General features: G+C 47.3%; 3 protein-coding genes and 1 pseudogene across 6 annotated transcripts; 2 read left to right on the top strand and 2 right to left on the bottom strand.

The window, feature by feature from the left end:
* Positions 1-26,586: 26,586 nt before the first annotated feature.
* On the bottom strand, positions 26,587-28,984 carry LOC144153597 (frizzled-4-like). Its single transcript, XM_077685237.1, has one exon. The coding sequence runs from the start codon at positions 28,788-28,790 to the stop codon at positions 27,063-27,065; it is 1,728 nt and encodes a 575-aa protein (XP_077541363.1). The 5' UTR covers positions 28,791-28,984; the 3' UTR covers positions 26,587-27,062.
* A 13,206-nt stretch (positions 28,985-42,190) lies between these two features.
* On the bottom strand, positions 42,191-102,709 carry Reps (RALBP1 associated Eps domain containing). Of its 4 annotated transcripts, none has more exons than XM_077682924.1 (21): positions 102,552-102,709; positions 102,013-102,234; positions 98,452-98,575; positions 94,198-94,242; positions 90,433-90,536; positions 88,949-89,066; positions 88,087-88,275; positions 87,314-87,377; positions 78,986-79,170; positions 78,295-78,425; positions 72,560-72,652; positions 68,692-68,794; positions 68,430-68,486; positions 66,845-66,923; positions 60,902-61,059; positions 55,599-55,663; positions 54,503-54,613; positions 54,080-54,122; positions 52,098-52,141; positions 49,550-49,668; positions 42,191-46,805 (listed from the first exon to the last, which is right to left on the bottom strand). In XM_077682924.1, the coding sequence occupies exons 2-21, from the start codon at positions 102,166-102,168 to the stop codon at positions 46,634-46,636; spliced, it is 2,160 nt and encodes a 719-aa protein (XP_077539050.1). In that variant the 5' UTR covers positions 102,169-102,234; positions 102,552-102,709; the 3' UTR covers positions 42,191-46,633. The 4 variants fall into 4 exon arrangements, with proteins under 4 accessions (XP_077539050.1, XP_077539051.1, XP_077539052.1 ...); XM_077682925.1 differs by having other exon boundaries at positions 72,596-72,652; XM_077682926.1 differs by lacking the exon at positions 72,560-72,652.
* LOC144151332 (uncharacterized) lies at positions 81,692-83,743 on the top strand (annotated as a pseudogene).
* Positions 102,710-102,882: 173 nt separating the features above from the next.
* Caf1-55 (chromatin assembly factor 1 p55 subunit) lies at positions 102,883-117,303 on the top strand. The gene is made up of 13 exons (XM_077682929.1): positions 102,883-103,078; positions 103,904-104,033; positions 104,935-104,985; positions 105,083-105,177; positions 105,504-105,677; positions 108,651-108,705; positions 109,784-109,844; positions 109,944-110,036; positions 110,118-110,185; positions 110,702-110,828; positions 112,973-113,185; positions 114,833-114,943; positions 116,581-117,303. Exons 1-13 carry the CDS (start codon positions 103,060-103,062, stop codon positions 116,647-116,649), a joined length of 1,266 nt encoding a protein of 421 aa, XP_077539055.1. The 5' UTR covers positions 102,883-103,059; the 3' UTR covers positions 116,650-117,303.
* The last annotated feature ends 26,876 nt before the right edge of the window (positions 117,304-144,179 follow it).

Raw genomic sequence — 144,179 nt, 5'->3', positions numbered from 1 at the left:
AGGGGACAGTATTCTGTGCCCGCACGACACGCTCGACGGCGTGACGCTTGGCATGAACGTGAGGGGGGCGTGCGCGTGTCTATGATTTGCGTTCGCTTAAGACGCAGTTCGCGGCTTCTTCCTGAGACGCACTCCGCGCCGCCGACGCAGAGGCTCATCATCGCTGCCGTCGAGAGAACCTACGAGTGAGCGCTACCTCAGCGCACTGCTGCTGCGCCCATATATCGCATTAGGGAATATCGTAATCGCAAGCCAGTTTGTAAAGACGATAGTCTTTCTTGGGCTACTTAAACCCAGAAATTTTGGTCTGTCTGTATGTCTGTCTGTCCATCTGTCTGTCTGTCTGTAACACGATTCAGCCACCCGTCCAAAGTAAAATGCTTACTGCGCAATAGTCTTATATACTCACAGCCAAATATAAACGTCTAAGCCCGGTTTATATGTTCATACTTGTCAACTTTGGTGAACAAGAACAAGACATTACGCAAATATAAGACAGGAAATTAGTACACAAGGAATATTTACAGGGTTCCTTTATTAAAAAATTCCTGGATGCTTGGTTTTGCGATAGCAAATGATACTCTACATCTACTGCAGAAGAACGCGTACCGCCTGCTGTTGCCCGCGCCACCTCCGGGCGGCATATGAGAAATCACGCGGCAACAGCAAAGAAAGGTTCCACTTGCTAGGTTTCACGTTCTGCTTGGAACGCACATGGAGCACGGCAACGCGGTTCTATAAACCTTGAAGTCGGCCGCCTCGATTCACGCGCGTCTGGGCCGTACTGCAGCGCTGGCATCGAGGAACTCCGCCTGTAGCAGTGGAACGCGGTAAATTCAAATCGCCTTGAGCGAACCTTTACTGTGTTTACCTTGGGATGAGCGCGACAGAACAGGAACAGCATGAGAGGTGAGGGGGCATTTCCTTGGCAAATGTCTACAAAGACTATCGGCTTTTGACGACGTTTGCAACGAAAGGAGCCGATACATGGCCAATTTTTTTGTCTTGATAAAGCCACTGCGCGAGCCAAAGTCTCGGCGGTCGCCGCGAGGCACGCGCTCACGAGCGATCCGCATTTTCTTGGTATTTTTTCCTGCAATGACAACAACAACAGCTTGTACAACAGCTTCGCTGTTAAAACGGACAGAGAAAATAGGAAATCGTAAATAATTATGATAATTTCAAGTGGCAGATACGTACTAGACGCTGATTTTTTGTTTCCTTCTGTGTTTGACGAGTAGTCCCTGAGCGGTTTCGGGTGCTGCAGCATAGTTGTACGCGGGAGCAAAAATCGTCGGGTGCGAACTTACTAAGCGATGGTACTGTGGCGGCATCATCATAACCAACGCCCGCGTCCTATCATCATCATTATTGGAGATGATGACGCAGCTCAGAACATCATGGCCTCCGCTCTGCTCGGCCGCACTCCACAGGCGCTCCCTGATTCTCGGGCCCATGTTGTCGCCACAACGCAACTGTAAATAAATGTAGGCCCTGCCGCACCGTCTCATCGGCAGCCTACAGTCTCATCATCGTCAGGGGATGAGCTGTTGTTGTTGATGATGAGGATTGCCATTATGATGGTGCTGATTATGGGCAAGAATTACATATAAGATTCCGCACAAAACCTTTCATCAAGGCTCGCCCAGAAAGCTGTTAGGCCATTCAGCCTTTCGTCATGACACCTTAACGCCTACAGTATTGGCCAGAAAGAGCTCTTGGTTAATTCTGCCGATTCTGGGGCGGTATTCTCGTAACTGTCCCTTTTGAAAACGTCCCTTTTGAGTCCCTTTCATCGTGACGTACTTCCGGTTAAGCAGTAAGCGTTGGCAGTAGGTTTGTTGCGTTTGCGTTACGTCACTTCCGGTTGTTTGCTTTTAGCCAATCAGGGCTCGCCAAAAGGGACACTTTTGAAAGGGACACAAAAGGGACAAAACTCGAGAATACCGCCCTAGATCTTATCTTTCAACAAAGCATCAGCCGCAGCAGGCAATAACGCCGTAATGCGTGTAATAATCACCTATTTCTTGCTCTATTTGTCACCGTGTCAGTGTAGAAAGCTCATTCAGTCATCAAGCTGTGGGGAAAGGGTGAAAGGTTCAATCTTTAAGCTAGAAAACAAAGAAAACAAAAGAAAAATTTTATTCGCTTCTATCAATTCTCTTCAGCTATATAAAGTCATATTTAAGCGAACTTTTTCAGTAGGTTCCTCGTAATTTCTTTTTTCAGCAGAAGCTTGACTGTCTACGCGAGATGGAGAGATACGTTGAATTCTAGAGACGATAGACAAGCGAAAGCGACATGCGAGGAATGCGAATTCCGAGAAGCAGCAAGCGACGGGGAATCTGGCGTTGTATATACCGTGCTGTTACGTATATAGCTCGCTTCGTTGCCTGGCCCAATCTAATATTGGCGATGTATTACGGGAATGTGTGATTTGGTGAGATAGAAAAAAGCTTTTTAGTCACGTTATAAGTACGCCATTAATGCGAAAAACAAATTGCGTGCATACAGTGTAAAGATGGAAATTAATTTTACGTACCCCGATTTTGCGAATTAACGAACAAATTTACATTTGTTCGTTAATTCTGTTGTCCACAGGTTTCTCGCTTTCAAGATTTTACGGAGTTCTCTACGCAACAACATAATTCGCAGCTCCCGCTGACTTCCCCAAATTCAACCCGGACCAAAAAAGATTGACAATAATTAATAAATCTGTTTATCGGAATCAGGTCGTTTACGCTGTGAATAAAACACATTTCGTACTTTCTTTTTCTGGTGCGTGTGGTATCTGCTTTTACTTCAGTATGTTGGTTATTTAGATTTCCTTTGGGTTCTCAAAATTGTTAACATCACGCCCCTCACATTATCCTCAGTTCTATTTTACCCTCAGCTTTAATTCATATCCTTTTTACCAAATCTGACTTGGTCAATCTCCCAGAGTGGGTACGCGCCATTGATTTATTGGTACCGAGTAACCAACCAACCAACTTTATTGAAACAGAGTCGTACGTAAGAATCTAACTAAATGGTCAGGTAGGTCGTGTCGATAGGCTGCAATCTTTTATCTACCTTTCACGCAGCTCCATTATATTACCATACAGTCTTCAGATATTCCCGTTACCAAGTGCAGTTGCAAAAGACGGCGCGCGAGGTTAGTTTTATGCAGTAATAACGGGTATTTACTCCATCCGACACTTTATCCCCCTAGGGGATACTGCGAATTCCGTAATCAGTAGAAAAGAACATTTTCACCACTATTTTCCCACGTGCTTACAAAGCTCTGCTACGCATTTGCACGCACAGTCCCACGGTGGTTAGCGCGCTTATTACTTTCCTGCTTGGTTAATACCATAGCATGGTTTCCATCCCCGTTATGTCGTTATTCTTATGACCCCACTGAGGCTGTATCATCACACTCACTCACACTTCAACGTCCGATCATGTCGTTATTCGTCCCTTTGCTAAACCCCATCACGACAGTTCGCGCTACTAAATTGGCCAGAATTCGGCGCCGAAGTTCTGCAGCGACTCAAGCGCGGTCCCTCTCTCTTCCATCTTTTCTCGGTGCGTTGGTACGATTCAACGCTATAAGTAGCCACTGCAAGCGGCGAATAGCGGGGTCCATCCATCAGGGCTGGTTCATCGATCGAAAGGTAACGATGCGAGGTGTCTTGGGAGGAGGTAGGAGAAAGAAGAAGAAACTGGGCGCCTCGACACAAGGAATCAACCTGCCTCTTCCTCGCGTGCCCACACTAAACGCACGCACATACAGCCACGCCACAGCCCGACTCGAGTCGATTCGGGGCATTTTTTTCGCCCGCACGCCAACTGCAGTCATGAAGGCGGGCCGCTCAATTTCCTCGTATGTTTCATTTCACGGAGACGGCGGAGCTCTCTTCGGAGGCCGAACCAAACAAACACGACGCCACTGCAGGGAGTGAGAAGCTGACGGAAAGAGGAAGAAGAAGAAAGCGAGCGCCGAAGAAAAGCGCATCCCGGGGGAACTCCTCGCGAGAAAGGAGGTGTGGGGAGAGAGACTGGAAGAAAATTTGAGAGAGATGGCTGCCCGGTGACGACGTCGACCGACGCCCCGTCCCGTCCCGCCAGGCTGCAGCCTGGCATGCTGGCAGGCATCTCGTTTCTCCGGGGAGGAGTAGCCTTCGCCCGAGTTGCGTTGTTGCGGCGGCCGATGAAGCCTGGCCTGCTGTCGAAAGGAGAAGAAGACTCGCGGGGGCTCTCGCCGCTTCTTCCCCCCGCCTCGTGGTGGCGGAATGGCCCGTCTGGGAACCGTTGACCGTGTCCAGCGAGCGGTGCTTTTGGGCATGCCCCGTGGAAAACCGTCGGTGGACAGGGCGGGAAGGCAACGGTCGTCGTTAAGGTGGAGGCGTAATTGAAAAACCAAAACAACAACAACAACAAACAAACCAAAAATAAACAAGAGACTGGCCTGGATGATGTGCGCCCGCGCACTTAATGTGTCGAATGTAATGAAGTGCCGAATCCACGGTCACTGGGCCATGAGTTTTCCTTTGGGAGAGTTCCCTTTTTTCAATTTCTTTCGGCGTACATTTCAAGTGGAAACAAATTAAAAAAAAACATTTTGCTTCTTTGAGTGAGGGAAAAAGCTGTCACAAAAACCGCGGTTTTTTGAGACGCTGTGTGACTGGGTGGATCTTTGTCCTATGAGATACCAATACAAACGTCTGCTGGTGTTTCATGTGGCTTTCCAGCCTATTTCGTCAAGCCGGGCTGTTTATAACCAACCAGTTAATGTTTTCGTTTATCTTAACCCCCTCTCTCTATACAGGACCCCCAAACACAAGCTAAATGTGCGTCGTCCGCAATGGCTACACTGCAACGACATCGTAAAACTTTAAAACTTCCCCATTTTATCTAGTCGAGGCGCAACGAGTTGTTTGTTCGCGACGGTGGAAGCTTTGACGAGTTCGCGTAGCATAATTACTAGGCAATTCAGCGCGAATACGAGACGACGACCGTTTCCGTCGGAACGAAATTCGTTTGTGCAGTTCTTCGTCTTCCTCTCCAGTCTTAGCGCTGCTTTCCTAACAAATGAACAGTCTTCTCTTCCGCAACAATTCGCCGATTCACACTCACTTTTTTTTTTGCAGACCTCACACAAAACTTGGCATCGACGGCGTCCCCAAAACAAACGGCTTGCCCCACCACAACCAAAGCCGAGCCCAATCGCGCGTGGTCCCCCTCTCCCCCGTCTCTTCACAGCCGATTACGCACCATCCGGTGGACACGATCCGTGACAGAAAGCAGATCTGCAGCTTCGGCCTCGGTCGCCTCGGTCGCCGCTCCAGTTCCGCGCAACGGCCTTCTCTCCTCCCGCGCCTCCTTTCCACCGCGAAGTGCGCCACTCGAACGAGAGGCTGCTCGCAAAGAACTGCCCGGCGTCGTCTCGAGGAGCGAGAGCCGGGATTGCTGTCGGAGGAGCCGTTCCCGTTTGCCCCCTGGAAGCAAAACAGGCGGCCAGCGTCGGCGGCAAGCGGACCTGCTGCTGCTGCTTCCTCCAGGGAGCGAGGGGGGCCTCTCGAACTTTGAACGACCCTCGTATATCATCCGCTCTTCTTTCCGACTGCCCTCCCGGCCGGCCTCCTCCGCGTCTTCTGTGCCGCAGCCCTCTTCGAAGCACTGCGTCTGATCGCCGCTGCTGCTGCTGCTGCTCGCCGTCTCATTCTTCTCTTCCTCTTTTTTCTACCCTCCTCCACCTACCCCTGCTCTCTCCGATGTGAGAGCCCTTGCTGGCCGCTGCTGCTGCAGTCGCTGATAAGGTTGCGCCGTTCTCTTGGCGTTTTATGGGCCCAAAATAATGTGCCTGCCGTAACTGTTTTACAAGTGTGTTGTTTGTTTGCCTTCTTTTTTCCTACTGGGATCGGAGACGCGGGAAGAGCGACGGAGGTGTAGTGATGATGATGATGATGATGATGATGATTGTGGTGTAGTGGTGATGATGATGGTGATGATGAGGAGGATTCGAACCCCCTCCAAAAGCGATAGCATTCCAAACATCCATGGGCGTCCGGAAGGGGGAGCAAGGGGGGAATTTTTATGGAAATTTGGATATTTTTATGCACTACAAAAAAGCTGCACAGCTTGGCTGGCCCATAATTAAAATAACTTTTCCCTGAAGGACGGAAGAGAGGAGAGAACGACACCGACGTTCTCTCCTTTGTCCCGTCCTTTACAGAAAAGGTTTTTTTTAATTATGTAAGTGAACCAACTAGCGCAACAATCCACGCTACTAAAATGATTAGCACACTCAGGTCCTGTGTATCCGGATGGAACGCCCTTCAGGACTGCGGTCAACATTGCACTTTAGACTAACATTGCCGGTCACGTGACGGCAGTGAAACAGGCTGCCTGTACTGGCTATTGAAGATAGCGAACAATTCTGAAAGGTTCGACGTTTCTTTTTTGTTTTTTTTCCCCTAAACTCTTGATTTATGCAGTCTTACCGCCAGAACTTCACTTTTCGGACAAAGTTGCAGCTATATCTAGCAAAAAACCTTCACCGCTACACCTAGTAGGGAGAGTGTAACATCCTCCCGTGCCGTCCGATCACCTTGTACACCCTTTCCTTCGAAATTGCGAAATGTCGGCACCACCCAAGCCCCGAAACAAAACCTCTAAAATCAGCCCCTCAAAACGCTTGTACGCCTGTACTGCATTGAAAGCCAGGGAGGCGAGTAGTATCTTTATTGCGTGAGCCATTTCAACAGACTTCATCACACATGTCATCTCGCAATTTGCCCAGAAAAATCCGAGGCGTCTGCAGCTGCTAATCAAGGAAGACTGACGGAGTGCAGTTCTATGTATGTGAATGTATTGTACTGTGTGCTGGTGATCAGTTGGCGTGAGTCGAGAACCCTCACGCAGCGAGACTGGCCACTCTTTACAAAGTGACAGTAACTTTTCGCATTTTCTTTATTAACTTTATTTCTTTGTTCGGTAATAAAATCCAATGTATATCCTCCAAGTCTGGTTCTAATTCGCTGTTTGTACTTTTTGTAACCACAAATAGCGCCTCTTTGGTGCTATCCAACCGTACCCCCCCCCCCCCCTCCCGCTAATGGATGCCCCCCCTTGCAAAAAGTTCTGCGGACGCCCTTGCAAACATCTCTCAAGTTGGGGACGCCATTGCTTCCCACAGCGAATAAACCCCTACCTGGAGTTTTGTAGTTTTTGTAGATTTTTTTGTCCTACCTTCTCACGAGCCAGTTAGGCTGTTTTTAGGTAGCCCTGGTAATACGGCACGCCAAATATGCAGTACAAGCTTTTTAATTCGAACCACAAAAATACGCCATATCAGTTTGTATTAATGATTGTTCGAACTAACGAAAGGGAGATATAACAACCGTGCAGCCGGCGCGGGGGCGCGTAGTTCGAATTACCCGGGGGCGGGCGCATTCGCGTTCTAATTAACGGTCTTTTTTATACATGGGTTTCTATGGGAACTTAGCCGGACCAAATTGTATAGTTCGAATAATCCATACATTCGAATGAGTGAAGTTTGAATTAACGAGCTTTTGACTTATCGATAAATTTACCCCTGCGGGACTGTAATCTCACTGTGCAAACGACGTAGCTTACATCCAAGCAGTAATGATGACGACTGCAGCCCTGGACTGAGGGCTTCTCCCGCTTTCAAGCGCGAACCTCTTTCGCTTGAATAAATGTTTCTCCACCGCCACCACCACCCGCTATACATAACCGCAGTTTTTTGCCCTCAAATTGTTCGTATATTAACCGACGAGGTCTTCCCGAAAGTTTTCAACGTAGGGACCACGTTTTCGTATCGGCAGACATTTTGTTGTACAGAACCCTTATTTGGCAGAAACCTGAGAGAGAGAGAGAGAGAGAGAGAGAGAGAGAGAGAGAGAGAGAGAGAGAGAGAGAGAGAGAGAGAGAGAGAGAGAGAGAGAGAGAGAGAGAGAGAGAGAGAGAGAGAGAGAGAGAGAGAGAGAGAGAGAGAGAGAGACGTCTATTGAGAAAATTTATGGTGTTTTTGTCCCCTTCATAGGAATCCATGAGCTACCTTAGCACCGGCTGCTCTCTCGGTGAGCAGGAGCTGGTCGGAGAGGCAGGGGCTGGACAGCAGGGTTAGGGGTGCACTGCTCTTGAGGGTTATGGGTGTGCGGGAAAGGAAGGGGTGGTAGATGCTTGTTTTTCCCACAGTCTGTGAAAAATACGTCTGATCGTACCTGGCTGTTGGCAGTACCTGCATTCTGCTGGATATTGGGTGGGGGATATCAGGTGTAGCCTGACTGGATGTTACTCGCGAAGCTCTCGAAGAGTGATTCTATGAGCTCGACTATCAATGAAAATTGCCGTTGAAAAAAAATACAAGGTCGACACATAGGCGTGCGTAGAAGAACATCATGAACGGAAGTTCGTTTGGAAGCCATTTTGGCTCAAGTCAAGAGAAGAGAAATTCGTGAGATCGGGGGACTACATTGCCCTATAGCTCCTCCCCCCTCACAACAGGCGCTTTTTGAATGAATGTAGAATACTCGCCTGCATTCATTCAAAAAGCGTCTGTTGTGAGGGAGGAGGAGCTATAGGGCGATGCAGTCCGGATAAGAGAGAGGTCGGATAAGTGCCGATCCCACAACGCGGGGTATGGGTCATCAATTAACGAAAAAAAACAACAGCAACTGTTACAGCAGCATCAGCGACAGCAGCATCGACAGCACAAGGAGCAACGCGGAAATGTGCACTGCCCTAATAGAATAAAGCAAGTGCTTGATAAGCCTCACCCATTCAGTCTTCATTAGTTCTCAGCCGTCACAATGCGAGTACAGTGGCTGGCCCCCAGGGCAGCAAGCTAATTCAAACATTGGGTTAAACCAGGGCCCACAGTTCATGCCATCGATTTCGGCACTGACCGAAGCCATCACCTGCTCATCCCGCTCACCTAGAATCGCTGTGTGGGCGCTTGTCCAACGATAAACGATAAAGGTGGAGGCAGGAGACTGGAAAATTCCGGGGACAAAAATGGCTTAGGCCGCTGAAGAAAGCGAACAAGAGGGCGGTGCCTTGGCAGGGCGAAATCTGGATCAGGGAAACTAGCTGTTTCCGAGATAGTCATCTTAAAATTTCCTCTTCCTGAAAAAAAAAAAAAAAAAACGTAATCTTTGAGTAGCTGCACCCCCCCCCCCCCCCCCCATACACCGCGCATGCACAGACACATCGGAGAAAAGCAGAGGTGATTTTCATTAGAAGGTAGCAAATTTCGGTATTGAAGAGGGAAATACTGCGGCCAATGCCGCCAACAGTAGATAACCCAGCACTAAGTAAACAATAACGGCAGCGTCTAAGACGACTGATCGATCGATTGATTGATTGATCGATCGATCGATTGATTGATTGATTGATTGATTGATTGATTGATTGATTGATTGATTGATTGATTGATTGATTGATTGATTGATTGATTGATTGATTGATTCATTCATTCATTCATTCATTCATTCATTCGGTATACCAATCGATATATTCCACGCAAACTATAAGCAACCCTTCCCGCAAACACCCATGAAATAACAGCTCAACCCGAGTCACGACCCAGACGTGCCACATGCTCCACTATAGAGAAAATATCGGGACTAATTTCTCCAGTGTGCAGCAACCACAAGGCCCACCGACGCTCTTTCACACGTCACCTATATCAGGAACACAGCCTCCGTAACCGCTACTCCAACCGAGCCATTACGAACAGCGACCAGGGCAGGTGACAATACGCGCGTACGCGCGGCAATAAATGCGCTTCGCTGACGCCCGCTCCCCGTCCACTATTTCACCGGTATATTCGGAGTAACAAGCGTGCGAAGAATAGGCGAGCGAGAGTTATTTACACGGCGGTCCGCACGCGAAACACCTGAAGCGGATCCGTTGTTCCGGATCACGTAGCGCCAGTAACTCTTCCCTACTTATATCGAAACCAAAACGTGCCCCAGTTCCTAACGACCTGTCTAAGAGGGGGGAGGGGGGGGGGGGGAGTGAGGTGGGGCGCGATGCGAGAAATTCTTCTCCGGCGTCCTCCGCAACGGCTGAACTTGAGCGGCGCGAACCAGTTTTGCTTTCGCCTTTATTTGTCCCCTGCTTGCGTTCCGAGCACGGTCGGCTACGTGGAGGGGCTGTCGCAGTTTGGTGCCCGCTATGTGTGCGCGCGCGGGTGTTTTCGGGCCGTATTATTACTCGGCGCTTTCGCAGAAGGCCTTCGGTGTTGGGTTGAAAGGCAGCCGCGTGATACCCAGAAAACCGGTGCGAGCCAAGGACGCTACACATCTAATGCTATGTGTCATGGGGTGGTGTAATCGCCTAAATTATTTACTTTTAAGGGGAAAGCGTTGCTTTGCTGCGTTGGCGAAAGCACACACCGCCTGGAGTTCACACAAAGAAAGAGGCTACTATGTAGCTAAATAGCTACCGTCGCGGTGCGCGCTCAATTCTCAAAACACAAAATTCTTAAAACACGCGCACCGACATCTCGACCGCAGACTCGGTTGTCCTTTAGCTTCGGCGGAGGCAGTGTCGCCGTAGCGCAGATGATAATTCTCCAACAAGTATTTGCAGTGAGTCTGGTGTAGAGGTTGTAGTAGTCGACCTCGGCTCAGGACTCGTCGACAAAAGAAATGGTTTTCCGTACAATGATTCTGCAACAAGTAGTTGCAGTGAGTCTGGTGTCGAGGTTGTAGTAGTCGACATCAGTTCAGGACTCGTCGACAAAAAAAAAAAAAAAGGTTTTTGCGTACAATAATTGTGCAACAAGTAGTTGCAGTGGGTCTGGTGTCGAGGTTGTAGTCTACATCGGCTCAGGCATCGCCGACAAAATAAATAATTTTACTGTCACATCTTATAACAATAAGCTTAAAGATCCCATCCAATTTTTTTCTTAAAGCTTGACCCTCCATTGGTCATCACCACTCGCACATAGAGGCCATACTGTAATTTCTAAAACAAGGAGTGAAGAGCCGGAATTAAGTAGGGATGTTTCATGCTCGCACGGGAAAATTCAGATTCCACGTACTCCTGTCGCTCGAGAGAGGCATCAGGTTGTGAAACGCCGCGAAGATGAGCTGTTACGGAATCAGGTACACGTCCGTTCTTCCATCAAATAAACGTAGGAGCGTAATTGTTGATCCCCGCCAATCGGTGTTATAATAATTAAAAAATAATGAGTGGAGTCAGGAAATCATTCTACTCCTTTAAAATTCACGTGTGCGCGATTTACTGCCATGAAAGAGACCCTGGTATTCTGAATACTCCCTCCACTCAACCGTCCAGTCGAGAAGATCTTCGAAATCGGTATTCGCGTGTAAAAGCATTGCGGTACCCTCCACTCAACCGAGTCGAGGGAACACAAGGAGGGGAAGAGGACAGACCGAGAACACGGCCATGAAGTATGAGAGCCTCGTACTCAGTCTCGAGACTCGACTCGAAAATCACCGAGCCTGACTCGGCCCCAAGCTTCTTTACACTTTGAGACAAGTGTCCCTGACATAGACAAAGGCGGAGAACTGCAGCTACCAATTTAAATGCTTTAGACCACGGCTAGACAGTCGTGTGTGCGCCAACCCATTCTAGTTCCCTCAATAGGCTGTCCAAGCCAGGTTCTCGACCTTGTGGCGATCAAAGAGGCCATAAAGACAAAATACAAGTTCGGCTCATTGAATGAATGAATGAATGAATGAATGAATGAATGAATGAATGAATGAATGAATGAATGAATGAATGAATGCAGGATTTTATTTAGAAGGGAGAGGTCGAACGCCGGCCAAAAGACATGACTGGGTGATTGTAGTTAGGCCTAAAGTTTCGTTTGATCTTATCACTTCAATGCTAACGCGCAGTTAGCACACCGATAAACATGTTTTAGTGCCGGTACACAAAACGTCATTCCTACCTATATAGCGTCACGATGGCGCGAAATTTGACAGTTGTTCAATATTTTTTGCATCGATATTTTCGGTTAAAATACATCCTTCGCTGCTAGAATGGAGCTGAGTGAGCAGCCAAATTATAGGCCTTTCAAATAGAACAAAGTTATATTTTGTCTTCACGGCTCTCTAAGAACTAGCCTCTTCATTGAACGAGCAAACCGCGGTGTCTTGCGCGGTTCTCTGCTGTTAATAAAACTTTACAAAATGAGGTTAAGTGATCGATGTCAGCCTAAACCACCTTGCTTCATTTCTGAGTGCACTAGGAGTATAACGTGCGCACATTCTGTGGTCCGACTGACGAAGCAGTGACTTGGCCATGCATCGCTGCAGTCAAATGGACAGTTCGCTTCTGTATAATGAGCAGTTAATACCGATTACCCATTCACGAACCTTCCTTCGCGGTATTCACCAATCTTCACTCACGACCACTAACGACCACGACCACGAATGGAAAATAAACACGACTCTCGCGCTCAGAAATGCTAATATTTCCTTCCAACGTTACAAAGACCCGTCCATTCAAGGCAAAACGTTCCGCCGAAATATTGGATAGCCCCTGGGAAGGAGTAACTCGCGCTCCTCAACGGGGTGAAGGCGAATGAAGACGAACTAGGCGAAATAAAGAAAAGAGGGAGAGGTATGAAAAAAGGGGAGAGGAAGATGTTGTGACGGCAACAGGAGCAGCAGCAGCAGCAGCCATCGGGATCAAAAAACCGCCGGGCGGAAACACCCGGTAAGCAGAGTCAACAAAGATCACGCACGCACGCAAGAAGAAGAGAAGGCGCTTTTTTCTTCGCTCGGACGTTCCGTACATGCCACGCACGTACTGACCCTCTCCGCTCCCCCTCTCCACTCCCGCGCCTTTCGCAGTGGGACGCCTCACTCACGCGCTCAAGGTGCCCAGGGCTCGGACTCGCGGTCGTAAATCTTCTATCTTTAGGGTTGCAATGTTTTGCAAACATGAGTGCTCCCCCCCGGTCCCCTCTGCCGCTTCCTTCTCGTCTGTTCCTACACGCACTGCCCTCCACGGCGCGTAGTTGCGCGCAAAACGTGTTCGGTATCTGCCTATCTGCAGTTTACCCCCTCTTCGTCCCCTGCGCCCTTCTGCGGTTTTAGATGGCGCGTGTCTGCGTTCCAGCGAACGCGCTGGCCGAGTGGCGTGAGACGGAAATATAATGCCGCGAAGGACCTGAAAGAAAATGGAATGGCGACGGGATAAATTGTATTGCTGACAAATAAGAATTAGCTCGGTACGCGAAGAACAGGCGCGTGCTAACAAAACGACGGGATGGAGGGACTTGAAAGGGGGGTCGAATGCCGAACGGGGGCTAACAACGAAGCTGGCATGGTTATGGCGTGGTCAAGAAGAAAAGAAATCAGCTGCTGAGCCCGTTTGTTTGAAGGGATGGTGGTGGAAGTGAGTTGACATTCATCGAACTCCTCAGGGAAAACAGCTTACCCGCGAGTCTCGTTTGATCGAATGCGAAATAGAAAGGGTGGGACCGTGATATGTTCGCACTTTGGCCAGCCACTACATGTTGGGAGACACTCCCGTTCGCGCACACGCAATTCGCGTTTCACTTACGACAGAAAGGGTAATTCGCGCCCCATTCACATCCTATAACATATCTCGTAACACATATTCATAACACATCATAGCCCATCCCCATAACACAGCCCATAACATATCCCCATAGCATCTCCTATGACCGGTGAATCTCTCTGATAACCTGCCGCCTATACAAGAAGCTGGATTATGATTCCTCTTTTTTTTGGGTTAGGATGCGTCGTGGCGTCTGTGCGTACAAATTTGGGCTCGCAGCCAAGCACGCGTCATAATTAACGTCAATAAAACAAGCTTCGCTAATTGCTGAGCTTAGAATAATCAGACGTTACCCCTGGCAAACATCCTGTTCATCGAATGGCCTATTTTACTAAGCTATTACTCGTTACGCGATGACGCTGCTTGTCAAACAGAAATGCGCCCGCTCAAACAGAAACACGCGCATTCATGGCCGAAGGAAAGGCAGACTCAGAGCAACGGTCAAACGGGCATTCCCCCCGGCCGAACGGAGACGGAAGCCATTCACAGGCGGGGTGCGAAAGCCGTCTCGGCGTCGTCGTATAAGGCAGCCGCCCACCTTACACACCGTTTCCTTGGGCACCGCTACGCGCACGCTAGCCGGCCCAGCTGGCCCGTCGTCGTCGTCCGCCTTTCACGCGCCCTTCGGGAAGTGCGGCAAAGAAATACGACTTGAATGCGGCTGCTGCTTCCAGAGGGGGAGCCGACACCTTGTCGGGAGCAGACGCGGCCGCACGCGCAGTTCACGCAGACACGCCATCATCACATGCCACAAAGAAGCGAGCGGTATGCGTACGCAGCGAGAGAGAGAGGGGGGTAGGAGGTGACGGAAAAAGAGTGCGGAGCGCGTAACGACGAAACGGAACCGAGCCACGCAATTGAAACGACAGGTGTTGGGTCTCTCTTGATGTGGAGTTGAATTTGCATGAAAATCAAACTCACCGTCCTTTCTCTTTTTCTCTCTAGCGGAAGAGAGATGACTATTAATAATTCAGGCAGTTGCTTTTGCGCTGCTGCGCACGAGGTCGCGGGTTCGATTCCCGGCCGCGGCGGCCGCTTTTCTGATGGAGGCGAAAATCAAAAACGCCCGTGTGAACGAGATTTGGGCGCACGTTAAAGATCCCCAGGTGGTCAAAATTGATCCGGAGCCCTCCACTACGGCGCGCTTCAACACCTGCGTTGCGTCGGCGCGTTAAACACCCACAATCAATCAATCAATCAATCAATCAATCAATCAATCAATCAATCAATCAATCAATCAATCAATCAATCAATCAATCAATCAATCAATCAATCAATCAATCAATCAATCAATCAATCAATCAATCAATCAATCAATCAATCAGGCATTTCCCTGATATTGCATTACTTTTTCGCAATCGTCACCGAAGGAACCTATGGAAAGGTCGACGAATCCAGGAATATCCCGTTGGTATATCTTAACTGAGTCTCGTAGGATAAGTTTTTTTAACGTTTGGTGCCGTAGGAGTGGGGAAGATATGGGGGTGGTACTTGTTCATATTTTGTCTTATGGATGGCTGGAAACTCCGGGGATGATATATCCTGGGTATAGGTGCGGCATCCACCAAATTGAGGGATGCCTATAGGTGGTTTACGTATGCGTGTTGTGCTGATAGGACCTTCGCATGACCGGCACTTCGTGTATTGGCGAATTTTTTGACACGCAAAACCTACTCTCTCAAAATTAAGAAAAGAAAATTCAAGGCACAATTCTAGGAGATGTTAGTTGTTGTGAAACGCGCCATTCGCACTCAACAAAATGGCTAGTTCACTGTACGAGCGCTAGTACGATGGCATTGTACGAGCGCTAGAACCAAGTTTTAGTTTTTACTGCATTTATCACTCCATATAGTGAAGGTTCTTGCTTACCACTCACTTTAAGCGTAAAAAAAAACGTAACTATGGCTCCTTCCCCAAATTGACGGCGTGGGCTTGCCTGTATATGGGGATGTGGCGTTCTCCAACAATTATGTGGGATCGCGAATTGTTCATTTACCTCGTGTGACTACTTTCCTGTGAGTGACATAAAGATGCAGGACGTTCAGTGCAATGACAGTGTAAGAGATGGGCCGAATGTTTTCCTTGCACGACAAACACCCCCACGCACATCGCGGGGACGGTTACTGCTTGATAAGGGCAAGCGACAGTATCAGCGTCCGCAATAGAATGCTGGGAAGGTTGCGCGAGGCGTAACTCACTTTTATGGCACTTCCCGCAGCTGCACTCGGTAGCCCTGGGTCGTCATAGGGAAGCCGTTTATCAGGATGAGTGATTTCGACCATGTGCAAGACAAGGGCAAACGCAAATGGCTGTTCTCACGTGTTTACGTCCTCCGGGCGTCGTTAAAGCTCGAAGCTCTAGGTATTATATATATACAGCCGAGCTTAGTTATAACGAACACTGATATAGCGAAATGAAGGTTATAACGAACGAAAGTTGGCTGGTCATGCTGAATTTCAATTACACTTGCGCTATTCATAACAAAACAGTATTGCTTATAACGAATAAATGTTGCTCGCCTTATGGCTAAGAACAGTATCTAGGCTAGTGTGCTTGGCCAAGACATTCCCCAAAACTCGTTCCGTGACTGAGGGTGGCAGTACAACGTCTATTTGGCGGTGAATATGAAGAGATTCTTTTGCTTTTTTCTTGTAGTATATGCAAGGGCGGATTGCACGCTTGAGATTACCTTGAATATTTAAAGGCCAACGCAGATTTAAAATTACTGTTATTTGGTTTCATTCCATTGTGCATTCTGTGTGCCCGGTGTCCGATTTTCTGATGGAGGCGGAAAGCAAAAATGCTTCCGTGTTCGAGATTTCGGCGCACGCTAAAGGTCTCCAGGTGGTCAAAATTAATCCGGAGCCCTCCTTTTACGGTGCGCCTCATCACCTGTGCAGTGTCGGGGCATTAAACCCTATAAAATAAATAAATAAATAAATAAATAAATAAATAAATAAATAAATAAATAAATAAATAAATAAATAAATAAATAAATAAATAAACAAACAAACAAACAAACAAACAAACAAACAAATAAATAAATAAATAAATAAATAAATAAATAAATAAATAAATCATTCTGAGAGCCTGCTGGTTGCTACTGTTCTGTATCCAGTAATTTAGGGCCTAGCTGTTATAGAGAATGTCGGGTATAGCGAATAAATTCGAGCCCCCTTGCAATTTCTTTATGGCGGGCCTCAGGCATTGCACCGGTTATTGGTGCGAAAGCCTTTTTGCGCTGGCCCATTCAGATTGCGTGGTGTATCTGGCCCCGTCAACAATTCTCTCCCGCTTCTCCAGCTCCAGCTACTCCACCCCCTCCTATGTTTTTTTATTTATTTTTACTCGGAACTAGTAACCAATTCCCTCACTCGCTCACTCACTCACTGTTATCAGTGAGGCTCAGTGGCTAAGGCGTTGTGCCGCTGAGCCCAAGTTCGCGGATTTGATCCCGGCAGCGGTGGCATGGAGGCGAAAGTGGGACGTAGTGGGACCAGACGTAGTGGGACCTCTTGTTTATTTGTTCATTTCAGTTGAATGATAGCGTTCAGTTAACACACCGATAGCTATGTTTTATTGCTGGCTCATATCAAGTCACTCCTGCCCAAATTACATCACTGTAGCGCGAAATTCGAAAGTTCTTTCATATTTCTTACATTCTTGCGTTAAAGAAAAAAAAAAACGTCTTTCTTGACTGTAATAGAGCGAAGCTAGTTCCAAAAAGCTACTTTTTTTTTCCTTCAAATTGGACCAAGCTGTATATTGTGTTCAAAGCCCCTTTAAAATGTGAATCATCTTCGTCGTCTTTGTCCCTTTCGCACGGGCTCGGCAACTTTACAGACGCATACATTTTCCAGTTGTTAATTACATGTAGCGCCTCTCGGAAAGCCCTTCAATCAGGACGAGTCCCCGAAGTCGTTAAAACACTGAAAAATGTCGCCGGGTATACGAGCGTGTATTCACACACATCCTCGGTGTGCGCCCCGCTGGACGTAGTTTCCGGAAGCGCTGTTTGTTTCAGACTTTATCGTTCTCCGTATCGTAGTTTTTCTCGCTTGAGTCACAGTTGCGTTCTCACAACAGGCAGGCGCAAGTGCGCTGACGGAGGCGCGCGAATCGTAAAAAGGCACGCGCACACCCGCAACGTACAAAATGAGTTAGTATCATAAAGTAAAACGCAAAAACGAACGTATGTGCAAAAAAAAAAAAAAAAAAGAGATCGTGTCTGGACCCGGCCGCTAATGAGTTCGCCGCGAGTTTCAAAACGGCCCGAAAGAGAAAAACAAGACAACGTTTCTCCGTGCGTCGTTTAATAAGATAGCAACAGCTGTTAGTTTCCCGGCAGGCCAGAGCGAGCCGTCAATCTTAGTCACTGAAGAGAGCTGTAATTAGAGCGGGTAATGCGGAGAGAAAGGAGTCTACGAAGGGGAGGCCGTTGCGCGTATACGAGGCCACTATACGCGGCTAAAACAGGGGCGGAAACAATGTTTCGGGAATGTGTATGTCAGCACCGAGCGCGAGTTACATACGGCCGCTGCGAACGGAAGGCAAAAAATGAAAGAAAATTTACGCAGAACTGGAGTAACATGCAGTGCGGCAGCTGTCATGCCGCCCATAGAAACCCATTTGAACCCTTAGAGCCCCGTAGCGTTGGCTGCTAAAAAAGATAGATAAATATATAGAGGGAGAGATGGGAGGGAGAGAGAGGAGGGAGAGAGGGGAGAGTGAGGGCGACAGAGAATGAATTTAATGGGGAAGGCGATGTTAGCCTTCATCATGAACGTTCAGCCTAACTTGCTACTACCCCAGAGAGAGAGAGAGAGAGAGAGAGAGAGAGAGAGAGAGAGAGAGAGAGAGAGAGAGAGAGAGAGAGAGAGAGAGAGAGAGAGAGAGAGAGAGAGAGAGAGAGAGAGAGAGAGAGAGAGAGAGAGAGATCTTTAATGAAATCTGGCGATGCCTAACTTGCTAAGCCAGTTGATGACGTGATGAAAATGATGGCGATGATGTTGAAGAACTTGATGCGCACAGAGACGTTGAGTTATTTAGGTTTGTCCTTATACTATTCGGTTAGCTTTTATATTTTCGGTTTCATTTCCTATATTCTGTTTTTGTCTGTATTCTATTTTGTATTTGTGTACTTGTGTATTTTGTTTTCTTTATAAGGGAGGGCTGGCCTCCGTCAGGTGTTCCAAAATTTTTAGCATTTCTTTCCTCAGTTCTGCCTTTTGATGTTAAACTGGAAGTAAATCTGATCTGATTTGATCTGAAGATGTGGGATGCGGCGCAGAAAATCCTCAGTTACAAGCACACAGCCTCGCAATAATTTTTTCACACAATCTTCGTCCAGCCCTGTGCTCCACATGCAAGAACACACACACACAAAAAAAGAGATTTGTAACCCGGGCAGCCGGACTTGCACCAGACCAAGAACCCAAAGCTCTCCTCAGTCCAAGTCCCACGTCATGCCGCCTACAGAGATGTTATGAGTGTCTGCCTCGGCCCAGCGAACTTTAAGCACGCCACGCGGATAATGTGCTCGATGTCTCCTCCTGTGTGTCGCATGTAAGCAAGTGGTGAAGAGGCCTGCTGGGTTTTCAAAAGGGAATGCCATGCGAAAGCCATATCCAGCCACAGTTGATGTAAAATGGCTTTCCCACGGTTCGTTTGCTCAGCCCCAGGCGGCACCCAGCACCCTGAAGGTGTATCTTGGGTCAGTTAGATGCACAGGCGCATACTGCTGTCTTGCGTCAGCCCAGATAAACAGCTGTGTTTTCTAGGCGATGGAAGATGAGAGGGGTGCGGCCTCCTTTCTCGTGAATTGAATTGGAAGCGCTGAAAAATATGAGTTATAGACCTGTGAGTCTGCTTGGTTAGTTGCGACATTGCCGGCGACTCCGCAGTCTGTAGGAAGCCACTTCAATTCCACGCTCTGACGCCTCTGGATTGCCGAAGTGTTTGCTGATGGGCCTTTGTAGTGCTTGTTGGGGCAAAAAAATTATTTCCCAGGCCAGCTTTTAGTAGCGATGCTAAGCACCTGAGTGTTGACGACCGGAAACCAATAAAGACTGCTCATTGACTGAGTGGCTGCTCTAAAATATCATGCCAGCTCAGTAGCCGTCGCAGGCACTTTGTAAGTGAAGGAGGAGGAGGAGGAATAAACGTCCCTATGAAGCAGTTCGCCTTGGGAAGAGTCCTTATTCCAGGATCCCTTGAGACCGTCCGGCTTCTTGAGCCCTCTTCACCAGCCAAAGCTGGTCGTCAGGGTCAGAGTTGGACAGTGCTCTCTCCCAGTGCTCAGTGGAGGGGAAGGGTAGGGGGGGTAGGTTGGGGTTCTTATCGCAGCCCCACACAATATAGTACAGCGTGCCCGGAGCCTCACAGAAGTGGCATTGCGCAGACGGTAGCGCGCGACGAAGGGATTCAGTTCCCTGTTGCCGGTAAAGGAACCCGTCACTGAGCCATCATACACGCATGAGTGTGGGTTCTACGGCTCTAAGGCAAATAACTTTAGAGCCCAGGGCCGGCATGTGTGCCCGCCGCTTGAAGACAGGCGTAGTAGTCGCAATCTTCATTAGTGGGGACAACTAGGGTGAATGAGGGAAAAGGCTGGAGCCCGGTAATCTGCAGGCAGGTCTTGCTGCATCTTGGAGACGTATACGTAGACGTCTGCTCACCACAATGCGCAGTGGAATGCGCGGTAGTTCCATTGCTTGCAAAGGAGCGGGAGGAAGCCATCTACTCCCTGTCACACTAGTTCTCACTGTAGAAGTGGCCGCTGCCTTGACCTATGAAGCTAGTGAGTTGCTTTAAACTGTGCGTCTAGCGTAGGGAATTATTTGGGAAAACACTGCGTTGCCCTAGCAGTGTTCGGTAGCAAGTTCTTTCGAGCCCATATTGACTATTGCGAACCCTTTTGAGAAGCTGTACAGGCTTCCACCAAGCTGGCACGCTGTGAGGTGTGCGCGCTCCTGGAGAACATGCCGGCAAACCCATGGCTTGTGAAATTAAACACCCTTGTATTTGCTGCCGCCACTGAGAAAGCAGCGGGGACAACAATTTAGGAAGCCTATAATTGAGGACACAGTAAAAAATCCGAGGAAGAAGGATCTACAGCATGTTTTGGCGGCTCACCTGGTGGCCAGACACCAACCATAGTAATGATAGTATTGTTATGCGCGACATTCGTAATCTGCTGACATATAGTTGCGGGAGGAGATCAAAGGGGGATAAACTATAGTAAACATTGCGAAGTACTAATTTTGGTCAAGTTCAGCTGCGGCCTGCATGTGGAGTACAGTTCTGTACGGGCATGGACCACCTACTGTTTCTGTCTTTCAGTGAAGGTTGTGCAAGGACACAGAGCCTTGGTTTAGGTCACTGTGCCTCGTCGGTTCCAATGAATAACGTCCTTGAGTTCAAAGGTGGGTAAGGGGGTGGAGTGCACAAAAACTGGCGCATAAACGCGTTCCAGGTGGTTTTAATGAATAACCCAGGTTCCTACACAGACGACACTTAAATATGATGGTTCGACGTGACCAAATGTCAATTTGAATACAACTCTCTCACTTCAATTTCTTTTGAACTTGCAGAATGAAGTAACATAAAATAAAGCAGAATTCTTTTCCTGCTCTTGCAAGGGTACCTGGTACTATATTATATATGACTGCGCATTTTCGCACTTCATCATTGAAGGCGATAAGGATTACAGGGTTTAACGCGCCGACACAACGCAGGCGATGAGGTGCGCCGTAGTGGAGGGCTCCGGATTAATTTTGACCACCTAGGGATCTTTAACGTGCGCCGAAATCTCGTACACAAGGGTGTTTTTGCTTTTCACCTCCATCAGAAAAACGGCCGCCGCGACCTCGAGCCGGCGCCCTCGTGCTCAGCAGCGCAACGCCTTAGCCACTGAGCCACCGCGTCAGGTAGAATTGAAGGTCGTGTAATAGGATCATCTGGTTAATAGTCAAGCACGTTCCAAATGGGCAGTACTTTCTGGAAAGCTAATGGCTGATCATATACACTTGCGCTATTCCGCAAGTTCCCGCAACTCACGGTATGCTGTGTGCGTAGGCAGCGAGTGCTTAGTCTTCTTTAAATGTTAGAACGATCAGGATCAAGATGTATCCGTGTTGCCGCTTCTCATCTGGGGAAAGAAAGTGTGGTAGCCGAATGAAAGCTATCGCATTAAGAAAGCGCGATACTAATGAAGGTTGAATGGCGGAAACAACGGGCGGCAACCACATAACCACTGCGTTCCCCCTTCATTTCTTCCCGTCAGGAACAGCGGACGGCCCGCCGAGCCGGCCACGTCATTAGCAAAACAAGCCGGACGTTGAGGGAATTATTTGACAGCCGCTCACTCAGCAGCGCTTAGAGACACACGGAAACCCGCTGCTAGCGCCAAAATCGGACAGCTGCACGGGCAAAATTTAGATACAGCGCAAGCAAACAACGGCGGTCGGGAATTGACTAGAGAGGCAGAAAAAAAATGGGTTCGGGGCGCCCAGCGAAGCCGTCCGTCCGTAAAGTATACTGGCGACGTGCGCACGTTCAAATCGCGGTTTTGCGTCAGTAGCACCCGCATACACAGAAGGAACAAAGGACAAGCCAATAAAATCGGCGGGGGAGAGGGATGAAACGGGGGAGAGACCCAAGAACTCCTCCGGCCGAGGAACTCGCGCTCTTTCCTGAGGCGCAGAAACAAAAACACGCGGAGAGAGGCAGAAAACAAACAGGTCCTCCGGGCGTGGAAGTCTGGCAGCGGCCGCCATCATTCAGAGGCAAAGCCGGCTCTGGAAAATCGTGCGGCTGTACATCACCGAGCCGTAATGAAGGGACACCTGCCTACCCGCTCGCTTCGCTCGCGGCAGCCACCGGCGCTTGCAGTTGCTGCGGCAGCTCCTCTCGACGAGAAGCAAGGAGGAGGAGTGCGCGCGGGACCGCTCTTTTTCGAGGCCTGCTGCTGCTGCTGCTATATTAGCTGCTGCCGCTCGTAGCAGCATGCGGGCTTCGCCGTCTTGTAAATTGCCACCGCTGAGGCGGCCCCGTGACAGCGGCAAAATGAACCGAGACACACGCACGCATGGGCGCGAGCCGTAGACTAGGACTCTTCCGACGCAGTGCGTGTGAATAGGAACTCGCTTTTTTGGGCCGCGCTGTCGAAGAGTTTGCCGAGCGAGTCACACAGCCGTCCGTGTGCGTGAAACGGGAGAGCGAACGTTCTACACGAAACGTGGGAATAGTAGTGAAGCCTCTTTGCCTCAGAGAATCGGTGTACGGCAGACCCTATTTGCAACAAATCGCTTGGCACGAAATCTCGCTGTTTTTTTTTTTTATTGCGATAGTATGCCCGTTGGCATAAAATACTGCGTCACAGGTATAGATTAACCCCCGTTTCGCGAAGAAACTCAAGCAGGGAGTGATGACAAGGTCCCCAAATCCACCGATGAAGGTCAGGTGGTCTGCCAGGGTGGAGGCCTGTGCCTCGGAGGTGTCTTGTTCTCGCCGCTTCCAATGAAGGGCAAGTCCACAGCAAATGTTCAGTGTCCGCCTCTTCGGCAGGAGCCGTGCAAAAGGGGCAGTTCTGTGCGAACGGGGCATGGTAACGTGGTGGCCACTCCCGGGTAACGGCGGGAGAGAGGGCTACACCAACACGAAGTCTTGCTCCCCCCTGCAGTGTGTGAAGAGTGCGTCATACTTGCTTTTAACGAGGAGTCGGTTATAACAAAGCCATTCTACTGCCCCGAGGTTAACTCTATGTCCCACACTCCCAGCTATTCTTGTGTGAGGTATTGCCCAAAAGCTAGCTCACTCCCCCGATCGACCTTGTGGCGACAAGCATAGGATAGGTCCAGTTAGTTTTAACCTCAATTGGCGGGTTTATGGGTCCAATGTAATTTCGATGTTTTCTCAAGGTTGATGGATATGTAGCGGTGCCGTCATAAGCAATTAGAACAAGGATATGTGAATACCACAAGATATGCGTCTTACTGGCTTTATGACAGCCCTTACCGGTTTACAGGAAGCTTTTTTTGTTATGGAGAACTTTCTTAAACGCATATCAGTGCAGCCAGGCAGTTTCCGGAAGAAGAAATTCCAGTAAATTTACGAGACCATGTTCTAATTTACTCTTGATGGCATCTATACATCAAGATGGCTTTTCTTGTCTTGGGCGTTGTCTCGGGGCTATAGCCATATCAACAACCCAACCTGAGTGGCAACACAAGTTTGATTGGTCCAAGCACTTAACATATTAAACTTCGAGTAAGGTTACCAGAAATAATCTGTGCCCACTGCAAACAGATACCATTACTCTGGAACGCCAGCCTGTCCCCATGCGTTTGATAGAGCTCGCAAGCAAGCCTGCAAAGAAATCACTGACAGGAGTGTTGCAACGCGAGAGTCCTGTATGTTTCCTGGCGTCCGAAGGGCTCGCCGTGAAGGGCGCAAGACTCACTCTCGTTTGGCACGTGCGTGCTGCTCCTTAGGAATTCTCGCGAGGCATCTGTTGCTCCAAAAGCGCGCAGCCACATGTACAGCTCAGTCCGTGGCACACTGCCAACAACATCGGGCCCCGCCACAGCTTTTCTTCCGACGCATCCAGTGAGCCGCTTCTTTCTGTAAACGCGTCATCACATATGCTACTATCGAAATAACCGTATATTCGTGTGATCCTTAAGACTCAACTCTTCTCGACATCAAATTTCGGTCGCTCTTAGTTATTTTTTTACTAATACCTACAGCGACGTGATGTGTAAATGACTTGAAACGTCCCGCCAGCTTAAATTTCCATCACGTGGGGCGCAGGTACGTGATGGCAAAGCAGGTCCTTAACCGTGCACAGCTCACGTTGTCCTCTTCTTGTGTATCGTCTGTCGGCGCTTTAAACATGAATGAGGTCCTTAACTTCAAAACCACCGCTAGCCTTTCTAAAAGTTCCTTAGAAGAAGATATATACGCATCACCAATCTACTTGCGTTTTGTCTGCGAAGTGGGCAACTGAGAACGTTTATGTGCGCTGTGTGAAGTTCCAGTCCTGTTTGTGTGCAGAGCTCAGTGACCGTGAGGACCATGACTTGCTGCCACGTATATTGCATTGCACTAAGCTGCCAGCAAAACTGCCTGTTCGTCTACCCTTACCCAGAAGCTGACCAGCCCCGAGCCCTCGGGTCCGCGACGACTGGGGAAGCGGGCCCGGACGGCCAGCCAACATCAAGGCATCTTGGTATACGGACGCCTTTCACGGGGTGGAGGTACCAACAACATATTCTTCACCAATCAATAAAATGTTTTTCCCTCTCTCTCTTGACTATATAAACACCCACTTTCTGTGGTTGTAAGTTGACCCTCCAAGCTAATGTACTTTGGAACTGAGATGTTGATGGCTGCGGGATCTGCAAGAATCCGCGAAAGCTTCCTGAATGGGGCGAGTAAAATTTGCGTCACACTCGGTGATTCCTTATTTGCACTGACAAAAGAGGGACGTCACGGAGGCGGCAGTGAAAGCGTAATATATGCATAAAGTGCGAATACATTTTAACAACACTGAAATACTTTCGGGGAACAGCATACCTGTGCACCTGAAACAGGTGCCTGTCTGCGAAATCTTGAACAATAGGGAGGGGGTCAATGAGTGGCAATGTCAAACTTCTGGGTTGCGGCGCTGATTGCGAAGCACGTGAAAGCGGTGGTATTGCCAGCTGAATGAGGGATCGATTTTATCCTGCTCGCCTGTCACTTGGGTTAATGAAAGATTTTGAACACCGATCGTCCCTACTATGGGGACTAAGCAAAGGCGTGGCATGGCGCTCAGATTACCGAATTCTAAAGTATACATTACCCTCCCCACGCAACCACTATTCTGCCCAAGCCCCAATTGTCCAGACACCCATAAAGATAGAATTTTGCAGATTGAGGGGATCGCATTTTTTTCATAATCCGTTTCACTAACTCGCTGGTACTTTGTCAAGAACGATTGCCACGATGATTACGTAGGCGAGGTTTGTAAGGCGTTGAAATTTAAAGAAACATCGAGAAAGGAACCCTTTGCACAGAGCTGACGAAAATTTTAAATTAATGCTCGCAGCTCTGATTAGAACAGAAGTACCGAAGTAGCGTCTCTACAACATTTTCGCAGGAACATTGCTACTGTAGAAGGTGTAATAACTAGGCTAGAGAGAGATGGAGACAGAAGGTTGCGGAGGAGAGGGAGCAGGACTTGAATAGAACTTTGCGATTTGCTGTGTCAGCTGCTAGTGTCACGTTACCCAGTGTCGTCTGGACAATTGTTACTACTAGTAGCGATAAAATGGCATCTGTACTCTCAGAGGAATGGCCAAACAAGCTAAAAATGGTTAACTTATATCAGAAGTGAACGTCTACCGCAGCATCAGCATTAGCTGCGAGAGCAATCCCCATTGCTTACGTCACGCGACACTACATTCGTGGAAGTAATTCGAAAGTTTGACATTCGAATGTTCATTTTGGCGATGCTAAAATTCTCAGCACCTGTGCGAACGTCCTTCAAGATTGTTGCGCAATAAATCTGGCAGTTTTTTTTTTTGCAAAAGTTTGCTCTGCAGCATAAAACGGTGGAGGCGAGTGTGTTTAAATGTACGTGAACAGGAAGGCGGTTATACGCGTCTTATCTGGCTTAGAGGTTTATGCTACGGACACTGTCAAGATGCTGGTGAAAGAAAAAAAATGGATGTCTATTACGTTCGGTCTCTATCAGAGATGGGATGCGCTAAGGATCACTCAGTGCAGCTGCAATTGAACTTCGTCACAGGGTACATAGCGAGACGCAGAAGTACTGCGTTCAAAGCGGTAGTACGGCTTAGTGCTTAGTCTGTTACAACGAACTTGGGAACGCTCTAAACAATAACGACCTCCCTCCCCATTCCTTTCTGCCATCGTGAGCAGTGGTCCTTTTGTAGTAAAGGTTCTCTAGTACAACCATGGAGTGGTGCTCCACGGGTTTTGTATAGGAACACACAGGAGAAACAATTTCCATGGTATGAAACAGCTTATATTTCGCCACAGCGAATAGAAAATGGCTTTGTACAATACGTGATCGCGTCAGGCGTCATACGTGATCTCTGTGCGTTAAGCGCCCTAGGAGAGTCTCGAACGCGGCTATATAGGTCTTGCTCTTCTGAACAGTATGTACAAATGGTGACTATATACACTATCTACAAGGCAGTTTCGGGGGAAGAAATTCACAGGGGAAGGGGCCGGTCTCGGCCAGTGTTCTAAATGCAACGTTATGGAAGCGGTTCTCGCTGAAGCTGATGTCCTCATTCCAGAGTCTCTCGACGCAGCGCAGGGCGGGAAGTGTTCCAGTTGATGACGATGAGTAATCCAAATGGTGTGCTTGACACGTCACATCATGCAAGAAAGCAAAAAAAAAAAAAACGCACTGGCAGGACGACAACGCTCTCACAGTTCGAGGATGACTCAGTTTACAGCGAGTTCCACTACCGTCAGACGGTCGTCTCGGAACCACCTTTCACCCTGAAGACCCTCTTGGGCTTCTCCACCGTGATAGTCCGTTTAAGCATCGGCTGCTGCTGCTGCTGGTAGACGTGCGGCGGCGGGAACACGACCTTGTGCGGAGGGGGCTTGTGGTCCACGTACTGAGCGACGGTGGTCCGCCGGCAGGCGGTCAGTGGCGCGCGGCTCGACCACGTCCAGAGGCCCGTCGTGATGCCAACCACCAAGGCCATGAAGATGCGCAGCGTGAAGACTTCCACGTTAGGCCTAAGCGCCGAAGCTGCCGCCAGCCAGGCTTCACGGTTCGAGTACTCGTAGATGTACGATGCCAAGACGCAGGACGCCGGCACCATGTAGAGGGCTGCGAAGATTCCGACGCGCACCATGATGAGCTCCAGCTTGTCCGCCTTGGGGATGTGTCCCAGGGCCACGCTATCGCGGGTGCGGAACATGACCACGAATCCCCAGAGCAGGAACAGGGCGCCGATGACGAGGTACACGACGGAGGGCATGACGACGAAGCCGAGCAGCGCGGAGGTGTTCTGGTTGCCGACGAAGCAGGTGCCGGTGAGTTCGTCGGCGTCCACGACTCGCATGACCAGGATGACGATGGTCTGCACGGCGGGCGGCACCCACGCGAAGAAGTGGAAGGCGGTGACGTGCCTCTGGACGCGCTCGGGACTCCACCGAAGTCCCGCCGACAGGAACCAGGTGACGGACAGCACGACCCACCATGTGGCACTGGCCATCCCGAAGTAGTAGAGGAGCATGAAGACCACAGTGCAGTTTATGTTGTCCAGGCCTTCCTGGATGAGAATAGAAACTTCGTGCTGACTGTCCATGTGGCAGGACACGCTCGAGCGACCCATCAGGAGGCGGACAAAGTAGGCTGCGCTGTAGACGTTGTAGCATCCGCTCAGGTAGACGATGCCGCGCTCCGGGTAGTGGAAGCGACTGGGGTCCATTAAGAAGTTTACCAGCGTAAAGAGCGTCGAGACGAAACAGAAGCAGGCCCACAGCGTCATCCAGATCTCGACGAACCGCTTGTTTTCCTGGGTGAACAGGATGTCGCGGTCGCACAAGTGCGCGCACCGCTGCGTGCTGTTGATATAGTAGAAGAAGCGCTCCCCGTAATGGTACGCGTCGCACAGTCCCCGCTGTCGGGGCCTCTCCACCGGCGGCTTGCGATTCAAGCGCGGAGGCTTGGGCCGTAGTCCTGGCCGGTAGCGGTCACTCTCGTCGGGCGCCGGACCGTCCATGCACATGTGCCGGTGGTTGTTCTGAGGCGGGAACTTCGAACAGTTAAGTGCCGCCGGCCACGGGAATCCAAACTCCTGGAGCACGGGTTGGCATCGGGAGCGCACACTCTCGCACAGGGGTCGGCACGGTCCGATGGGCTGGGGCACTTTCTCGGTGCACATGGGAACGTACACGGAACAGAGGAAGAACTTGAGCTGCGACGCGCAGCCGTACTGCACGAGCGGCTTGAAGGTCTGCAGCTGAAGCTGCGCGTCCTGTTGAAGTTCGTGGCCGACCAGGTTGGGCATGCCGGTGACGTTGTATCCAATATCCTTGCACATTTCGATGCGGATGGGCTCGCATATCCGCCCGGAATCGGTGACCGCGCAGCAAGCGGGCAGCAGGAGCAGGAGAAGCGCCGCCGCTCGCCGCGAGCAGACGGCGGTGGCCGAGCGCCTCGGAGCAGACGACGTCGCCATGACCGCGCCTCGATGCCGACTGACGTTGCGATCGCTGAGCCTCTGCTGATGTGGTCAGCTATGATACGCGTCCGTGGCCCATCACAGTCGACATGCGGCACGCGAATGACGGCACTAACAAGCGCACAGTACCTATATGCAGCGGACCTGAGCGCATTCTTCTCGAAACTCGAGGGTTCCCCGCCGCGTTATCCTCGAGCAAGTACAAAGCTGGGCGGACCAATGAGCGCGTTTCTCCCGAGAGGCTGCGAGAGGGGCGCCAGCCCCCGCCAACCTCCTCTCCACGGCGCGCCCCTTTCTCTGCGTTCGAGATTAACAAGGTGAGCGCGCCTGTTTTCGTCTCGCAATTCCGCCGACAGATGCCGCCACGCAGTAAAGGAGGATTTCTTTTCTTTATCTCGCTCCGGACGATGCTACGCTACCTGGTGGGCACTTACCTCCTTTCCCACCCTCCGGGCGCGTGCTGGCCCGCCGCCGGTTTGGCGCGAACGAGCGAATGAGTATTTTCGCGGAGGGGAGGGCGCGTTGACAGGCGTGGCCGAATGGAGCTGCACGGTGTTTGCACACGTAACAAAGTGGCGCCGCCGCCGCACACAACGACCAAGTCTTGTTACCCCGAGGCGGTGACTGTTGAATTTTTTTTTCTTGCCTCCGGCAAACGGCGCATCGCCGGAATGATCATGATGTGATAATCACGCGTCGCTTGAAAGAACAAGCAAATAAATATGCAAAAAAAAAAAAGAGAGGCTCAAGCGTGCTTTGTCATTCCTTAAGGAGCAGAAGAGCGGCGATAAATATTATGCTTGCAAGGCACGCGGTGGGGCTAGTGGAGCGAATAAGCAAGCTGTACTACAAGACAACAAAACGGGAGTTTTATTCGACTCCGACCGCCTTTGTATTTTACGCCATTTTGACTCCCGCATGACACTTGAAAAAAATTCAACTATGCGGTACTCTCAAAAAAAAAAAAAAAAGAGTGACATGGAACCATGGACCCAACCACCACGCAAAGCATTTAGAACGCATTTTAATTAATGTCGACACAGTTTAAATACACAAGTTAGGCCTAGTGGTACCGCACAGGAATAACAGCAAGTGATGTGTGGCGTTATGCTCACAAGAGGCAAAATAAAAAAAAAAAGTGAAAACGACTTTGTGTCTCCGCAATTACTGTTGCCAGAAAGTAAAATAAAATGCAGAAAAGTCCCTCCATTATCTTAAACACTGCATAGCTCCTCCGAATTCGGCGATCGGGAGGGCGACGCACTTATCTCAACCGCTATCAAAATCAAAGCAGAGCACGTCCGCCCGCTTATCTGCTCGATAAATACATGCGAGCGCTTTGATACACGCCGCGAAGGCTGCAGTCAGAACGGCATGCGTTCGCGACCGCTTGTATAATAATCGCTGACAGGGTTCACGAACTAGCAAAGAAAGATGGCCGAAAGGCACGCAGAGAAAGGTCCAGTGGGCGAGAGGAAAACGTCTAATGCAGGCTACCACACAAGAAATAAAACATAAAAGCATAATCGGAGGCCTGATGGTTTCGGCAAGGAAGTCAGCGACGGAGGGGGCGCTTACTAAGCGGCGCGCACAACGACTGCTGTGGTCGCTACAAGACGGTACACAAGCGAAGAAAGACCAAACAAATAAGCGATACAAAAACTAAAAAGAAACGACGAATTCGACGGCCACATTGCTGGAGAGGAAGGGGGGCCTTTATCGTGGGCATAATTTTCCCGGGCAGAACAAATACATGGAGAGAGCATGTCATCATATCGTCCCTGACACTCTAATTATAGGGCCGCGTCGCATAATGACGGCGCCACGATGGGCCGAAAAGGAAGGGGCGAGGTGGGGCCGTCTTGGACGAGCCCCGAAACGTCGACGAGACTGTTCGCGAAGGAACAACATGAAGAAGAAACGCGGTTACCATCGCAGAGCAAGCAACTCATGGCGGCACACAAGTATGCAGGTCCCGCATCAAACGCGGCGGCCCGCGGTCTAGTGGCGCCATCTATCGCCTACCGCCCGAGATGGCGTCGTCGTAACGGGAGAGGGCCTCCCATTCCAACAGCTGGTGTTCACCACCCTCTCTCTCGGTAAACGTTTCTCTTTCCGAGATTCGTGTTCTTGCCCCATGCATCTTTGGAAAATAAGCTCGCGGCCTCGAACTTGACTCGGCGTCTCCCCCACCCGCGATGTTCCGGGAATGAATCGGCGATCGCCCAAGTAGTTTGTGAGGGAGAAAAAGAAAAACATACATGCGCGGGAATGATGCTTGCACAAGGCGGGCCTTAGTCATGTAAGGGGCTTGCTCCAGAGGGCCCGCATGAACTGCGTTCTCTCTATCGGCTTCAGTGTAAGGAGGAGAGAGAAAATTTAAGAAAGTGTCCTAAACGCTAAAAGTACACTAATACTATCAGTATTAGTTTTCATCATTAGTTTTACCCCACAATAATTATTAGTTTTACTCCACGGTTAGTCATTTCTTTTGTTATAGTCCTAAGTTGCGTTCAGAAGTTCATTGGAATTGGAACAGGGTGAAGTCGATTGGCTCCATAAATAAATGAAAAAAAAGTCGATAGAAAGCCAGCACATAGCAATCGCAATTCCTTTCTTCCTTGCTTGCTTCATTCATTCATGGTGCATTCTGATGTAGCATTTTGACTAAGTCGGTTACTAATGGTTTCCAATCTGGCACTATTTCCCGTATCCTTGTTAAACAAAATTTCCAGTAAAAAAAATGAGGAGTCTTTACTTCCATGGAAGCGGGATAGGCAACGAAGTTGTATAAAATACACTTCGCACACATGATTAGTAACGAACACGCATTTGCTTCTCTCATTGTTTGGTAATTGCATTGACCCTTGCTCAGTGATTACTAAAGCGAGGATTGGACTTTTATCCTAGCAGATGGTCATGAGGCTGCCCGTTTACCTTTCATAGAAGCCCACGTACTGACAACAGACGGGAATTCTGTAACGTTTGCAACTTCCATGGAAACTAATTACGACAAGTCAATGAAAGTCAGCGTAATTATGACGTTGTCCTGGCGGCCTGTTGTCATATAATTGTTTTAGGGAAAGCCTCGATAAAATAAGTGCTACAGCCGTCATCTGCCGAGCATTTGTCGTAAAGTTAGATTTGCTGCAAGGTTAATTATGCACTCGAAAAATACAAGAACCTTAGCTATGTGCAGTTTTGCTGCGAAAAAAAAAAAAGTCGGCTTGCTCAGCTCCGACCCAGCGGATCAAGTCTGGGCCGTCCAGCTGGCCGAAGACGCTGCTAGAGCCCAAGGGCTCTTGGCCGACGCCTAGGATCACCAGCCTCTCCCAATAAAACTATTTTTTTTCTCTCTCTCTCTCTCTCTCTCTCTCTCTCTCTCTCTCTCTCTCTCTCTCTCTCTCTCTCTCTCTCTCTCTCTCTCTCTCTCTCTCTCTCTCTCGGATGCTTCATGAAGGAACGCGCATAATACACTTTGCCAGGCTTCATAGTAAACTGTGTCTGCTTTACAATAAATTCCCCCTTAACAACGATGCTGCACATGATGAGGGTTCTGTGCATCATTGATGTGCTCGTGGAAAAGCCAACTTCATCGCGAATGTTCAGCAGAACACGGCTGTATCTCTTCGTCCATAAAAACTTTCAGAAAACAATTATATGACAATTGGCCGCTGAGATGACCCGGCCAGTACGTTGACTTTCATTTACTAGTGCTAATTATTCAGTTAACAGGAAAGTTGTAACCGTTACACCATTCCCGTTGCTGTCCATAGATGGGCTTCTACGGGAGGAAACGGAAAAACCAATCGCGAAAAATCGCGGGCCATTCTCCACTAATGTGAAACCTGGAAAGGGGCGAAGCGTGCAGTGTTTAAGTATTCCTTGCACCTTGACATTTTTGCGAACGGAGATGAAACCGTTGGGGGGAGAGGTATACAGATTTGCTGTACAAGTCTCGTGTCTTTGAAGCACGGAGCGTTTTAGCACGAGGCGTAAACGAGTGTCCCGGTGTTTTTTTCATACGCGTTACGTTCTAGCGCGAGGCGTAAACGAGTTTCCCGGTGTTTTAGTACCGTGACTGCATGAGGCGACGATTACGATGACGACGACAGGAGACCCTAAGGGCCCCATCCCCTAAGGGCTTCGCCCCTAAAAACTTCCTTAGCAGCACCCATCCACACTGGACATAATACCTTGAGCGCGTTTGGCTTTCATGCAACACACTGGTGTCGTACAGAGTAGCCAACGCAAACGCGCGTGCTCTGCAAAGAAGCCAGAACGACACACATGCTTTGCGGCGAAGCCGACTATTTTTAATCCAAAAGCGCTCTATTGTGCGAACAACCACCGTCGTTGGTGTTGTTTGGTACAGAAAATGGCCGCCGCTGCAAAGAGGAGATAAACACCACGTTTGAGTTCGTATGGTGTTTGAACCGTGGTTTTCAGAGTAGAATTCGAGTGCGCCAACACCGAGCTATCTCTGCACGTTGGAAGCGGTGCAACTAAAGTTAGAATAGTGCGTGCCGCGTGACACGTGAACGTCACGGCACGTGAGTAGAAGAGGAACACCTCAGCCATGCTGAACTCTGGTTCCGGAGAAACTGTGTCGTGGAGTTTCGCCAGTCCGCATGCCGAAGTCATTCGCGCCAAACGACGAAGAAACGAAAGAAAGAAACGCAAACGCGATGTAGCAGTGGAGGAGCCTGTTGAATTCATTCGTGCCAAAAGGTGGAGGGGAATTGGCAAGCAAATCGTGCCAAGCGGCAGGAGGACGAAGCCCTCCAAGAACCTAGGGCGGAACAGAGCGTCTCAGGCGCTCAATGCGGCATTAATGCGTTGTATGGTAAACCTCCAATGTCGATTGGCATCCGCAGCAACATCGCGGGCAATGCGCGTGAACTGGCAGCGCGAGAGATTTCTAGAACAGTTCGCTCTTGTAAAAAACTGGTGACGCGGAGCTCCCGGGTCTGCCTCTTGCTTACGGCGTGCACCTGCGACCATCCTTAAAACATCTTATTGAGAATCATTAAGCAATGCCTAGCAACCATGGGTTATTTGCGGTGACATTACTCCTGTGGTAGCAGTAAGTTACTTTAATGTGGAGGAGTCGGGACCGAAAGAAATCGTGCAGCTCCTCCTCTAACGACGACGGCGGTTGAACGAGAAGCATTCTCGTGATGGATTCTTTGGTTAGCCAATCCCACGCTGCCAGTATGTGCTACTCTGGGAATGCGCACCACTCCTCTATAGAATACCCCGGGTATTCTATAGAGGAGTGGTGCAACTGTCAGGTGTGCGCTGTGCATTTTGGTAACACTGACGGACTTAAATGTGTTAATTTTGTGATTAGGACCCCCAAGACTGCAACTGTGATCATTGTGCGAGCTGTGACCTTCCCCTTTCCCTCTCATCCTTGCTTCCGCCAGAGCCTCATGGCCTCTCGTTCAATAAAATGTTTCACTCACTCACTCACTCCGTAGGCCTAATGCTTGTCTTTGGGGTGTACGGCGCGAATCGATCTCACGTGGTCACGGTACGAAAACACCGGGAGACTCGTTTACGCCTCGCGCTAGAACGTAACACGTACTAAAAAAAAAACACCTGGACACTCGTTTACGCCTCACGCTGGAGCGCTTCGTAACGCGTACTAGAAAAAAGTTGGCCGCGTATCTGCTCCATTCGTTTGCAAATGTCGCCGAAAGACGATAGTCTTTGCCGACATTTGCAAGTAAATGCTTCCCTTTGCTTTCACGCTCACCTCTCGTGCTGTTCCTGTTCCGTCGCGCTCCTCCCAAGGTAAACACACTAAAGGTTTGCTCAAGTCTATTCAAATTTACCGCACTCCACTGCTACAGGCCGGGTTCCTCGATGCCAGCGCTGCAGTACGGCGGAGACGCGCATGAATCGAGGCGCCCCACTTCAACGTTTATAGAACCACGTTGCCGTAGTCCACGTGCCTTCTGAGCAGAACGTGGAAAACTATCTAGTGAAACCTTTCGTAACTGTTGGCGCTTCATTTTCTAAAATGCCGCCAGAAGCTATAGTGGCGCGGGCGGCAGTGTAAATTTTTTTCTGCAGTGGATGTAGCATTTCATTTCGCGAAAATCATGCATCTATGATTTTTTTATAAAGGAACACTGTAAATATCCCTTGTGTATTAATTTTCTTTCTTATATTTCCGTAATGTCTTGTTCTTGTTCAACAATGTTGACATGTATGAACATATAAACCGGACTTAGACGTTTAGCTTTGGCTGTGAGTATATAAGACTATTGCACAGATTTGCTTTCGCTTTGGCCGGGTGGTTGAATCGAGTCACAGACAGACAGACAGACAGACATACATGTAGACAGACCAAAATTTCTGGGTTTAAGGAGCCCAAGAAGGACTATCGTCTAAAACACCGCGGTGGAGCGCCCCGCAACGCGTACTAAAAAAATACAGGGACACTCGTTTACTCCTCGCGCTAGGGAGCTTCGTGCTTCAAGGACAAGAGACTTTCACAGCAAAGCTCTACCCCCCGACGGTTTCCTCTCCGCTGGCAAAAACGCCAAGGTTCCAAGAACGCACTGCATGCTTCGCCCTTCCCCAGGTTTCACCGTAGTGGAGATTGCCCGGCATTTTGCGATTTTAGATCTATGGTCTATGAATTGTAAATACGTTCTGTAAATAAATTGTACATACTGCACATCTTGCTTGGAGTAAACCATCATCTGCTACGTGCCATGGACCACGAGCGAGTCATTGTTTTTTTTTTTTTTTTTCACTGTGATTGTGGTTTTAGTTACTGGGCCTGACAAAAATAAAAAGAAACATGAGGGTTGACTCCCCTTTCCCGCAAATTGGCAAAAACAGAACACGAATAGATGTGATGAATGTATACTCGTACGTACGTAAACCACATCCTCCAGAATCCTACCCTCCCTAACGGGAACAGCGTGTACAGATTTATATTTCACTTCATGATTAAAAGCTAGCCAGCGTGCGGCAGCACTGGAAGTGAATTTCTAGACTGTTTTTCCTTTACCAAGCCGCACGTGCCGTACTTCTGCTCAGCAAGCTGTCTTGGAAACAACGGCACGATTTGTCATCCCACTCTTGAATTGCCCTCTTTCTGTATATGCAATTTCATACGTAATCATAATTGCACGTGCTACAGTTGAATTCAGCACACCTCAGCAGAGGCCGGAACGTCTCTAAACGCGCCGCGGTGGCTCAGTGGCTAAGGCGTTGCGCTGCTGAGCACGAGGCCGTGGGTTCGATTCCCGGCCGCGGCGGCCGCTTTTCTGATGGAGGCGAAAAGCAAAAACGCCCGTGTGTACGAGATTTCGGCGCACGTTAAAGATCCCCAGGTGGTCAAAATTAATCCGGAGCCCTCCACTACGGCGCGCCTCATCGCCTGCGTTGCGTCGGCGTGTTAAACCCTTCAATCAATCAATCAATCAACGTCTCTAAGCACCCCCAGTGGTGGTCAGAATTCTTAGACAAGTTTACCTCATTAAATGCCTAGAAGCGAAAACCGCGACAAACGGTGTCTCGAACTCCTGCAACCCGGAGAAATTTACCATGTCTTAGTTTACTGACAGAGGTGAAAAAAAAAAAAAAAAGACATGTCAGCGAAATACAATACCTGCAGCCTTTTAAGGAAGCCGGTTTATTGCCCTCTTATTGATATGAGAAGTCCAAGTCCAAGAATACCTGTCTAACTAAAATGGCATTTAGGGGACGTCATGTGACAGGAGGCGTTGGTTTAAAAATCTACCAAGTCGGAGCAGAGTCTGCTCTTTATTCCTTTATTTCACTTCATTTCCGGACATTCTCCTTTTCCAAAGTGGCTTATCAGCAACTACGAATTAATGCGGTGAAGCCAGCTTGCGGTCACCCTCTCAATATTAATGAGAGAGAGAGAGACAGAGAGAGAGAAAGTCGCCCTCTTTGGGTGCATATATCGGAGTCGCTGTTGAGTTACTGTGTAACCTGGTAAACACTGATAAAAACTGCTTATCACAGCTTGTCGTAGCAACCATGCAATTATATAAGGTAACCACTTGATTTTATCTATCGCTAAAAAGTGGGCTCTGCCGCAAAGAGGGCTGTACTGTTGCCGCAACTCTATTGGGCCACGTTACGAGCAGGGTCACGTAGGGGACTCTGTCGCAAAGCGGGTTTCGTGACAGCAACGACCACGAAGGAAGGTTTCGGGAAGACCACAAACGGCTCTCTGGCATCGCCTCCAGACGCGTCACTATTAACACTGGGTAGACTTCCTATCACACAAGTTGGAATTCCACGATAAGACTTTAGCGCCAAAATATTTAGACCAAGGTCGTAAAGAATGTCTCTGCCCATGTCTCTGTCCTCTACCTCCTTTGTATAAATATTTTGGCACTTCGAGGTCTTTTTATACTTGAAGGGGAATTAAGATGTACCGGAAGGACAAAAATTGCTGTTTAGTAGCGCTGCCCTTGCTTGATTTGTTCAGTCGTGGTTACTTGAATTCTTCATGGTATTTAGTTGATAGTTTTGACTATCTCTCCTGACCCTGTTCTTCTTCAAGGAATACTGAAATAAGATCGTTCGAAATTTGTTTGTGGCTGATTGCATGTAAACCAACCAGGAGAACTCAGAACGTGGTTTACGCATTCCATACTTCAATCTGGATCAGTGTAGGCAGTGTTTACAACTCCCTTTCATAACGGACTTGTCCTTCAATGCGTTCGAAACCCCCTTGAGGGCACGGCCGTAATCAAAAGAACGTAAATACGCTTACACACAAGCTGTTTATAGCTATGATCCCGAGCATCTATACCTATGATCGGAGCCGGCAGGGGGGTGGAGGGTGTGGGGGCGCGTGCCTGTACAGAAAGACACCGGCAAAAGCGTCGTTCCGGGAATCCTTCAAGTAGAAGTAGCCACTGGGAGTTGGGTCAGCCACGAACGCCCGTTGTTCTGGGGCCCACCGCTCCAGGGGCGAGGGAGGGTTCATCCTCATCTGCCATACAGCAACCCCAACCCATAGAGAAATAAAAAATTTCTCTATGCCCAACCCGTGCACGGCGAACATGGCATCCAGCCCGTTCCCCTCCCCCCATTACCTATTTCCAAGATCAGAAAGACCTTAAGCCTACAAAAAAAAAAATAAAGTGGGGCAGGATGCAATAAAAGCGAAAGGCTTCGAAACATCCCCCTCGCGAGGGGACACGATTAAATGCAGAGCATTTCCGGGGGCGCATGACGTTAAGTAGTTTGTGTTACGTTAATGTTGTTGCACTTGTGGCAACTGCTGACGAGAGAGCGCTCGTCAGCAGTAATTTGAATGAGTCAAGGATATAAGGCGCGTTCGTAGCCTCCCATTCTGTGTCGGCTTTGTGGCGCAGTGGGTAGAGCACCATGTACATTGCGTTCCGCCGGCAGGGTCGAGGGATCGAAGCCAGGCGCCGGATAGTATTTTTTTATATAGTGTAGGGGGAGGGGTGCGGACTACGACTACGGACGACTACGGACGTGAACGCGGGTGACATCGTGAGTTACTGAAATGCTCTGCATTTAAAACGTGAAACGTGCCGTGAACCCCTTGCCGCGGCTATGACGCAACGTGGGCGCGGCTGTGACGCAACACAATCCACTTTAATCCAATCCAAGCCAATCCAATCGAATCCAATCCAATGCCAGACCGACGGGGAGCGATGCGGACTACGACTACGGACGTCAACGCGGGTGACATCGTGAGTTACTGAAATGCTCTGCATTTGAAAAATCCCGAGCCATCTCCACTAACGTGAAACCTGGAGAGGGGGAAGCATGCAGTGTATAAGTGTGTTCTTGGCATAAAAAACTCCCACCTCCCCTCGCGGGAACCCCTGTGTAGATGCGACGCATAGGGGGTTCACGTTGCAGCGTTGGACAGTGGAGGAACGGCGCTGGAACGATGGAGCGGAGCGGCGCAGGCACCGCGTTTTATAGCTCGCATAACGGTGAGTTGAATTTGCGCGGTTCGGTAATGTTCGCGAAAGAGAGATCACACACACACACACAACTACAAAGAAAGAAAGATGCATTTATTCACAGACACCTTCTATTTGTGTTGTCGTTGTACTTGATTGCTAGAGCGGATCTCAGCTTTGAAATTTCGTGTCAGTACTCCTTTAAGCGGGTGCATTAGCCCTTCTCACGCCCGATTCCTGGCCAATCCCCCACGTGGGTATGTGCCATGTCAGCGGCCAGGCAGCGTGCGCCCATCTCCCCCCGTTGCCAAGGAAGACGAGGAGATTCCTGGCCAATCCCCCACGATATGTGCCATGTCAGCGGCCAGGCAGCGCGCGCCCATCTCCCCCCGTTGCCAAGGAAGACGAGGAGCGCGCGCACCCGCAGCTGTTGCTATGTGGACGGACGGCGGTCACCAGAATTCAGGGTCGCTTATAAAGTGCATTCGCACTTAAAACTTATTGCCGCTTCCATGCTATATATTGAACGTTGAGGAACCGATTACAGCATACCACTCCTGTTTGTACCTTTCGTGCGCACACACGGCGCGAAAAAGGCACGAAGCGCGCCCACAGTGTGCATTCTTTCGGGCCGCTCAGCGGCATAGAGTTTCTCAGCGGAGCATTCACACTAGCAGCGCGACGGTGTCGCCAACTACATGTCGATTGATTGCTGGAGCTAAGTGGGGGAATCACCCGGTATCCATGATTAAGCTGCACTCAGCACTAATTTTGAATCGTATTCTTTACCACTTGCCGCTGATCTCCCCTTCAGAATCCTAGTACGAGCGCCTCGCAGGTATCCAGAGAGAAGACGGGCCATTACCAACCACACATCTTGATCATTCTGGCTAGGCCGTCCTGAGTAGCATCTTCTTCTGTAGGGCTGATGATGATAACTTTATGTTGCCTAGAACTGAGTGAAAGGCGGAAGGGGAAGCGGGAGCCTTCCTGAATTCCTCCCCCCTCAGATGGCGGCCTGCAGCCCTTGGGCGCGAGTGGCATCTTCAGCCAGTTGGACAACCTTTATCTGTATTTCGGGGTCGGAGCTACAGTGAACTACAACCTTCTAGTTCACAGTATCGGAGCTAAGCAAGCAGGTCTCCCACAAGCATGCTCGTAGAGTTCGTGGGTGAGCACCACAGGCCCTAATCATGTGAGTGAGTGTGGCTCGCTGGTTGCACCATTTGCATTGATCATTGTAAAGGTCGGGATAAATGGGGCTGAACACTGCAGGATTGGGGAATGCATTAGCCTGCAGCCGACGACAGGCTACAGATTGACGTCTGTTGAGCATGGGATGTGCTGCGGGATATTTCTGGCGCTCCCTGTGATTGTGATAGTGTTGAGTGATATCCCGTTGGATCATCAGCCTGTCCCTAGCCCCCTGATCCGAGCCAGCAGCATCATCAGGGCAATCCCGGAAGCTGAAACCTCGGGCCGCCTCATGTGCTAGCTCATTGCCTGGGACCGATGCATGGGTCGGTGTCCAGATTATATGCATGTTGCGCATATGAGCGGCTTGGACGGATCGCGCTAGATGCTTAGGGCTGTATTAGAGATCTTGCCAATTACGTAATTCCGGAGGGCTGTTTTAGAGTCGCTCACGTTGGTTTTAGCCTTGTGGAGGCGACGGCAAGCGCAATAGCGGCCTCTTCTCCTTCCTCAGCGTGATTAGAGGCGGATGCCAGAGAGTTGCCTTCAGCATCTATTGCCACGATGGCCATGGCGCGCATAGGGTGGTAGTCAGCGGCGTCGACATAGCATACATCGGGGTCATCTCTGAAACGTTGGTGCAGGACAGACGCGCGGGCATGACGGCGATCCTGGTGGTGTACCGGGTGCACGTTTCGGGGTACGGGGGAGACGTAGATGGCATTTTGAAAGTGAGGAGGTGGCGAAGTCGTTTCATGTTGGCTGGCGTACGGAATGCTTAGCTTCTGCAGTAGAAGGAGTCCTGTGTGACTGCTAGATAATTGCTGGTACTAGGCTGTGCGCTGCGCTTCGGCAAGTTCCATTAAGAGTATTATGGATACCCATAGCCATGAAGTGTTCGGTGGATGCCGTAATGAGAATGCCCACAGCCCGTTTACAGGCAATGCGTATTATGCAGTCAATTTTACATTGTTCAGCTTTTTTGAGGTAGAGGTATGGAGCGACATACGTGATATGGCTTATAATAAAGGCTTCCACTAACCGGATGAGGCTGCGCTCCACAACTCCATGGTGGTGGTGCGCAATTCGTGAAATCAGACAGCTTATTTGCAGTGAGCTTGCAGAGAGGGCTTTGATGGTGTCCGTGTTTGAGCCTGATTGATGAATGCGGAGTCCAAGAACACGTATGCTCGAGATGATGGGGATAACGCGATCTTAATGCGAGCTGAATGTCTGGAGTACCTGGACGATGTCACTTGCCGGGAGGACCGTAGAGAAATTCGGACTTCTGCGGAGAACACATCAGACCACGTTCTCCGGCGTAAGCTTCCACTATGTCGACAGCTTGTTGTAGGCGGTCTTCAATGTGCACATCGCTGCCTCCAGCCGTCCATGTCGTGATGTCATCAGCGTGTAAAACTGTGATGCACATGCGGGTACTAGCTTTCTAGTCTTTCTTTTCTTTTTGAGGACATGTCATCTCTAAGCTGTTTGCACACATGCACTAATTTGTGCCACAACCACAAGTAAATGTTTCTTCCCTATTCGTTTAAATTCTCCAATATTCCAGTGAATTAGCTAACAGACTGAGAAGGTACGGATTCCAGTTGATTAAAAATGAAGGATGCTCACACTAACGCGCAAGACTTGAATGTAACAAAGCTGTATGGAACCTTCCTGACCATCACGACGGTTTAAGTTTATGATTAGAGCCATTTGCTTCTTTGCTGCCGCAACTATCTCTACTCCATCATAGTTGCTACAAGTGTTAGCTTCCTTCACTTTTTTGGAAGTGATAATCATAGGCCATCACCGTGGAGGGGCTTATGCCACGACGCGTCTCTCGTTCCGAACAAGTGCTGCCACAATTACGGCAAAAGCTAAAGTTTTTTGGCTAATCTTGGCCAGTCTCCCTAAGTGAGTATGTTTGGCTTGACAAACGTGCGCAGAGAAGCAAGGTAGTCGTCGCGAGGGACGCACACGAGTGCTTGGCAGTTTTTTTAAACTGCCGGGCTGTAGCGAGGCCCACGCTCATGTGTGCGCGCTCAGCAATTTTTTGGTATTTTTAACTGAGGACACAAAAAATTACGATTTGCTAAAGAGCTTCGCTCTTCAAACAAATTGTGTGAAAAACCTTGTGACTGAGTTAGGGCATACCTCACTTTCAGAACATCGTATCCTACAATAGATCTACTGCTTCCGCAACGTTTTAAGTTGGCCGTCGGCCAACATGACGCTCACGTAAACACCCAACAATGCAAAACAGGCACAAACAACTTTTATTCTTTACACCTTCGCTCCACAACCACCACAGACACAATCGCAACATTTTTTTTTCCCTTTTTGCGAGATCATTACTGGGCTATGGTTAGCTTTGCTTTCGCAATATGTTCCCCTATTTTGTTATTTCATCAAGTGTAAAAACACTGCAGGCATGCGGTGGTAGTAATTCGAAACACCAACAAAGAAGTTCGAAAATCCCGCCATCAGCACACACAGCCAACAAGCCCACCAACGTCAAGCCCAGTTAAGACTAAAACAAAATGACGAGGGGTCCCGGACAACAGAAGGGCGCAGACACTTCGCACTTTCCAAACACCGCTCGAGGGATCGTCTACGGGTACTCTATGAAAAATATGTATACTCCTAGAGAACCCCACTAAGTTAGTCGCTTGAAGGGCTTGCGTTTACAAATGGCTTCAGGTGCTACCAGAGAACAACGCAGCACAGGCGGTCAATCGTCGAAACCCGCTTCGTTTTCGAGATTACTTTGGCACCGACCGCGTTTTGCTTTCTGGCTTCAAATCCGACTCATTTCAAGCCAAAGCCACAAGCACCTGCCTCTTGTTCTGGCAGGCCCAAACAAAGGCCCTTTCGCCCCGCTTGCACGACAAGCTGCCTCTGGATATGACAACAGGGTAAACGTCACACCGCGCCGTTCGTGTGAATGAAAATATACATGTGCTCATATATGTGTACGCCACTTTACAACCCATACGCACACCAACACTGCTGCATGTATGCCAGACAAAACGGAGGCTCTCTCTCTCTAGGGTTTTTCTTTGCAAACTTTCAGGTTTCTTTGTTTCTTTTTTGTACAAGCCTAAGTTATGTACATATCACTACCCTCCTGAAACGAGCCCCCTTTCCAAAACGGAGAACACTGCCACACAGGAAAAAATGAAGCCAGGACAAGAGCGTGCACACGCTGCTGGCCAGGCCACAACCAACCCCCCTCTGTACATACGCTGTCATCATAAAGATGGCAACCACAAACAAAACTTCAGCCATGAACAGTTTTCTGGCAAGCATAGCCCTCAGCTACACTATCAATATGAAAAAGCAGTGCGCTAGTCTACTGCAAACTTTCGACGCCTAAAAAAACTTCATTCTTCATTTTTCCAGAAAGCACAGTACCTGCCTCGCTCAGATAGAAATAAATATATTCCCAGTACAGGTAAAAGAAGACACATTCAGCATATTCCTACAGGTTCACACGAAGCAAGAGCAAAAAATATATAAAAACTGATGTGAGAATGAACTTGAATAAAGAGTTTAGTGACAACGATGCAACACACTCGGCTCGAAGCAGTAAATAAAGATGGTACAAAGATCCATAAACTGTCATCAGAAGTGACGATACAGGGTCTAAGAAAAACGCAAAAAAGAAAAAAGTCTTCTGAAGACACTCTGGAGACATTTCTTCAATAAATAATAATAAGCTGCCGGGGTCCTGGCAGTTTCAAGATGCTTGGAATAAAAACCACAAGGATGTCTGAACTCACGCCGACGCACAGCTGACAATTTTGCCGCCACAACACAAGGCTCTCGCTCCAGCCAGAAAGGCAAAAAAAGTACAGGCAAAAAAAGCTTGGGCACTACAAAAGCAGGGCGCGACCACCCATAAAAGTATAAAATGATACAGAAGTCAGCAAAAGTGCACTGACCCTTCTCAAGTAGCCTCTCCAACCACAAGTTCACCCCGTACGAAGCTGTTCCGATGAGCGCAGAGCTAGCAAAGTCGTGTTCTTTGTCTCAACAACATGTGGAGGTCAAGTACGTGGATCGTGTCTAAAAACGAAGTGCGCATACAGATGCCATCAGCTACATAGCGAGCACCTCAACTCATGCAAATCATCTAATCCATGTAAACTCCTAGCCTTGTTCCCGAACAAACAAAGCAATCTGCATCCAAGACTGTGCATGTACATGCTACCAGTGTAAGCCCTCCCACAAGCCATGATGGTGGTAGCCTAGAATGGCGATTTGCAAAATGCTTTGCATTGGACACCTTTTGTTTTATATCCACAGTTTTGTCGGCAAGCCTATTAGGCTTTCCAGCAACTTGTGCAAGCATGACATTTTCAAAATGCAGTGCCTAGAGTGCAGTCTGACAGCACTTCAGCCCAGCGCTGCAAGCCATGACAGTGCCATTTGACGAGATTTGTATTTTTAAGACTAGGCTGGCATAAGGCAGAACGTCTGCTATTGTGGTGTAGAGGCTCTGTCATAACTTTGTGCCTCCTTTTTTTTTTAATCTTTAGTTTTGATAACTTATGGCTTAGGTATTAAGTTGTGCTACATTAAGGAGTGTAGTTACAGGTTTTTTTTTTCTTTTTTGCAGAATGCTGGTGGACATCACTTTAGCGGAGTGCTTATAGTATCATAAGACTGCGCTCTAGACACAGCATTTAAAAAAAATTGAGGTTGTTTTCTGCCATTTTTTGTTCCCTTGCAGAGGACCACAAAGACAGCAACATTTTGTTTGTGTTCAATGCAACATTAAGGCATCTGCCAAGTTCGTGTAGCCATTTCTGCATTATAATACCCCCGTCCATTCTTGTAGCTCCGAATGTTTCGACTTCATCCCTCCATCGAGTTAATGGCCTAGTTGTAGCCCCTTGGTGCCACGGTGGAATAGCTAACGTGTCAATTAAATGTGCACACCATATAATTAGGCTCGGTAATTAGGACACAAGAAAGTGTGCCAACACTTCCAAGAAGTCTGTGGGCTGCCTGCCAACTAAGGCACCACTGTGCTTGAAATTCAAAATGCAGAAGATTTAGCGTCTGTCCCCTGTGTGCAACTCTTGGTAACAGTGAACCATCAGTGGCCTCAAGTTGTCTCATTCTAGCCAGGCCTAAACAGAAGATTTTGGTTTGTCTGATGCAAGCATGAAACTGTGGCCTATGAAACCATGAAACCACTCCACTAGGTTGTGGTTTGCAGTCATAATTCTGACTGCCGGTTTAATTGCTCCCGTAAGCACGTCACAAGGCTTGCCAAAGAGACAAGCCATTTTAAATCTACTTTTAAATTCAAACTCCTCCACAGTGCTTAGTTTTCAGCCGAAAAAGATGCCTGGACTGTCCACTCTCTCGAATGAGGTAAAGTTGCATGCTGTCCCCCCCGGTCCCTTTAAATAGTAGCACCTTGGTATATTCTACAGAGCAAGGGTCGACCCCTTATCAATATGGTGTCGCCATCTTGTGAAATCGAGTGCAGTGCAGTGCAACATTGGTAATTGATACAGTTGATATGGGAGCTTTCCGTAATGATAACACAAACAAAGCTGGTAAGCCTCCACAAAGGCTCCAGTTTTAAGTGGTTTTTAAGTTTTTGAAGCTGACACAGTACCTCGTTGCCCAAACTCGTTCACAATATTGAATGCATCAGCCACTGTGAATATGCAAAGCATACATACTAGTCATTCAGCACCGCCCCAGCTTTTTCTAATTTTTCTTTTTTAAGTTGACACAACAATGTCTGTGCTCATTCACAATTGGTACTGAATGCAACAGCCAGTAAATATGCAAAGCATACACACTGCATCTTAACATGCATTTTGAAGACACACCTAACACTGCTCTGGAATTTTTTTTTTTTTTTCTGCAAACAGCATTCCAACCTGTTCCCATCATCTCGCTGCATCGGAAAGTGCACGCAATCAGAGCAGAATCAGAAGAAACGGGACCACACAAAGCAAAGGGCTTCTAGTCTAGCAAACCCTGCTGCCATGCACTAACCAACCATCCCCCTCCAAGCTCAGCCATCAGCTTCATTTAATTGCAAACGGCTCCTTAAGCATGCTCTCAGGACACTCAACCTACACTTGCGGCTAAGAAAACTTTGAAGGAAAGAAAATTCAACCCTCAGAGTTAAAGAAAGTGAACTGTGAAAAATAAAAGATAATATAAACGAGGGAAATTTTTTTTTACGGTGGAGGAGGAGAAAGAGGGCTTTTTTTATTAAAGTGCAAACAAAGCACACTCTCAGGCGACTCCACCTACGTTTGCGGCTAAGAAAAAATTTGAAGAGGGAAAAAGAAATTTAAGCCTCAGAGGGAGAGTCGCAAAATGCGAAAACTAAACTGAAGACAAAAAAAATTTTTTTTTTAAAAGGGAGAAGAGGCTGGATGCTGAGAGAGAAGGCAGGGTGCCCTGCCAATGACAACGCGGGGAGAAGGAATTCTGCCAGGCACAAGGTCTTTCGCGGAGAGGGTCATCTCAGCATCATCATCAGCACGAGAAGGGCTTGGAGGGAAAAATTTTTTTCAAAAGAAAAAGTAGGAGAAGGATGGAGAAGCAGGGGCTGGATGCGGAGAGAAGGCGGCCTGCCCCCGCAACGACAACGCCGGGAGGAAGAAGCCTGCCAGGCATGCTGCCGCGGAGAGGGTCGCCTCTGTGGCCGCATTGTCATCAGCAGGAGAAGGGCTTGAGGTTCTCGAGCTGAATCTCGAGCGAGAGGCGCTCCTCGGTGGCCTCGACGAGCTCCTGGTTGAGCTCGCTGTTGAGCAGCATCAGCATGTTGTTGCGCTCGCGGTGAGCACGCACAGCCTGCTGCAGGCCGTACTTCTCGTTCGGAATGGTCCTGCGGCAGAGACGGAAGGGGCCAAACACATAAGGTGGGTCACGCCGCCTTTGATGCCGCTCCGGAGCATTTAAAGGGACCCTGCAACACTTCCAATAAACGCTCTCACTCTTCCCTTCGTGCCTGGCAGCACTGTGAAAACTATAGTTATCCTCAGCACGGAGCAGAACTGTGCGATTTGCTAACCGCAGCAGATGCGTCTTCCGTGTCTGCTTTGCTTTGTGGCATTCTTTTTGAAGTGGCTATCAAATGCATTTATTGCTGCAACTGAAAGGAAATGGCAACTAGCCGCTAAACTGCTGTAATGACGTCATCCAAGAGCTCAAAGAACGTCAATGTATGTATGTTTGTGTTTATTGGCGCAAGGGTATCTCAGACCAAAGAGCCCCAAAACTATATTACGTGGTCTTTCTATGTGTGATATATTCTATAAAGTATTGTATATATGGGTGTAGAGGGCCCATAGATTAAAGCATAAATATGTTCATAATGGCTGATGAAGGGGATTATAAAAACGGGACTGCAGTTCGAGCCGAAGAGCCTGCTACGTGAGCGGGTTCTCCCTTGCAAACTAAGGAAGGCTCTAAGGTCACGCACTGTATGAAGTGAGCTTCAAGAACTTTATGTCTGCAAGAAAACTTAAAAGACATTTGTTTGTAAACATAAGTTCATCTCCTAAAAACGGTGAGGGATGTAGCGGAATGTTGTAGCTATATATTTTAGGAAACTGCCATTTTCTGGCCTCACTGCAGGATGTGCACTCAATACATGGAGGACGGACAGCCATTCCCTACACTTGTCACAAACAGGCGGGAGTGTGCCATTTAAAAGATATGCATGTGTAACGTAAGTGTGACCTATGAGGAGTCTGCATATCAATACTTCCAACTAATTGGTTTTGTTTTTCTGTCGTGTATCTTCCCAGGAGTGGTTTTATTGAGTGGAGTTTGTTATCTGTGTTTGTGCCCCATGTGTGCTGCCAGGATTTGCAGATTTATCTTCGGATAACTGATTTCAAATCGAGGTAAGGGACCTGCGGTATGTCAACACCAGTACGAAGGGCCGCCATAGTGGCGTTCTGGTCGGCAATTTCATTTCCCAAAATGCCACTGTGTCCAGGGATGACTCGGAAATGAGAGAAAAATCTTTTGAGCAAGGTTCCAAGTTTAAATGGGCATAGAGAGGTAATTTTTGGCTGGGGTACCCTGTGGCCCCCCATTCTTAAAGTTGGATGTGTTGATCGACTAAGTTTTTAATGCATTAAAGATTTAGAAAAAATGGTTGTAAACAGTACACCATATACAAATGATCATTCTGATGATGATGATTATGGCACCAAATAAATTATAGTTGGTGCGAGCCTAACAGTATAAAAATGCTCAGGTGCGGAGGGCCATTAAAGGAAAGGCAAAATAAAGCTAAAGGAAACGCGCGCTGATTAATAGTATAAATACATTGCACAAAATACGCACCTCAGCACAGAGACAGTTTATATTGATTCCAAGAAGGGAAAAAGGAACTGTCTGCATTCTGTTTGGGGAACTCAAAAGACTCACCCGAAAACCAGAACCCTACTTTTAAAGGAAAGGGTGTGTTTGTGACATCACTATCTTCTATAGTAGAATTCTATAGAGAATTCTACTGTAGTGTCGTTCTACTCTGCTGTGTGTTCATCAGCCATAGCTTCTACTCCCACTAATCTCATAGCATCCTTAATTTACCAATATAGGCAACCATTTTAGCATCCATTTAAGGGCAGGAACCCCCCAAAATTGACTAGAAAAAAGAAAATTAAAAATAAACTAGCCACTCCCAGCACCACAAAGCAGAATATGCTGCACACACCGAAAGGAAATCATCACATGTATGCTCAGTCCTTCCAATAAATAGGTTACAACTCAGTCACCAGACACCCCTGCCACCAAACCTATCACACTGCAACTGACTCCACAGCATGCACGAAGCTGCCTGTTACGATTCAGCGCAAAGTGCTTCACCATTACCCTGTGCTCGCTTGATACGCCAGACATTGCGGGGAAGTTTTGTACATTGCAGGGAAGTTTCATGTGTGGCAGTGAAGCCAGCTCATTCTGAGCTTCCACGTATCACCAAGTAGGAGCTCATTCTGAGCTTCGATGTATCACCAAGTAGGAGCTGGGCTGCCGCGGGGCAGTCCAAGGCCTGTGAGTCATGTTGCCGAAGCTAAAATCCAGTTCGAACTGGTTGAGCCTAGACTAAACAGGCGACGACCATCTGGTGAACTCCTTTCCCCCCTCTCTCCGCACAACATGCGCCGGCTTCTGCAGATTCATCACGGGACCTACGGATGTTTTACATGTTTGTACTCTTGGTGCCGTGCACAACACGCTGAACACCTGTTGACCGTTGGGAATTCTGGTTATAAATTCTCGCCTTCTGCAACCGCATTTGGGCCTTCAGGCTCTGCTAAAGGACATTTCTCTGCTCTTTTGAGCTGTCATGTTGTAAGCATGCCAGTGTGCTGCTACTTGTTTCATCGCTGTTCTCTAATCGCCGTCTATTAAACAAACCAAGTTTCGCTCTTGGCCCTGCGTCATCAAAAACAGGGGCAACTCTCCTGCAAGCCGCTTACCACCACGCTACCACAACACGACGGAGGTCGGTGCTTGGGCGCCTTTGCCCATTTGACATGCCTCAGTGCCCTTTTGCGATGCTGCCACCCCTGTTCAACTTGACAGTGGAACTTAATAAAGCCAGGTGCTCACTTCATCTCGGTGGCTGCCAGGGCGAGTGGGGCGTTGCGTCGCTTCTTCTTCTCCACAGTGTCGTCCGTCTGGTCGACTAGTAGCATTGCACTGTCATCAGTGGGAGCGGGACTAGAGTCCTGCAAGTAGGGCCACCAACATTTAGACACTCAAGGACTCGGCTACACACCCCAGTTTTTGGAAAAGAAACGCTCCTTCCTCAAACACCTTCCAGTAGTGACAGCTTAAAAGCAGCAAAACTTTCTACAGGTAACGCCATAATCTTGAAGGGGCCATGGAGACAAAATACAAGTTTGCTTTATTCGAAAGATTTGGTGTTTTGTGGTGCCCCCAGCATCTGACAGGCAGCAAACGATGCTTTATTTACTGAGAAATCAACGAATTTAAGTTAAAATTTTGATTCTCCCGCCAAATCATGCATTTTGCGACAACTGCGATGACGTAACCAGGTCGGGCCTTCAAGCGAATGTTAGCGCGCTGTTTACTCTGCAGCGTACTGGGGAACACGTTTTTACCGATAGTCCTCTTATATGTTGCCACCATAATGCGCCAGGCCACTGTTTGCCGACACTTTGTTTTTACTGTATTTGCACCTGGCTTGTTTTTGTTATGGTTGGAAGTGATTGTTTCTTGAAACATTGGTCATTCTCGACAAACAAGGTCACATAACACAATGAGGCTTGCGCTAATCAAGCAGTGTCGTGTGAGGCAACCCGAAAGCGCTGGACTGCTGAGCAGCTGTAACAAGCATAGTGCACGCAGTATTAACAGCAGTACGCACTGGTACTGTGTACTTTCATAACTCCTATTGCTTACCCCAACATTCTTACTGCTATAAAGTGAATATGCATTACATTTAAGCGAAAATAGCCCGTTCTTCAAGCTTATAAGCCGTGCCTAACTTGAGTTTGCTTTTGCCGGCTTCAGCCAATCTCACAGCTGTGCATATTACCGTACTTACCCGATTCTAACGCGCACTTTTTTTTCCGAAAAAATAGCATTAGAATCGGATACGAAACCGAAACTGCCGAAACAGTGGAAATTTCATCACACCCATTGCCATTGCCATCTCAAGATGGCGCCAAAGCTTTTAGCAATGATTTTTTGGACGCTGGAAGCCTAGGCGCCTAGGATTTTCTATCGGCATTCATACAAATCGTTAAATCGTTCCACTTGCGCGCTTGATAACAGCAATGGCAGCAGCGGCAACGAAGGTGCACCGCTTTCATGAGAGACTTACGAGCGGCTCTCACGCGTTCAAAATGAGCCGTCGACTTAAGTGTGCGCCTCTCGAGAAGCTCGCGGGATGGGCGTGCGAGGTGTGAGCCACGATCCCATCGACCATGGTTGAACGTTCGATCAGAAGTGTGGCATCGCGAACGTGCTTGATGGCACCGAAGATGAGATGTTGTGGTCAGCGGAGAGCGACAAGGAGCTCTCGGAGAGCAATGAGGAGTAAGACGAGTGAGATTTTTTTGGAAAATAAATCACCTGTTTCTCTCGCATTCGTTCTTCTGGGTCACAAAGTTCCGTGCGCGTTACAATCGGAGGTGCAAAGTTTTTTCGTTATTTTTTTGCCTGGAACATCGGGTGCATGTTAGAATGGGGGCGCCTTAGAATCGGATAAGTACGGTACGTCATAGGTTCTAGTGCGGGAAATGAGCAAGTGAGTCGGATGGCCACTTTCTTCCTTCCTAATTATATAGCTTATTTGAGCAAAGCTTACATTAAAAGTGGTGTCAGTATGATTCCAAAGAAGCAATCTTTCGAATGAACCAAGCTTGTGTTTTGTCTGCATGGCGGCTTTAACTATCAATCAGGCTTTGATTCATTCTTAAGGCATGCAACCAAACATTGTGATTGTTTCATCTGGATACGTTTGAAATTTTGCAAAGTGCTTTATTTTTGAAATTTATTGTTTACTGCAAATTTTAGAAAACTGTCCAGTTATTAAAAAAGCCTATAGCACTGTCAGAACACGCACACAATGCTGTACAACGCTTCAAGAGATAATTAAACGCTTGGAGTGATCTTCACAAAGAAAATAAGACGAAGGATTAAAGAAAAGTGCGAGCGCTTCTTTTAAAGAAACCTTCCAAACAGTCGTTTTGCAAAATGACAGCAGCATGCTTTAGCCCGAAGTGACCCAACACACACAGAAAGGAAAGAAGCAAGCTTCATTACCAGGGTGTCAAGGAACTGAAAATCAAAGAAAGGAGAGAGAAGAGTGCTCAGTCAGGGTTTCACTGCAGCCTCTCTCTACAACAAAGTCATTTCAGCAAAATCGACACCAGAGGTGTGAGCAGCTAATCAAACCCCATGCATGCAGATAAAAGCTGTGGCCTTGAGGTCACAGATATAAACCCAAAGTGGGCTGCTCCAATGCATCATGCATCTATTGAATGCATGCAATTTACCAAGCTGTGAAGTTGCATTTTTTCAGTCATGCCACACATTTTATGCGTGCAAAATGTACGTCTCAGTGCAAAATGATGAACAGGCTGTAATTCAAGGTAAAGGAGGCAAGGAGAACATGAAGAGCTTGTACCTCATCGGAATACTCAGACTCCGATGAATATGGTGATCCCATCACTGAAAAGGACAAAATAGTAAAAATTAACAGCAAGCCTGAACCTTTTTGGTAGCAATTACTGTATACGATAACAAATAAGATGACACTTCTTTTTTTATTTCAGTTTTGACAGGGTACTGTGCACACAAACGTACCATCCAATTTTCAAGCCAAATACGCGAAATGGCCTTTATTTACAATGTCATTAGACTGGCTCATCGGTTCATCTATTCGGTTCATCTATTAAAAAAAAGTCCCCGACAGGAATTGAACTCCAGGATGTGTGAAGGCAAGCAGGTGACTAACGACTACTCCACGTTGATGCCATATAAAACTGCTTTCAAGACAGACAACCGATTTTTGGAGTGTACCGCGAGGAATTTCTAAATAAACAGGCGAAAATATTTTAATTTTGCACTAAAATTCCTGAAGTCTGAAAGACGGTGCCATGTAATGTCTAAACATGATACTGCCATCATGTCCAAACAACTCTGTCGGTTTCAACGTGTAATTCAAAAACCACCTAAAGGAATAGGAAAGGTTGTACATTATTGTTGTTTTAGCTGGGGAGAAGTTTTTAAATACTGTAACCCCTTCTAAACTCGGATACCCCGAAATATCAACTGTGACACTTTTTCTCGCCGTGCATTTACCTCCCATAGGTGGTATGCATTTTCCCCTCAAAACGTTTCACCGGGGGACCATGGATATCTCGAAATGTTGCGGAGAGGCAAACACTTAGCTCCCACTATGCGCTCAACAAGGTCGTGAACGGAAAATTTACATGGAGTATGCGTGCAGGAGGCTGATGTCCCTGTTACCGGAATGCTGTCCAACGCCTACATTGTTGAGACAGCTGAGGACAATGCAGCTGATCATGCGGACGATGAGGTGCCTCGACAAGCACCTCAAACGGCAGAAACAAGTAACATGCTGCGCTTGCTCGCAACAAGGTAAAATGTAACGGTGGAGACCCAAGATTGATGTGATGCGTTGAGCAGCTCGACAACGCCCTTCTGGTACCAGATGATGCGAACGCGAAACAGGCGAGCATCACGCAGTTCTTCCGCCCGCAATATTAAAGATTTGTTTTTCCTGGAAATTATTTTGCCTTCATTACGGAAGCTCCCTGTGCAGTGGAGCTTTTGTTACCAGCACTAGCTCTTATATATAAGTGACCTGGGCACAAATTTTCATCAGCATCTCGCTTAACTCAGAACTCCCCTTTATCTAGAAATTTTAGAGGATTTTATGACTTCGAATTAACGAGGGATTACTGCACCTCTTTTCATCTCACGTGCAGTTAAAGGTATGTTGCTGCACGGTTCACCGACATGGTTGCCAGCATTCCTTTTGCTGTGCCCCGTATGGCCGGTACATCTAAAAATTCTAATTTCCAAAGTTCTAGGGTGCTATTAGCAAAACTGTTTCGGGTTAAGGTGGTTTAAGTGATTTGGGATAGAGAAGATATACTCGACAAAAACTGGTTGCCTGTTTCTTTCAAATGAATCGAAGGATGTCAGAAAGATATAAAAACACAAGCTAGCTCCACAGCGCTGTCCCCTCATGGCTCCACACAGCATTTCAGAAAGAATTCCTCGGCCACTTAAGTCTGCATATGTGCTTTTCTTCACTTCCTTTTCTTGGATGCCATTGCTAAGCTAAGTGTTCGATACGGACCACTAGGGGGAGCCATAATGCTTTCACACTTAAGTGCCCCCAAAACTTTTCTTAATCACAGCTTGGTAGGCATCTGTTTGTGAGCAGCCCGCCTTCTTTTCCCCCAGGAAGGAAGGTGTTGCCTTGACACGACTGTGGCTAGTATTCTAATATGCATGTTATATGAAATAATTAGCACTGTAAGTGTGCCATAACAGTGCATCAGTTGGGCTAAGCAACTTGGACATCGATTGTTCCACTGCAGCAAAGCACAGACGTTTAAAAGTGAGATATCTTACTCTGTTCGGCCGAAGGCTTCTTGTACACCTCAAATGCTCCAGGCTGTTAGGATGAAAAGCAGGAAGGAAAGAAGGAAGGAAGAATAAATAAACAGAGGAAGACAGAAAAAACAAAAACAAAAACACTACAGTACCAACTATACACACGTGTATTTTACACAAGGAGAATCAACAATCAACCTTTGAAAGCTTTTTTAATTTGTGACAGCTTTTAACCCAGAAAATTTACGTGTACATAAGATTCTGCAGTTGATGAGGCAGCTTCCGCTAACAAAAAGAAAAAGCCCGCAAATAGCTCAATTAATATAGCTGTTTGTATGTGCCAAAGGTACAGCTATTACAACACAGTGTCAGAAACAATGACCTCAGCAGTTCACCAGCTCGTAAGAGGACTACTACACTGAGAACGACAAGGGAGCTCACCTGGAGTTGCTGAATTGGGCCACTTGTCACCTCGCTTCGCGACTCGGCAAAGTGGTCGAAATCGGCAAAGTCCAGTGCTCGAGGAATGTCTCCTGTGATGCTCTTCGATGCCTGGACAAATGAGGGAGAGGAGCAAAAGCAAACTTTTTGGCGGGAATTTTAAAATTTTCCGAGAAAAATTCTCAAACATGCATATCAGACAATCCTAACCAGAAAGACTATTCAAAAGTATTCCCACTGCTTGAGACAATGTAGTTTGAGCACAGTTGCGCACAGTATGGGCTGAAACACCCGATGGGCAACCTAAAGGTTACCTTTTTAGTCGCCACAACAAGTAACGATTCACAAGCATCATCATGCGACGCTATGATATTGTCACGTTGCCAAAGACGACGCAGTTGTCTTCAAGAAAAACAAGTTTATTGGAGCGAACTTGTGCTCCCTTAACAACCCAAAGAATACAAGGCGGCGATACAGCAATCAACAAAGTGACGTGCGTAAACTGGTGTCGGCGATCCGAATGCTATGGCGTCTGCTCTGCAGGCTTTTATCTCTTGGCGCTAGTGTTTCTGGAACCGTCGATTTACATCCAGAACATTGTAGATCAAAGAAGATCATTCTGGACTAGTGACGTTAGGGCGAGACAGTCTGCTTATCTGAATGTGATAGCCTGTGCGGCATAAAAATAACGAATGGAAGGCGCGCTTTGCTTGGGACGCAGATAACACAGCCGGGCATGGCCGGGCAGCAAAAACAAACAATAAACTTATACATGGTTCTCGGCAATATCACATTCATGCACGAAGGGTTTCAATCAAGGGTTTCAATCACTGTCCAATCACTAACTGCCCCTCACAAGCTTTTCGTTGCACCGCCCAGTCATTTACACCCGTGCATCGAAACCACGAGGAAAGATGTCGGCACTAAAACTTTTCTGCGTGTTTGGCTACTTACGACTTCTTCGGTCTCTTCCTTCTCTTCCTGGGGTAACCAGCAATGCGCAACCGTCAGTGCATGCAAGCCCCCGAAATGTGGGCAAATGCCCAACTTCCCCTGTACACCCCAGAGGTTGGAATGAGAGAAGAAAGGTACTCACGTTTCCTGGCGAGACCCTTGGAGGAACAGCAGGTGGGGCACCCAAGTTCTGAGGGTTTCCCTTACCTGCAACAGCGGACACAAGAACAACAGGAGCCACTCACTCTCCCAACTCATTCTTGTTTTTTTGGCAATTAAACCAAGTTGTAATCATGACCAGTTGCAAGCAGCGGGCATCGCATCTATGTTTCAGAGCCCAGATACAACTAAGGGCTGATGCAGTATTCCGTTACAGCTCTGTGTTTCACTATGGCTGCTCCACAGGGCTGTCAAGGGCTGTCAACACCCACTATCATTCGCTCGCTCATTTCAGCTCTGGTCTCAAGTACCATAGAAATTTTTTTCTTAAATTTGGGTACATTTACACCACCACTACAAAGTTTCAAACAATTTTCGAATAAAATAAGGTGCACTTAAACATGAATTTGCACCATTTCGGTTTTAGGATAACTAACAAGCCATCACCGTCTGGCTTTCTAACACAGACTGCACTGCTTAGTATCAGTCAGTGAACAAACCACCCGTAGTTCGAAGACAGAACCAAGCCCATTTTAAATGCCTAACTGCACATGAGTATTTTGGCAAGGTTAAAAAAAAAAAAAAAACACACACACAACCTTTTTACCTGATATAACTAGTCCTACAAAATAATGCAAGATTTCGAATAGTAAAGGGCTTTTGTGTACTGGCCTCAATGCAAGCACGCAATAGCTATTGTACATTTTGTATAGCACAAAGTCTTCGTTACATGTTCACGTTATTTCAGTGCCGCATAAAATGTAGAAATAAATCTTTTGCACCAAGCTTTCGTTGCTCTCATCAAAACTTTTCTTTTTTCAATTCTGGTGTTGAAATTTCGCCCCATATTGACCCATACAGGCCCATATTACACATAGGTTCCTATGCTACATGGACTGCAGAAAATCTCATGCTCTGTTTCCTGGGAGCAACTGGCAACGTGTGCCAAGGGTCACTACTCCGAAAGTGCAAATGCTTTATGTGCTGCTAATTATCTGAGGTGCTAATCCGAGTTCCACGGAAGCCACCTTTTTGTTTCGTGTCATTACGAGGTCCATAAGGAAGCCATAAAAATAGGTAATTCAACCATAAAGTCGCAAAAATTGCTAACTTAGCCCACATTGAGGATTGAAAATTTCCCAATAAATCCATTTTTTAAATCCATTTTATTTGCAGTCTACAGGTCCCAAAGAATGCACAAATTATTATAGCTGTACCAGAAGTATTAAAGCTGTCGCCCATTGAGGTAGCCTAAACAACCATTTTCACATGTTTCCAAACTTCGTGCGTCGTTTTCTCAGGACCAATTTTTTTTTTCCCGCGAGGTCAACTGTTGGGCACAATATCACAGGATGTACTGGTCAGATTTGTATCATTTTTGCTGCGTTCGAAAGCTTATAAACTGAACAGTACAATAAAAACACAAAAATTTAGAGCATCTTTTTGCTACACAATTTTTTATGCAGTTCGTTTTATGAAAACTTTGGTAATTGATGACCTGGCATTTAATAAGTTTACAGCAATTGCAGAAATGATGCTAAAACTACTGCAGTGGTATAGGTCCTTCTAGAGCTGAAAGGGACAAAAAGTATTCGAGTATTTCATAGCTATATAATGAAAAAATTGAACGCAATGGCATAACATGTTGCACATCTCTGAACTTGCACCACATTGATGAAAACTGACTGCATTTTTGTGCTCAGTGTGTTAAAATACACTGAATGTGTAAATCTCAAGCACATAGGTTAAAAAATAACAAGAATGTCCTCAATACCAGTGTTTCCCCTTAATATCAAAAGGAGAACAAGTGTTGTTTGTCCACAACCAAATGATCCAAACAAGAGTTCCCCATTATGGCTAGATCTGCATGCCTTGCAACAAATACTTACCAGCTTCATCTGCCAAAAGACGGAAGAAATAATAATTCAGACACTGCCAATGGGCCACCAGAAACAGACACATGCACAATCAACGTAAGTGCTATTCAGTTGCATACTCAGTGGACACCGCAAAGCAGGTATCATGATGCAAGTTCTGTAAAACATCAGCCAGCGACAAGCCGGGATTGTGGCACCTCAGGAAAAAACTTCATCCCCTTCATTAAGACACTGTCAATTTGCTGCTCATTCTTGTTCTCTTTGCCAACATGTGCTTACCTCCCACTTCAAGGGACCCTGCAACACTCTTTGAGCAGTGCAAGTAAACCTGCATGACGTTTAGATTACACTGCCAGGAATACCTGAGCCAATATTACACATGCACGTGAAGCGGTGAGTGCGCAAATCGCTGTGAAAAAAAAAAAAAAAAAAAACCCTCAACCGTGCTTTTTTTAATTTTCCTCATTATGCACCCCTGGCATGGCCTAAACAACGTCATTGCGGCCATGGCTGTCCTATTGGCTGTCACTGGTCAACTTCGCGGCTTATTTCTCCCATTTCCTGCGACGTTCTGCCATCGTCGGCGCTGTGTACCAACCTCTTCTATGCCTGAACCTGTACGCACAGTTTTGGCGTTTCTTTTGTGTTATGAGTGCGCGCGAAGTTAGAGTGACAAACTCAATACTCCCCTTTCAACCAGACCACTCGACAACAAACGTTTATTGCTTCAAAAACGCTCTACCAGCCTGAGTGCGTGCTTGCGAACAGGCAGCCATGCCTGCTTTTTTGTGGCCCCAGACTGGAAATAGACCCCTCCACGCTGCGCAAAAAAAGGAGAAAACTCCCTGGCCTGTGATATATCGAAGGCCACTACCGAAGAGAACGCCGCAAGCCACCCCCCTCTCTGGGAGAGCGCGCAGCTTTCGTCACGTCCGCGATCGAGCTGAGGGAACAGTATACGAGATTTCTCATTGCGTGTAGTTTCAGTGAAAGTGAACGAATTTTCACAATTCTCGTGGGAGGAGATTGCTGGGACAATAGACTTTACTCCAAAAACAATTCCGAATAGTCGATGGTAAGTGCTGCACGGTCCCTTTAAACATTGCACCAGAGTTAACCAGTATAAGGAGTTGCAGTACTTTTTGTGGGCACTGCCGTATTTACTCGCGTAAATGAACCCACTTTTTTACCAAAAAATTCAGCATGAATTTGGGGGGAGGGTTCATTATGTGGGAAAAAATTACAACAGTTTTAAAGGTTGAAATTTTATACAATAAAGTTGCTAAGAGAAGCACTGTCACAGCCTTGCCATTTTTGTAAAAACACGTAGGTAATTATGTAGGAAATCAAATTGCTTTTTTATTCGCAACATGCTAGTGGGTCCCTACTTGCCATAGAGCTGTCCTCCTTACTAAAGTCGCTTGCCACCTCACATTTGTTGTCGGCCCACAGCGCACCGTCTTGCGTGCCATCAAGGCACTCCAAAACTTCTTTTCCAACACCAAGAAACTTCCCTTCTTTGGACCCACGAAACACACGGCGATCCCTGTTCCCCGCCCAAAAACCTCGTTTTCCCCCATAGTGTACACTAAGTGTCGCCCAGCTGCGCGGTTTGCTCCACCACCTTCAGTTTAAATCCAGCTGTGTAGCTCATGTACTGGCTCATCGTGTGGCGTGCACTAGGGGCACAAAAAAAAAAGGTTGGAACACAGCTGAACAAAACCACAAGTGGAACCTCAAGAGCAGAGGAGTGCGGAGTACGTTTAGTGCTTTGTTCGCACGCCGCCAGAACCAGCCATAGCAACAAAGAGCAGGGAAGGAGTGCGGAGTACGTTTTCTGCTTTGTTCGCACGCAGGAACGTTTTTACTGCGCAAGAAGGTTTTGAGTTCAGCAGGTGGCGCTCCACAGGCGCGCAATTTTTAAATTGTGAGCCACGGCATTCATGCTCACGTGTCTCTTGGTGCTGTTGAGATTTCTTTTTGTTGGAATGCGTTTTTAGCATTTATACGCGTACTGTAGCACGATATCAAGTTACCGTGATGGTCTAAGGGATCAGCAACCATGCTGAGATAAAAACATATTCCCGCTGCATTTTTTATTCAAAGTGACAAAAAAGTAAATTCTCAAGAAGACAAGTGGGGGGAGGGTTCATTACGCGAGTAAATACGGTATGTATCGAGAAGTTATTCCCTGGTTTGCCCCACTGACCTGGGGGGCAAACGGGGGAACCGGACTTTTCTGCCATCTGTCGGCAGAAAGTTGAAGCAGTGTTCAGTATTCGTACAGTGCGTTCTAATTTACCCTCTAGATGGCTTTGTTGCCGTCTTTGCAGGCAGTCCGCCATGTTAGGCCCTGTTCCAGTTTAAACGAAGCCGGCAATGAAGACTGCTTTGCGGAGGGCAGCATTGAAGTCAACAACAATGCAGACTACCTTCCTGTCTAAAAGGAAAAAATGAGTGTAGCGGCACCTTTTTACACAAATTCTGTAACAAACTAACTCGTTCTTTCATTTAAATATTTTATGTACAATAATCCCTTGTTAACTCGAACTCGGACATCTCAAATATCGGTTTAACTCGAACTCGGATATCTCAAATATCGGTTTAAGTCAAAACATTTTTTTGCCGTGCCTCCCTGAGGAGCCACCTGTTCGCCCCCCTATAACTCGAAACTCCACTTATCTCAAAATTTTCAGCAAATTTTAGGACTTATGTAGTTTACTACTGATGAAGATGCTTATGTTTATTTTTTAAATCACGTAAAGTGTATAATGAAAATGCTATTATTTTTTTATGAAACTATGGCTTGAGTTTGCTTAAATGCCTGCTACGAGGTTTTTGTCTGCGTTGGCGATTGATGCACTGTTTTAATTCTTGTTCCTATAGACTGCTTCATAAGCTGTTTACCAAGCTGATAACGAATTAGAACGCAGCCATAAGGAAAATGCCAAGGAAACATTCAGACACGTTTCCTAATTTGAAAGTCAACTCTTACATTGAATAAATTGCATTGTTAAAAGAAAATGTTCAGCAACGTTCAGTTTTCATCTCTTAGAGGCTGTGCCAAAACGGTTGCTAATTACTACACAGCCAGGGTGCTTGCACTACCCAGATTCTGAAGAAGTCAAGAATTTACAGTGCAGACACACAAAGGACGGAGGAAGAACGGCCCACCACAAACATGACTTTCAACAAAATTTATTAAAGGGAAAGACAATTTTTTTTCCCCCTTTAAAGTCTTTCCGTCCAATAAATGTTGTTGAAAGTTGGCACACAAGGTGTGCCGTTCTTCCTTCATGCGTCTGCGCTATAAATTCTTGACATGAACCAACGAGCCCAACGGGTTCTTAGCAGATTCTAAACTGGTATGTGCTGATCCCCGGTAATAGGGGCTGCTGCGAACTCTCACCGAGGCGGTTGAGGTCTAGGGAGGAGCTGCGCGTGTGGTTGCGCTTGGGCCTGGGGGGCGGGGGCGGCGGCGGTTCCTTCTTGGGCCCCTGCTGGGGCAGCGGTGGCGGCAGCGGGCCACCACCACAGGGGGGCGCCACCGTGACCCCCGAGAACGAGCTGAGAGGAAGAGGAGGAGGCAACAACTCGTTACGACCACACTCCAAATACTGGACTCTCAATCAAACTCACTGTCAGTGCCATTCAATAAAAATATGGCTTGTTTAACATTTCGAACACCCTGGCTTAACACCTGGGGAACCCAACTTTGTAGAATAAGGTGTTTCAGCGGTACCTTAATCTTCAAGTCAAGTCCACTCTTTCTTCCTGTTTTTTTTACACTCCCCTGTATCTGCGAAGGAAAATTTCACATCCAGCTCAATGCAGCCGTACAGCTACAAAGGAAAGCTATACAGCTTTCTCAGAAACTTAAAAGTTGAAGGAAAATTTGTCCTGGTCCAGGATTCAAACCTGGGACCATTGCCTATCTATATCCTTTTACTTCTGTTCTTCCGTCGAATTGTTTTTAGTGCAATTTTTATGTGCATATGTTTGTATTGCTACAAATGAATGTATATATGTGTGCGTATGTATGTATATACATATATGCATTGCTTTCTGCCTGTTTTTGCTCATTTTCGTTTGATGTGTTTTTTACTTGTTGCCTACTCTACGCTGTTCCGTTGTGCACTTTGTCACAGGAGGTCCCCCCGACAGTTTTTTAACTACGGGACCTCCAAGGTATTACTATTTGTACGCTCTTTTAAAACGTGAAAATAACAATAAACTTCAACTTCAACTTCAACTCCCCCTCTACAGCACCAGCCCCCACACCCCCAAGTTGTATAATTGAATCACTCAGCCAGTCCATTCTTTATCCCTCTTGCCCTTTTAGAAAGAGCTGACATTTGTTAAAAAAAAAAAAAAATTCAATGCTGTTTTGTGTGTGTTTTTTTAATGAATTCTGAGCTCTATGTGGTATGCCTGATTAGCCTGACGCGTGCGCTCGGCGTCTTAGCTGAGAACTGCACAAAATTTTTCGTCCAGTTAGAGGCGAACAGCTTCACTCTAAAAAGTACTTTGCACCATTTTATCCCACCGAACCACAGTGCGGAGACATGGGCAGGTAACATGTCATGATGGACCATGCACGGGCATATGCGGGAAGTCTCCCAGCTAAACTGCACCGTCACTTGATTTTTGTGGACTGCACATCCATCTAATGTACTATCCGCCTGTATGTACATCTAACCAGGGTGTCTAGCGAATTGCCTAATTCAATTTCCCTGACTTTTCCATGTTTTCCATGACCATTTTAAACGAAATTCCCTGACCTATACAACAGGCGCCATTCTGTGGAAATGGTCGGTGAAGCATATAAAAAGCATATACAAAACACATTCTATCATAAGGAAAAACCCATTTGTTGCAAATGCCCTAATTCTCAAAATGCACTTTGATTAACTTCAGTTTGTTCAGTTTGAGGTTTGCTTGCCTTCTGTTACGGCTTCAGAGAGTTTACCCTTGCGGGATAGAAGCATCAAGTTGTGCTTCAGCGAGCACCTTTTGCTTTTTTTATTGTCCTGGCTCGACATGCAACGTGAACCGCATGGTGCGCTTTTGCACGCGATTCGGGCGCATCGGCGTTGTGCGTGCGATTTTGAGACATGGATGTAAGAGACAAATGGGTATAAGAGACACTATTCACCCACATGGTTGGATGCCCTATCTTTCCCTTTAAGTTGACCTCTCTTAAAACAGACATCGGATGTAGAAGACAGTTGCTTATAAAGGACAAGTCATCCTTGAACTTTAATATATAATCTCACTTGTAACAGACATTTTAACTTCAGATGCAGTGCAACCAGCCCTTAGCTGCAGTTGCTTCCGTTGTGGAAACACAGGCGGACGACAGACGCCCGCAGTTGCTATTTATTATAACTTCAGCAAACACACAGTGGTTCAGTCAGCTATGAAATGACGATGAGAAGCCCTGCCAATGGAAATGCAACTTACAGAAGTGGTTGAAGCTTACTGCCATTCATTGGAGCGCGACCACACATGCGGGCTCTCCCACTCGTGTAGCTCCCAATCAAGAAGCATCGCAGATGTTGAGTACTGCAAGCGTACTGAATAGCCTGAGCACGCAGCGGAAGAAGCTGCGCACTCTGGCAGTTCATCAGGCTTGTGAACTCAACATCTACGATTCATCTTCCACAAACAGTGAAAGGAAAAAAAGCTTGTAGAATCGGTAGTAAAAAACAGTGTAAATACAGTCATGAAGCAGACTCAGACCTGTTTCATAAATTCTGGGGGCCAAACATAAATTAGAATGAATCTTTTGCGACATGCTGTAGCATTCTTTTGAGCTTATTTTAGTCATACGGTGCCCACATTAAACTATGGTCTGACTAGTAAGTGAAAGCATGGTTCCCTGCTTATAAGAGACATCTCGTATAAGAGACAGAACCTGCTCCCCGGTACGTGTCTCTTATAAAGGGGTTCAACTGTATAACATTTATTGTGTTTTTTCGATTAAAAACCATCTTTCGCGGCTGGGATAGGGCTGAGTTACCAAGGTGAACGAAGTTGTATTTTGCCTTCGTGGCCGCTTTAAGAGGCACAGTCACAGAACTGGGAAACTGGGTCACAATGCAGTAACCTCCCCGATAAAGCAGACACCTACTGCGCATGCTACGAATCAGATGCTCCCACAAACACGGCATGCCCAATGCACATTTTAATTCACAGCCATGCTGCCAGATGGCATGCACCGGTTCCAGCAATGTCCGGAAAACCTCGCGTGTGTGTGTGGTGGTGTGCTCCCACGTGACAGTCGAGTTTCCTTACCTTCGTCTCAGATCCCTTGTTTGCATGAACATAAAAATGCGAAAAGAAAGCTTTCTCGTTACGTCATCTACGTAAAGCCAAGCGTTTACTGCCTCACAACGCTCTCACCAAGTTAAGACCAATAATTTCTTGTATTCTGAGACTTTTGTGCGGCTTAAAGGAGTACTGACACGAAATTTTTATGTTACGTTTTTTTCGCTGCTATGCGTGCCTACCAGCCCACTAATCATAGAATGACAGATTAGACGGTCGAGCGCAGCGTAAACATTCATTTACGGCGTCGTTTATTCGTGCCAGTTTCGGTTTCGACAAAAAAACGCCGAGCGGCCGCCATGACAGCATGTATGACATGGCGTCACCATTCTTGCCGCATCGCTGCCTCTCTGAAAGCGCACGCGAGCGAGCGCACGCGCGCGCCCAGACCGGCCGAGGTCATCGCCGTCCCCACAGGCCCGGGCAGCATGACGTCAGTCCCAAAACCATGACGTGTACACACGCCCGAGCAGCGCGCGCCAACCACAGCCAGCGCGTCGGCTTCGTCACGGGAGCCCCGACGTCGGCAGTTTGGGGCACGTAGCAGATGATGTCACGTCAGCCCGCTCTGGGCTTTCTCGTGCGGGCGAAGATTAAAATGGATTTGAAATATGTTTCGCTGAACGGTTGCTGTTGAAACTTGCTGGGAGATATCTCCTGATCAAAAGGAAGCGTCTTACATAGTTATCTCAGCTTTGAAATTTCGTGTCAGTACTCCTTTAATGCACGCACACTTAACACCTCATGCATGCGGTCAGCTTATCGCTACAAAAACTAAAAAAGAAAGGAAGAAAAGGATTCCTCACGTCCTAATTTGTCGTCGCCATAATTTGAACTAGCTTGTATAACTGCCAAACCAGTTTTGATACTTCCACACATTTACAGTGCAACCGTGGCTCTCCCATAGAAGCAATGCCATCTGCCGACTTAATGCATGGGGGAACCTGCTTTCCGCTGGCAACCCTTGGCCACAAATTCAAACCAGGGTGTCGGAATGAAAGGTTTTTCGTTTCAGTTTGTCTCGTTCCACAAATGAAAGTTCTGTTACAATTCAGCTCCCAGCGAAGCAAATAATCATTCGTAACTGTTCATGTTTTCCCGCAAGAAACTATTAGATTTATGGAATTATTTTAAGAAACAGTCTCTCTCTCTCGCTCACTCGTGCGTGCACGCACACACGCACACACACAAATCCCAGGCCAACTAAGCACTTCCTCCTTGCCGTATAGCTCTTGATAGCGCACCAGCAAATGATGCTCCAAGTTTCAACCGCGGCCCCCAGAAATCGAAAAATTCTTGAGCGCTATTTGTTTTGGGTTGCCCCATTGGGCGCAGCATACAATCATTAGGTGCGAACACCCAAGGCTTTCAGAAAACCAGCATGCTACGCGTGCACACTCAATTCTTGAGTGTGCCGCTTTGGTATGGGACCTGAACACTAAAACTTATGAATAGATTTGAGGCAACTCAAAATCTGGCTCTGCGCTTTGTTACTAACTCGTACAGTTTTGGCATTATCATGACAAGTTTAAAACGCTGTCTCGTGGAACACTCAAACTCCGTCGCACCTTTTCCCTGTGCTCAATCTTAACACATTATATAAGAGAAGGTAGCAAAGGATCAACGTCAGTACCTTCAGCCCCCCTCCTGCATATACACAAAGACAAACAGATAACAGCAAGAAAAATGATTATTTATGGCGCACATCCATATTCCAAGCATTTTTTCTGAAAACTATGAAAGATAGGAATACCCTGCCCGACACTGTCCTTTCCACCCCTTATGAAATGTTTTCCACTGCGCTCTGGCAGCACTTTCGTACAAGCACAACATAACTAGTAGCATATTAAACATATTGTTAAGCAATAAATATATTAAATAAGGCCATGACGTCTGCATTGCGGCCAGCGAGAAGCAAATTTTATGCCAGAAAATTAACAGTAATCCCCCACCTTTCTGCGTGGAAACTGAAATGAATCCTGAAATACCTTCACTTTCCACTCAAACCAAAAACCGAAACGAAATGTTTAGGTTTCACTCCTAAATAAAATAATAAATAATGTTCCGTTTTCGTTTTTGTTCCGGCCAAAAATATTGTTTTCTTCATTTTTCGGTTCCGATTTTCGTTCCATTCTGACACCCTGATTCAAACTAGGTTTCTTCAAGCTGGAGAAGTATTGTGAGTACAAGAAAAACGAGGCATACTATTATAAGGGCCACATTTCACATATTCATTAGGCTACCACAACAAACTGGCAAATCAGCCATTACACGTGCTACACAAGCTGCACGATGATGCCAGCAAAAAATTGCTGGCGAATGAACGAACAGTTTTAGGGGCAAAGCACCTTGGGGCTCGGGCTGTCGGCGTCTCATGCCGTCGTCGTCGTCGTTGTTCGCTGTCGTACTCTCATGTGGTCACGGTACTAAAGCAACAAGACACTCGTCGTCTGCCAACGGCTCGCGCTAGAACGTTTCACCTCCATAGGAAAAAGTTTTACCGAAAGAACAAACCGGGACACTCGTTTTTCGTTCGCGCTTGCTTGCTTCTATTTTGCTCCGTACTTGCTTCAACTTTAAAATGTGCTGTTCTCCATTTTGAATTTCCGTTCTCCTCCATCTTCCTAATTGGGAAGTCGCATATATCAGCGCGTGCCATGTGGCAAAAGAGAGACTTACAATGTTTGAATACACTTATACAAACTGCATGCTTTGCCCGTCCCCAAGTTTCCCGTTAGTGGAGATGGCCCGGTTTTCTTTAGCAAGTAAATTTAATGGAGAATAATTACACACGCAATGTTTTTCAAATGCCCCTTTAGATAATGCAACCAGGTATTTACAAACCCCAGATGGTTTGAAACCCAGATGGTTCGAGCTCTGTCTGCATCTAAAGGCCAGAAAACACTCACTCAGTGTTTAATCAAAAAATAAGGAAAGGAAAGCTCGACAAGGAGAGAAAGGCTGGAAGAAGAGCCAGGCAAAAAGGAATTAAGAGTATGTATAAAAAAAAGCGAGCACCCACTTTGCAGCATTGTCTCCAGTCACTTCAGTCGTGACTACGTAGGCCAGTGTCTGCTGAGGACCTGAAGGCACAGCAGGGCCTGCATACACAGGGCAAAGGGTGGACGTTGGGGGGGTTTGTATGCAATGGGCCAAGGGCTTCTTATAACACCCTTTGTTTATGGAGTCGATAACAGCCACATAACACCCTCTTAGTAGCGTCAATGCTGGTGGGAAAAGACAGAAAGGAGTTCATTCAACGGGTGTGCATCATTAAGAACTTTTAAGACCTTCACCGAGCAATGAAAAGGGGGCCATGAAGACAAACTATAACTTGGTTTAATTTGAAAGAACTGGGCTTCAGCCCTCACTCTGCTCCATTGCAGCCACGAAAGAAACTGAAGAAAAGACACAAGAAGTATTAAAAAACTAACAATTCTGCGCTACAGTGATATGTTACAGGCAGGAGTGAAGTCAGCACTACAAACATCATTTTCAGTGTTTTAACTGCATGTTCGCATTCAAGTGATGTGATAAAATGGAACTGGAGGCCCCACTGCAATTGTCCAGTCACGTGTCTTAATGACAGGGTCGTTCGGCAGTTTCCAATCACACAAACAAGATTTCGTAACGTCACATTAAAGTTCCCAGACAGTGGCTAGGGGGGGAGTCGCCACAGCTTCACGTCTTCTTTAATATCTGTTATTTGGTCGACGCTTGCGATATAATTGGTGCCACTGTTATCGAGACAAAGCAGCCCTTATAAAGAACCAAACTTGCATTTTGTTTTCATGGCCCCTTTAATAAAAAGAATATGTTGCCGCATCTGTGAACACCCTTTTTGGAACCTTGCTCTGTTCAATCACTAGAAGAAACAATAAGATAAAGAAATTTAATGCCCTTCCGCTATGTGAAGAAAGCAGAGCTGGGCCACAGTCCAAGGAGTGCACGAAACAAGCATGTTCGTTATTTCCTGATTAAGCACAATTCCCAGTTAATTGGATGAATGAAATTGGAAGGACTAGAGTTTCATTTTAGGGTACAAACATGGGGCAGTCTGTTTCCCTCTCGTAGAAGCCCGTGTATTTGACAGAAGACAGAAATTCTGCAATACTCGCAACTTCACCGTGAACTACGTAATTATAAAAAAGTTAATGAAACTCAGCGCAATGTTAGACATCCTAGCAGATCATTTGTTTTGGGATAGTTTTGATTCAACGAGAGTTACAGCCATTCTGTGTAACCACGCTCCCTCTGCAGACCAGCCATGTATTGACAGCAGCCAGAATTCTGTATGTTTACTCAGCATAATAATAGTCGTCTTAAAGCCAATTTTAGTATGATTTTTTTTTTCCAATATACCTAACATTTGATTGAGAGGTACACGACATTTGCGAGAAAGTTGGCTTTGCTTCAAGATTAAATTCCGTTTATGTGACATTTTTTTTCACACACCCTGTTGATGCAGTTTTCGACAGAACCTAGCCAATAACAGCACGGCTGTAAAAAAAGTCACCTGCCCTCACGGTGGGCACGGATCAGTGGAAGCGAAATTTCGTGGTTAGTCTGGAAATGTACCAGTGCAACCGCCCCCTCTTTCTACTCACCGGAAAGCCTCTTGACTATGTTCTTTGCCCCACCAGACCGGCAATCGCCGCAGGCATCTGAAACAGCCAGGACAGCAAAGTGAGCCTGTGGGCCGCCCAACGTTATACGAGAGAATGGTTCACACAACATTGATCTCTGCATCTTATGCACGTTACAAAATGGGTGTAGTTCACAGTCAGTAGACCGAATAAGGGAGGGAGGGAGGGAGGGAGGGAGGGAGGGAGGGAGGGAGGGAGAGAGAGAGAGAGAGACCGACCCTACCTGCAGCCAAGCCCAGGCCTCCTTTGTCCTGGTCATTATTGTAGGGAATGGTGTGGCCATCCGGCGACACACGACGGGCCACAGGATGCAGAATCCTAGGATCCTGCGAGTGGTAGCCGGACGGCGGGAACAGGAGGAGGAAACCCGAAGCCCACAAGACGCTTGTTATCATTCAAAGGGAGGAGGACTTCTGAGATGACGCAGGCACTAGATGGCCTCCTCCCATGCAAGGCCACAACTACCCTTAGTGGAGCTAGTAAGTAGCTATGCAAAAGTGATCGCAGAGCTCTGGGTAATTAAGGGGCCACCCTTGAAGACTTTACAGGAGCTTCTCTAGCCTGCTTCATTCAAAAGCCAACAAGCAGAATGATGTCCTACGAGAAGGGGAGGTAGACAAGGCTAAGTTTATTCACTGGCCAAGTGCATGATAAGCCTAATTAGTACCATAAATTGTTCAGCATTGACTTTAGCAGCCACATTCCAAATGGAATAGCACGCAAAATGCACACCCATTTGTGCATCGATGCATCTCACTCATGCGGCACAAACCACGGGGCAGCAACTGCACTTGATAACCTCCCTAAGCTTCAACAAATTTTTCCAATAATGATGATTACCTCTCCTTTAGATGTAATAGAGTTACTACATAGTTGGTTGCCTCCCTACATCACCGGGGCATTTTTTTTTTTTTTTTTCGTTCTGACACTGATAATGCTTAGGAAAGTGCATTTGCTCTGGGCATGTGTACAGCACAAGCCAATATCAGTAAATGGGTTTAGATCATGCAACCTTTATCTTTAGGGGTTCAGTCATTTTCCAGTTGATTTAACCCCCTAAGATATCAGCAGATGAATGTGCATAAGTGACACCTAGCCCTGCACTGCTCCATACAATGCAGTTATTCACATAAGAGTGCCACACTACTGTCATTATGGGCAAGTGCAATAAATGTTTCTAGCAACACTGCTGTGTGCATGTTAAGACATGCAGCCAAGAGAGCATACAGCCAACGTATGCGGTTTCTGCCTTGCCTACAGGCACAAAAATTGTACAGAAATTTGGTATTTGTGAATTCATGTGCCAGCATTCTTACGCTACGCTTCAGGGTTTTACAAGCCTTCTATTTTCGTGGTGGCATCTTGTTTGTTAAATTCTTGTTTTGTTTTTTATTTAATTGCACTAGGCCACCAACAGACCTCTGCAAATCCATTAGGTAATTTTCGTTTTTTTAAAGCTGAATTTGGCTCCTGACAGCCAAACTGGTGGACCTTTCACTGCTTCTCGTTTATTTTTTTATACCCAGATTAGGAAACAATAGCTAAAATGGGAAAATCCTCATTTAGTTAGTTATTCAGATATTTATGTTTTTCTGGTACCAATGGTCTACATTTATACTACTGCAATGATCAGTGACTTTTCACTTCTGTTAGTTTTATTTGTGGATATTTTTTTCCTTTTCTGATACCAATGATCTACATTTACACTACTTCAACAACTAGCAACTCTTCATTTAGGTGCAATTCAAAATTCTACTCTACATCAGCTGTATCAGCTGATCCATTCCGCAGATCCGTTAGTCAGCCTGAATTAGTAATTAAAGGGGTCCTGTATTATTCTCCACTAATTCCACAGAGCAATTACCATACATAAAAGCCACTGCAATGGTGAATAGGGTCCTCTGTCCTGTGCCCCAAGTGGTCATCAGACCAACGCTGCACACATCAGCCAAGAGACTTCAACTCATAGATTTGGATGTGTGATGGCAACATCTGTTACCATGTGCGAAACGAAGTTCTCCTTATATAAAATAGTTGGGCTAAACATTTACAAGTTTCGGTGCGGCCACTTGAGGTGTACTTTCTTCCTTCTTTCTTGTGGGGCAGCTTCAGAGATGATTAGCGATATTTTACAAACTAAAATCTCCGTTAAGAAGATTTTTGTCTAGACAAGATGCATTGTTTGGATAAAAAATTTTTGGCCTTCAAAGGGCTAAATAAAGAATAACTTGAAGCCCTATTACGGAGAACGCTATGTTCCATATCACTGGCTTTGCTATTATAAGCACTGGCTTGCAATCTCGTGTATAGGCTAGATAGTCATCCTTGGCAAGTGACGTCAAGATAGTCACTTGGCTGTCATCCTTGGCAAGCAAGTCAATTACTTCGCCAGCAAATCGAAAACACCACAACACAAATGCAAATAAGGAGAATTCTAAAAACGCACTACTAATTGCACTGCGTGCAAGCAGTCAACAAAACCGCCGTGCAAGCCCCTTCAACCAGAGTTTCTGCTAACCCCACGCATGCACTGCATATCCCCTTTTCAATGCCTCCTAAGCATCAGCCATGGTATGCACTGAGAACTTTTAAACAAATGTCCCCTCCATGCTGGTCCCCTTCAACAAACATTGACGAACGGTTCCACACTGCAAATCAGGGACTTCGCAGCAAAGGCAACAGGCAGCTGGTTCCACAGTTTCATACAATAACTAGAGAGGAATCTGGCGCTGCGATCGTCCGCCGCAATGGGCGTGATGGGTAGTTCTGGATTCGGATTGGCGCTCGATAGCTTGTGGAAGTTACTATGGATTTAATCGTTCAGGCAGTTTCGTTTTCGTTTTGGACTTACATGAACGCATTTGCTTACGCGGGGTGTTGGAAGAAGCAATCAAAAATACGTTTCTCGAACTGCATGCCGTGCGCGCACTGACGCCGCCCTGAGTGGAATGCTTCATAACCAGAGTTGTGAATTGGGTGGGTTATCAATTCATTACAGACACTGCGTGCGGCGAAGTTATCTGCGAATTAGGAGTTGCGGCACGGCTCATTCGGCAGAGCAATGTATTTTCAAAACTGATGGCAGTTGCAAATTGCTAGGCACAGTCACACCTCTCGTGCGAACGCCTGCTCCTACGGCGTAGACCAGTAGTACTGGCAGCTGATAGGAATGCTGCTTGATGAAGGTCACTAATAACTTCTACAAAAAGTAATTGGCTTCCTTTTTTAGGAGCAGAAAACTTTTCTTAATATTAAAAACTACAAGCGTCGAAACTTTTACAAACAGTTTTTGCCGAAGTCTGCATTCCGCTGTAGTGGTGGCTAATGGCAAACATACCCCGCAAACCCCCTCGACTCCATGTCTGCTTTCTATATAAACGTGCTGTTTTATTTAGCAGAAAACCTGTTTTTGGTCACTAACTTTCTTGCTTGCCATGTAATTTGTAAACAGTGGACCATGCAATAAGAGTTTCATTGACAAAAAAACACGATTTTTGCAGCCTAAGGCTTGTTTCGATCCTACGCAATCCGGTTCCAGAACTACCCATCATTCCCATCGAAGCGTAAACGCCGCCTCGGAGTTTGCGTTGGCACTAGTGCCAGTTTCCCCTCTAGCTATTATTGTATGAAACTCTATGGCTGGTTCTGTCACATGCAGGCTACCGGACAACACGACCACACGTTGCCCCCGCACATTCAACTTTGTTAAACCACTGAAAAAATTAAAATTAGCTTAAATGCTACAAAATATTGCCCCTTGGGTATCTCACTCCGTAGCTCTGACCGTTTGATGTTTTTAAAACTGCACGCAACAATCTCATTAAAGCTGAGTAATTGCTGCTCCAGGTCGTTCTAGTATTACACACCTTAAAGGCAATCTAAAAGCTAAAATAAAAGCATGCGCATTTGCACACCAGAGAGAGGCAGCCAAGGTGCAGCCCATTACAGATCCAGAACAAGGGCAAACCAAAACTCAAAAGCAGCATGCCAAGCACGACGACATCTACACGGTCACTTAGCAAGCCCCCCCCCCCCCCCCCCCCCCCCCCACTGCTCAGAGGACAACAAATGAGAAGCACAGAAGCGGCAACCTGTTCAACAGAGGCCGTGGAGAAATCGAAATTCACCGGCTTCATGCTGGGGGACGACACAGTGCTAGTGGGTGAGTCGCTGAACTTGGTCCACTGCCGAGGGGGGAGGGAGGGGAGGGGTGAGGGAGGAGAAGAAACCGCCGTGGCCATGCCCAAAACAGCACAAGCCACACCACACTGCTGCTGCTGCAGATGCTGTTAATGGCGCTACGGTTAACAAGAAACACACCCTCAGCAGTTTTGCATCGCAACAGCACCAGACAACCACCGGAAGTGTATTATTGCACAGTAAAGCCTCGTTACAAGAGACACCGAAGGGACAGGAAAACATGTCTCTTATAAACAAGGTCTCTTGTATGCAACGTTGCTAACATGGCAAAAATAGGAAAACCAACCAAACCAGTTTCATACAAATGTCTCTTATAACCAAGTGTCTCTTGTAACAGTGTCTTGTAACGAGGTGTTACTGTATTACTATTATTACGGGGGTGGAACTGCCACACAATTTCTGGAGGAATCCTGGGAGCAGGCAAAAGTACCACTTTTAAGAGACGGCGTTAGCACAATTTTATAGTGGCGTAACAATTGCCCAAGTGCAGCAATTATCGAGCCGTAAGCAGATCGACTATGCGAGAGACACAGAGAATTAATATACAAGTTAGCCTAACTTCACGAAACAAACTTGCTCACATTGTGTTCCTTATTGTTCCGTCTAAGTGCAGTTCACCACCAAGCGCCCGCATCCTCAGATGTGCTGGCGAGATGTGCTCTATCCTCACGAACTTCTTTAGTAGGTTCAATCTCTAAAGAGCTACAAAATCCTTTCCGTATTTTATTTCCCCATAACACAGCACAAACATGAAGAAGTTTGTGGGGGTAAATTGGTCGCAGTTAGCACAGGACCGGAATAATTAGAGATCCACGGGAGAGGCCTTTGCCCTGCAGTGGGCGTAGATAGGCTGATAATGATGAACACACCACTGTGGGAGAAAAGGTTTCTGATCAAAGTTTCCTTTCAGGTTTGATTTGCACCTAACTTGCGCGCGGTTGTAACTGTCCTAAGTTATTCCACTTTGTGTTGCTATTGTGAAATCAAGTATGCGCAGTTATGTGCAGCTTTACGCCATTGAAAACGAAACCAGATGTTTGAGCCCCATTTTGACGCTCAGTGCACGACAGCAGTTCCACCCCTGTATTATCATTAGCTCACACATAAGCCTTTTGCAGTACATGTAGTTATCAACTCAACATGGTGGAAAAGCTCATTTTAGTTTTACTCAATGCAAAGTTGGAACGCGAAACTTCCAGAAGGCTGGATTGCACTAGTGTCACTAGATAAGGTCACAGAGTACCACCACTGCAGCACGCAAGTCAGCAAGGGCGGCCATTTTGGTGTTTATCAGTGTTGCGAGATTGACGCATCTATGTCCCCACCACTAACTTCGACCAGGTCGTTCGTTAAAAACATTGCCGGCAATGCAGCAAAACAGCATCTTGAGACACACTTCTGCTGCTGAAATGCTGCAACACGCGTTAACTTTGATTCGCGTTCAGAACGACGTCAGTCGCATGCAGCTGCAAAGCAGGAAGTACAAGGTAAGTCTACCAGAGTTTACCGACTAAAACACACAAACAACCAAATGGCGGCGCCAATGAACCGTCACAGTGTAAACAAACGTCACACGATGCGAACTGACCAATGATCATGCCGGCAGCATGAAACAATAGAAGAAACAGAGTGCCGATACTCTGAAACTTTATCTAGTGACACTAGATTGTACGTAGAACCCTGATCATACCACTTTCTTGGGGCCATAAAAAAGGGTCGTAAAACGTGGGCGTTGTAAAATCCTAACAACAACAATTACGCCTATAAATACAATTTCGCGCAACAAATTTGCAAGAGATTTCAATGTATACTACAACCTAATGCTTTTCCATGCTCAGAAACCCCAATCACTGAAAAAAGTAAATGTGAAAAGAATAATGCAGCACAGGTGCAAATTACGCTGTATTAAGGGGGGACGTGGCTTTCAAAATCAACTTTTTTATTTCTTTGTGGATTTTGATGAAAATTGGCACAGCAACTGGAAATGCTTCCGTGATAACACCATAAAAATTTCAAATTAATATTTTGATAACTTTTTTATGTATTAAATTTTCTTTCTGTTCCGCTTGTACCGAGCTTGAGCGGCTTATAAAATACGATAGAAAACTTGTTCGAAGTGCTTTGCATTCCCAAATGAATGGACGAGGTCGTGACAGTTTTAGAATTTTTTTTTTACAACACAATGTTTTTTAGTTTTCATTTTTTTAGAGGTTAATGTGCAATAGGCATGTTGACTGTGAACGATTATTTGAATAAAAAAATCACAAAAAACAAATCTGGAAAACCAAGAGTGTCACGACCTGAACTGTTTATCAAGGAATGTAACGCAAGAAACGAAATCAAAATAGACCCAGCGGTCACAAAAAAATCCCTGGTACAAGCGACGGAGGTAGCAAAAAAAACTGTTTTGAGAAAACGGCTTCCGAAGTTGCAACATAGGTTTCACTTATCAAAAGTCGTCACGGTTGTAGCCTTTCATGTCCTTTTGAACATGGGGCTTCTGGAATGCCTTGCCTTGAAATTGGAGTGCCTTTTACAGCCTTTTTCTTTCCAGAAAACATCATTTTCAGCTCCTCCGTGAAGAGTACATACCCCACTTTGCAGACCAAACGAAGGGGGAGATGGGTTTCAATGGGCTTTCAATGCAAAGTAGGTTAGCTGGTTGGCTGTATTGCACTGAACAGCCTCCTTTTGCAGTGTTGTCACCATGGCAACAAGTTGAGCATTTTTTTAACTTAAATTTGAACATTTTTGGCTTTTTTTTATGTTTTATCATCTTGCCTGGCACAGCAACTTAGTACTCATACGTGCAGGTGTTCATTGCCAAAAGTTTGCATATCACAAGGATGAAAATGAGCTACTTTGAAGCTTGGTAGAGTATTCTGCATAACTCCCAACTTCAATGCAAGAGCATATTTTTTTAATACTTTTGACATTCAAGGCATCCAATATTTCTAGCAGCAAAGCCAGTATGCCCTAAGCAATGGTATCAATAATTTCCCTAAAAAATCACTGTTAAATGCTGCGACAGTAACGTACATTTTTAATGCAGATAACATATTTTTATTCCTATATTACTAACTCAAACCTGTTTTCATGAAAATTACAAGTGCACGGGAAACATTGCGCAATACGGGCGATATGGCTCGCGCTCATCGCAGCGCACGCTTACCGCGACATATCGAACTTTAATTATACCTGATATGGCTGGTCAGGTCGCTTTTAAGATTAAATCTAACGTCGCAGGCATTAATTACAACTACTGGCGTTCAATCGTAACCGGTTGCCCAGTCATGTGCTGCTCCAATGCACGTCGGCTATGCCGTGCGCGCCAGCGCGTTTGACGCGTCGACCGTTTCTTTCTCAAGGCTAGCGAGTCCACAGTCAAAACACAGCAATAACCAAGCGTGTAAACATCGCAAACCCGACTAAAAGTTCACTTCACGAACCGCTATCGCAAGCGCGCACACCGCGTCACCCTCCGGGGTCTGGCGACGGTAGAGTCGCGCGCACCACGAAGCGTTCGATGACCTCCTCCTTTCGAGCCACACAACTTCCCGTAATCTGGCTCGCGATCTCAGGCATTCCCATCGCGATAACGTGCGTGTTGAATACCACAGATTGAACAGAAACTCGGCCGAGCGAAGCGGCGAAAATGAACTCGATCCGCTCGCTACGCAGCTCAGGCGGCCGCCATCTTGCGTTGCGCCCGTGACATCCAATCAGGAGGGTCGTCGTTCTGTGCCCCGACCGGAGGACCAATAGCGCTTCAGCATCTATTTCTAGCTTCGTTTGTGCGTCGTTTCTTTTTTGCCGTTTGTGCGTTTGTGAATGAACGAAGATAAAAGAGACGAGCGGAACGGGAAAGACGATCGCTCGGCCGATCTAACCATATCAAAATGGCCGCGCCCGGTGGCACCGCTGCGGAGATAGAGCGCTCCGAAAATTGCCGTTTTTTCGCCCTTTTGCGCTGATAGTTTGTCACCGCGCCTGACAAAAGTATTTTTTTATGCCACTTTGCGGCGCTTTTCAGCGTAAAAACTTTGCAGACGCATAGAATAGGAAACATAGAAGCCGAATATGCGGGTTTCAAAAAAACGATGTTTTGGTCATTTTTCCGAAGTTGAAAGCCGCGTCCCCCCTTAAACAAATCTTGCACCGCAGTCCACTGCCGCGATTCCTGCCAGCCAGTGCGAATCGGGGCACATGCGATCACGACAAACACATGCGGAAGCCAAGAGTGTCAGTGTAACCACGCTGGCGATTCACTGCTGAGCGGGAGAAATGAACACCTGCACACTGCCCCGCGACTGCTGCGCAGCAAGAAGAGACGCCAGCGAGGAGAGAAGGAAAGCGATTGTGCAGAGGAGCTGGAGGGAAGGGAAACGAAAGATGAGACGGAGAAGGAAGCTATGCCTTAGCACGACCTAAAAACCGATTGATCAGGCTCATGGTCCACAGAACAGGCCTGCGACACTTTCATTTCACCCACTGATCGGTCGTGCCATTTGCGTAAGTCGTCGGATAATGCGGGTCAGGCATAACATCGCGTTGGACAACAGAGGTTCTTATGCATTGTTTATACGGGGACTTTGCCAGGACTCTACTCGTCCATCACAAAACCCGGGTTGTTGTAAAACCGGGGAGAAATAACCAGAGTTCCACTGCATTAAGTAACTAACATAGTCGCCACTATGTTGAGGAGTAAAGCTTGCAAAAAAGCCAACTTTACAATTATTAGACAGGGCGTACATTCCCGTCACACACCCATGCTGTTGCTACGGCAGTTCCGGTACAACAGTGCAGGCACATGAAGAATAGAAACATTTACATGAAGAATAAAAACACTCTGATGATGCATGTTGCCCTGGGTGAAAGGTTAATTATGAGGCAAGACAGGATAAAAGTAGAGCTATAACTGGCACCAGAGCACTTCCTTAAAGGAGGTAAGAAGGATGGGAGGTTAGATAAAACAACTGCATACGCACAGAGACAAACAAATAGGTAAATAGACCGAGAGAGAGAGGCAGTATCCTTTACAAGACCGGTTTCAGAGAAAGCAGTGACCTCCTGGCAGGAATGCTCTTGTGCATCAGGGCAACACGTCAAACCTCTTTTTAACAATAACTTCACTTGAGCCATGCATGTTTAGTGTGCGTCAAGTGTGATGTCCACACTTTCTAAATCAAGTACAAAGTTTCCCCCTTCTTTTGCCTCGACTAAAGGGGCACATATTGCAAGCATTAAGCCGAAGTTGCATTTAAGCTCAAAATTCTGGCCCCTCATCCTGCCAACGCCATCAGTGAAGCAGATGCCACACACCCTCGTGTAAGGACTGCACTTTCCAGGCACCCATAAACACAGAAAAAGATAAATTTGCCCGCTTTCCAGACGATGTGCACATCGCTTGAATGCTGCGAAGCTTCCGTGCCGCTGCACTGACTGCAGATACAAATGTAGCAAATAAAGACAACCGCATGACCTCAACACCGTAAGTTGCCATACAACTACACGAGTGTGTACACTCTATCTGCCCCCAAGACAAGGAAGCCCTTTACGCATACAGTCAACAGACACAAGCCGTGAGGGGGCATGCAGCCTTGCCAAGGGGTGGAAGGTGGCTCACCTCCTTGTTCGGCGGTGAGAGCGGCTCCTTCGACGGGGGAGGGGTGTGGCCCTTGGGGCTGGCCACGTGCCCTGGCTGGCTGCCAACGGGATGTGGCGGTGGGGGCATCGGGTAGCCAGCCGCGTCCACCACTGCAGCGGCCACCACAAGAAGAAAAACCAGGTTGTAGGTTGAAAGAAAAGCCCCCCAAAGCAGGCTGAGCTTGTTGCAATGCTATGCACGAAGCGATATTATGTTGCAAGATAAGCACAAGCCAGGCACTCCTGGTGGGATGCAGAGTCACCTAAGGGTACCATATTTGCACAATTATAATGCGTCTGCATTTGCAAAGTGCAGGTAAGCTTACTTAGGAAAATTTGACAATATAATTGGACATTGATTCTACCACGCCTATGTAAAGTACATGACACCACAAACCTGGCGGAAGACATTTTATTTGACACAAACAACTGCGGCAGCAAAAATCCCTCGTAAACTTGCTTAGCCAGCTCCTGCTAACATTGAAACTGAAGCAGGTCGAATTTCGGGTTGGAATTTGGGAGGAGTTTGGGTCCACGGCAGTGCTGCTGGCCGTTTTGAAGACGATTTCGGTTTTGAGCTCGATTGTAATGAGCACACACATTCAAAGGCTACTTTTAAGAAAGGTGTGCGTTAGAATCGCGCAAATACGGTAAATGCGACCATCGCTCACCGTCGGTGGCGGTGGGGGGCACTGGGGGTCCCTTGTGGGGGGCGGGGGGCAGCAGCTTGGGCACCAGGGACGCAGGCAGGGGCTCACGCAGCTCAATGTTGTTGCGACGCAGCACCACCAGGTGCATGGCCGTGCAGAACTCCTCAATGCTCAGCGCACCGTCCTTGTCGATGTCCGACAGTTGCCTGCACCAGGTGTGGCATCAGAACGACACCCTTCCCCACTCATTCCTCGAAGGATCTTAAAAAGGCCATGAAAACGAAAATACAGGTTTGGTTCATTAGAAAGACGGCCTTGTCCCAATAAAAATGACACCAATTTTATCGAAAAGTGCAAACAAATAATAGAGATATTAAAGAAAACACGTAAAACACTGCCGACTCTATCAACTTTCTGACAACTTTTCTACGACGTCACAGAATCTTGTGTGTGCGATTGGTGGCCGCTGAAATAATCCATCGCTAATGCACGTAACTGGACGATTGTACAGTCTAGTCCTTACATTTTATTCGCATGCAAGCAAGGTCACACTATTACTTATTTGCAGAAAAGATGCCACAGTCGGTGGGCTTTGTTTGCTTCATGCGAAGCTGGCACACATCTTTTTCAAGAGCATCTATAGGTGCTTCACCTAACTCAACAAAAGGTCCTTGGCAGAAACGAAGTCCCTAAGGGACTGTATCGTACGTTGGGCCTCCTGTAAGACCTGAGTACCGTACTTACTCGACTCGTAACGCGCACTTTTTTCCCGCGAAAACAGGCAGAAAAATCGCATGCGCGTTAGAATCGGATACAAAACAGAAACTGCCGAAACGGCTGTAATTTCGTCCCACCCATCGCCATCTCAAGATGGCGCCAAAGCTTTTAGCAACGATTTTTGAGATGCAGGAAGCCTAGGCACCTAGGCTTTTCTATTGGCGTTCACACAAATCGTCAAATTGTTCCACTTGCGCGCTTGATCACAGCAATGGCAGCAGCGGCAACGAAGGTGCGCCGCTTCCACAGTTTACGAGCGCTCCCAAGCGTTCACAATGAGTGGTTGGCCGGGCAGCTCGCGGGGTGGGCATGCGAGGCGTAGGCACGACCCCATCAACCATGGTTGAACGTTCGTTTCGAAGTGTGGCATCGCAAATGCGCTTGACAGCACCGAGGACGAGATGTTGTGGTCAGCGGAAAGTGACAAGGAGCTTTCGAAGAGAAACGAGGAGAGAGATGAGTGAGATTACTTCAGGAAATAAATCACTCGTTTCTCTCGCATTCGTTTTTCTTGCTCACAAAGTTCCGTGCGCATTACAATTGGAGGTGCAAGTTTTTTTGGTTTTTTGCCTGAAAAATTGGGTGCACGTTAGAATCGGGTAAGTACGGTAGGCTGCTCAAGCACGTCGCCAGAGTCGTCCCTCACTGCTGTCCGCAGGACGCATCCGCACAATTGCCTCTTCAGTGAGGCACTCGGACGTGTCTAAACCATCGGCCCTAACTTCTGTCCATGGCAAATTGGAAGCAGTTGAAGAGGCAACCAGTGGAATTCGCAGTGGTACACACGTGACCCAACAGGTGAATGTGCCAGTGAGTGTGTGAGCTCGTGAGAAGACGCGGGGACAATGCCAAAGCGGTGGCACTGAGAGGGAGGTTCAGAAGAAAAGCTGTTTTCCTCCTCTCGCTTTCACATAAGCAGTGAAGTCGACTTGTTTTCTGAGGGGCAGAGGGGAGGCGCATCATGGCTTGCGGTGCATGCCGTGGGCACCGAGAGCTGGTGGGAGCTCGCACTTTCGCATTCAATTGTTATACCCGATATTGCGGCACTGGCGCACTGTAATAAGGGGTTTCTTTTACCACAGAACGCATACAAAGGTGGACAGTGCCATAGTTGTTCATCGTTATATCCAATATATTGTTATAAACGTCGTTATAAGTGGACTTGACTGTAGTGGCGCCTTTTGTTCCATCTGATTGCATAACTTGAATGCTAACGGGCAGTTTGCCCACTGATAACTATGCTTTCAGTGCTGGCACAAATGACGTCACTCCTGCCCATAATACGTCCTGGTAGCACGAATTTGGAAGTTTTAGATGCAAAGCATCTCTTGCTCTCGGCTCCGTCGTCCGTTGTCCGTTTATCCACCGGCCCAGGAAGACGCCGCCAACACTGTCGCTCCAGGAGCCCTTTAAGGGGGGACACGGCTCTTAGACTCGGAAAATCGGCCCAAAAATCAAGTTTTCAGTTGCCCCATTTTCGGGTTTCGAACACCCTTCTGCACCTACGCGCGAAGTTTCATTCGAATGCATGAAGTATTCGCTGAGTTATAGCGATTTAAAAATGCAATATCGCACCCACAGCTCTTTAAATTGAGGTCAATTTGCAGCCAACTTCGGCCGCCCGGATCTCGGAAACTACGCGCTTCACCACGGCTTTGTTGGTCTGGTTCGAAAGAGCGCGTTTTCAAATTTTTTTTACCGCGCAAAATGCAAGCCTAACCCGTCCCTAGCGCGAACAAAACAAACGCAAAAATAGGAGCGAGCGCGAGCGGCTATTGGCCGGTTTTTGCACGTGACCAAAATGGCGCCTTCTGGTTGGCTCCCGGGAACTTGCTTTGAAAAACTGACCGCTGGTGTAGCCATCTTGTTTGGGAGCCGACCACGCTAACCACGCCGAGGTGATCATGCCGGGGGGTGCTAAAAAGTTCCGCTCTCTGCACCGATACGGCAAGAAGCGAGCAAAACCCAAGAAACACGATACCGACGTGACCTTGGCGCTTCCTACGCCTTATCAGCAACCAGCCGCCGATGCCGCCGATGCTGACAGCGTCTCGGCCGACGGAGCTCCACCGACTCAACTCGAGGACAGCGGGCCGATTTGCGCGAACTCCGGTCGCGTAAGAATGGACTCGCGACCAGTGACGACCAGTGACATTGCCCAAGCGAGTGCGCGTGAGAAGGCTATTCTTGATAGGCTCGAGTCCACGCCGGCAACTACGCGAAAGACGACGCCTTTCACCGAGCCCGCTGGTGCCTCCGCAACGTCGGCCACAGACGACGCGCCTTCGTACGGAATTGTGCACATGGCCCTTCTAAACACACTGTTCGACGCCTTGAGTTGCAAGACATGCAATGGACGTGTAGAATTGGTGAGTGGCGAGCGTAATTATGGCCTTGCCACGAAGCTGTCTGTGCGGTGTGTGAACTGCGGCGAGATCGCGGCAGAGTGGAGCTCGCCGAGGGTTGACAGAGGAAAGACGTGCAACCCTTTTGAGGTGAACCTGCTAGCTGGTCGTGCAATGATATCGACCGGGAACGGCCAAACAGCGATGAACGACATCTTTGCCACAATGGGGTTATCCCGCCGGGGACTGCACAACAAGACGTTTCAGCGGCATCTGAAAAAGACTTTTCAGCCTGCTGCCACCCGTGCAGCCGAGGCCGCAATGACTCAGTGCGCCCAAGAAGTGGCGGCAGTGTACGATGACTTGTGTTTTGGACACAAGGGAAACATTGCCGTGTGCTACGATGGCACGTGGATGACGCGGGGGCATTCTTCGCACGTAGGTGTCGGCACTGTGGTGGAACTGTTCACTGGCTATGTGCTGGACTATGTTGTTCTTTCAAACTTTTGCTTGGGCTGTGAAAATGGCCCCAAGCCTGGCAGTGAGGACTATGACAAATGGAAGTCCAGCCACCAATGCCAAAAAAACACCTCTTCCAAAGCAGGCCAAATGGAGGTGGAGGCTGGGAAAATGCTGTTCGAAAGGTCCCTGCAGAAACGAAACCTGCGGTACACCACCGTCGTCTGTGATGGTGACAGCCGTACCTACAATGCTGTTCGGGATGCAAAAGTGTACGGCTATGTCGAAGTGCAGAAGGAGGACTGCATAAACCATGTGCAGAAGCACATGCGGACGGCGGCACGCAACTTGTTGCAAACACACAGAGGTGCAGGCAAGTGAAGCCTTGGTGGCCGGGGGAGGCTAACAGCTGACCTTATTGACAAGCTAGCCCTGTACTATGGTCGAGCACTGAAGTCACACGTGGGTGACGTAGATGCCATGCACCGGGCAGTGATGGCTACATACTATCACGTTACATCCACTGATGGCAGCCCCAACCACACTTTCTGCCCCTCAGGTGAGCAGTCTTGGTGCCGTCACAATGCCGCAACAGCTAAAGGAGAGCCGCAGCCTAAGCACAACTACAACCTGCCAAGTGACGTGGCTGAAGCACTTTTGCCTGTTTACAAGCGCCTGTCGGAGAAGAGCCTGCTGCAGAGGTGTGTGCGGGGGAAGACCCAGAACTCGAATGAGAGCTTCCACTCGGTGATTTGGAGTCTGATCAGCAAGGACCAGCACTCGTCGCTGTTTGCCGTTGAAGCCGCTGTTGCCGAAGCTGTGCTGCGCTTCAACACTGGCAACAAGCACGCGGCTACAGCAATCTTGGGAGAGATGAACATGAATGCTATGGTCACTAATTCCAAGAGAGCACAAGAAAAGGACTTGCGTCGCAGCACGGGTTCTGCTAAGAAGCGGGCAGCTTCCCTTGGGATTGCCAACATCGTGAGGAGAAGGCACCGTGACGGGATGCACGCCGACTACGCTCCAGGGGCTTTTTAGTTGCACTTGAACTTTTCGTCTATCTTCTTGAGACCGTGACGCTCACAGCCCCATGTCCGGATGTGCACAGTCTGTGCTCCCGAGTTTGTCAAACTTCCAAAGTTTCAAGTTTTTTTTTTTTTGCCAAAATATACTGTGAGACTGTGACCCTCACAGACCCATGACAGGATGCACATTGCCCATGCTCCTGGGGTTTTTTTTAATCACACTTCAAAAGTTTCATGTTTGTTTCCTTCGGTGAAATATACTGTGAAACTGTTTCTCGCAGCCCCATATTTTCATGTTGTAGCAGTTACAGGAGTTAAAATCTCTTGCCCTACAAGGTAGCAATTATCATAATTCTTTTTTATGAGGGATTTAAAGTCTCTACAAGCGCAACAGGACCAAGATAAAGTGGTTAGCTTTATACAATAAACTCCACAAAAAAATCTGTCGGAAATGCCAAATCACGCATTACATTGCAAATGTAACATGCAATAACTTTTGTTCAGGTTGGTGGAGAACATTTATTCTTGTTTTGTTTCACTCCCTGATCACAACTGATCATTTTGATATGCTAGATGTGTGTGTAAACTCCTTGGAAAAGTTCTGAAACGTTTTTCCTCGTTTTCTCAAAACTGCAATTTTCATGATAGTGCGATTTTGGAGGGTCGATATCTTTGGTGCTACTGGTGCTATTGCCATAATTCTTTTTTTACTAGAAAGATACACTTTTGGAGAGTGCAATCAGGCTAAATTATGCATAATTATTAGTTTTAAAAAATTAGAAAAGTGGCGATTTATTTTTGATCCAAACAAGCATTTTCACACGCAAACGTTTGACTTGCTGTAACTCTGGTTCAAATTGACCTAGAACACTCATTCTTCATTTTTGCACTCTTTGATCACTCTAGATTAGTTCTATATGGTAATTTTCTTTATACTTTATTTTGTTTAGGAAATAACTCTCCTCCAAACAAAGAACATAAATTTGCTAATATCTTAAAAAATTCATATTCCAGGACAAAATAGATAACATATTTAGAATCAGCATGCTGAAATACATAAACCATGCAATTTATATGCAAATCGGTCTATAAATAAAAAAAAAAGTTCTAAGAGGGGTGTCCCCCCTTAAGGGGTAGCGTGCTTGTTTCGTGCTGGCCTAGGAAGGCACCGGCAACACTGTCGCTCTAGCATCTCATGGTCGGGGCTATGTCCCTCCCTTGTTGTGGCGCCATCCACAACCCCACTGCACATGCTCGGCTCATCTCGGGCCGGCGCAGGAAGACACCGGCAACACTGTCGCTCCAGGGGCCATTAAAGGGTAAGACACCACCGGGCATTCAGCAAGCCGAGCATGCGCAGTGGGGGTGTGGACGGCGCAACAACAACAAGGGAGGGACATAGTCTTGTCGCATCTAATAAAATTACACCATCTTCCCGTAGGGGAACCCTGAGTAGTATGCGAAACAGCCATGGGCTCAACGCAATTTCCCATTTCGTAGTTCTGGTAAGTAAAAATGTGGTAGTTACCATGGAAACCAAACTGTAAATATAACAGTACCTACGTACCCAACCTAACGGAAACGACGAACTGAAAACTAATGGGCACTTGAATCGACCCCATGGCTGCTTTGCATACTACTCAGGGTTCCCCTACGGGAAGATGGCAGGGCCGTACCCAGAAATTTTTTTCGGGGGGGGGGGGGTTATGAATTTTGGGAAGGGGGTAGTTTTGCTGAAAGCAACAGTAAGTATTGTTTACGTGCTGCCTGGGAAAGATTTCGGGCGGGGCTCAAACCCCCAAACCCCCCCTCTGGGTACGGCCCTGGAAGATGGTGTCACTTTTTCAATATACTTTGTTAACGGGAGCACGAATTTGGAAGTTTTTCAATATAATTCGTTAGTTTTTTTGGTTAAGAGAACGTCTTTCATGTCTGGAATGGAGCTGAGAAAGGTACTGAGACTTAGTTCTTTCAAATTAAACAAAATTGTATTTTGCCGTCATGACCCCTTTAACCCCTTAAGTGCTTTGGACGAGCAGAGCTCGTCCTGCCCAAACTGTCACCAAACTGCTTTGGACGAGCAGAGCTCGTCTTAGCGGAATAGGTACTGCCCTATACTGTTCAGGACGAGAAGTGCTCGTCTGCGGCTTAGATTGCGTGCCATCCACTAGATGGCAGCATTTACTCGACGAATTAGTTTTCTCCTGCGGCAAGGCGCGCTTTTTGTATGAATAGATGGCGTGCGGTGGCGCCGACCCATGCATAGCTGGCCCGTCAACTAGAAAAAGAAGCTTTTCATTTTCATCATCTTCTTCAAGTGATGCTGATTCGGATACAGATGTTTATCTTGTCTCTGAAAGTGAAGACAGCGATGACGGTGAATTGAGCAGCTCCTCCGGTGATGACGAAGACAGCGGGGAAGCGAACATCGCAAGTGCTCGCGAGTGGATCCTGCTTTATGTGGACAATCCTCCTGTGAAGCCTCATCGCTTTCCATTCTTGGCCATTCCAGGCAAGACTTTCATATTGTCATCGCCGGGTGACATTATGGAATATATTCAGCAGTTTCTGGACGATGAACTTATATCATTTGTGGTAGACGAAACCAATCTCAAAGCGGCTGAAAAGTTGAAATGCTTTCCTCCCAGTGATCACTCCTGCCTCAAAAAATGGGTACCAGTGACAAAGGAAGAGATGTGGGTATTCCTTGCACTCCTGCTATTGCAAAGGTGCTTAGCCTACACAAGTGAAGAAAGATGTGGCATTTGCAACTGTTCTATTTATAAAATTTTTAATTTCGTTAGCAGCAGGTAGCTGATTTCCTATGTATTCTTCAGAAATAAACTTTATTGTGTTGATTTGACTAACTGTGGGGTACAAATATTTTTTCAACATCGACTAGCTACTTTTTAGTACAATCAGATTCGAAATCAGCAATAAAAAAAATAGGCACTTTTGGTCGGGAAATTCTAAAAAAAATAAAGCACTTAAGGGGTTAAAGGGGCCTCCAGTTTGAAAGTACTAGCCTTTGTTTCATTCAGCTTCAGCCCAGCCACTAAAGACAGTTTCCTAACTGGGGAAAGGGGGGAGGGTGACACAAAGAACATTAAAAACTTTCGAATTTAGTGCTATAGTTAGCGTATTATGGGAAGGAGCGACATAATATGGGACAGCACAAAAACATAGTTATAAGTGTTAACTAAACATCAGAGTTCAAGTGATATGATCAAATGGAACCATGGGCTGGGCCCCACTACCATCACCCAGTCATGTCTCTTGCAGTGGCTTGGGTCCGCGGGCGCTAATGACACAAACAAGATTCTGTGACGTCATCGAGAAATCGATAGAAAGTGGCTGAGGAGTTGATACTGCTTCATCTGTCTTTCCTTAATATCTCCGTTATTCGTTTGAAGTTGATGATAACTTCGTATCCTAGCTACCAGGACAAAGCAGTCTAAAATGAACCAAGCTTGCGTTCTGCCCGTCTTCATGGCCCCCTCAATAACTGCAAACATCAAGAGGTGTCAAGAAGACTGCAATGCATAGCAGCTGAAAGTTGGAAAGGTGCAAGCAAAATTTGTTTCTCAGCAATGACAAAGTGTTGCTCGCATACGCGGCCCGAAAATTCGCACCCTGCCAAATTCGAGAGAATAAAAGTGTGGCCTGCACGCAAATATATACAGTAGTACATTCAGTACGAAAAAGGATGATGTAAGAGAAATGCCGAAGCCGTCACTCACCAGATTTTTGACAGCTCATGCACGGGCAACTTTGATTTCTCGAAAAACTCCTTGGCGACAGCACCTGGGAGTCAAAACAACACAGCACCATTGGCCACTGCCTCAGCTATATGTATCAAGCAGCTGTGCAACCCGCACAATGCATGGATTCTTGCTTTGACATTGGTTTTATAAATGCTGTCACACTTATGTTTCTGAGGTCTGAAGCTGTAGGAAAACATGCAGAAAAACAATTTTCGCTCGAAATAAAAATGAGCTGGCTGCAGAATGCTTCCAAGTTCCTTTCAGGGGCGAAGCCCCTTAGAGACTGGGGCTGTTAGCGTCTCCTGTCGTCGTACTGAAGCACCAGTAAACTCATTTATGCCTCGCGCTAGAGCGTAACGCGTACCAAAAACACCAGGACACTCGCTTACACCTAGCGCTGGAGTGCTTCGTAATACATACTAAGAAAACACCGGGACACTTGTTTACGCCTTATGCTAGACAGCTTCATGCTTCAAAGACAAGAGACTTTTACAGCAAACCTGCATACCTCTACCCTCCAACGGTTTCATCTCTGTTGGCAAGAACACCAAGGCCCCAAGAATACACTTGTACACTGCATGCTTCGCCCCTCCCCAGGTTTCACGTTAGTAGAGATGGCCCGGGAGTTTTTGTGTATCTGCTAACGGCCACAGGGGTGAGGTAACACTTGAAGGCCTCTGCTATCAGAGCACGGTGTGTACACCACTGTTCAAAGCAAAAAACCACAGGACGAAGAAGACGACACTGACCGGTGATCTTCCCGCGGAGGTCGGGCTGCATGAGCTGGAACTGGCGGGTGTAGTAGTCGCGCTGGTCGTCCGCTATGCTCCAAATGTCATGGTCTTCGTCGCTCGAGTGCCGGTCGCTGCTGTCCTCCTCGTTGCCCAGCAGCTGACGGTGCTCCTCGAAGTGGCTCCAGTTCAGCTGGCTGCCGTCCCCTGCAATTCGGGCTGTTTCATGCCGACTCTAGTCGTCTCTCAAGGTCTTTCAAGTCTAACAACGCCACATCTATTCAAACATGGCATGCAAACCCAATTTTCTGGCCACCCTTCCTCTCTTTCATTGAAGGCCCCATGATGACAAAGCATACCTGTTCAGCATGGAGGAAAGAAAGCTTAGGAGAGGCCCCGCTGGCCACCGGCACATTGGGAGAAGTGTGGAGGAAGTGTGGTAATTTTTTCGCCTCCATCAAGATCGCTGGCAACCGCGTCCTCGCAACGGCGCTGAAGGCTGGCCCACAGAGGCCCTACGTCACTGCACGGCCCAGCCGGTAGCCAGAGTTGGCAGGCAGAGACGTAGCAGACGACAGTGGTGCAAGCGAAGGTGGAGGAGGTCGCGAAAGCAACAATACAAGCAAAAAAAGGGCAGCCTACAAAAATGCCAGTTCCGGCTTCAGTAGAAGTAACGTCCGGGCCTCCCCTAAGCTTTTCTTTCCTCCATGCTGTTCACAAGCCTGTCAGCAAACACTTCCCCTTCCTCACTCTACAAGCTTATCCTCCCCCGCGCAATCAAGTCGACGTGAGCTGTCTCGGATCGACTCAAGCCGTCTCGAGACCTTTCAAGCCTAACCATTTGCACGGCTAGTGTTAAAAAAAGATGCCACCCACGTACCCGCATGGTTAAACTTGGTCCACGTCTTGTCGGAACCGCCCGCGAGGACCTCGGGGGAGGAATCTCGAGACTCCCGAGGCGGCACCTGTGGGTAGCCGGCCGGAGGCTGACCGAACGGCTGCCGAAAAAAAAGATGCCACAACATTTTTATCACTTCCCCGCAATAGTTTGTTCTCAAAATGGTCTCCCTCCAAGGCAGAAATTTTGCCAGCCAAATTATGCGGCTGCTTTGGGGTCAATTTTCTGGATTAACACAGCAGCACAGTATCGACATTGGATCACTGGACTTACAACTTTGAGTGTCGGGTTGTCATCACAGCGTGAAGCCTCACCAAGCATGGTTTCAGCTATTAAATTGTCATGATACCGCTTTGAAGGTGACTACACCTGTTTATGAGTTTTTTTAAGAGGTCTCACCAGGCTACACGGGAGACATTTCGTGAACACATCACATCGGGTGAAGTTTTCTTCGAAGAGCACATCTGGCACTCAACTTGACACGACATGCTAAACCAACAGAGGACCTTCATTGGAGCACTTGATGTATTCATGGTGTTTATCGCAGCTGATGCGATTGCAAATATGCGTGAGCATTCGACCAAACTTACATGGATGAACGTATTTCAGAAACCAACAACTTATGCTCAAGCCAGGTAGCTCCTGGCTTCCCAATTACAGAAATAGTTTCAAGGGCTCGCTACTGAAACTCAAGAACGTTTTTGACTAAAATTGCTGTAAAGAATAAATTACCAACTTTTTAAAATTTAAAATTTTATATAATAGACTAGATCACACAAAGTATACTCAAACAAAAATATAGTAATCATAATTATGAAAACAAAAAAAAAAAGCTGTTTTAGTCTGGCCTCCATCTATGTTTCCTTGATAAAAAAGCCACGAACACCAAAGAAGAGTGCAGATGGGACTTTTTGCACTAGGAAACGTGCCTCAGTTATCCCAGTACCAACTTGTCCAACTTTCCGCACTAATCAAGTCATCCAATTCTCATCACTTTCACTGCCCAAAGCAACAAGAGCAATGCTTACACTGCTATGCAACATAGGGTTATCCCACGCTGAAAAACTCGGCCAGGTTTTCTCAATCAGCACTTGCAAACTTCCAGTTTCTACACAACGGCGTCTCAACAAACCTCACTACCTGCTTCTTGCTCCCACCCCAAGTACGTCAAAGGGCTTTGGTCACGTTGTATACCGCCTCTTTAAACATGAACCCCTCAATAGTTGCAGCTAAGTTTCTCATCAAACACAATTAAAGCAAGGTGTAAGCTGCCCCATCTTTCGGATAAAGCAAAGTTGTCTGCGGTCTCCATGGTCCCTTTAACCTCCGATCAGGATACCACAGAGGTCGTTCAAGGGAGAGAAGTCGACGAGACTTGAGGCACAATCATCAAAGTAGTGTGACTACAGTTCAAGTACCCTGTTTAAGCGGCCTACAAAGCAATCACAATCAAGTTTTGCCCCCACCTGGTGCTGGGGTGAGAGTTCAAGGTCCTTCAGACTGGGCTGCCTGGCCGCCTTGTTGTGGCCCTTAGATGGAGGAGGTGGGGGCAGCTGAGTCACGTGGCCAGCTACGGAAATGGGAGAGTGCAAAGGGGAGAAAGACACATTGTTCAAGCAACGAGCTCAGCTCAGAATGCATAGTTGGCGACAGTGGTACTACAAATTTGTACATTGTTCGAACACGTAAAACTTCTGAGCACACTGTAACTCCTGGTTATTCATTTTGTTAGTCGCACTTGCCTTATTATTATTAGCCCACAACTGCACTTGGCAGCTAAAAGTTTTACATTATCCTTGGAACTGTGCATTGCTGTTGATGGCATAGCAATTTGTTTCGAAGATTGTCCGTCAAGAACTTCTGAAATTCTTCATGGTGGGTACTGCTTGCCTTCTATCAGAACCCTAAGCTCAATCTTTAAAGTTTGTTCGTAAGGAAGCCCACAAAGTTTGTCACGGCACTGCTGCCATCTATCAACATCCCAAGCTCACCCTTCTTCCTCATGCTTTGTTCCACATAACAATGGCTGATGCTCGATCAACACACCCTGATGCTGACGACAGACCCCCAACGAAAGATGCAAGAAAAGTGCTGACAAAACATAACCCCCTACTCTCCCTCCTCCCCCCCCCCCCCCCCCCTAACACCCCCACCAACAACAGACACACACAATTGCAGCTAAGCCACTTTTCGCACCCAAGATGTCTTGCCTCTCTTCTTTCCTGAATAAGCAAAAGCGGGAAACCCAAAAATACACAGCCATAAATTTCTTACACCACTGGTATTGAAAACTTTGTAGCCTAAAAAAACTGTCAGGCCAACAAAGGCTATTGGCGGTAAGTTAACCCACTTAAAGGGACCCAGAAAAGCTTTGTGAAGGTGGCAATCAAATGCATTCAGGTGGTAGAACACATAACGGGGGATTTTTGAGCCAAGTGTGAGCCCCATATGTTTTACGGATAATTTGTAAACAATTTTTGAAGATCGCCTTTCTCAGCCGATGAGCGCGCCGCCGCAGCGAGCCGACCGCGGCTGACGCAACACCGATCGCGGCTGACGCAACGGTGAGGCGCCCCCCTGATTCGGCTGATCGTCGGTCGCCGGCAACGTCACTGCCATTGGCTTCCGGCTGCTCTTCCTCCTTCCTGCGCGATCCTGAGGCAAAGGCGGGTCTGCAGCGATTGACGCGTGCCTAGGCGCAAGAATGTAGCTAGCGGAGAACGGAAGTCGAGCGTCGCGATGTCTCATGGCTATTCCCAGTGTTTCCAGATGCTTTGAAAGAAGCAGAGAGGGAGGAGGAATCGATCGGCAAGGGGGGAGAGGTGCACTTAATTGCTTCTGGCGCAGCTAATACTGAATGTAGATCAATAATTCCAACGGCATTGCATCGTTATATTGGTGCTACGCGACAATAAAGGCCTTTTGTAACTTTTACAAAAGGCTTTTCTGGGTCCCTTTAACTCGGTACGTTTAGCTCCATTAAGAGCAAGATGGCTTGAAGAATTAACACAAAAACAAACTTGTAAGCTAATACACATGCAGCCTGGTACGTTTACTAGTACAGGCACCTAGAAGGGCAGTAAAGGCGCATGTGAAGCAGTTAGCTAAGACCATATTTCTACGTCAACAAACTTTTATGGGCAACAAAACATTTTCCCAAACTATTTGATGATGTTAGCACCTTTACCTTGCAACTTTCACACACATGGGACGATGCTAAATGAAACAAAGTGTTAAATAATATCACCGTTTTCAAAGCGTTGGCATTTTGCTGGGACTGTTGAAAGAATAAACTTTCCGCAGCCAAAATTTGGTCCTCAAATAAAATTAAAGCACTTATGATGCCCCGTGTACAGCAACAATTGGCTACGCAATGCCTAAAAAAAAAAAAAAAAACTTAATAAATATCCTGAAGTTCCTTTCTTTTACTTAGAAAATGGAGGCACTGAATTAAAGGTTTCCAGTGAAGGGGGCCACACAACAATTTCACTGCCAATTGTTTCACCAAAAAATAAACATTAAACAAAAATACGATTTCACAAACCAACACAGCGTCCGTCCTGCATTCCAGCTCGGACATTAGGAAAAACGATGCCTCCTGCGAAGCCTCTCAATTACGTATGATGGAAACAAAAGGCTTAGCTCTATGTCGCACAGTTGCCAAGACTTTGCTACTTAATTAAGGCACTTACCGTGCATCGTGTAAAGCATGGATTGGCTATGTGATGCCTCGAAAAAAGTACCAATCTCAATAAATCCCCCAAGAAAACACAAGTGCATGAGCAAAAAGCCATTCTGAACTAAAGGTTTTCAGTGAAGGGGGTCACACAACTATTTAACTGCCAATTGTTTTCCCAAAAAATAAGCAAACAAAAACACAAAAGCCCTCGGTGTTACGATTTTACAAATCGACGCAGCGTCCATCCTGTATTCCAGTTCGGACAATAGAAAAAATGTTGATGCCTCCTGCGACGCCTCTCAATCATGTATGATGGAAACAAAGGGCCTATGAAGTGCTAACCTCTGTGTCGTACAGTTGCTGAGATTCTGCTGAAAGATATCTTGGACAACAAAGTTTGGCCAGCTGTTTCACACACAGATTCCCTACACACATGGAAAGTCTACAAGCATTGTGTCAATCTCTAGTCACCACAACAGAAGCACCCCAAATGGTCAGTTTTACAGTTAGTACGCGTAAATGCACACATTACCAACTTTTACCAGCCTATACCCTGACTGTAGGCAGAATTACGATTGTACATGCTGCTTTAGAAGGCAAAGATAAACCAAGAATGCATTGAAAAACTACGCAGGTTACTAATGAAGGTAGCGGTTTCAGAGAATCAACAGATACCTCATCACATTGATGTTTGTTTTATGGCTCCAACAGTGTCGCTACTCAATGACTAAGTTAATTCTTCGTTTACGCTTCCGCGAGATGCACAATTAAATAGCTACTGAATCAAATGTCACAAAAAACTTTCCTAGTTCCTTGTTGCAGCAAAAACCAATTGCGATCGTTTCTGCCGTTAATAAAATGGCCCGCCTAACCAAAGTACAAAGCAAATTCAAACAAATTTATTTCTTCCACAACTCAACACAGCTTGCACTGAATTTTCCTGCTGTTTTAGCAAGTAGTACGAGCTCGTTGCCTTAATTCGCTTGAAGCAATTACCATAGAAAATGCAAAAAGTTTTCAGTTGTTCCTTGGGGGCTGTAAAGGCCATTTTACACAACTTAAATTTAGCGCGAACTTTAAACCCTACTGGGCTAAAATGTATCGTTATATGCTTCACCATAGTGGCTAAAAATTTCTGCAGAAGTAATGAGTGAGGAAGAGGCAAATACACCAACCAACGATGTTTACTGAAAGCGGTCATGTTAAACCCAACCAGACAGAGTTCTGTTGAAGATGTTCACATTCAAGCAGTAATTAGTACACGCCTATTGGCTACACTTGCCAAACCTTATTTAGAGAGAGTGACATCATCAAATGCAGCCGGCACGAACTTATTACTCCTTCAGCGAATAAAGTCGCAACGACTGTGCCGCGACAACACCACTTCCGTTAAATCTAGAGAACTGTGTTTACATCAAATCACAAACAGAACATGACTGCTGGCTGCCATCATTCCTCATCCTCCTCTTCTATCCAAATATGCGCTCCCTTTTTTCTCCTCTATGAATTACAATTTCAACATCAGCCAGAGCAAGCAACTCAAAAAGCTTACCATGGTCATTGGCTCTCTGGAACCTAGGTAGAGGAACCTCCACTCCTGAAAAACGAAATATACCACTTGAAATAGAAAGACTTGTCCCAAATTAGCAGTACAACCAGTAGCTTACACTCTTAAAGAACCACCCAGACAACATACAACAACTTTGCCTTATTCGAAAGGGTTGGCAGCTAGAAAGATTTGGCAATATTTGGGGAACAAAGCTAGAATCGCCCAGGAATTACGGTTAAAGGGTGGATCTCAAATCACCCCCTTGATGCGCCATTACACGACGTGGCAAGAGCCTTGCGATGTACTTGGGGTAGCAGCCAAAAACGGGCAGTCAGTGAGAAGTTATAAGCACAGGCTTAGTTCTTGCTTGTGCCTTTAAATGGGCCATGAGGACAAAACACAAGTTTGGTTCATTCGAAAGACTGCCTCGTTAGAATCATACTGACACCACTTTTAATGCGCATTTCGCTCAAATAAGCTATGTGATCTGGAAAAAAGGGAATGGCCATGCGACCCACTAGCTCATTTCCCGCAACAGAACCTATGATGTCATGCTTCCAGCTGTATAATTTGCTGAGGCCGGCAAAAGCAAACGCAAATTAGGCAGGGCTTATAAGCTTGCTGAAGGAGCTTTTTCGCTTAAATGTAATGCATATTCATTTTACAGCAATAAGCATTATGGGGTAAACAATGAAAGTTCTGATTGTAGGGTTTTACGCGCCGACGCAACGCAGGCGATGAGGCGCGCCGTAGTGGAGGGCTCCGGATTAATTTAGACCACCTGGGGATCTTTAACGTGCGCCGAAATCTCGTACACACGGCGTTTTTGCTTTTCGCCTCCATCAGAAAAGCGGCCGCCGCGGCCGGGAATCGAACCCGTGACCTCGTGCTCAGCAGCGCAACGCCTTAGCCACTGAGCCACTGCGGCGGGTGGTGGCTGTTCATTCATGTTCATGCATATTCATTTTACAGCAGTAAGAATGGTGCGGTAAACAATGAAAGTTATGAAAACACACGGAAACAAAGAAGTACTGACACGTACTGCTGTTGGTACTGGGCACACTATGCTTGCTTTAGCTGCACAGCAGTCTGCCGCTTTGGGGTTGTCTTACACGACACTGGCCGATTGGCATAAGCGACGTCTTAAGTGGCCCTGCTAGTCGAGCATACCTCGTGTTCCACGAAACGATTACTTTCTACTGTAAAAAAAAAAAAAAAAAAAAAAGCCAGGAGCAAATATGGTCAATAACAAAGCAACGGCGGACAACGGTCTGCGGCTGACTATGGTACCGCCATCTGGGAGGACGGACGGCAAGCAAGGCTTCAGAGCTGAATGACGCAGTGGAGGCTCGTTTGAATACCCACCCTCATGACTTCATGGCAGACGTCACGAAAACACACGATTTGGCGGGAGAATCAAAAATCTTGATCTAAATTAATTAATTTCTCAGTGAATACGGCATCGTTTGCTGTCGGACAAGTGCTGGGGGCACTATAAAACACCAAATCTTTCAAATAAAACAAACTTCTATTTTGTATGCATGGCTCCTTTAATTAAGAATGCCGATTTCAAAAGCTGTCATGCCGTTGTGAGAGCCACTCAAGACACGGCTTAGCATCACTGCTGCCTGTAGTAGCGCGAGCCTCAGATTCAATGGGACTTTACTGATGTGGCTTTATATTGTGCCCACGTTATTTCACTGCGAAGAAATAACGTTTATTATTTGAACATCATGAGCTCCAGCTTGAATTCCACAAAGCTATTTGAACAGACAATTCAGTTGGGATCAGCCAATCGTAGACATACACCGTTACAAGTGTGGGAAAGTGTTTCGTGAGTCAGCATATTTAGTCCCCTTTTTTGAAATACATGAATCATGTTATTAAAGTTCAAATTAAGACTGGCATTCATGTTACTCCAACAGAGCACTCTATCAATTGGAGTGAGGTTGTATGTCGCCTTCATGGTCGTCTTTAAAGTCGGTGCAAATGTTGAGGAAAAATGAAGATTGCTTTAAACGCTAGGTTTTTAGCCATTTGGACTTTCAGTTTTTTAGAAAAGAAAAGAAAAAGGTGGTGACAGTTTAGGGTAAGGCCAAATAGCTGCAGGTGTACAAAATACTGTAAACTCAATATTTTAGTTTTAACACATTTTTTTTTGTAATTATAAAAAGCTCCAAAACATTGCTGCACAGGACATTTACAGGAAGAGAAATTGAAGGACATTAATGTGGGCAGTAACACGCAAAGACAAGAAGGCAGCACTATGCTGCGTAAAAAAACACAAAGAATAAAGTAGGTTCAAAGGCATTCCAAAGAGCCATCACTCAACAAATGACAAAGTCTGTCCCTGGCACTCAGTACTGTTACAAATCAAAGATTATTCAGTTTCTCAAGCCACACATTAACAAACTGAGATTCACACAGATGCCAAGTTTTAGGATTGTCAGAACTGACTCCACATTCTCGTGTTTCATTTGTTTGTTTTTTTGTTTGTTTATAGTTAGACACCAAATAAGTCACAAATGATGAAATATATGAATCCTAACAGACGAGCCATCTCTGACAATCTATCATGATGCTATTTATGTCGCCTATTTCATAACTAAAAGATCAGGAGCAGAAGCCAGGTCACATCCACTTATTTCAGCAAAATGTATTCACTGATTATAAGGTTTAATAATGAGCCGACGCTGCACATGTAATGAGGCGTGCCATAGTGGAGAGCTCCAGATTAATTTTGACCCCCTGGGGATCTAGGTATAATGTGCGCTGAAATCTCAAACACACAAGCGTTTTGCTTCTCGCATCCATATCGGAAAAGTGGCCGCCGCGGCCAGGAATCAAACCCGCGTCCCTGGGCTCAGCAGCCCAACGCTTTAGCCACTAAGCCACTGCAGCCGTTTCAAAGAAACAAACAAGAAAGAAAAAAAAATTAAAGCTGTTCCACTCAATGTGAAAGCTGTCGAAAGTGCAGAGCAGTGATTTGCCATCATGGGCTGCAGCGCCGCCGTTATCCACTCACTGCTACCACCCAATGCAATTCAAATTTCCCGCCTTTGCCGTGCTCACACGCCCCCTGCCTGAAACTGCGCCAGCAGCAGTTCTGTTCTTTTAAAGACGATAGTCTTTCTTGGGCTACTTAAACCCAGATATTTTGGTCTGTCTGTATGTCTGTCTGTCCGTCTGTCTGTGATTCGATTCAGCGACCCGGCCAAAGCAAAACAATGCCTGCGCAATAGTCTTATATAGTCACAGCTAAATCTACCCGTCTATGCCCGGTGTAATGTTCATACTTGTCAACATTGTTGAAGAAGAACAAGACATTACGCAAATATGAGACAGCAACTCAATACAGAAGTGATATTTGCAGTGTTCTTTTATGAAAAAATCAAACATGCTTGACTTTTGCGAAATTAAATACTTCATCAAATGCAGAAAAAGAATTCAATCCGCCGTCGCCTGCTGTCGCCCGCACCACTATAGCTTCTGGCGCCATTTTAAGAAATCAACCGGCAACAGTTACGCAAGGTTCCACTAGGTAGGTTCCACGTTCTGCTTGCAACGCACGTGGAGTAGGGAAACGCGGTTCTATAAACGTTGAAGTAGGGCGCCTCGATTAACGAGCGTCTTCGCCGTACGGCAGCGTTCGCATCGAGACACCCGGTTTGGAGCAGTGGAACGCGGGAAATTTAAAATGATTTAAGCAAACCTTTGCCGTCTTTACCTTGGGAGGAGCGCGACGCAAGAGGAACAGCATGAGAGGTGAGCGGGAAAGCGAAGGGAGGCATTTACTTCGCAAAAGCCGATAAAGACTATCGTCTTTTGACGGCATTTGCAACGAAAGGATCAGATACGTGGCCAATTTTTTGTGCTTGCTTTTCCTCCCACACAAGCCTGCATTGTACTGCCACTTTTTTTCGCTTAGTACCGTAAAAACCAACCCAATGAGCGTTCCTAACTCAATGAGCGAGGGTGCTGTCGGTTGATTACGTATACTTTGCCTCAAATGTACCTGCAGTTTTCTTTGCGCTAAACAACGGGGAGATGTATGGCAAGCGCCAGCAATTCGCGAGTTTCGACCGCTTATGACTATATAAACGGCTTGGCTTTCAGAGCCTCTGGGTTACGCTGCAACGACGAATGTGTGTGGCTCTACTTGGGTCCAGCGAGTGAGCTTCGATGACAAGGCGAGTCCCTAACGTGCTCTGCACTTAAAAAAAAAAAAAGTGACGCGGCTGTGGCACACACGCTCACCCGAGGCGAAGGTGTCCATCTTGAGAGGAAGTCCCGCCTGGGCGACCGCTATCAGCTTCATGGCAAGGTAGAACTGAGGCCGGCCGAAGTGGCCCAGCCGCTTGGCCCCACACAGCTCAGTGATCTGCACGCACCGCAAAGAGGACGTGGAGCATGAACGTGAGTGTTAAATTATGGCACTGCCACCGGATTCCTCGTACCTGTCACTCGATTCCTGGTGCACTGCAACCTCATGGATTAAGGGCCATTGACGGGGCCATGGAGACAAAATAGAACCCCGCTCAATTTGAGACAACTAGCCTCTGGTAACTCGCTAAGCTTCATTCTGGCCACGAAAGACGTTTCTTTAGCCGAAAAAAAAAAAAAAGCACTAAATAAAAAAAAAAACTCAATTTCTTTTTAAATCTTTTTTTTTTAGTTTTTAATTTTAAGTAAAATCTGTGAAACTTGTCCGTCTTGCTGCTCTTCCCCCACTGATTTCAGATACTATGCCATTATTTTTGGAGTCGGTCAATCGCTTCCCAAGATAGAGATATTTAGCCATTTTGGGGGGAACAATAGAATGAGCAGTGCTAGTCACAGAACTGTAATCTTTGTATTTTTTAATACTCTGAACCCTAATGAATGCAATAAGAGAAGCGGTTTTGTGATGCACTGCTTGGAACTAATTTTACAGCTCATTAAGCTTTGGTGGCACCCGTGGCAAGGATCAATTTTGAATGCCCATTCCAAACACACAAAGTTTAATGAGCTGCAAAATTAGTTCCAAGCGGTGCATCAAAAACCCACTCCTCTTATTGTATTAACCAGGGTTCATAGAATTGGAAAATAAAAAGATTACAGTTTTATGATCAACAATGTTTTGTCTTTTTTTCTCCAAAAAAGACTAGTTATCTTGGGAACTAATGGACTGACTCAAAAAATAATGGCATATTTAAAATCAGTGGGGGAAAAGCGGCGAGATCGACAAAATTCAGGGTTTATTTAAAAATTAAAAGTTGTTTAAGAGCAGCGTCCAACCTTAAAGACAACGCAAGTTTGGTTCTTGCCCATTTTAATGCAAACATCTATTAAGTTTTATAGTAAGGGAGACACGTGAATGAGTGGGGACTCGCCAAACACTTTTCGCAACAGCCTGTGATTTCTCAGGGCTGCAGCGGAAATTTGAAGGTTTATCAATATTTGTAGTTTTCTTTTTTCATTGAGGCAACATTCATTACTACCAGAACTGAGATGAGCAAGTTATCAAAGGCCAGCTCCTCCAAATAAAACTAGGATTGCTGTTTTCTCCCTGACCCTCTTAAACAAGACTGGTAGTCTTAATGCTAAAAATATGCAACTGCAACAACACCGTTTAAAGTCCTGCACTGATGCAAAAACCCCTATGGACTAAAAACTGAACAGAAAAGAGGCATTTACACTACTGATATATACAAACTACCCCGATGGCTGCCACTGTTATCTGTAACCTTGCTGCGTTCTTTTCATACCTGTACAACAAAGGCTATACGCTTTACGTTTTGTTACATTAGGCCAGGCTGCAGTGTTGTCAAACAGTACTCTAGGCCATCTTTTAATGACTGCAAACAGCACACAAACTAGGTTAACATTCTAGTACAAAACATACAAAAAGATCGCAAATGACATTTTACGAGTCTGAACATCTCAGTTCTGCCCAACAAACATTAAAGTAAAGTAACAAAAAAACAAACAATTGGGTTACTATGCAAGCTGCCCTAACTTCTTGTATTCTAGAGCCATATTACAAAAAAAGTTTCCTCAAATTAATCAAACATTTTCTGTTCAGCTAGTTCTACTACCTGACAACCATGCCACCTTGTTTGCTTGCTTAACTGCTTGTCCTAAGGCCACCCACCTCTTAGGCCAGCCCTGGTGCAAAGTAAGACTTGACAAATGCACAGACGAAACGTGCGTATTTAAATGCCAACTTTGAACTGAGTTTTATTGGAACAGGCACAAATTTAAAATGCAGGCGGGACATTGTCGCAAAACAACATATACAGGGCAGCCAGAAATATGCACACAGGGTAAGACACACATACAGAGAATGTGGACACTCCAAAGAAGGCACACAAGGCAGCGACTTTGACAGAAGCCACCTCCCTGCCCCAGATATCAACCGTTGACATCATGCATCAAGCTGTGAAACAAGTATAAGCTTAGGCAATGACACCGAGACAGTCACTGCCATGACTGTGGCTGCAAGCCCCACTTTGAAAGCAGCACTCTAACCACTCGACACCCAAAAAAAGAAAAAACCCCTAGAGTGATCATTTGGAGTGCCAGAAATGACATCTGGGGTACTACTGTGTGATCGGTAGCGCTATCTATATTACCCACTAAGGAGATAATGCGTGGTGTGCCTTGTTCGGAGCATCCACATCCAGTGCGCATTTCATCCTGTGGACATATTCCAGGGTGTTTCGTATATGTCCTTTACAGTAACACCTGTTCGAATAAGCCTAAGTTGGAAGTTAGTGTTCATACATATTTTGTTGGCGCTTCTGTCAAGTTTTGGCTACGGCTGTCGTATCAGACACTACTAATGCAAAACATTTGCGAACAGTTATTCCCCAGATGATGCTAACAGCAACCTCATTGGTGTTTAACTAATTACAAAGTGTTCTCTCCTTTAATACTGCATCCATAACATGGCCACGACTTCTTCTTTAGTTGACACGTTTCCAGCCTTCAAAAACCACCAGCAGCTTCAGGTTTATCGCAGCACCAAGCTGCATCACGACTCCTCAGACCCAAGCTGCCAATCTATGTGATGTAATCAAAAACCGTCCAAAGAATCCCTTGAGATATACACACAGCTTTGTTGCTTATTCTGTTTGGCAGGCAGCTAAAGGTCAGCACCAAGTTCCCCTCCAAATTTTTCTCATTGTAAGCACTACACATTGACAGTTTAAAATGCTGCTTCGTTTAACCCCTAATCTGCCCCTGTAACATCAGTTACCTTGTTTTGTTACAGAAGCACACACTTAAGTATTGCACGATCATCCGTAAAGAACAGAATAGTACGGCGAGAAGCTATCGCTTAAAACGCAGACTTGTTGCAGGGCAATTTGCTGGTTTCGTTTACTTAACTTGTGGACACACCTGAATAACGAGTTATAACAGCAACGAATAACAGAATCGATACACACCCAGGCTTACGTTGCAAAGGCAGTTACTAACACCAGGCTCTTCGTACAGCAGAAGCGCTCAGCCGGTGCGAAGCAAAAATGATCACGAAACACGGAATCACCCCTGCCGCGTCAGCGGTTGTCAAAGCTAGCGGAACGACAGATGTCAGCTGCGCAAGTAACCCCGCAGTGTACAGCGCAGAACGATCAGACCCTGCGTACTGACAGCTGATATTTCACCCGCAAGAGAAAGAATCGGCGGAAGATAGCGGCCGTAGTCACAGATTACAGGATCGCTGAGGACAGTTGGTGGTGGTAGCAGTAGTGGTAGAACAGGTCACTGACCAAACAAGAATGTCTTGAGAACTCGTTATCTTGAGAACAATAGTGTCAGCGAAAACGGACTTGCCTGCTGGAGGGTTTCTGTCGGTAACTGAGTCGCCAGAAGCAGCTCGGATGCTTTCGAGCCGGCCACCCTCTCTTGGCCATCCACGTCGTATGCTGAGAACAGCTCGCCGAAATAGCGCTGCTCAGCGTCGGTCAGTTTCAGGCCCGTGTTGTCCATCGCAGCCGGCAGCTAACGCACTCGTGAGGGAAGAAGCACGCGATCAGAGGATCGCTGTCACCATCCCTGGAACGAAGCAATCGAGTGGCTGAACGAACCGAGACCGGTCGTGTTGGTTGCGGGTTAAGACCGAGCTGCTAAGTTGAATCTCGCCGCTTGTAGCTCGGACGCTCATTTGAGAGGCTGCGAAGCCGAAACGATCCGCGTATCGTTACGACAGCGCGGCTTCCTGGACGCGATTGCAAGGGAAACACTCATATGGCATGACAAAAATAGTAGGCCTAGATATCCGGTCTCCGCCGATATTTCGGCTTCGGCACACTCTATAACGCGATGCAGCGCACGAGAGAGTAGGCGGGCGCGTAGAAAAGCCACAATCGTACCTCGCCTGCCATGGAGTTCGTCACCAGTCAGCCGTCCTTCCGAATTTTACGACGCAAGGCGAGCACCGCGCGACTAACCCATCCTTCGTCGTCTACCATGCCCACTTCGGACGACACTTGCCCGGAGTGAAAAAATTCATTTGTAAGTTTTCAGGCGTAGTTGGCGTAAAAACACAACAACAAAAAAGCTATCTCGAAGGGAAACATTGCGAATAAAGCGAAAATTTAACGAGATTCTTTATTTTTAATCAGTATCAGCTAATAAATGCAAAAAGCCGACAATCCCGTCAATCGCCCAATCATGTGCGGAAATTTGTGACTGGCTGGCGGATTTGGCGCGAGTCGGTGAGTGGCTGTTGTGCGCAGGTCAGCCGGCATTGTCTTCTCGCCTCAAGACGCAGGCGCTCCGTGAAAAAGTTGTCAAAAAGGACTCGTTGGTGTAATTAGGAACATTGATCAGGAACCGTAACGCAGCCTGTTTCGTTCGGCAGCATCTCAAGACACTGAAATGGCTGACAAGGACGCCGGTGAGTGGAGAAAAGGCTTTGGCAGCTCGTTTTTGGTGTGCTTAGCAAGAATGGCTGATGCGGGCACCGGTTTTCAGTCCGCACGGAACGCCGAGTTAAGTCGCCAAAAACTGGTAGTCCGAGTATACTAAACTGCTAACGTGTGCGGTTTAAGGGAATAGAAACTTGCAGTGCGCTCGTTTTGACGCAGTTAATATTTTCGCTTTATGGCAACCAGCGCCTCATTGCAACAAGTTTGACGCCGTCGTGAGCGTTGTGCATGGGTATTTGGTGTTAATAGATGTGTTCTCGGGTTGAAGGGCATGAAAAGGTGTTTGGGACCGCGACTATTCAAAGCCAAGTGAGCCAGTGGGCTGCAGCACGTGAGGTAATTTTCACGAGTATGTACCGCAGTTTCCGTCATATAGTCCCTACGTTGGTTTCGCAATAGTTAAGTTGATTAATCCCTTCGTTAGTTTAGGAATTTCTTCACGGATGCAGCTGTTGTAAAAAGTAAGCGGAGCCGCAGTTTTCTTTCCCGAGTGTTTGCGGTGTTCCTGTAGCTCGTGGTTCATGGCTGTGTAATGCGGCTTCGCGCCAAATTTGACGTCGCGTTGCATCTAGTAACAGTAGTACGGTGGTTGTTCCGAACATGAAGCTACACATTTACGTGTGCAAGTGACTTGAAACATTGGGCAAAGAGTTGAGCTCCACCCCCTCCACCCACCTCCCTTCGATGTGCCTCGCGCATTTGCGATTCTTGCTCTCTTTGCCCTGTGTCACTTGGGCTGTTATCATTACCGTGCCCAAACCTTCACCTCGTGGTCTTTCTTCTCCCCATTGCAGTTGAAGAGAGAGTAATCAACGAGGAGTACAAGATATGGAAGAAGAACACTCCTTTCCTCTATGACCTCGTAATGACACACGCACTGGAATGGCCCAGCCTTACGGCCCAGTGGCTCCCAGACGTGACTCGGTGAGTGTGGTGCTCAGTGAGATACCCACGTGACCCGAGTCAATCCTTACCTCTTCACCGGGACATGCGTCGCAGCCGACGTGTAGCCTCGTTGGGTAAAACTACAACTTGGAGGTGTGGCTTTTTGTAACGGCAACTGTCAGTGGTTTGTTGCAGGGGCGTGTTTCTCTCGGCGTTTACCTGTTGCTGCGTGTTTGTCGACGGCATCGCAGCGTATGCGTGGATTAGCACGGATTTGGCAAACGCAATGCTTTCACCAGTTGGGAAGTTTTGGGTGTCCAACTTGTGCTCATGAAGTGGGAATCTGTTTCGAGTCCTCGCTGATAGCAAGTTATAATTCTTGGTTTGGGTCCATCTTTATACTTGGGGGTGGGAGAAAAATTCATGGCTTGTAGTTTTTACAGGGATTGAAAATAGTTCCAGGCCAGTAATCATTGCGCGCACATTGCCACACTTGGTGGTTTTCTCTCTCTCTCTCTCTCTCTGTTTTTAAGCGGCAACCTTAGGGCGCAGTGGCCGAAATATTCGCAAAGAATCGTCACAAGTTCACAGCCATAGGTCAGCAGTGCTTGGTGTAGTTCGTATCGCCTTTCTCATCTTATTTAGTAATTTTTATGTTCCCCCAAGTAGGAACTAGGGAAGAGAGTATTTGGTTGCATATATGGCAGCTTAACGTAAGCAATGCTTAGTAGTTTGTCTAGCTTTTATAAGTACCGCTGGGTTTTGTGATTTGACACAGGGACTTGTTACATTTTCCTAGCCAGTGTGCTCTACCCTTGTTTCTGCAAACGTAAGTTGAAATTGTAGCTGCTCTTTTCGAACAACCTGGGATGCGCTTATTTGTATCGTGTTTTGCTGGTGCGTGTTTAACCTGGAAATTCGCTGTCTTTTGTTTTCCCAGCCCTGAGGGAAGGGACTACAGCATTCACAGGCTGATCTTGGGGACACACACGTGAGTTGTCTGAGCACCCTACTGAAAGAGCCCACAGTTGGGACACCCACAAAAAGTCACGTTGTCATTGCTCGTGTTTCTGCGTTCTCTCCTCCAGATCTGATGAACAGAACCACCTGCTCATAGCAAGCGTACAATTGCCAAGTGAAGATGCTCAATTTGATGCAACTCACTACGATAGCGAGAAAGGAGGTAAGTAGCAGTGATTTGGCTGCTGAACACCTATTGAACACCTGGCACGTGTTCATAAGTTCTCGTGCCTTGCTTGAACTTGTCGTATCTGCTTCTGAAAAATATTTTCAGGTTCTATTTTAATGGCAGTAAGTCATGTGAAGTCCGCATTGCATGCTGTGTTGACAATCGCAGTGAAAAATGGCTTCAATGTAAAGATGTGATAGTCGCCTGTACCGTCTTTCATATTGATCTGTTGCGACTTAAGTCCTGAATTCAAAGTTGTGTTCGAGTGGTGCCCCATCTCTCAACTGCGCTGTTGCTCATTCTGCCCCTCTTGGTTTCAGAGTTTGGTGGTTTTGGATCGGTCAGTGGGAAGATTGATATTGAGATCAAGATCAACCACGAGGGGGAAGTGAACCGAGCGCGCTTCATGCCGCAGAACCCGTGCATCATCGCCACGAAGACCCCCTCGAGCGATGTGTTAATCTTCGACTACACCAAGCACCCCTCAAAGCCTGGTACGGTGCCGGTGCCCCTTTCCCCTTCTCCTGCGTCCTGTTGCAAAACGTTCTGGGGGTCTGGGATGGCTGTGTTCTTAGTGTACAGCTTTGGGTATTGCTCAGTGTAAAGATATGCTCGCACCTACTTCAGGGGGATTGGCCAAAGCTTTGTAATAAGGCCAACCAAATAAATGTGAATTGGCGAGTTACAACCAGTGCACTATTACAATCGGTTCCAATCAACGGGTAGTTCCCATCAGAGACAACGGAGTGTCCCAAGTAGGGCCCTTGTTTGGCCGTCCTTCAGACTGCCCTTTGGAGTAGTGCAAAACCCGAAAATGTGAGTGGCCAAGAGGATGTGAAAGGGTTTCAGATAATACAGCCGATTTGTTTATTTTATTTATCATATGCTGCCAGGCACTTGTTGGCAGCCAGGGCAGGGGTGGTTGCATATTGTCACGTAGCCAAAGACAGCACAGTTGTGATCAAGGAAAACAAGTTTATTGGAGTGAACTTGTGCTCCTCTAACAACTCAAAGAATACACAAGCGGCGAAGCAGCAGTCAACAAAGTGATGTGCGCAAGCGAGCGTCAGTGAGTCGAATACCACGGCGTCTGCTCTGCAGGCTTTTATTTTTCGGTGGGAGTGTTTCTCAAACCGTCGATTTACATCCAGAACATTGTAGATCAAAGAAGATTATTCCAGGCCAGTTACGTTAGGGTGAAGCGCTCTGCTTATCCAAATGAGATAACCCGTGCGGCATTAAAATAAAGAATGAACATGCGCTTCGCTTGGGATACAGATAACACAGCCGGGCGCAGCCGGTCAGTAAAAACAAACCTAATGCATGGTTTGCGGCAATATTTATACGTTCAGCACTGTGGTGCAGCGGAGAACTCTCGTGGTGCAGCGAAACACGTAACCAAACAAGTTTCCTGGGTAGAAACAAACGAGCAGAAAAAATAGTGCGTAACGCAGCTGTCAACAAGCACTCTTGGTCCTAATTATACAACCAATCAACAATTCCACTTAATAATCAGAACTTCAGTCCCTATGTGGTGGGACTGAAACATATGAAACATACTCATAGAAGGTGATTGGCTGAGGGTTCATAGAACAGCTAACCAAATAGTTAAGATCATTCACCTGCAACTGGTAAGCTGTTCAAATCTGTCAACAAATAGTTTGACTACTTCATCTGGCAGAATTTCTGCTGCCCTTGGAAGGGAATGAAAAAATGCTGTGGAGGGCCCCCATGGCACTGCTTCATGTAGCCAGGGGCAGCATTTTTAACGGGAAGGTCCCCCTTGTTTGCGTCTATTATGCGCCTGTTTGACACATCCTCCATCTTTACTCGCTTCCGTCGTGTGCTCCTATCAACAGCTGACCAGATTGACTGAAAAAACAGCCAGGCAAGCCATGCCCTGGGTCTTGAGGGGACAGCGTTTCGCTGTAGTTACAGAGTTGGTGTTGCTAAAGTGTTCTTACTTGGGTCTTCACTGGGAAAAAAAAAAAAAAAAAAAAAACTTCACTTGCAGGGGAGATGATTAGGAAGATGACTATGGTCTTGCTGTTTCTGTCATGGCAGCATTCGTGTTGTAACTCCCTTGTGCATGCCAAGAGAGGGAGGTTGGCCCCCGGCTTGGTGAAATGGCTGACCAAAATCGATCTTTTAATCTGTCCACCAAATATTGACCAACAAGTTCAGCTGATGCTGATACTCGCGGTGCCCACGTGTTTAGTTCATGGTTCTGGTGGGGTTTCATGTTCCCCTTTATTTCCCGCTCCCCCTGTGCTGTTTGCCTGCAGTGCAATTTCTTTTGAAGTAAGTTGAATTAGAAGTAACTGCTGGTGCAGTGTAGCAAAAATAGAGTAGGCATCCTGCTGTGCACTTGCTCTGTTGCAGGGTATACAGGGTATACATGACGATTGTTCACAACTTCAGCCCTACCTTGTTGTAACTGCTCATGACTTGTCCAGAGGATGTGCCCAGATGGGCAGCTTGCCCCGGGAAGAACAGCGTGTAGTGCATGTGTGAATAGTTTTCCAACTTCTACTTTTTTTTTTATTCGTTAGTGTTGTGTCTTTTGTCTATGTAGTGTTAGATCTGTGAGCGGTTGGAAAAAACAAAGAAACTGTTGGCAAATTTTTTTTTTTTTTTTTTTTCTTCTCCTCCTGTTGTATTCCCACCCAACCGCACCCCCCAATCAGGATAGCATTTAAACTGCTCCGGGGAAATTCGTTGTAATGTGACCACTCTGCAGTGAGGAGAACACTTCCTGAAATTAGTGCCGTGACGTGAAATCGTGCACAGATTTTTTTAGAGCGGAAGCTCTGCTGGGACTTCTGTGGGAGTTCTGTGAGGCCGCATCTACCAGTTATATTCATATCAGTGTTAACGAAAAATTTGCCGGGAACTTGAGTCTCTTGCGTGATTCGAAGGCGAGAGCCAGTGATTATCGAAGGCTTTCTTTTTTCTGTTGCCCCGTCTTTGCGGTGCCGTCACATTCACGCGACTTGACATACGGCATGCATCCGGATAATTTTTGTTCCATCCTGGCATGGCACCGGGTTAGTGCTGTCGTTGCCACACTTAGCTGCGGCTCTTGGCGACCCGGGTTCAAATCACATTTCATACTTATCTTTGTACGGCGGGCATAATTTGGTTGCGTTCATGTAGTGGCCTGCAACTATGGTCACTTTTGCATTCAATGAGACATCTAAGGCTCCTGCCTTAATTGTGTTGAATTTTTGACAAATCTGTGCGTTTTTTTTCTTCCTATTTTTCTGGGAGGGAGGGGGGGTAAACACAAAGAAAGGGTAAGCGCAAAAAGAAACCTATTTCTTTTCTCATGTCACTCAAGATTTCACGAAAACTTGCATCTTTAGGTGGTGTGCCTCTTGTTGCGTGCAGTTATGTGCTACTTGTATCTGTTTTCTGCCCAGAAGAGTTAGCTCTGAATCTTTTTTTCTCCCCCCATCCCTTCCCAGACCCAAATGGTGAATGTAGTCCTGATCTCAGGCTTCGCGGTCATCAGAAGGAAGGGTAAGCAGTGCCCCTTTCTCATCTCTCCCCCTCTAAAATCATCGTCCGTGGTTGGCTGTGTAGTCCACCAGTGGCTTCCGCCCATTCCTGCATTGCTTCAGCCCAGGGCCAAGCAGAGATACTTCACGAAGGGTTCCAGAATACAACTTTCATGCTGTATGTGCAAGATAAATGTGTTCGGTGTCGTAATTGGAATATTTTGGAGACATTGGAGACATTGAATGTTTAGAGTGGCAAATCGATGGCGAGTTGAACCTAACACTGCCATTTGCAGAAGGGAAGCCAGATTCGGTAAAAGTGAGAGGGGCTGGCAAAGCAGAAGGTACGACTCGCTTAAAAAGAGAAAATGCAGTTGTCTTTTGTTCTGCGGAAAAAAAAAATGTAACGGGATAGTACTCGTGCCAGAGTATCGCAATAATTTAGATAGTGTAAAATTACTTCACTACTGGTGAAAAAATAGGTTCTTCTAATGTGACACCGTACCGAAATACAAATACTCGCAAGTATCTGAGGTACCATCGTGGTACTGTCCAGTTGTGCTTCAGCCAAATGCATTCTTTGTTCTTGTATTCTTCTGTGTTAACTCTCCTACTGCTAGTTAACTGCTGCTTGTTGTCCCGTTTCACGGCAACCATTTTGCTACTCGTACTCATTCTATCACCTATAATAATCGCTGATCGTCATCTGTTGTGACGTCTGCCGTATCAGAGCCATATGCCCTGCCTAACTCCACTATTTGGCTTGTAGTCCGTGACGTGTGCTTTCTATGTCGAAGTGCAGATGGCTTAGAAGTATAATAGGTGGCTTTTTCCCATTGTGAAGAGCTCGCCATTAAATATGGGGATGACTAGACTTGCGACAGGGAGCTTACATTCAAATGTGCAGCATACGGTCCACTTCTAGAGTTCATCTTTTATGCAGCTACATGGAGGGAGCTTCATAATGGTAGCAGTTTATGAATCCACTCACATGTGTTGGAGTACGTTATAGGGAAGCCCAGCTTGTTGGCGTTGATTTCTGTGGGTAGCATTTCCGACTTCATGTTTACGAGGTCCTTTTGTGGGGAATTGGGTTCCAGATATGGACTTTCTTGGAACCCGAACCTCAATGGCCACTTGTTAAGCGCTTCAGATGACCACGTAAGTTGTCTGCCTTTGTAGCTTTAACCTGTGCCTGCTGTGAACAAGTCTGTTGGCTGAGAGAACGCGACCTTTTCCTCCTTTTCCTTTTCCCACCAGACCATCTGTCTCTGGGATATCAATGCTACACCAAAAGAGAATAAAGTGGTTGACGCTAAAACCATCTTCACGGGACACACCGCCGTCGTTGAAGTGAGTGCCCTCTGCGGTGTCGCTTCCTAACTGAAGGCTTTTACGCCACCTCCGTGCTAACCTCCCTCTTATTTTAACTAGGATGTAGCATGGCACCTTCTCCACGAGAGCCTTTTTGGATCCGTAGCAGATGACCAGAAACTGATGATGTAAGTACCCACTTTCCCCATTCTACCGCATTTGTTTGCCCTCACACACACACCTCGAGCCATCTTTAGGACTGTGAGGAGTGCCGCTGCAGCTTCCAAGCCCTCATATGCAACATGTATCCAATTGTAGTGATGTGTTTTTCACTTGCTCTGGGTTGTATTTGGAACAGTTCGTAATATAAAGACGAAGGGCTGAAACCATGAACCCAAGCTTGGGCCACTTTGGGACCTTTCTGAGCATGAGGGTCACCTCAGTCCAGAGAGTACCTGCCCTACCTTATGCACACTTATAGCTAGCAGCCTAGTTTATTCCTTCTAACCCACTGTGTGGCCTCCCAGCCACTGTACTCTGCCGTTCCTGTTTGTGTTTGTGTGCAGTGCAGAAACTTTAGCTGGCTTTACTTGTAGTAGAATATTTGGGCCCAACCAAGAGCTCCTCCATTGCTTTTCGCCCATCCTGCAACCATCTTGAGTGGACAAATGCGAGTTCAAAAATCCGTGCCCCCCTTCTTGCAGCTGGGACACTCGCTCTAACAACACCAACAAGCCAAGCCACACCGTTGATGCTCACACGGCCGAGGTCAACTGCCTCTCCTTCAACCCCTACAGCGAGTTCATTCTGGCAACGGGTTCTGCCGACAAGGTGCGTTGGCGTAGCACTCTCTCTGCCTTGCTATAGGCGAAAGCCGTTTTATGTCTGTCTTATTGGGAGGTTGGTCTGAAATGACCCCAGTGTCAACACAAATGGTGCGAGTGAGCCAATGAAGGTGAACCAAAGCGTGCCAGCTGTGTATAACAAAATAATTAATATATACCATAGCAGTGAATGGTTAAGAGTGAGGGGTGTGAGGTTGTTTCCATTAAATTTTATAGGTGGTGCATCCTGGCCCCCTCTTTTTTGGCCTTTTTTCTTGCACTGTATAACTCTTTTGTGACCACGGAAAAATGGCCGATTTTGAATGCTTCCGGCAAACTTTTTTTTTTTTTTCTCTTGAGCTACGGGACACATTTAGCATTGCTATGCATGAAATTGTAGCTCATAGATTCCTCTTTCAAACACACAATAGCAGTTTTGTGAAAGCTGTAATTATTGACAGTTTATTGGTTAACAAAACAAAAAAATGCAGAAAAAAGTATATACACAAAACACAAAAATAGGCAATTTTACTGAGCCTAAAACTTGTTTTAGGAATTTTTAGACGAAGTGTTTCTACATTCCTAAGCTAGATTCAATATATACATCAACGTTGTACACTAAGTTTTGGATTTTTGCAGGCCCACCAACCTAACAGCCCCACTCTGCGAAGCCACTCGAGTCGGTCTCTAAAATATGCATCCAAGCATGTTTGTTTGCATTCTCACACCAAATCCTTATCACTGCAGTGGTAAAAGCCAAGAAAAAAAAAAAAAAAGAAACGCCGTCTACCCACGTGAAATGTAAACAAACTGCAACGAAACCGAAAGAGGGGTTTCCAGTGAACACGCCAGATGGCGTCGGTTGTCCGAATAGCGCCGTTTTTGCTTTTTGCGGGAGGTTTGAAAATCATCATTCACCCGTGAACAATGGCCTATGGTGTGGTCACGAAAGAGTTAAGCTGTGAGCTGTTTAAGCTGGAGGTAGGTCCAGTGGCATCAGCAAAAAGAGAGAGAGAGAGAGAGAGAGAGAGAGAGAGAGAGAGATGCGCGCGGAGCCTCCTTGTGAGGAGGGAGAGTGAGAGAGAGAGATGCGCGCGGAGCCTCCTTGTGAGGAGGGAGAGTGCAAAAGCAGCGTGTGTCGGCAAAGAGTGGCGGGCACACGCTAGCCTCCCAGCAGGGCACAACCTTAGTCAGGCCCAGCTTCTAGCAGCGTCAACAGCTAGCCTCTCAGCCGGGTTTAACTCTACTGAGAACGCACGGCATAAGAGAAGGTCGCCTGGCACACGAAGAGAGATAGCAGGGCTCGGCCGGCGGGTGGCCATGCGTAAAAAGAGGCCCTCTGTATACAAGCAGAGAACGGGCGCGGCAGGCAGCGCTGGTTCTTCGTGTAGACCAGCACTCGCTGGCTGCTGCTGCTGCCGTGCCTGCCAGCCAGCCCGCCAGCCCCGCAGCAGCAGCTCTCCCAACAGCCAAACCACCCCGCGACAGAAAAAATGGTGCAGCTTGCACTAGCGATGCAAGGCTGGAGAAACAGCAAAGCTGGGGGTCGACCTAGCTTTTTCCCTCCTGGTACCCGCTGTCAGTGTGGGGAAACTGACCGGAACGGCCTTGTAAAATCCAGCTAAACTTAGCCTCACCCCTCAACACTTAGCCTAGCCTAGCAAGAACATCGCAAAACCTAACAGTACTTAGCAAAGCTTAGCAAAACCGGAAGAAGCTAGGTCGCCCACCAGCTCCATTGTTTCCCCGGCCTTGCACCACTAATGCAAGCTGCTTGGATGAACTTGTTTTACGCACTTCATCTATAATTTAAATTTAAAAACGGGAATAACGTAAGAAAACGAAAATAAGATATCTTTTGAGTGCAAACTTTTTAAAGAATGTTTAACTGTAGAGTATAACACCCCCAAAAAAAATATTTCTGGCTACGCCATTGCTGAGAGTAGTGATTAGTATGATGGGATTAAGGTAGATTAGAGTGAATTAGTGGGCTTGGGTTAAGGTAGAGATTGAAATGGATTATATTGAATTAAGGTAGATTACGGACAGTAGAATAGTGTGGCCGCTGTCTTGGCATGTAAATGAAAATGTACCAATCGCAGTAGTATGCCGGGATTTTGTCTCAAAGCGTGCCACCCGTTCACATTGCAGACGGTGGCCCTGTGGGACCTTCGTAATCTGAAGCTCAAGCTGCACTCGTTTGAGTCGCACAAGGACGAGATCTTCCAGGTGCAGTGGTCGCCGCACAACGAGACCATCCTGGCGTCGAGCGGCACCGATCGCCGCCTCCACGTCTGGGACCTCAGCAAGATCGGCGAGGAGCAGTCGGCTGAGGACGCCGAGGACGGGCCGCCCGAGCTCCTGGTACGAGCTGTTTGGGTTGTCGATAAGGAAAGCCGCCTCATCGTCCCAATGACGATGATGCCAATTGCATCGCAAACTGGATGAAGCAGTGACGAGTCCTTGCCACTTTTCGGTGATTTATTTGTGGCGTCGCAGAATCCTGCTCGTGCAATAGGTGACCGGTAAAAAGTGCAAAGGCTCATGGGTACATTGTCTGCTCCCGCGGAGGTCCGCCACTTCCGATTTGAGTTCTTTCGGCCTCCCTTGTGCCGGCGTCTTTCAAGCACGCTGTTGTTTATGTTTCCACGGTTGTGCAGTTTGCATTCAATGTATAACAGCGATGAATCCTACTAGGGGCTTCTAAGCACTTTGTGACAAATAAGCAGCCTGAAAGCCGCCGGTGTATGGGAGCTCAGGCAAGATCTTGAACTAGAGGAGCAGACGACGTACCTGTGAGCCTTTGCACTTTTTACCGGTCACCGATTGGCGGCCGCCGTCCTATTTCACCTTGTAGTGAGGCTGCTAGTTCCGTTCAGTCGTGTTTCACTTGAATGCTAACGTGCAATTAACACACTCGTAACTGTTTTTAGTGCCGGACCATGTTACTGCATCACTGCTGCCCATATTATGTCTCTGGCATAAAATTGAAAAGTTTTTCTATATTTCTCACTTTCTTTCTGTTTTGGTTAAACAGATGTCTTTCGTGCTGGAATGGGGCTGAGTGATTTGCCAAGGGCTAGTTCTTTGGAGCTGAACAAACTTGTATGCTGTCTTCGTGGCCTCTGTAACAACAATGGTCTACCTGTGCATCTGTCATGGCTGCCCTTTCGAAGTCCGTCCAGCATCTCATACCTTCGCTAGTATCCCTCTGTCTGTGCAAGGGGGCACTGTTTCCCCCCAATGACAACTTTGCAGGAGCCCTAAGAAAATGTGGTTAGTTTGTCCTTCGAGTTGCTTATTTATGGACGGTGAAGTTCAGCTGACAAATTGGGTGAGCCTTGGAGAAGAAAGGCACTGCAAAATTCTTCTCTAAAAAAAAAAAAATAATTCCGCTTTGCTGAAGCTAGTTGTTTATTTCTTGTTTAAATTGCATTGAAGTGGAGTGCATTTCATATATGTTGTAAGGAAGCTCACAGCTGGTGCCTGTGTGAGCCCAACTTTTTAAACTTGCACCGGTCTTGGGTGACATCAAATGCCTATCCAGTTTCATTTGCTGGACGCGTTAAGCAGAGTTAAGTTAGCTGGTAGGATATTCGCCTATGCTGAAAAGGCTTATCGCATTCATTCTCGTGAGATGAAACCCCTGATCTCAAGTAAGCTGTCGCAGCCTGTGCTGCCATTTCACTCAGCTGCCATTTCACGCTTTTTTTTTTTTTTTTCCTCTTTTTTTTTTTAGTAGTGGGGTAGTGTCTTGCTGACTCTCTTACAGCTAGCGCGCTCATCTGTTTCTCGGTGCTTCTGAGCGTTATTCTCAGTTTTTTGTTCTTGGAACGTGGCACTCTACCCCAGCATTTATAATTAAAAAAAAAAGTAAATCCGTGTGTCCCAACCCCTCTTACTGATGATGGCTTTGATTTCCCGACCACGGTGTTGCGATTTGTAAGTTGCGTGTCTGTACCGATGTCATAACGTCTCACCATTTGTTCTTCCTCTGTTGTTCTTCCCCAGTTCATCCACGGGGGCCACACTGCCAAGATTTCAGACTTCTCGTGGAACCCCAATGAACCCTGGGTCATCTGCTCAGTCTCTGAGGACAACATCATGCAAGTCTGGCAGATGGTGAGCGCCTACTTTGCACAAACTGTTAGCGCTGTAATGTTACAGGGACACTAAAGGGCGCAAACAAGTTGGCCTGTATTGGTAGATTATGGTGCTGAGAACCTAAATATATTCTGCTTCCCTCGCTATTCAGTCAGCCGTCATGCTCTCGGTTTCGTTTGGAAAAGCATTGGTGCGCATTTAGCGAAGTCGGTAACCTACGACTGTGAATGCCTGAGCTTCTGCAAGTAATATCCCCAGCGGGAAGCAGCTACTGTCCCTTCATTAGAAGCGGCAAAAGGAACAGGATGCACTGCAGGTGGTTAAGCGAGCCACCTGAGCTTGCAATCTCATGTTCTCTGCGTGCGGATGTTCCAATCTGTAAAGCGTGCCCACACCCGGTTCGAACGTTGCTACTTGTGAAATGTACTTATGATGGGTGCTTAGCCGACCGATCTGACCTTGTGCTCTTCTGCTCGCCGTGAGCCGCTGTTGGCAATCCGTAAAGCGTGCGTCGCTCTCCCCTTGTTATGTTTGGGCCAGGGGGAGCGGGGACAACGATGACTGCTTGACACGGCTGCTCTGAAGAGTGCTTATTTTATGATAGGTTTACGCAAGAGAAGCGCGGTAAAGTGAAGGCGCCCACCTGAACGGCGCAGCCGTAAAGCTGCACTTGATATTTGAAACTGCGCTTGTTGCTTCAGAAGAGGCTTTGCTTGCAGCTGGCTTGATGGGGTCTGGGAGGCTGGTATAGGCGAGCATTTAAAATCATTTTTCATTCCATTGATGAAAACCCATAAAAGTCCAAGGCAGCCTCCTTGGCCAGAGAAACGTTGTTGGGGTCAGCCATGGCTTGGTGACTTAAAAGCTACCATTGCCAGCGTGACAGCGTGGAGAGCTGCCTAGCGCCAACCGTTTACATTCTAGACCGCCCGGTGCCTCGCTCCTACTTTGTGATGCAATGGCTACATCTTGGAAAAAAATGGGAGGCAGAATAGCTAATGCCAGCTTTATTTACTTACTTCTCTGCGAACAATGCATCGTTATTCGTTGAACTAAAGCTGAGAGAGCTACGAGACATATGATCTTTCGGTTAAAACAAAATTTCATTCAGCTTTTAGTGTTTGTTCATTGTTTTAGCTCTGTTTGTGTGTGTACTGGAGCCCCTGAACAACTTGCTTCAGTGGTCGTAACAGTTTAGTTGGTGCAATTCTAAATGTGCTAGCATTTCATATTGAGTCAACAAAAGAACCCATCTGTCAGTTCAAAACGCTTGCTGTGTCACTTTCACTGCGTAACAAATTGCTAGCCCTCGTGTCTTTATTTAAGGCCATGTGAATGGCCCCTGTGTGTGTCTTCCAAGCAATACATTTCTAGTGAAACCAGCTTTCAAAGGGTTCTTTGTATAGTGCCCTCAGGGATACCTGCATTCTTAGTGGGGTATTATTAATGCCCTGGGTTCTTCATACTTTGATACCAAGCTTAATTTCTTGTATATACCGGGAAGAAGAGTCTTTCAAGCAGTGAATTTGTTCGTAGTAGTCAATCCTACGTTAAAGGCACCTGTGTATATCAGAGTGCTGTATGCATACGCACTACATAACAATTCCCACTTCAGAGATTGTGAATTTTTGCCTTTCTTTTTTTCTCTTTTCCAGGCGGAGAATATCTACAATGATGAAGAACAGGAAACCCCTGCAACCGAGTTGGAGGCATCCGCATCTTAAACTTGGGTCTCAGTGTCTCGACCACTGGTTGACTAAGGCGGTTTTGCAGCCGCTGTCGGTGTTTTTAACTATACACTCCATAATCACTCCCTCCACTCTTCAACTTGTGCTTTCTTTTTTTCTTTTGTTGTTTTTGGGATGGTTCCCGGGCTTTTCGGTGGTTGTAGGCTAAAACTCCGGGTATGGGGATTTGGTGTTCTAGCTACTTTGTATTGCAAGGGAAAAGGGCAGGGTTCCAAATACTTCTTGTGAAAGCTCCTACTTTTTTTTCCATTTTTATCAACTTGTGGAATTTGAAAATCAAGTTAGTAACTGCGTACTGCCAAAAGGTGGGAAGATTTGCTCGAATCAGGACTGTTCTTTTGTTTGGCCTAGTTACTGCCACTTCAGCCCGTTCCATCACTGAAGACGTGTTTTTATTTGCGGCCTCTGTATATCTGGCTGCACTTGAAGCCTAATAAATGCACTTTGTACTGGAAAAAAAAAAAATTCTGAATTCTTTATGGACATGTTGTCCACTCCTTATCCCAACAGTACAGGTCATTCCCCATGGCAAATTCAATGCTGTACCGTTTTTCTTTTAATATCGAAGTTTGTCTATCCGGGACAATCTTTTATAGTATTCTGACTGAAATAAAACTTTCAAAAAATGAATGTCGCATTTCATTATTGTGCCTAGTATAGTTCAAAACTCGGTACCTTTGGTTCTCATTTTATTCTTCTGGGAATTGGCTCCCTTTAATTAAGCAGTCCTGTTAGGCTATAAGCCACACATTTTGATTTTGGGTAGTATTCATTTACTGTTAGTTTGGCAGAAAGTTGTCGGGGTTGCAGTGAGTTTAAATTAATGATTGTAAACTGTACGGTCTAGGAAGGGTTTATTGGGCAATAAAAGTTGCGAAATGGTACTAATATCTAATACTGTGTAACGAACACTGCTCCGATTTTGTTGATTGTTTTGGCACTCGCACATGTCGGGCATTAAAAAAACCATGAATGAAACAGCCAGTGGCAAAAGCAGATGTTGCGAGCACAATTAATATGGCACAAGGCAGCTGCCAACTTGTTTGAAGATCAGTCTGTCTATAAAGGGTGGGGGCTTAGTGACAGTGCCTGTACACCACCATACCAAGATGACCTTAAAAAGACTTTCAGATTGGGTGTGACCAAAGTTAAAACCAATGAGCAGGGGCGACACAGCTGCGCATGTTGCGCAGTTTTGATACAATTCCGTTTTCCTGCACCAGGCTGCTCCAAAAGCATCAAAATTGCGAAAATTGCACCAAACTGCTTCAAAAACTGCTTGAGAGGCAACCATTGCGACACTTGTGTCAGTTTCGATGAGGCAAAAGGCAGAGTTGACGACATGGTGTTCCAAGCAGCCCAAGTGGTGCCGTTTTTTGCGAGGATGGGCTGATCATCGTGGTATCGCTAGGTCAGCTGAACACTTGTCTTGTGCCTTCCGGTCACCACTATTATCGTCGCTCGCTCGCAAATGCACAAAAGAAAACTGAAATGAAGCGAACATAGCTTCTGAAGCGTGATTGGCTCTCCAACCACGTTCGCTGAAATGACCTTCCTCATTGGGCGTTGCATTAGCTGCTGGGTGAAGCAGCTGCTGCACAGCGTTCAGTGCGCTTCGCCGACCTCTTCTGTGGTTTAGGTTACGCAATCGGTTAGATTCTCGTTCAGTTATCTGTTGTGGCACTGGTCAGTGACGCTAAAGCGGGGATAATGTTGAGAACGTGTGCCAGATTATGGGAAATTGCACGGCTTGAAGGGGGTCCGTTGAGAACAAAATTGTGCCAATGACTTTGCTGTGGCTTGTGCTTGAGTGTGGAATGCCGGCTCGTGAAGTGAACATTTCGGCTCATTGCGATGTTGTAAAACATTCAGTTATTGCTGTGTTCGACGGAGAGTTCACGAGCCTGGGGAATAGAACAATCGACACTTCAGAATGAGGTTGCGGTGCACGCTGCAAGTCTGTTTGGGCTGTCTCACCCCTGCAATGAAGAATAATCCTGTCGGAAGATAACGGTGATTGAGTAAAGTCGAAACTTGGCTCACTCCAGGCACTGTGTGCTGTGCTCTGAAACCTCGGGAAATTTTAGCATTAATTCTTTATTTCAGCGCAAACAAGGCATTGTTGGCTGTCAATCCAAAGCCATGCAAGCTTAGAAACTCTTACTTCAGTTAACGCAAAAAGTTCTGCCCTTAGTGACCTTTAAGTAAGCGAAACCTAAATGGTGTGCATTTAATTAACCGTAAGCATGGTGTTATTGCAGTACATTACCAGGTTTGAAATGTTGCCTGGTCTGGTTATTACGGCGCTGGGTACCACAGAAAGCTGTGCTAGATAGGTTCACCCATACTAGGTGAGGCTCCCTGGGACACAAAAGCGTTTTCTCACCAGACAAGGATTTGGCAACCGTGGTCGAGTAGATTCGACAAATGACAAAAACTTCCTAATGATTACAAAGTCACGCTATCAGCCTTCAGTCCCCAGCAGCTGCATTGCCCCTAGCCAAGGGGGCAGGAAGGCAAGCAATAGAGCAGGCGGTGCTAAGAATCTCTGGGTTCAGGTAGGCCGCCAATGGGAATTAATTTTTTGTACATTTAATGCTTGAACTCTTTCAAGCGAAGCTAGTTTATCTGTTTTTTTACACGAGTTATCCGATATTCGATGGGATACAGTAGGGCTAAGCCAGGTAAGAAGGGTTGGGGAGGAATTAGTGGCCTTCCTATGGGTGATATTTTCTGGTATCGTGGGCGTTCTGAAACACATCACTTAGGTGTAGGGTTTCTGGTTCATAGGGCTATAGCAGGGAATGTGGAATTTCACAACATTAATGAGCCTTATCTACTTACGATGAGGATGTGGATGTATTTGACGAAGACATTGTATGAGCAATTAGACAAGTAAAAGCTCTGTACACAGTCGTTATGGGTGACTTCAATGCAAAAATAGGGGAGCATGTGGTAGGGAAATTGGTCCTAGGTTCTAGAAACAGCCGCACGGAGAAATGCTGGATGCCTTTGCCGAGAGGAATAATCTACGAATTACCCACGAATACCTTCTTTCAAAAAAGAAAGAACAGGAAATGGACTTTGAAAGGCCCGAATGGTGAAACTAAAAATGAAATTGACTTGACCTAACTGGCATTCCACGCACGATACACAATGTGCAGGTGATTGGCAGGATTAAAACAAGTAATCACAGAATGGTCAGAAGTTGTAAGAGATTAAAAAAGGCTAAAGCGGAAGATGCCTAATGTGCCCTTTGTGGGATGGAAAGTGGAAGAATTCAGATTGTTACTTGAAAACAAATTCTCCGTCTTGTCTAATGAAAACAATGATCTGGACTCCCTCAGTTATCCTTTCACACATGCGATCATGGAGTCAGCACTAGCCATGGAGAAAAACAGCCCAAATTCGAATCCAGGTGATCCCAGAAAACGAAGGACCTTATTGACAAGCGCCGGAAAATAGTAGTCCGCACTGCGCGGAACCAAATAGAAATGGCAGAGCGGTCCTAATTGATCAACAAAAGCAAGATTGCCGATATCCGTGCATTCAATGTTGCAAAAACTGAAGCAACATTGAAACACGGAAAGAGTTTGAAAACGGTTAGAAGAATGTTAGAATTATGAATAGAATGTATGCACTCCGAAATGCCAGTGGTAACATAACAAACAATATTGATGACATGCTAAAAATAGCCGAAGAATTCTACACAAAACTGTTCGCTTCTATCCCTGACTCAGAACCAAGTTTTTCCGTAGACGCAGTCGGTCAGGTTCTACCAGTTACCACAGATGAGGTCGCAACGGCACTCCAAGCAATGAAGAAAGTCAAAGTTGCAGGAGCTGATGGCATTATGGCTGATATATTGTGCCTCGAAGGGCACATTGTGCTAACAAAGCTTGCAGCCCTATTCTCCCAGTGCTTGAGGTCTATAATGGTGCTAAAAGCATGGAAAAATGCGAATTTAGTTGTGCATACAAAAGGTGATGCCTAAGAGCTGAAAAATTACAGGCCCATCAGCCTCCTCTCCATTACCTACAAATTAATTACCAAGGTGATTCTCAATCGCATAAGTATCACTTTGCACTTTCAACAGCCCCGAGGAAAGGCCGGTGTCAGGAAAAGTTTCCCATATTCACGCTATCAACCAGGTAATCGAAAAGTGTTCAGAGTACAGTGCACCGCTGTATATGGCATTGATAGATTATGAAAAAGCATTTGACTCAGTGGCCACTTCAGCAGTAATAAAGGTGTTAAGTGATCACGGCGTCGACGAGGCATACATTGCGCTCTTAAAAGATATATACGACAAATGTATGGGAACTATACAACCCCATCACAGAACTTGTAAATTTTTTATAGTGTCCAGCAAGGGGACACAATAGCACCACAATTATTCACAGCCTGTCTGGAGGGTGTGTTCAGAAAGCGTCAGTGGAGGAAAACGGGGTGCGAATCAATGAGGAATTTCTCGGCCACCTAAGGTTTGCAGACGACATTGTCATGTTCAGTCAAAGCAGCCAGGACTTGGAGCGCATGCCTTGCCAATTGTGCTCGGCAAGTATGGCTGCAGGCTTAAAAATAAACACAAAGAAATCCAAGGTAATGTCCAATGAGCACGCCAGGACACATGAATTTAAGGTAGGCAATGAAGTCTTGGAAACAGTCACCGAATATGTATATCTTGGGCAAGACATAGCTGCTGATCCAAACCATGAACGGGAAATTACTCGTGCAATAAGCATGGGGTGGGCTGCTTTTGGTAAGAATTCGGATATCATGACTGGTGAGCTTCCTCTGTCACCCGAAAAGCTTGTATTTAATCAATGTGTTGGTCCAGTACTGACTTGCGGGGCTGAAACTTGGAGTCTCACCAAACGACTTCAAAGGAAAATTCGATTGGCCCAACGGGCCACGGAACGCAGAATGCTAGGGGTCACACTGAGAGATAGGAAAAGAGTCGCATGGATTAGGGAACAGACTAAGGTGGGGGACATTCTACTTTAAATTAAGCGAAGGAAATGGGCGTGGGCTGTCACGTAATGCATATGAGGGACAACAAGTAGACCATTCGTTTAACAGAGTGGCTCCGAATAGACCGTAAACGCAATAAGGGTCAGCCGAGGACTCGATGGCAAGATGAGAGATGATCTGGGGGGGGAAGCATGGACTCAGCTGGCACTCGATATGCGTGGCTGCAAATCTTTTGGAGGGGCTTCCGTCCTGCAGTGGACACAACCAAGCTTATGATGATGATGATGACGTACGGTGAAAGTAGGTTAAGTGTTGCAGATTGCAAATACTTGTGCACAACTGAATTTCCTAGCATCCTGCCATACATTTTGTCACGACAGTCCAAGCAAATGCTTCAGGCAACCCTGACATTGTTGCAGTATTCTGCAAAGAAAGTGTTTCCGGGTTTGTACTCTGTTGCCTGAACTGCTTCTACTCGCGCTGGAACATCGCACTGAACCCTTCATGCCCAAGTATATTCACTGCACACTTTGCACTCGCTCCCTGCCGCTCCAATGTGTAATGAAAAAGCTTTGGGCTGCTTTTTTCCATCCAGCAAACAGTACTTGTTTGGCATGAAGCTATTAAGGCGAACGCCTTAGATGTCTCATCAAACATGAAAAGTGACTGCCGTCATCGTTGGCATCAACAGAGATGGTTCCAAAATGGTTGCCGCTGTAAAGAGAAGAAAAAAAACACATTTGGGTTAGTGTGCTAACTTCAGTACAAACTCAGCATCGCGACAGGTTAACGTGACAGCACATGTGCAGAACCAAGAAACGAGAGTGAAGGAAGAGATGCAAACACTGGCTTTTGCCCTCAAATCACGTAAGCAGGCTTCAGTGCCCAAGGAGCTTTTTTCAGTTTCATCTCTAGATGGTATGTACCGCTTTCTTTTGATGGGGCAGCCAGCGGTTGCATATTTTTGGCAGCTTTTAGACATAGTGTGGGCTTGTAAGAAAGGCCGTTTTAATAATGCAGTGTGTTTTTTTTTTAAACTTTGAAGATGGTCGGAACGAAGAATCCGTAGGCTGGTCTGTTCTCTGCTGAGTGTAGATGTGACACTGAATGGGATATCTTTTAAGTTTTGTGTGTGTGTGTGTGTGCGTGCATATCTGTGCACCTATAAACACAAAAGGAAACGTGCGTTTATCTTCGGAGATCAGCCCTTCCCGGCCCTGATCCAAATGCCTCCGAAAACAAGGAGTGTACCTTCCTTTGCGTGCAGTCGGAACCAAGGATTACTTCGTAATGTACAGTCAAACCTCGATATATCGAACACGGGTATATCGAATTATTGCCTATATCGAACACTCTCTATATCACGCGGAAAATTACATGCATTTTTTATTTTTTATTTCGAACTGGGACGGACATGAAATGGGTATATCGAACTCCGCCACCCCGGACTGCCCAGACCGCTCGCGCTCTGTTGACAGGCGGCGAGCTAACCCGCAGTACACTCGAGGATAGCGGTGGCGCGATGGGCGTTTCCGACTTCTGCGCATCGGTTGCACCGAAGCAGAATTGGACGCTGCAAAAGAAGAATGCGAGCTTGAAGAAACCTGGGGCCAGCTGGAGCGCTTTGTTGGTGCTGAGCCATGAAGCATGTGCATTGATGACTTTGTTGGCGGTGACGACAGCACCGGAACGACGGCGGAGCTGACGGATATGGAGATCCTAGCGGGGGTTACTACTGAGCGCACAAACGAAGACGCTGCCGAGGTTGTACCCGCAAGCGCTGATAGTGCCCCGCTCCCGACTTCGACCGAGGCTTCAGGGGTTTAGGCCCTACCGCACCGCTACTGCAGCGCTATAGAAGGCACCGGCCTGTCGCTCGTGGAACGTTTAGACTACGTTGAGGAAGTCGTGTATAACACGCCAGGCTACCTTGCTGCAGTACTTTAAGCCAAAAGAATAAATACTTTGAAGCACCAAGTGAGTATTTACTGCACAATTCGTTCATTTATTGATTTGTACCAGTTTATGACGCGTTTTTTACGTGATTTTATATATCGAATTCTGGTTATATCGAACTATTTCGCGGGCACCGCGCAGTTCGATATATCGAGGTTTCACTGTATACAGGTATGTATGTATGTATACAAACATGGTTAAAATGTTCATAGTAGTCCTAGTTATAAGTCCACCTTTGGCAGTTTGATGCGAGACAGTAAGTCCCACCTCGAGCCAGACTCAAATTCTTCTAGTTATCTTTTCAACCAAATAACGTGTAACTTTTCTGCTCAGTCGGCACTTTCAGGTGCCATTTCAATGCTAGACTCCATGCGAGGCTTTTAACAGCATAACCTTTCAGTTCTGCCGTATAGCGCTACCAGAAAAAAAAATACTAGGAAAAAAGACTGAGCACTCATGAGTGTGCACCTCGTGAGGAGCACCCTGCATCACTAGGAGCTCTGTGATGAACTCGAACAAAAAAAAAAAAAGGCGCACGTGAGCGTGCGCCTTGTGAACACACTGCCCAGCGTTCGTAGCATATCTCGTGTGCTCTTCTACTCGTTAGAGAGAGAGAGAGAATAAACTTTAATTAATCCAGAAAATGCTTGAGAGAGGCGTCCTCATTCCAGGATGCCTTGAGCTCGGGCCGCGTCGACAGCCCTTTCGATCAGGCGCAGCTGATCTTCGAGGCCGGAGCTGGCCAAGGCTCTCTCCCAAAGCTCTGTGGAAAGGTGGATGTTAGGGGGGTCTAGGGTGGACTTGTCGCAGCCGCCCACTATGTGTCTGAGAGTCCCGGGCTCTCCACAGAAGCGGCAAAGGGGAGAAACGTGTGTCCGGTCAAAGAGGTGTAGTCTGGTGGGATGCGGGAAGGTGTTGACCTGCAGGGCACGCAGTAACCTTTCCTGATCTCTCGGTAGCGATTTGTGTGGTGAAGAGTAGGTTTTACGGGACAACCTATAGTGTTGCGTGATTTCCTGGTAGGTGACAAGAGGTTGCATGCGCTCGGGCTCGGCTTCGGCTTCACCAGCGCTGGCTCGGCGGGTCAAATCTCGAGCTCACCTGCGTTCGCGCCTCAGGTGGGAAGCCGGTTGCCGCCAGTTCTAGCGCCTGCCAGTTATGCAGAACTTTCAGCGGCAAGTTCGGAAATCTACGTGAGGTGCAACAGCCGGTTCTCCAACAAAGCCAGCTCTTCCGCGTCGAGTGAACGCACGAATTGTCCGCCATGAAATTCGCTCTACGAAGAAATACGTTTTACCCGGTGTAAGCTTCTTCGCATTCAGGCCATATCCATTTCGCCGCAGGCGCCCGTCAATCTCTTGAGGGCACAAATTCATCTGAGGGAACAAATTACCCAGCGACGGTCAGAACACGCGATAAGCACCCAGGGTGCAAATCGCACGGATTATAATTCACATGGAATCATTCTCCTCTGATCATCAGAGTCATTGGGTTAATTTTGTTCCCTTCTGAATGACAATCACACAAAGTCAGACGACGAACCATGATCAAAACTGTTTTTCTTTAAACGTCGGTGGTTGTTTCAAGAAAACAAAAACTGTGGCTAATTTCAGGCACAAAGAGGTGTAGATATTACGGTGTATTAATTAAACAAGTTATGCAACAAATTCCTTTAGTTTAATTTATTAAGTTTTTGAGATATGTACCCATAAGTAATTATTGGTTTTGGTTAAAAAATACGACTTTCGGCCATTTTAAATGTGTACTTCATTTCTGTGGCCACAGATGGCGCTAAGTGTCCAGCCTGTAGACGTGTATTCGCATTCCGTTTTTTTGACGCGCGCTGTTTGAATTGGCCACTCGAGCTTACGGTTGAGAGGTTAGTCCACCGCCATCTCTTTGTGAGCGATTCTCTGGCATCCCATGTGTGGCGCAGGTGCGAGTTAACAGCTGGCACGCCTTCTGGAGCTTCGACTTTTCGCGTGTGGTGTTTCACCACGTCCGTTAGCATCTCTCGGGTCCACCGCTCGATGTCCACTATGTTGGGTCCCACCTGTTCCCCAAGCCGCCTTTCTCTGGCTTCTCTCCACTTGTGCCAGCCTGTTATCCTGCAAGCTCGACGTTTTCTCTCCCTAGCGTCTGCCGCATGCGTCGTCCATGTTCGTCTGTAAAATAAAGTGGTCGCCTCCGACACTTTGGCCTAGGTTTTCCCATTTCTCCTCCCCATGGAGAGCAGGGACTCACGCCCATGGCATGAGTCCCTGCCATGGGCGTCGGCAGGATTTCGTCTTGCATGAGGGGGGCAAACTTGTTGCACCACCGTGGGAGGGGCGGAGAGGTAAAAATGTAAGTAAAATTCCGCAGCTTCCAAAGGATATAACGAAGGAAGTTCCTTTTTCTTACTACGTTTTTAAGAATTAGGAATAGGAATTAAACTTCCAGATGTTTATTAACGGTAATACATAACAAGAAGAAACGGCTGCGTTACATAACGGCAACATTTTATTAAACAGAACGCTCTAATTAGGCACAAGATTCTGAAGCAATTGTGTCGCACCGATGAGAGAGCCATGTAAAATTAAATGATGATGTGAGCCAACATTGCGAAAAAGTGGTATTTTCATTGCGCAAACCTTTATACCCCTGTCACACGGTGTCATTAATTCGGTGCTACGCGAGAACAGTGAATGACATTTGAGGCAAATGACATTTAGCGGGTTCGGTAGCTCATTCAGCATGTTTTCAGCCTCATGGGTACTCACAACTTCGTTGTCAGGTGGCAAGAGTCTCGCACACGCAGCACCCGTTGTGAACACCGACTTATCGCCGTGAGCACGCAAACTTCGCAATGGGAAGGCGCGCGCCAGGGTCAGCGGCTCATCCGGCTCAACCACAGAACAGGGAGGATTGCGCAACTCTCTCTTCGTTTTCTCAAGTCGGGTCAAAATAATTTGGCCTTACTTCCGGAATAACGGAGCGGAAGTCACGTGACGTTGACAAAGCCGCTGCCCTGTCAACATCACTTCATGGGGCAACGTAAACGTTGCGTCTGATACTATGCATTAACAGTGTTAGGAAAAACTTTTAACAAAAATTTCTCTTTGTTTATGATATTTTACGGCCATAACCATTTAGTTACCGTAACACTGTAACTTTGATGTTCCTAGATACGAAAGTGACTATAAACTCTGGCTCTTATCCGCTACCTCGCAAGCTCGAGGCAACGCCGTCTGCTCGAGGTTTCGGCGGTTTCGGTTGTGATCGTGTGCTGTCGAAAAAAAAAAGAAGTGCGATCGGCTAACGGCGGCGCTACCAATACGCTCAAAAAAGGTGTTTTGGTAGCCAAAAGTCACGGCGGGCTTTCAAGGAGCTGTTCCTCAGCTGTCGGAAAAGTGACCTCGCTGGTGTGTAGTACGACTGTGCCGCGCCCATTCACGCCGGTCAGCGTAGTTGCGGTTAGTGCTGTCGGCGCAGTTTCCTTGCTTTTGTCGCAGGTATCTACCTGATTGAGGAGTAGTAAAGCGAGCTAAACGTAAGGGACGAAGGGGTGGTACACCCCTGCAAGTAGTCGCACACATGAGGGTTTTGGCGTCGTCCAATACGTTGTTTTGTTTGTCGCAAAAAGTCGCAATAAATGTGCATGCGAACTACAGTGAACTAGAACACTGTTATGCGAACATACGCTGTGGTGTCCGAGCAGTTGCTTATTTATGTCTGCTTCCCTAAACAACAATCGCACTTACAGTGGCGTCGCTAAGAGGGGGGGGGGGGGGGGGGGGGAGGGTCGCTGGACTTGGAGTACCAGCACACTAGGTAGAGAGGGGGGAGGGGCTGTCACAATTGTGCTTCTCCAAAGTGTAAACTTGAACCGAAAACTTGAACATGACTGCGGGATTTCCTCCACATCCGCGGGACTTCCTCCTCCGCACTTCTCTCAATGTGCCGATCACTAGCGGGGCCTGTAGAGTTCTTTCCTTCCTCCATGACTCGAGCCAGCAAGACAGGATCCCTCTTTCGTCTTTGACAATTCGTAGTATTCCCAACTAGTACATTTTTACCCCTGTAAAAGGTGCACCGCCACAAATTAAACATATTGCGGCAAACCCGCCACAGCTCATGACTGTGCGTGCTGCGTTAGACACGTGTTGCCGGTGCCGATGAAATTTTAATAAGAACGCTGGCTTCCTGTCAAAATGCGAGAATGTACGATACAAAAAGCGCTTGAAATGAAAGTCGGGTGAATATCTTCGGAAGGACTCACTGTCATTATCGTAGCAGCGGTACCTGATGTATGTGAGCCATGGTGAAAACGCGCGATTGCGAAGAGGCAAGGCGCTGAAGGCAGTACAAAGGGAATGACGGCGGCTTCTTGGGGTTTTCCTTGCTTAGTTCATAAGACGCGGCTTCGAGTCACAGCCAGCGCCTCGCGTTAGGGATGTTCTGGTAAACGCAGCCGGCAGCAGCGCTGCACGTAATACGTAAGGTCGGGGCATTGTGCGATTTATGTGCGTGGATATCGCATCGCTCGACGAACGATACCGTCATTGTGTCGTCGAACTGTCCGGCGACGTAGGTGCTTCCCTCTAGGAGCACGGCAGTGAAGTTGCTTCGCGGGAAGGTCATGCTGGTCAGCTCGGACCAGTGGCCCCTGCGCGCGTCCATCCTCTCCGCCGTCCCCAGCCTGAAAGCACCGTCGAAGCCACCCGGCATGTAGATTGTGTCGTCGTGCACGAGCGCTTGCGGGCCGCTGCGGGCACTCGACATGCTCATCAAGTATGACGACGCATCAAACGACGGGTCGTAGCACTGGACGCTGTCGAGCACATCGCGGCCTGTGAAGCCGCCCAGGATGTAAATGCGTCCGGCGGCCGCCGCGCGGCACAGGCGTCGCTCCGAACTGCGTTCATGGACGCAACCATCGCCCACTGGCTGCGCTTGGCGTCATACCGCTCGCAGGACGATATGCGGGTCCCGAAGCCGCCCATGGCGTAGATGTAGCCCTGGAGGACGCCTACGCTGATGTAGCAACGGGCCACTTGCACGTTCGACCTTGAGGTCCAATTGTGCCGCGACACGTCCCCGGTTTAGACCGTGTGGTAACAATCGTGTCCGTCGAAGCCACACACGGAGTAGATGAGGCCGGCCAGCATGAACACGCCGAGGTAGGCCCTCTGATGTGTCTTCTTGTGAGGCTGGAGCAGCCAGTGACTGGAACGGTGGTTGTACGTGAGGAGGTGGTTGGTCTGGTCGCACCGCCGGTCCAGCCCCCGAACATGAAGAGCACGTCCTTGGCAACCCGCGGCTTGAGCCAGCACCTCTCGGGAAGGTCCGGTCTGGTCTTCCAGGAACCGTCGTTCACCGGCCCCTGGCTCAGCGTCCGCTTGATAACGGCCAAAACCGCGAGAGCCACCTCGCTATAGCTCGTACCTAGGGTTGCCACCTGGCCGGCAGTCATTGGCCGGTTTTTTCGCCCTCGTACCGTGATTATGCCCGTTTTGGCGTTTTATAAGCGTCAATTCAACAACTAAGGCGATAAATGTGTGTCGACAAGATGGAGGGGGACCTAAGATAGGAACAAACCAACGAAATGCTACCACCGCGGTCAGCAATTGCGGTTACTTTTCAGTGAAGCACATATAACCAAGCTCTAAATCACTTCCAGTACAAAGGTTATGTTCATTTCTCTCTAAGAAAACGCTACAATAAATGGCACTGCATGTCAAAAACATGGCGCCTTTTTTTCAACACAAATTAAATATTCTATATACCCCCCCCCTCCCTCTACCCCAAGGGCCGGTTTTTTTTTTCGGCGAAAGGTGGCAACCCTACTCGTACCAGGGCGTCACTCTCGACTTTCTCCATGTCTGCACGGCTGCAGAAGGCGAACCTTATCAGCGGCAGGAGTCGCAGCAAGTGGCCTTGCCTGTCCTCAACGTTCCCGGCGATCCACTCGAGAATGGCCCCAAAGGCGCACTCAACCTCATTCGGGGCCTGAAGCTCGTCATTGTACAGCACGCTCCTCAGCTCGTCGGGCATCAGTGATTGGAACTCGGAGTTCGTGGCCCAGACCTTGTCAAAGTTTCGCACTATGTAGCGAAAGGCTTTGATAGAGAGCATCCCGTAGCCTTTGCTCAAAGCCAATCGGCAGGTGTAGACGCAGTTCTGTTGTTCCAAAGCCCTTCCCAGCAGCTGAAGACAGTGATGCCGTACCGTTGCGATGTCGAGCTCCTCGGCTACGTCGAACACCTCGCGGACGTTGCGAAGGCTTACGCGCTCGTGAATCGGGACCTGGTAGGCAAGGTCGATGAGGAGGTGTAACATTTCTGAGCTCAGATCACTTACGTCTGCTTCGCTGAGGGGTGGCGTAGCAATGTTGTGCTCCGTCACCGATTCGACAAGAAAGCCCGTTCTGTGTTCAGAGCCGGAGAAAAACGTCCCACAGCCGGCGTAACTGGCGGCGAGCACGAAGCGATGCGCCCAGAACTCGGCACCGTCGGTGGTCCGGAACAGGACATCGCAGTGCTCGCGGGCTCTCCTCAGCGCTCTCAGCGCAGTCATGGAACGGGCCAGGAACTCGGGTTGCAAGTTGTGCTGCCGGCCGTGATCGCTGAAAAGGTGCCAGGCAGAAGTCGTTGCCGTGTTGTCCTCGCAGGCGCTCCGGTCGTCAGTGTCGACTCCGGCGGCTTTCATCCTGGGGCGGCCAAGGAGCTCACAGGTCGCACGACGTCAGAGACGCGGAGCAAACGCGGGAGGGTCAGATGAGCGCGGATGTCGCTGTTAATACAGCAGTGTTGTTGTTGTTGTTGTTGTTGTTCCTTTCTGATTGGCACATACCCACGTGGGGGATTGGCCAAGAAACGGGGTGGCTTTTCGGGCTAAATCGCCCACCTCATGGCCCTATATACTTAGCCTGTAGGAATTGGGAAACGGTTACCGAATTATATAATAAGTCTAAAGAATGAATCGGTGAATGATGTCATTTTTGGGAGAAAAGGCTAAAACATTTTGACCGAGTTAGCAGGACATGCGTCTGGTCTCAGATATGTACGCGTGAATGGCCGCAATAATCCCTCTATGACAAAACCCCAGGGATGTGGCCCCGAACGAAAGAAGCACCGGCATCGACAGAGGAAGGCCAATACGTTGAATTGGTGCGGCTAGATACCGTTTCCGAATGAAAGAAAAACCGCGGCAGTACAGGAAACACGTCAAGCTTTCCACCGCTCCGTTGACAAGCCCGTCGACGACGTCGATGTTTGTGGTGATTATGTAGGGCTTGTTTGGGACGATGAGAATCTCCATGGGATAAGTTGGCGAATTCGGTGTGTGACATTTCAGCCACCTTGGCCGTCGCCTTCTGCAGAGCGTCTTGTGTCGCGTACCTCCGGTACGTGTCTTCAGCTCGCAGGCGACGAACGACAACCTCTTCTTCTTCCTCTCCTCCTTGTTGGGTAGCAACGAACGCGTTGAACGTTTTGACCTTGTCACCCGTTTCCTTAAATTAGGGTGCACTGTCAGAAGATATGGGGAGTCGACTCCAGAGAGCCAACAAACCCCACCGAATCCACAGGGCACAGGTGACTAAGGGGGTGGCCGTCTGATGTGCGGCTTTCGCCGACCAGAGCGGCAAGAATGAGCAAGAGCCTTGAACGGAAAACAGCACAAAGACTTATATTTAAACAGGCAAGTTATAAACACAAGCACGAGGTAACAGGTCGATAATGACAGACAACCTATTTGGAATTCTAATACAAGAAACAGTTCAAAATTCGACAAAATGATGCAGACAGGAGCATTAACAGATGAATATTACGAATCGGAGCAGATAACTAAAAAAGACATCCCCCTCGCGAGGGGCACGATCAAATGCACAGCATTTCCGAGGGGGTGCGCCGGCAAGTCGTATCTCTCGATCGCGGGACCCGTGTCGCCATCTTTTGGAGGCGCGGGACAACTTGTGGCGCTTTCGAAACAAACGAGAAATGAGTGAAGGATAGCTCCATTCGATTCAGACGCGATTCCCTGCAACGCCTGCAACGGTGCAGGATGCGCTGCACCAAAGCGCTCGATTCACCGCTGCACGAGTGGTTCCCTGCACCGCGTCGCTCGATTGCTCATGGTGCGGCAGCGGTGCCGCCGCGGTGCAGAGAATCGCTGCACCTGCTACGGAGGAGGTGCAGCGATTCGGTGCCGTGAGCGTTGGGGCGTTGCGGGTTGGCAGGCGGCTACCGGCAGTTGCGGCGACCGCGTGAAAATGTCCGTCGAGCTCGAAGATACGCGGGACGAACTTAGCGTCGCCGCTGATGCGTACGACGCAACCCAGATGGCCGTAAACATCCAGTTGTAGAGGACGACAGGCGATGATGATTAGCAGACGACTATGCCTGCACCTCGCTCGATTGTGAACACGCAGGGGCGCTGCTGACGGTGCAGCCGTGATGCACGGCACCGCGGAACCACGCTGCTGCACTGCACCGGCACCACAGAACTTTCTCTGCAACGTTGCCGTGCACCCCTTCTGAATCGAATGGAGCTATTATAAGGCGCGTTCGGTGCATCGAAATCTGTGTCGGTTTCGTGGCTCGGTCGGTAGTGCGCCGGGCACCTTGCGCTCCGCCCGCGGCGTCATGGGTTCGAAACCGGGCGCCGGAAACTGTTATTTCTGTTATAGTGTAGTTGCCTGGCTGCGGACTACGACAAGGCGCGCATGCGGACTACGACAAGGCACGCCAACGCCGCGTGCCATTGTGAGTTACTAAAATGCTATGCATTTAAAAGTGTTCGATTGTTTCAACTTCGCCGCAAGCAGCACAAAGACCGGAGGAGGTGAGGCCAGCGCGATGCAAATAAAAGTTAAGCTGCGGTATCCTGCATCTGATACTTGCTAAAGTGACCTCACACTGGCGGGACTCGCAAAATATGGGCATAGTCATCCAAGCCTGTGATAGTGCCTTCCTGTGTCATCCAGTGCCTGGGGCGCACGCGCTTTTCTCGGCTGATCTGCGCAACGGCTGATGCAAATGTTCGGCTGCACTGCGGAGTGGCGCGAGCTGCAGTCGTTGTTGTTGTTGTTCCTTCACAAAATGGCGCATACCCAATCAGGGGATCGGCCAAACATCAGACGCTAATTCGAATGAGATTGCTGCCTAGGTGGATGATTCGAGGAAAGTTAGAGAATTTTGGAAGCTTTTTTTCTTCTTATTTTTGAGGAATCGAGATTGGAAATTAGTCAATATTGAAACAAAATAAATAAATAAAGAAAGAAAGAAAGAAAGAAGAAGAAGAAGAAGAAGAAGAAGAAGAAGAAGGAGGAGGAGGAGGAGGAGGAGGAGGAGGAGAATAATAATAATACAAAAAAAAAAACGGCAATGGATACGTTTGGAGGGCTCTGGTGAGGTTCCAGAATAAGATAGGAATTAGGTTGTGAATCTTTTGGAATTTTCTATGAAGCGCAGAAGAGCAGACCACGCGTTCGCTTCTTCCTCGTCCAGCAGTTTCTGACGCCTACGGCAGTACTGCTGGCAGGCTAGCAACCAAAATTGAGGTTTAACCGCATGGGTGTCAAGGGCAATATTGCGTTTAGAGATAGCTTGCGGTGCGACGTGTTGATATGGTGCACCGTGCTGCTAAACCGACCTAAATGATTCTAAACTACGTTTATTTAGAAAAACAATTCGCAGCATTGAGTTAAAAGATATTAGTGTACCTTACAGTGAACAACAATCACGGTTCTTTAAAAAAAAGACGTACTGGGGGTGCTCGAACCCAGGCCGTTTGCTCTAAAACCCGCGCTTATATTCGTAAGCTACTCTGTCATTGTTGTTCTTTATGGTAGGATACTCAGTCCGAACACCGGAGTTCCTTTAGCAGTTGTTCAAAAGGACTCAAGGAGTGTGCCAAGAGAACGTGTAGGAGGCGCTGGGTGCGCACAGGAAGTGCTTGGCTTGTTGCTGCTGCTGTGGTGGGTTTCTCACAACACCATAAGATGGCGCTCGTTCCACGTAGTGAGTAGAGTTCCTGTATATACAGGAAGGGCGCGAAGCGACACCCACTGCCCCCCGTCGTTTCGCTTGTCACTTCGCGCCCTTGCCACACTGCTTTTCTCAGGATCACCCCTCATGAGGAGCACCGCAAAGCGACGGCCCCAACCCCACAACACATGCATTTCAATGGCGCTAACCCGTCGCTTCAAAGCGACGCCCCGTCGTTTTAGAGAATTCGGCCCCTGGCTACTACAGGGGCAGTGCTCACCTCGCGGTCATTTCCGCGGTTGTGTAGCGAGACTACCACGATCGTGTAAGAGCGTACCATAAACAGCGGTGCTGTAAAAATGGGGTTTACTAGTAACATATGACATCAGTACGTCACTTCTGCTTGATGAAAAGACAAAGGCGACAGCCACGAAAGCATTTTTGGTGGCCGAAGTTTTTGTCCTTTCTTCAGTGACCACTGCCGACCAAACGGGTGCTTCACATCTTTCGCTTTAAAAAATAAAAAAAGGTAATTGTTACCGACATGCACAGTACTGACCAAAACATAGGTAATTTTATTTGTGCGTCTCGGCTTTCAGTCGTTCAGTTTGCGCGTATCGTTTGGCCTTAAAAACCTATACGATCATGCGCGTTCTCAAAGGAGCTCCCGTATTTGTTTGTCGTTGAGAAGCCAGTACACCACCCTAGGGCTACTTCAATTGCCGGTAGAAGCGGAAACGTATCTAGAATTCCGGATGGTGTCATTGGAAGAAGCTGGGAAAACGTGAACAATCCATTCGGCTAAAAGCATACCGGCTTACTCGTGGGGCTGTAGTGAATCGTAGCTATTCCCCTGTATGTCGAGAGGAGTGCAGGCGCAATAAGTCAAGCAAAACGTTTTGGTTCCATGCGATAAAAAAGCTTCAGTTTCCAGTCGAGCCCCAAACACAGCCTTTTCCGTGCATGAACTCTGCAGCTGCGCTCAGTTGGTCGCACTTTGGTTGGTGGCGATCGCATTCGGCAGCGAGAGCTCCCAGGGGCCCTCGGTGGAGGCGAATGCGGCGTCGTCGTCAGCTGCTGGGTGGCGTCCGTGTGGGGGGACGTACGGCGCTGGCGGCGGTGGCAGACGATCGAGTGAGTGGCCGGCGAGCGATAGACGTGACACGAGCACCACGACGACGAAGCCGACGGACAGGGAGACGAGCACGCAGCCGATGAGCACGTACCGCTGGTCCTTGCGCTGCTCCCGGCGCAGTTGCTCCAGGATGAGCGGCAGTGGGTACTGCGACAGGTCGGTGCCGTTCAAGCGGCCGCTGGCGCTGCTGCCGCCCGTGGCGTCTCGACGCGTGGGCGTCTCATTGGGCAGCTGGGTCGGGATGGTCGCACGATTGTTGCGGCGCTCGGCTGAAGGAGGGCCTCGAGACATTCTGCCGTTTTTGATGCCGAGGATGATGATGTCACCCGCGGTGCAGATGGCACGCGGTGACAGCTCGGCCACTGACGAGGCTTCAGGCCACGTGCTGCAGGCAAATTGGACATTCAAGTCAAGATTAGACGTGAATTGGAAAGAGAAGGAAATAAACAAAAAGAAAAAACGAGCATCATTAAAGGGGTCATGAAGGCAAAACACAACTTCATTTAGTTTTAAAGCATTACAGCTCTTCGTCACCCTCACTCCCCTCTGTAATGCCCTTGGGCCCTGAGGGTATGTGAATAAATAAATAAATAAAAAATAAAATGCTACTACAACCCTGAAAGACATTTTTTAGCCAAGAAAGATGAAGAATATTGAAAAAAAATCAAATTTAGTGCTACAAGGCGTCTGCAGAGACATAATATGGGAACTACTAAGACATTCTTTTTAGTGCATGTTAGTATTCGAGTAATACTATGAAGCGGAACTAGAGGCCCCAGTATACAATGGTACAGTGAAGTTTCTTGGCGGTTGCTTCGGCCGGCGGCTGGCAATCACACAAAAAAGTTTCTATGATCTGATAAGGACCCGACAAAAAAAAATTCTGCGGAGTCATTCGGTTTCACCTAGTTTCTTTTATCTATAGCGCATGTAGTATCGGCGTTTTTGGATCTCAGCACTTCGGCGGTCTACCATCAGGGGGTTATGACGAGGTTATAAAAAGTGGCGCCATGTTGAATAAGGTCTCTCTGGACTTTCACCTTAACAAACTTCTTAACAACTATTTTGAACAAACTATCATTCGAAAACGAAGATACCTTAATTGTAGGTGATATTAATTATTAATTATTAAGGTGATATTTACTCGAAGGTAATTCGAGTAAGTATGCAGCTTATACTGATTGCTTTACCTGTTATGGCCTTGAGTCATTGATCACTTCGCACACAAGATGCAATTTTCGTGGAACAGACAGCTTATTAGATCATGCTTTATCAAATATTTCACCACCGCCCATCACTGTCGTTGTTGAAGCATTAACTTCACTTGGTTGTTGCTATAAGGCATGCGTGGGCATGTATTTAACGACGCACAGCGTTGGAATATACTTAAAATTTTCGCATGGTTTATATTCTTATAATAGGTATGAGTTATTGTCTGGGATTTGGTAATCACATCCCCGAAACATATTTTTCTGCGACGTAAATATTCGAAATGAAGCAGTATTTGTTGCCCACGCTGCAAAAGGATGCCAAGCTCTCACTGTGAAAGTATCAGGTCTAAACGAGGTGACAGTAGAATTCATTTGTCACTGACATATATGGAGGTGACAGGGGTGATATGCTGCTACCGTCGCGTATACGCCCGGAGGAGCCGCGACGAAGCGCACAGAACCGCGTCCCCGGGTAGCTCTTGCAGGCGATCGCGTACTTACGAAGACGCAGCTGCTTTTTAAGTGGCCCGAACGTACTCTTTGCTTATAGTCGTAACCATAACAAGTTTTTTTTTTAGGGCGCGGAAAGGCGAAAAGAAGCGAAACAGAACCAAAACAGTCGAAAAGAAGCGAAACAGAACCAAAACAGTGCAGAGCCCCTATCAGCCACGCAGCGCACATCCCGTCAACGCCGCGGAGAAGCGGCGGCAGGCGGCGCAGCGATCGCGAAGTTCGAGGCGTATACCACCTCTGAGCGATGACGTAAATTGGGTAAAAATCTTGTGGTCAAGGCAAAAATGGCCAGCAATGCCGGCATCCACTTAATCGACAAGGAAACGCAAACTAACTGAAATCTTATCCCTTTGTCAACCAGAAAAAAATCCGCACACCCTGTTTCTTGGCCGTGGTACAGCGGGGATGTTGTAAAAACAAGACGTCCAAAGGTCCGCCGTTTTCTTCTTGCATACTCTGCAATAAGCAGCGGAAATGTCAATAAGCTTAAAAATCCGCCCTAAATTGCTGGTGCATTGCTAAAAAAGTCGATAAACTGCATTCATGTCACGGTTTTCATTCAACTGAGCGTGCGCTATGTCAAACACTGTTCATCGCCAGTTTAGTAAATTACCTTCAATAAAAACCAAATAGTTTCACCACAGTTTGATAACAAGTGCTCATATCAGATCCAAGGCGAAACAAATTTCTATGCATCCACTCAAAGGTCCTCACCGTCCAATAAATCCTTAGAAAATTAATTCGACCATTACTGCTCAGTCCGGGATTCCACGACACCAAATGCCCCCGTGAAACTTCTTTGAAGGTGAATCACATTTAGGGCGAAGTGCTCATCGTCGAGAGGTTCCGTTGCCGAGAAGGGCGTTCATAAATCGCGCCTCGTCGCCTTCTTCGTGTCCCGAATCATTCTCAGGCAGAGCTCCGCCCACGCCTAGGCGCGCCCGAGCCTCTGGAGGCGGCGCCGGAGGCCTCTGGCCTGCCTGGCTGTCCTGGAAGAGCACGCGCGCCAGCACTACGGTGACAACGAAGGCGATAGACAGCACCATGACCACGAAGCCAATTACCACGCGCCGGGCATCCCGCTTCTGCTCCCGCTGAAGTTGCGCCAGAATCTGTGGGTGGGGGGAGAAAATACAATTCGCGCTCCGACGAACATTTTCTACATGGCTTCAACGCTCGCTGCGTGAGCCTAAAGAAAGATGGCTGGTCACATGTGAACGTCAATCCAAACCCCGCATTCACAAACGAAATTTGAATATGACGGTTACCTTCCCACATCTCTCCGCGCTAACCAGAACGAACTTTTGCTGAAAGGGTATATATGCTTCGTTCTTGAAAAGCGTTGAGGGGCCGTGTTTCACGCACTTTGTCTCTAATTTGGAGAAACTGAACGCATGCTTGCCGGTTTCGAGAAGCGTTGGCCGCTTCGCTATAAAAATCGTTATTCGCAATATTACCAGTGAAGATGACTCCGCAGGCAACAGCGCCTCCACAAGGGCGTACCGCGCTCGTGACACAGAACGCCTCTTATTAAAGCGGTGAAGCACATTGCGGTATAGGTTCAAGGATAAAGAAAACACCATTAGCCTTGGAGAGTGGGAGAAAGTGAAAATCCGATTGATAGCTGGGTGCATGTACGCGAATCGTTCCGGTTTAGATAAAAGAACTCGGGAATAGTTGACCAAATCCAATTAAACCAGGCAGCTGACCCTCTTTTGTCATTTAACCCTTTACAGAGGGGTGTGTCCAAATACTTCAGGCCACATGCCTCAAATTTTAATTCCTCAAGCAACGTAAAATTCACCTCCAATTGGCAGACACAAAAGCAGATCTTTCCGTTGGCCACAGAGAAGGGTATTGATGGTGTACCTTATGGTCGGCGAAGCCCTCGGGTGTATACGTAGCTTTTTGTCCATTCATGCTTTAATTGGGCGGCTAAGGATGGCACTCCGAGGCTTGGCTTCAGGAATTGAGGGGTTTGGATAAAAACGTTGGCTCCCGCTTTATAGACATGGCGGCGGCCGGGCTAAGCGCAATCCCAGAGCAGACACACTCCAGCTTGGGTCGCTTCCCGAATAGTCACGCCATCACGCGGTTACACATGAAACTTTGAGTATACCTGGTGTGTGTTAGTACAGACTACTAACACAATATAAAGCATTCGTTATTCAAACGAAGCTTCACCGTTACGAGTAGATTTGGGGAACCGATTTAATTGAGCCACTAAAGAAACAACTGTCTATTTCAGCCTCCTACTAATTGGCGTCAATAGTCATACTTCTACCGCCCTGAATAAGCCTGTTATGCGGCCAACCCCTGTTACAACAAAGGAAAACTCTGTTAGGGGTGCACCTTAATAGTTCCACACTTCCCCATACCTGGTCCAGCGGTGGTGGGACGACTGCAGTGCCCCGCGAGTTCTCACTCGGGCTGATGTTCCTGGCCACATAAGCGGGCGACGGGCGCGCGCTTTCATTGTCCTTAGACGTCTTTGACCCTGCAGAACTCATGGTGGCCGTCGTAGTTATTCCTCCTTGTCTTCTTCGTCTACACGATGTCAGGTATCGCGTGAAAGAGGAAATAAAGTAGGTCCCCCTGCCGCCTCTCACTATGGTTCTACACTTTGATCTTAGCCAAAAGGCCGAGAAGTTACAGAAAATTACAGAATTCGGTCTCAAAACAGGTCTCTATAAAGTAGTATGATGGCGGATCGTTCACCCACTTTCTAGATTGCCCCCTAAAAACACCCTTTGTGGCTCCTGAACGACTCCAATTGCACACCCCGATCATGGTCGTATTGCAGTGTCCTCGCCACAACTTCAACTGTGCATACCATGCTAAGTGAACCCTCACAGTGCAGTGAAGACTTTATATAAACCATCTTCCCCTAGCCTTTTTCCCATGTCCCTCAACAAGGCCTATTGGCCTCCTCCTATAATAAAGTCATCCATTCCATTCCTTTCTCACTACGGGAACCTCCGCCTGTATAGGGTGGTGGCACGATAATTGGAACACTTTAAAAAATTTTCCTGAACGAACCGCCGCTCTGTTTACGCTCAAACTTCACACGAAGGTAGCATTTTGTGGTCTATTTTGTTTGACACCGGGAACAACGACGGTACTTACCTATTTATTCTGAAAATAAATAAAAACGATTTTCGCCTATGGGAAAATGGCGGCTGATTTGGGCGTGCGAGCCAGCACAAATTGATTTTGGAACGACGGCGCCACCTGGGGTATGCAGAGCGATACGCACGTTTGGGATTCACGGTAGAAAGGAGCCAATGGTGTAGCAGACGATCATAAAATGTGAAAGCGGGTTTTCTGATCGTCAGGGTGGTCGCACCACCCTGTATATACCGCTTGTTACGATTCGGTGCCCTCTACACTGTTCGCGCAGGATGAAAGTTTGGTGCAGTGCGGTGAATTTTCTGTGTGTTGCGGCAAAGCCCGCCCTCCTCAAACAAGTTACCGCAAGCGGGAGCGCGTCTGTCACGCGGGCCCTTGTTGGCGGCGACTCAGGCTTGTGGCAGTTGCGAAATCCGAAACAAGCTGGTTCTAGCGGAGTCCGCTTCAGACTTGACTCTGTGAACAGACTCCACCTGCTGAGATGTGCTTTTCCCCTCTCGTAGGCTCAACGTGCGCCGGCTATTATAAGACCGAGGGAGGGTGTTCTTGTGTCTTTGTACTTTTCTAAATACGATGGTCTTTCTTGGGCTGCTTACACGCGGAAAGTTTGGCCGGTCTGTCTGTCTGTCCCTCGTTTCAGCCGCCCGGCCTAAGTTAACACAGAAGTAGACGTTTATTTACCCAAAGCCATTTCAAAACATCTAAATCTGGTGGCAGTGTTCGTACCTTTCAACTTTGTTGAGCAAAAACAAGACATTTCGCATATCTGGGGGCGAGCATCAATGCATATGTGATATTTTCAATGTTCCTTTATTCAATAATACATAGATGCTTGATTTTGCAATGGCAAATGAAAAATACTCTACACAGAAAACGAACCGCCGTAGCGCCACCTGCTAGTGGCCCTGGGTGCGTGCGTTCGTGTGTTTGCCAGGGCAACTGCCAGATGCCGTGACCTGTGTCGCCAGAACTATCTTCAAACCGAGTAGGACATTGCGGCTGAGAAGCGCCGGCGTGCCGACGCCCGTCATCTCACGCGGGTCCAGGAAACCACCGAGCAACGTGCCGAGCGGATATCGAAAGACGTGAGGCGAAGCGCATCCGGAAACAACGCGACGCATACCAGGCGCGTGACGCAATCGTCAGGTTTTCCTCCTTCAGTGACCATGCCACGATCAATATGGGTCTGTCTGTCTGTCTGTCTGTCCCTCAGACTATCGTCCTTTGACGACATTTGCAGCGAATGGAGAAGATACGCGGCCAATTTTTAGTGAGCTTGCAATGCAATCGAAAGAGAATGTCCTGGTCCGTTGATACTTTTGGTCGCTCGTATCAGTCTGGCTTTCCGGCCGCGGTGGTCGCTTTTCTGATGGATTTGAAAAGCACAAACGCCCGTGTGTACGAGATTTCGGCGCACATTAAAGATACCCAGGTGGTCAAAAGTATTCCACAGCCATCCACTACGGCGTGCCTCATCGCCTGCGTTGCGTCGGCGCGTTAAACCCTACAATCAATCAATCAATCAACCAACCAATCAATCAATCAATCAATCAATCAATCAATCAATCAATCAATCAATCAATCAATCAATCAATCAATCAATCAATCAATCAATCAATCAATCAATCAATCATATCAGTCTGCTATCCTGTATCGTCGCTGTAAATCTGCCGCCATGCAGTACACCAGTTTCTTGGCTCTTTGTCGTCAACACCGAGGCAGCTCTCCTGCTCGCCGCTCGTTTACCACGCCACCACTACATGACAGAAGCGACGGAGATCGGTACGGGGATACCTTCGCCAATGTATACACGCTGCACAAATGTTTATTCCGAACAACGAAAAAGATTGAATGGAAAGGGGCGTGTCTGCGAGGCAAGAATATGTCGCTGTGACTAGAAAAACTGTCTGGATAAGCAGTCGGAAAACATAAGAACAAAAAAAAAAGTGCATGCATGTATGCAAATGCTATTTTGAACCTCATCGCAGGTTATCGGGCTTGACAAAGGCCGTGAATATTTTTCTGATATTTTTTACGGATGATTTCATTTTGATTCATTGTTTGTGTACAATTAGAAAATCTACGTCAGGGGGAAACTGATATCAGTGACGGTTGCGGTAAGGTGCGTCAAGCACTCTCTCTTTAAAATTGGTTTTTACGGCTTCTTTTCGTTTGTTTTTCAGCAGGCAGCCAGTCTTAAAAAAATTGCCACGTATCTGCTCCTTTCGTAGCAAATGTCGCCGAAAGACGATAATCGACTGGCTCCCCTGCCAAGTGAATGCCTCCCTAACACTTTCCTGCTCACCTCTCACGCTGCTCCTCTCCCGTCTCGTTCCTCCCAAGATAACACGCTCGAGGTTTGCTCAGGTCAATTTAAATTTACCGCGTTCCACTGCTCCATTTCGGGTGCCTCCATGTCAACGCTGCCGTGCGGCGGAGACGCGCGTGAATCGAGGCACCCTACTACAACGTTTATAGAACCACGTTTTTCAACTCCACGAGCATTCCAATCCGAACGTGGAACATACCTAGTGTAACCTTTCGTTACTGATGCCGTTTGATTTCTCAAAATGGCGCCAGGAGCCATAGTAGCGCGAGCAACAACAGGCGATGGTTTTCTGCCGTTGATGTGGTATTTTATTTGCTCTTGCAAAAACCGAACATCCATGAATTTTTAGTAAAGGAACACTGCAAATATAACAAGCTCTGATTTTCTGCCTCGCTTTTGCGTATTCTCTTGTTCTTTTTCTGAGAAGTATGAAAATTGCCACCGGACTCGGACGTTTAGCTGTGGCTATTGCGCAGCTCTGTTTCACATTGGCCGGGGGCCAGAATCGAATCACAGACAGGCAGACTTATAGCCTCAACGTTTTGGACTGTATTAAGCAGGCTGTTCGGACTCACCCTTCGAATGAACACACGTTCAAGGATGTGTTGGTCAACTTTCTGGTGTGTGCTGGTGCTTTTGTTTTGTGGAGAAATCTTGGGCCCGCATGTCTTCGAGCCCGGCCGCAACGGGCGATGTTCCCACTGCTGTGGCGTGTCCGGCCGATTATAATGAGTCATTTGGAGCATGAGTTGGCAGCTCTAGGAGAAGCCTTCCTGCGTTGGTCTACGCGCTTTATAGTGGTCAGTAGCAACGTCCTGAGCGTGTCTCTAGTGCCGTACTGAGTTCAGTATAGTTCATGAACTCTTTCTTTATATACCTTATACTTTCTTTCTATAGTTCATGAACTCTTTCTTTCTATAGTTTATGAACTCTTTCTCTTTCTTTCTTTGTATGACTTGATTTGTAGTAGCTAGTTGCCATCCAGAATTTTTTTGCGCAGTGTTTAGAGTGACCATGTTACACGAAAACTAATTGGCTAATTTTTTGTTCTTAGGGCAGCGCTGTTACCACTAGTCACGCTGCGCTCTGATATCTGGATTATAATAAATTCTCTTTACCCCCCCCCCCCAAAAAAAAAAAAAAAAACTGTAAATTCCGCGTTTAAGTAGCCCAAGAAAGAAGGCGTTGCGCCGCTGAGTACGAGATCGCGGGTTCGATTCCCGGCCGCGGCGGCCGCTTTTCTGATGGAGGCGAAAAGCAAAAACGCCCGTGTGTGCGAGATTTCGGCGCACGTTAAAGATCCCCAGGTGGTCGAAATTAATCCGGAGCCCTCCACTACGGCGCGCCTCATCGCCTGCGTTGCGTCGGCGCGTTAAACCCTACCGTCTTTAAAAATCTAAACGCCGTCGGAGACTGAAAAGAGGGGCAATGTGAATTGCGCGCTGAAACGCGCATCACATCCGCTTTTTGTTGTTTGTTCTTGTTGTTGTTGCAAGAATTCTCAATTGAACACTTGAAAAGGGATGACGAGGGAGTGCTGGTCATTTCGCTGCTGCGTACGTTTGGTTAGAGTCCTTCAATGCTTCTCTGGTCATGAAACTCCCGGCCAAGTTTTGTACGGGGACCAAGGCTAGCGCGAGGGGCGCCGCCGCAGATAGGAGGGCATCGGGCGGCCGCCGCTGCTCTGTAGCCAGACCGGCAGGCAGGAACGCAGTAGCAGCATGCCCGTTCGCACCAAGTTTTTTTCGCCACTCAGAAAATGATAAGTCCATTTTAGCGGCCCATGACACCTAAGGCGAAAGCGCACTGCTGATAAGGTGGCGAGCGTCTGTTTTATCTTACTCCGTGGTCCGTTCCCTGCCAAACGCGCTCTTTCTACGCCCCCGGCTGCCCTCCGATCAACACCAGCGCCGCGGCGCGGCAGCGTACGAAGCTCTCCCATAGCGTGACGGCGAAGTTTCATGACCAGAAAGGCATTGGTTTGGTGTTGCCGGGGTAGCACGTGTGCTGATAAGATGCGCGACGTAACCGCCATTACTTGCAGAATCCGCGCCGGGTGGCGGCGGCGCCTTTAATTATTTCTTGCGACGGGCGGAGGCGTTGGTTGCTGAGAAGGGTGTGCATTTCTTAGCAGAGTGCAGCGTGGTATCTGTGCGTGTGTTGTGCCTTTGGGAAAACCGGACTGTGTCTTCGGAATACCGGACTGTATCCCGGTCGTGGTTCGGGAAATCTGACGGCCATCTAGGGTCGCTTGGAACCCCTGAGAACAACACTGGCGTCGCGTCCTC

This window comes from Haemaphysalis longicornis, unplaced genomic scaffold (genome assembly GCF_048455015.1).
Source record: "Haemaphysalis longicornis isolate Haplotype H1 unplaced genomic scaffold, Haemaphysalis longicornis Haplotype H1 scaffold_9, whole genome shotgun sequence".
NCBI classification, from domain to species: Eukaryota; Metazoa; Arthropoda; class Arachnida; order Ixodida; family Ixodidae; genus Haemaphysalis; species Haemaphysalis longicornis.
This window is presented reverse-complemented; position numbering and strand designations above follow the sequence as displayed.

Coding starts and splice junctions, on each gene's coding strand:
- LOC144153597 (XM_077685237.1), bottom strand. CDS start 28,790: ATGGCGACGTCGTCTGCTCCGAGGCGCTCGGCCACCGCCGTCTGCTCG.
- Reps (XM_077682924.1), bottom strand. CDS start 102,168: ATGGACAACACGGGCCTGAAACTGACCGACGCTGAGCAGCGCTATTTC. Junction 87,378..88,086: donor CCTCCGCGGGAAGATCACCG/GTCAGTGTCGTC, acceptor TTTGACTCCCAG/GTGCTGTCGCCAAGGAGTTT. Junction 46,806..49,549: donor CTGGCAGCCACCGAGATGAA/GTGAGCACCTGG, acceptor TCTCTGCCGCAG/GACCATTCCGAACGAGAAGT.
- Caf1-55 (XM_077682929.1), top strand. Junction 105,178..105,503: donor CTACGATAGCGAGAAAGGAG/GTAAGTAGCAGT, acceptor TCTTGGTTTCAG/AGTTTGGTGGTTTTGGATCG. Junction 109,845..109,943: donor TAAGCGCTTCAGATGACCAC/GTAAGTTGTCTG, acceptor TTTTCCCACCAG/ACCATCTGTCTCTGGGATAT.